The 144179-nt window shown below is 38.6% G+C and overlaps 2 protein-coding genes across 3 annotated transcripts; one reads left to right on the forward strand and one right to left on the reverse strand.

Annotated features, from left to right (window-relative positions):
- Positions 1–3112: 3112 nt before the first annotated feature.
- Positions 3113–34162, forward strand: MFN1 (mitofusin 1). The gene is made up of 18 exons (XM_055307656.1): positions 3113–3200; positions 4669–4787; positions 5759–5894; positions 7229–7391; positions 9772–9896; positions 11260–11368; positions 12862–12969; positions 15294–15447; positions 15564–15631; positions 22021–22142; positions 23487–23613; positions 23880–23984; positions 24475–24577; positions 24711–24940; positions 27093–27245; positions 28323–28519; positions 30776–30910; positions 33133–34162. The coding sequence occupies exons 2-18, from the start codon at positions 4676–4678 to the stop codon at positions 33212–33214; spliced, it is 2229 nt and encodes a 742-aa protein (XP_055163631.1). The 5' UTR covers positions 3113–3200; positions 4669–4675; the 3' UTR covers positions 33215–34162.
- A 1240-nt stretch (positions 34163–35402) lies between these two features.
- Positions 35403–94076, reverse strand: GNB4 (G protein subunit beta 4). 2 transcript variants are annotated; one of them, XM_055307658.1, is made up of 11 exons: positions 93901–94076; positions 69849–70016; positions 67035–67132; positions 59667–59705; positions 58909–59015; positions 57695–57758; positions 55803–55965; positions 54366–54432; positions 54061–54262; positions 41518–41734; positions 35403–39644 (listed from the first exon to the last, which is right to left on the reverse strand). In XM_055307658.1, exons 3-11 carry the CDS (start codon positions 67089–67091, stop codon positions 39538–39540), a joined length of 1023 nt encoding a protein of 340 aa, XP_055163633.1. In that variant the 5' UTR covers positions 67092–67132; positions 69849–70016; positions 93901–94076; the 3' UTR covers positions 35403–39537. The 2 variants fall into 2 exon arrangements, with proteins under 2 accessions (XP_055163633.1, XP_055163632.1); XM_055307657.1 differs by lacking the exon at positions 69849–70016.
- Between the last annotated feature and the right edge of the window lie 50103 nt (positions 94077–144179).

A 144179-nucleotide genomic window follows, 5' to 3' on the forward strand; every position in this document is an offset into this window, starting at 1 on the left:
TGAGTTTCTCTGTGTGTTGGTAAGATTCAAGTTGTTGTTGTATCATTCAAATGAACCAATTTCCCTAATACTATTTATTAAGTAATTCATCTTCCCTCAGTATGCATACCAATTTTATCATATATCAAATGCCATGGGCATAACTGGCATATGAGTCTGTGTCTATACTCATTATATTTCTCTGTTCTAGCAACAGTACCCCAGGATTTAACAGTTATAGTGTGCTTAAAATATTAGGGCTTTGCAACGTATCTTAGTATCAGGTGGTATAAATTTATTCCCTCTACTCTTCTTTGGGAGAATTGTGCTAGTCATTGGCAGACTTTTCCTTCTTCTGTGTAAATTTAGGATTAGCTCCAGTTTTTTTTTTTTTAATATTATTTATTTATTTACTCATAGAGACACACACAGAGAGAGAGGCAGAGAGGGAGAAGCAGGCACCATGCAGAGAGCCTGACGTGGGACTCAATCCAGGGTCTCCAGGATCACACCCTCGGCTGCAGGCAGCGCTAAACTGCTGCGCCACCGGGGCTGCCCAGATTAGTTCCAGTTCTATCTAAAATCGGTAATTGCATTAAAATTATAAATCATTTTAGAGAGAATTAACATCTTTACAACATTAAAACCTTTCCTTTTGTAAATATTGTATATATCTCCATTTACTCGGGTCTCTTTTTAATGTTCTTTTGAATTTTTTTCATGAAGGTCATATTTAGTTTTTAGGTCAATGCCTTGATTCTTTACAGTTTGGGTTGCTTTAGCATGCTTATTTTCTAATGGGTTATTACGGGTATATAGGAAGGCTTCTGGTTTTTTAAACATTGATTTTGTATATAGACACCTTTTCAGGTTCTAGTCTTCTTAGTTCTAATAGGTATCTTTGCTCAATTTTTAATGTAAATAATCATATAATCTGCTATGAATGACATAAACTTAAGGAATTAAGTGTCCTTAATAGTTCTTTTATCACAGAATTTGGTTGTAACTTTATTTAGTAATAATAATGAGCACCTTTTTTTAAGATTTTATTTATTTATTTGAAAACAAGACAAAATCAGAGACGGAGACAAACCATAAGAGACTCTTAATCATAGGAAACAAACTGAGGGTCACTGGAGGGAAGGCAGGTAGGAGAATGGGGTACCTGAGTGATGAACATTAAGGAGGGCATGTGATGTAATGAGCACTGGTTATTATGTAAGACTAATGAATCACTGATCTCTACCTCTGAAACCAATAATACATTACCTGTTAATTAATAGTATTTAAATTTAAAAAATTTAAAGATTTTTTCTTATTTATTTGAGACAGAGAGATCAAGAAGGGTGGGGGGAGGGGCAGAGGGAGGAGAAACTGACTGCCCTCAGAGCAAGGGGAGATTCTAGGAACTTAAGATCATGACCTGAGTCAAAGGCAGATACTTAACTGAGTTACCCAGGTGCCCCAGCAAATCTTTATTGCAAAACAAATTTTGATAGAAGTACAATATAAGGATTCTTAGAATGCTTAGCATACTGTTTATGTGTATGTGTTTATGGTGTGGAGAGAGGGCGGTGAAACAAGATAAGGGATTAAAAAGCATGTAACACTGAAGTCAAATGATTCCAATTTATTTTGCAATTATGCCTAGGACTTTAGTAGATTACTAATACTAAAAGGCATTTTTCAAATGAAATGGCTCTATTTCCAGCCAATGGACTGGGCTGTTTAATAAACATTGTGTGGAATCTTGATAGGGTCCAGTATCCACAGGGCAACCAAAGTGATCTTTTAAAATGTCAATCAAACCAGTTCCCAAATTTAAAACAGCTTGCCATTGCACTTACAATAAAATTCAAACTTCTGATCTTGGCTTATATGACTCTACACCTACCTACCTCTCTAATCTTCCCACATTTTCTTTCCCTCCCTGCATCCCAAATACGCTGGCCTTTTTCTTTTTCATCCACCATACCACTCTCCTTCCTATAGGCCTTTAGACTTCCTGTTCCCTCTGTTTCGGGCATTCTTCCTCCACATAGTCCAAGGATTGGCTTCCTGGGAAAAATCAAAGAAATATCTCCCCAGAAAAGATCACCCTATGTGGCTCAGTTCTCATTTTTCTTCAGATAGTCTGTCCCCATTGTCATTTTTTCCTTTTTAGAGTACAAAGCACATGCGAAACGATCTCACTTATTTTTGTTTTCTTGATATTCATCGATTCTAATAGAAAGAACATCAGTATTTCTTTAATGTAACTCTAACTGTATACCCAGCAGTGTTATAAGCACTTCACACGCTATTGAACCCTTTAATTTTCACAACAACCTATAACGTAGGTATCATTAGAATGCCAGTTTTTTTTATTTTTTATTTTTATTTTTAGAATGCCAGTTTTATAGATGAAGGGCCTGAGGGTCAGAAAGATGAAGTGACTTCTCTCGCTAAACTGTATCGCACTTATGAGCTCTGGAATGAAATCTCCAGACTCTCTATTAATTAAGCCACGTACAGAACAGCAGCAGCAGCAGCTCTTCAAGGATGCTAGAAATGCAGGCTCTCAGGCCTCACCTCCGACCCAAAGAATCAGAATGTGCAGGTTAGCAAGATTCTCAGGTCCTAGAAGTATAAAGTTCGAAGAACACTCAACAATGTATCATTTTCCGAAGTCTCGCTCTAAAGTAATTCAAGGAGCGCACGCGCGCGCACACACAGGGCTGTACTCCAATCCCAGGAAGCCAATCGCACAACAGAAGATAGTGGGGCGGCCAAAGGGTTCTCCTTTAATGGGGATCGTGGGGCAAACAGAAATCCCTTTTGTGGGGCAGCCCTAACCCCACCTCATCCCACTCCACCCCACCTCCTTTTAAGATCTCTCTCACTAAAGTGGGAGCTAACTATGCCTAAACTAGGCCAACGTCTGGAGACTGTGATGGGCGAAGAGACCGGAGGCAGACGTAAGCAAGGGACGCAACCCCATCCCGGTAGCTTTCCCGAGAGTCAACCTGCCTCCTGCCCTTAAGAAAAATGGAGGTCGGCGTAGACGCACTTCCGGCCACGGAGCCAAACAAGCTCGGGGCGGAGAAGAAACCGGAAGTGACCGCCCCCTTGGCGCTCCTCCCACCTCCTCCCCGCTTCCCAGCGTTTCCCGGCAGGATGAGGAGGCCTGAGGGCTGAGGCTGGCCTGCGGTTGCCGGGTGACGGGTCGGAGCCGGGACAGTGTGAGTGCTCGCTGCGTCGGCCGCGGGCCGGTTCGCTTCGCTCGGGGTGACCTTCGTGCGGCCGGGGACGGGGACGGGGGCAGGGGGACAGTCGTGGGCAGGAGTTCTGTGACGAGGCGCCGCCGCGGGGCTCCGGGGAAGGAGCTAGCGAGCGGGTGTGCGAGCCCGGCCGGCGGCGGGGTCGAGCCCGCGGAGCCCGCGAGGCCGGAGCCCCGAGGCTGTGGAGCCTGTGCGGCGGGGCTGGCGCAGCCGGGGCGGCGGTGGGTCCGGTCCCTGGCTCTGCGGGCGGGGCTCCGGCGCCGGGCGGCGGAGGCCTGGCCCCAAGGTGGGTGGGTGCTCCCACTCGGTCCAGCCGGGCCCTTGCCCTCACCCTGCGCTTCCCACCCGGCTCGTTCACCGAGTCCTTTCCTGACCCTCGGAAAGGCTCGGCCTTTTTTAATGACCACTCCGCTCCGTTCCACATGCGTACGCACCGGGTGTAGACTGGCGTGTAATCGTTTTTTTTTTTTTTTGGGGGGGGTGTCTTTTTCATGAGAAGTTGCCAGAAAATAATTTTTCCCCCCTAAACTTAACATTCTTTAAAGTTCTTGGCACTTTGGCTGGAAACGTTAATTCTCGCCTCAAGCCTTGTCTGCTTATTTGTTCGGATGAGAACTACTTTCCTTTTTAAACGTCGGTATTAACATGATGATCCTGGAACTTTATTTCCTCGGTCTCTGTATGCACCTCCACCCACTAGAGCTCCAGGTTGGGAAACTTCTTGTTGGCGAACTTGCTTCTGCTCGCTGACCCAGTTCTTAAGCGTCCTGTGCTGTCGCAGTTGGCCACGATGAGTTTCATCTTCACCAAAGGAAGTTAAAGTAGAAATTGCAAACAGGATTTTGTCCAATAGAGTTGACTTATTTTAATGGAGTATCACCGGAAAAGTTGTCTTTAATTGCCCGTCTAAAACACTTCTCAAAAAACAATTATCTGAAAGTATGTTGGCCGTTTATTTCACTGGGGAGTTAATTTGGCAGGAAGCTGTCATTAATTTGCATGTCTTTATCATACAGTCTAACTTGTGCTTTTCTTTTTTTTTTTTTGACTTTTTTTTTTTTAATTTTAAGGGCAGGGAGAGGAAGAATTTTTTTTTTCTTTTTAAGATTTTATTTATTTATTCATGGGAGACACAGACACAGCAGAAGAAGCAGGCTCCATGCAGGGAGCCCGACGTGGGACTCCACCCTGGGTCTCCAGGATCACTCCCTGGGCCGAAGGCGGCGCTAAACCGCTGAGCCACCTGGGCTGACCCCAAGAGGAAGAATCTTAAGCAGATTTCCCCCTGAGCATGGAGCCTGACTCCGGGCTGGATTTCAGGACCCTGAAATCAGAATCTGAGTGGGAACCAAGAGTCAGATGCCCAACCACCTGTGCCACCCAGGCACCCCTAATTCGTGCTTTTCTAACTTTAATTTTCTTCCCCCAGTAACATAATGGCAGAATCTGCTTCTCCACTGAAGCACTTTGTGCTGGCTAAGAGGGCAATTACTGCAATCTTTGACCAGTTACTGGAGTTTGTCACTGAAGGATCCCATTTTGTTGAAGGTTAGTTTCTCCAAGTCTTAAAAATAATAAGGTTGAAAATATATGCAGGGGCTTTATCCTTTCACCCGTAGTTACTCAACTTATGCGTTCAGTGTAACGCGTTCAGTATATAAGGCATTGCACTATATTCCAGGAGAGATGCCCTAACGAATAAAACCCATTTCTGCCTTCTGAAGGAGGAAGACTAAATGGTATTAATAACCTAAGAAATAAATGGTTGTATGAACGATAGCACTAAGCACTTCGTTAATTATGCATGTAATCCTCATATCCACGCTGGGACAGATTTTAACTGCAGTTATTTTAAAGGTGAAACCAAGGCACAGAAAATTTAAGCATCATGCTCGTGATCAGTAAATGCCTGGACTAAAAAATTTAAGCCATTTAAGCCATTATACATTATCTCCTCCCCGAGTCAGCAGTCAGCTTAGATCGCAGACCTATCTTATCTTCTGAAATGAGGCTGGAATGTGGTGGGGAAAGGGCAAAAGGGAGTGTAAACTGCTCAGACTGTGTTGGTGAGGAATATCTTACTGGGGAAATACTACTTTGGAGGCAACTTGAAATCTTTTCTGGTTCTTAAGATCACATGACTATTAATGGTACAGTGAAAAGGGAGGGATTCTGTAAACTTCTAAAGTGACAGTGGGGAAACATTTGGTAGGTTAGTAGAGTCAAACATTTTTTTCTTGTCCTTCCTAACCGTACCTCACCAGATTTTTAGCTTGAGGATAGCCCCTGTAATTTTTTAATAATTTTGAAATTTTGGGGGCGGGATTCTTACGACCCCCTTATGGAACAAGGCATTCACCTTTTACCAAATATTCAGATAACTGTGGCATTTTTACTTTTCAAATGGCCATGTGAATATAGAGCAAAGGCAAAATACGTGTATATTCTTAGATATTCTATTGTATAATCAATTTAATACTCATTTTTATCACTTTTTTAACACCATTTTAATTTTGTAGCAACATACAGGAATCCAGAACTTGATCAAATAGCTACTGAAGATGATTTGATAGAAATACAGGGTTATAAAAACAAGCTTTCCATCATTGGTGAGGTGCTGTCTCGGAGACATATGAAAGTGGCATTTTTTGGCAGGTAATCCTTTTTTATTTCTCTTAAGGGTAGTTTCCAGTAATCAGCTTTCCTGTCATGTCCCCCAACTTTTGTTTCTGATATTTCAGCAAGTGATGGTCTTCCCCCTCTGCCCCACAAGAGTTTCTCCCTTTCTTAAATGCTAAAGCTATTAGCATGAAAAGCATTTGTTCATTTTAGGTCTAGGTATAAAATGAAGGTTTCTAAAGGTCATCCATATTTATACTTTTGAAAGATGCTCATCTCTAAGAATTCGCTTCTTAGCCAGTTCTAAGACTTGAAATATAGATAAATGATATGCCTAATTTGTGACTTTTTTCACTTTCTCTTAATTATCAGGTGTCCCTTCCAAAAGGATTCTCAGCCCTGTGATTTTTAGAGGGAGAATAGAAAGTGCCATTTGTTAACATAATTGTCTGGAGTGGTAGAGTGATCTCTGCTACAGCTCGTATATTCATTTAAGAATCAATTGTTAACTTCCTGTGTACTGTACACTCTGGTGGGCCCTAGGGATGCAAAGACAGATGGCTAGGTCCATGCCTGTTTGCTCAAATATCACATGCTGTGTATCAACGGAAGCATTTACTTACTAAACTAACGTTATAGGCCTTTTAAGCCCTTCTTATGGTTTTTTTTTTTTTTTTTTTTTTTTTTTTAGCACTTGCAATTTCCTATACTTAGAATTTCCTTTATCTTGTTTTATCTATGTCTGGTTCTTTTTCACTCTTCAGATCTCATTCTAAATGTTAACAATCTCATTAACCTTCCCTGACTGCTTTGTCTATAAAGTATTTTTTCCACAAAGCTGGGTGTCGTAGGGGTTTTTTTGGTCTACTTCTCCTGCTTGACCTTACAGGGCCTTACAGAGTCTGGTATGAGGTAGGTCCATAAATAGGCCCTAATAAGATTAGGGTGGAGTGGGAATGAGAAGGAAGAGGGCTCCTGGTGAGATGATGACTCAGTTGTCCTATTTGATAAGGAGAAATAGGTAATGCTTTGAATGTGAAAAAGATGGAATTCAGATTTAAGGACATGAGGACAGTATACCACATCTCATCTTGGGAAAAATCTGCGGCTGTGATTTCAAATTGCCACAAGAAGCAAGAAAGATAAGAAAGGCAAGAATAGCTTTATGGGAAGGTAGGATTTGTTTTTCTCTTTTTCAGAAATGTGTACATTCCTAATATTTGTGTAAACCAAATTGGCAACTTTTGTAAAAAGTGCAATCTGATGAAATGTAAACAAAGTTTGAATTCTAAGAAAGTTGTCCTTAGACCCAGTGAAAGAACAAGGTTTTTACTGTTTTGTCTTTATGATTTTATATATTCATTCTTTAGGACAAGCAGTGGGAAGAGCTCTGTTATCAATGCGATGTTGTGGGATAAAGTCCTTCCTAGTGGGATTGGCCATACAACCAATTGCTTCCTGAGTGTTGAAGGAACTGATGGAGATAAAGCCTATCTTATGACAGAAGGATCAGATGAAAAAAAGAGTGTGAAGGTATAATCTTTGTTAGCCTCGTAATGTTCTTGAAATAATGTCCTTGGTCCTTTTAAAAAAGAATTCTGTCAGATGTTTGTATTGCTAAAAGTAGAAGAACCATTAATGTTTCTATTTGTAGCTTTAAAGCCATCACTGATATTTTGAATACTCTAAAATTTTTTTTGCTTCAGAGCTAAATTATTAGGATATACTTTAAAGCATACCTTCTTAGAAGAATAAAACTTGTCCTTAGAGTTAAAAGTTTATTACATTTATTTTTTTTTTTTTTTAAGATTTTTTTAATTTATTCATAGAGATACACAGAGAGAGAGGCAGAGACACAGGCAGAGGGAGAAGCCAGGTCCATGCAGGGAGCACGACGTGGAACTCGATCCCAGGTCTCCAGGATCACTCCCTGGGCTGCAGGCGGCGCTAAACCGCTGTGCCACTGGGGCTGCCCAGTTTATTACATTTAAAAAATAATGTCCCCAGTGAAAATAACATTGAAGTGTTATTAAACATTGTTTAATCTCAAATCTAATTTCATTTTTTGAAAGAAAACTTCGCTTAAAAAGTTGGGCCCTGGAATGTTTTTGACTTATGTCTGTGCCTTTAGAAACTATTTTATTTTTGGAATATTTATTTAGTGAGGACGTTTCATGAATAAATAATTTTATCAGATAAAGGCCAATGACAATTCCCTACCTTTCAAAAATTTCTTTTTTCCTTTCAAAAATTTCTTAAATTTAGTGCCACGAGGTTCCTTTAGCCAAAAGAGGGAAAAAAGGTGTTTCTCAATATCTTCACTTTCTCTTGTCTTTTTCCCCCCCTTTCTCTTAAAATCTCTCCCACAAATGGAAAAATTCAGTGTTTAAATATCCATGCCATTTTAGTTTTTGCAAAACAGTTGAATCCACGAGTCTAATTCTTGTTCTCTGAGTTTGCTGTTTGATTTAGCTCAGGTAACTCAATCTGTAGTAATATCCTTCAGATTAGTTATGAGGAGATAAAGGAGATGATGTTTCAAACTACCTGTGGCTTTAGATCCTCAAAGTAAAATGTACTATGATATTTTAAAGTATTCTCTCCTTTTTCTTGGTCGGTGATCTCTACTTCCAGTCCTCTTCCTTCGTGCCTTTTCACTCCTCTCCCCTACCCCAAAATTTAAATTGTTGACCTCAAGTAGTGGTCTGCTTTAAGGTACGGACTTTGAGTCTCGTGCTACACTAGTTTACTTAGTAAAAGAACTGCAACATTAACAGCTAATATTTCATTGTACACTTTCTAAGTACCAGGCAGTATTCTAAGTGCCTGCAGTAACTCAAACCTCACCACAACTCTGTCAGATAGGTGCTTTTATTACTTTAATGTTATAGACCAGATATCAAGATTTTAGTACAAATTTATAATTCTATCAAAAAGTTTATGAAAGCAAGCAAAAATAAAATCTAGCTAACAGTGTCACTATGGAGATTTACTTCAACCTTAATCAGGACTATCATGCCCATTTGAAAATGGATGTTGCCCTTTAAAAATTGATACCTCTACAGTTCATTTGTATGTGTACTGGTGTCCTTTCCTTGAATATTATTTTTATATTAAGCACTTTGTATTTATTGTATATTTAACACATATGTGAAGGTATTAAAGTAGTATGTTAATAAATTAGCATATGTCAGAAATTGGAGAAATAGAAATATTTTAGTGAATTCAAATGGAAAGAGAAGGCATAGTCCTTGATGTCTGACAGACTTATGTGAGTAAATACCTACTGAGAAAAATCTTATTAAAAGAATACGCATTGAGCTTTTCTTGTATTGTTTTCATCTTATTAGTCTGGTATTTTTAAACCTATTTTAATAAGTGTTTCTTCTGTTTTCACCCCTTACTAAGCGGTAGATTTTAGAAGGGACAGAAAATACAAATGGGCAAAAAGAAACTCCCAAATTCACATGCTTCCTAAAACTAGTGGAAACCCTTGTGGTATAGAGTTAAATGTATGTTTCTCTGTATTTTGTAAACAAAATGGCTTCACACATACAATTTGATTACCTTCTTTCTTCTAATATAAATTTGTTCTCATACGTACAGTATCAATTTCAGGTGTTACTTTGGATTCCATTGCCAGAGTTTATTTGTTGGGCATTTAGAATGTTACCAGCTCTGATTATTTTTGCAGAATGGATGAGTAAACTGTTTTAAGGTCCCCCCACACACACACTTGGTTTCTAAAACTCAGCTTTTCAAGATTGCTGAGATGGTTTTATTTCAAATTATTTAAAGTTCTGTTTTTTTGTACATGTTTTGCAAAAATAAATGTATTAAATCATAGGGTTTTTAATTTTTTACTGAGTTTTAATACAAGCAGAGTTTGTTTTTTCTTTCCCTTCCACTTTAGACAGTCAATCAGCTGGCCCATGCCCTTCATATGGACAAAGACTTGAAAGCTGGCTGCCTTGTACATGTATTTTGGCCAAAGGCAAAATGTGCCCTTTTGAGAGATGACCTGGTTTTAGTAGACAGGTAAAATTACATATGAATTGTGTTTTCGCCTCGTAAAGGTTTATTTGATAGAATAATACTGCGTGCTTTAGCATATAATACGTAACAGTTGCTGCTTTGTTCTCGTTTGCTAGATTAAGGAACAAAAAAGTGTAGGTTTTTGTTTTTTACTCATTACATAAAAGTACCAGTTTCTTAGTCTAATTATATTAGAACTTTTTTTTCCCCCTCTAGATTGACTGTAGTTTAGATAAATAGGTGTGCCTTGGAGATTGTCTAATTCTAGATAACTAGATAGGTAACACTGATTAGGTAAATTTTTTTTAACTAGTGATAAATTTTTTTTTTTAAGATTTTATTTGATAGTGCACAAATGCACAGGGAGCGGGAGAAAATCTCAAGCCAACTTGGCATTGAATATGGAGTCTGATGGAGGGTTTAAGATCACAACCTGAGCTGAGTCCAACCGAGTCCAACGCTTAAATGACTGAGCCTCCCAGGCTCCCTACTAATAAATTTAATTTTGAGACCAAATTTCCCAAAGTTACTTTACTGGGCAATTTACATAGCCTTTCATTGTTCAAGAATTAATTGGATATTTATTATTACATGTTTTTTTACTACATCAGTGCTAAGTAAAATGATAATGCTAAGCAATGTCCTTAACTAAAAAAGGTAGTTAAATGATTTTTCAAAATTTTGGTATGCTCTTTTGTTTTCTTCAGTTAAAATTTCAGTGTTTTGTGGAAACCATTTTGGTTTTGGTGATGGGCTTTTAATTTTGCTTTATTTCGTGGTCAGACTATGTCCTTGACCCTTGCCTCTCATCTTGCCACGTTATCACAGTGTACATTAAGCCAGTGTGTAGACAGCTGCACTATAATTTTATAGTAAGATGGTATATTAAACCTAGGTCTTAGCATAGGGTGTTTTATTATTTATGCTCATGAGTACTTAAATATTTTGAGTTGTACTGGACATAGCTGCTTGCACTTTTGATTTTGGTTATATATTATTTTTCACCCTTCCAAAGCATAAAGATTTAAAAGATCAAAATATTGACCATTTCCTTATCAAACATCACAAGATTATTTGTTTTTTAGTAAATAAACTTTTTTAGCATTTGTTTTCAAATGGATAGGCTCTGGGAGTTCTTTGTCAACAGAATAAATATAGAAGTATGTAAAACAGACTCAGCTTGCCACAAGTACTCTCTTATAGGTGAGAAAATAAATCTCCTAGGCTTTGTGCTGAAAACCAGTAGAAATCCTGTCCTTTAGACTTCAGTTCATAAAAGTTACACATTTTTTCTACAATGAAATTTTTAAAAAACTATTATAAAATACATTTTTTTAAAAATATAATTTTATTTTATTTCCATTAGTCCAGGTACAGATGTCACTACAGAGCTGGATAGCTGGATTGATAAGTTTTGCTTAGATGCTGATGTCTTCGTTTTGGTTGCAAACTCTGAATCAACACTAATGAACACGGTAGGATTTAATCATATTGTTATGTTTGGTAGGAAATGAGATAGTGTCTGTTAATTCTGAAAAGTGAGGAAAGTCCAAATCATGGATTAGAAAGAACCTCTAATATCAGGGGTGAACAAAGGAGTTTGTGTTTCAGTCGGACCAGAAGAGCTGATTCTGGTGTCTTAAGTATCATTGGGAATCTAGGGTTTGATGGCTCTAGCTTCTAGTGAATTTTTAACTTCAGGGTGTGATATGTGTGTTGTTGACATTGATTGTGATTATTTGCCAGTTTCAGAAGGAATGGGCACCAGAATTGTTAGGATGATGATTTAAGTCTTTTGAATAAAGTTTAACACTCCCCCCTCCTACCCTTCCCCTAACCCTCACATCTGGCAGACAAAGCTTTTCATACTTCTAGTTTTGTCAACCTTTCCCAGCTTTACTTTTGTACATTCTAGGTTCCACCTTACTTGTGTGCATTCTAAGCTGCTGTCAAACTTAATAGATTAGATTATATGTGTCTAGAGCCAGACTCATCCTAAATAAACTCCAGAATTTATATATCTCCAATATCCAAAACTATGGTATGATTTTTTTAAATTGTTATTCCTCATAAACATATAAATGGCTAAACACCATTATAACCTAGGTGTTACCAGCAAGAGCTCTGTTTTGTCACTGTGTTACTAGTTTTTGTACAGTCAGATCTATATCACATGGACCAGGCTGCTGCAACAACACAGTTGTTTATGTCAGATTATACAAGAAACATAAATGTTTAAAATCTTAAGAAAAAAAAAAATCTTTGTTAGAATAATGCCCATTATTTTGATATTGATAAACAAGCTTTGATGTACATTCTGATTTCTGTGTCTTTGTTGATGCTATTCTTTGCCCACAATTCTTCCCTCACTCCCAACTTCTCATCTTTCAGAAGGCCATTAACAGTACTTTTAAGCATATCTTTATCACCACTTCTTTCTTTCATTTTTTTTTTTTTAAATCACCACTTCTTTCTTTATGGAGCTTTTCCTAATTCCAAATAGATACAGTGTCTCTTTCCTTTGAATAAGCACAGCATGTATCTATAGCATTTAGGGCACATAGCTTTCTCTGTTATTATGATATATATAGGTCTTACGTTGTTATTAATTTACTTAGTCTAAATCTTAAAAAAGATTTGAGGCAGCTTTTTGAAAATATGGACTACTGTCATATCCAGCAGTATCTATTGTGTTCTGCCAAAAGTAGAGACATAAATATTTGTTAAACTGAATTTCAGAAAAAACTCATGGCAGGAGCAGGAAAATCTTCAGTTTTGCCTTCTTCTAATTTAATTTTCACATCTTTGAGAAGCTAAATGTTCAGAGTGCTTTGGGATTCTTTATCAATGGGGATTAATCACTATTGTCTAAATGGTTCAAACTTTTAGGTTAGATCTTCAATTATAAATGTAAATATAAAATAGCTGTTAAAAGTGAACATACTCTTGGGTATTTGATGTTTTTTAGGAAAAGCAGTTTTTTCACAAGGTAAATGAGCGACTTTCCAAGCCTAATATTTTCATTTTGAATAATCGTTGGGATGCCTCTGCATCAGAGCCAGAATATATGGAAGACGTAAGTTACTATTTTTTTTCTTTTAAGTTGTGAAAGAGTCATGTACATTGTTATCTGAGAAAACAGTGTATCTTATGGAACATCACAAGTAGCTGTTCTTTTACTTTAGAAAAGACAAATTAAAACCTGAAGTGGGGGATCCCTGGGTGGCGCAGCAGTTTAGCGCCTGCCTTTGGCCCAGGGCGCGATCCTGGAGACCCTGGATCGAATCCCACGTTGGGCTCCCGGTGCATGGAGCCTGCTTCTCCTTCTGCCTATGTCTCTGCCTCTCTCTCTCTCTCTCTCTCTCTGTGTGACTATCATAAAAAAAAAAAAACAAAGAAAACCTGAAGTGGATATGTGATAGAGACTAGAATATTAAGCTGCTTCGGAAAATGGTTACAGATGTGCTATCTAATCATTTTACTTACTTACTTACTTACTTACTTACTTACTTATTTATTTATTTATTTATTTATTTAATCATTTTAGATCTTGAAACTGTTTTAATTTTTTATTGAAGTATAACATAACAGGAAGTGTGCAAATCATAAGTGTGAGTTTTACAAACTGAACGAACCTCTGTTAAGATCCAGTCAAGAAGCAGAACATTCCCAGCTCCCCCTTCCAGTCTCTGTCCTCCCTCATGGGGATGAGCGCTTACCAAGACTTCTAACACCCTTGATTAATTTTTTGGTTGTTCAACTTTATGTAATGGAATCCTGTAGTATATACTTTTATGTCAGATTTCTTTTGCTCAACGTTACATTTGTGATATGTATCCATACTCTTAGGCATTGTTGAAGTGCGTTGTCATTACTGTGTAGTATTTTAGCTTATATGAATAAGTATATTTCACTTATTCATTCTGCCAGTGTTGGGCATTTGGGTAAACTTCCTATATTTAGCTGTTATTCAGGTGCTGCTGTACATATTCTTACATATGTCTCTTTGGTGCACATAGGTATGTATTTCTGTTGGGTGTGGTGTATATCAGTGGTTTTCAACATGAGGGATTGGCCAGATTTGATCCCCAGGGAGTATTTGGCCATGTCTGAAGACACTTTTGGTCATCACAACTCTTAAGCGTATGCCGCTGGCATCTGTTGGGTAGAGGCTAGGGGTGCTATTAAAAGTCCCATAACACAGAACATCCCTCCCAACCAAAGATTTATCTGACTCAAAATGTCAGTACTGCAGAGATCAGTAATCTGTGAGTATATATCTAGCAGTAGAATTGCTGGATTATAGGTAAAGAATATATTGTTTTAGTAAACACAGCCAAAGAGTTTCTAAAGTGCTTGTACCAGTTTATACTCCCAAGCAGATTGAGATTATCCTGTTTCAAATTGAAGTCTTATTTAATCATCAGAATTAGGAAATATCATCCACAGATTGTTTTATTTTCCATTCCTGCTTAGCTTAAATTTTTTTTTTTTAAGATTTTTATTTATTCATGAGAGACACACACAAGCAGAGGGAGAAGCAGGCTCCCTGCAGTAAGCCTGATGCGGGACTTGATCCTAGGTCCCCGGGGTAACGCCCTGAACTGAAGGCACTCAGTCACTGAGCCACTAAGGCGTCCCCAGCTTAATTTTTTATTAAGTCTTAAGATAAAGATCTCACCGCAGCCACGATGCTAAAGTCTAGTACTAAACCCTAACTAGTTTCTAATGCTTAGTCCTAATTTTCTTTTTAATTTTTATTTTTTTTTTAAGTTTTATTTAATCTCTATACCCACGTGGGGCTTGGACTCACAACCCTGAGATTAAGAGTCACATACCCCCCTGAGCCAGCCAGGCTCCCTCTTTTTTTTTTTTTTAATTATTTTTTTTTAGGCTCCTCTCTTAGTCCTAACATTAATGCCAAAGTGCTGATCTTAAACCTAACGTTGCAACTCTAATCCCTAATCAGGATTAATCCCTAATCACGGCATGATCCTGGGGTCCCGAGATTGAGTCTCACATCAGGTTTCCTGCATGGAGCCTGCTTCTCCCTCTGCCTATGTCTTTGCCTCTCTCTCTCTCTGTGTCTCATGAATGAATGAATGAATAAATGAATAAATAAATGAATAAATAAATAAATAATTTGGAAAATAAGCATAAGGAAATAAAAATGCCACCCAGTCTGTGATTGTTGCTTGCATGCTACCTTTTTGGTCAAATAGTCATGTAAGTCAGTATCCTGTCAACAAGTATCAGACTTCATTTATTAGAATTTTTGGACTTAAGTATATGGAAACTACTACTTATGATATCACTATAAATGGAGTTTAGTATAAGTCTGTAGCTATCAGTTATAATTGTTTAATTACTAGAATTATTTCAGTACACTGTTTTCTCTAGGTACGCAGACAGCACATGGAAAGATGTCTGCATTTCTTGGTGGAGGAACTTAAAGTTGTGGATCCGTTAGAGGCACAGAATCGTATTTTCTTTGTTTCCGCAAAGGAAGTTCTTAGTGCTAGAAAGCAGAAAGCACAGGGGATGCCAGAAGGTGGTATGTATTATTATAGATTGGATTGTCTTTTGAAATACAAGTACAATTGTAGAAATAATGTGCTAGAAATCTTATCTTGTATTCTAGTTTTTAAACACTTGACCTAAATATTACAGGTGGGGCACTTGCCGAAGGATTCCAGGCAAGATTACAGGAGTTTCAGAATTTTGAACAAATCTTTGAGGTAGGAATTTTGTGAATGCATTGAGTAATATAAAACCCTAGCATTGGTTGGAGAATGATGATAATCATCTGTTTCCATTATTTCTCTTTTGTCAAATAACATTTGCTTGCTGTTATTTAGTGTAGTTACTGCCACAGCAAGTGAAACAAGTTTGAAGAAAGGAAGTCCCTGCAAAATGGATGATCTGTAAGAATTGAGAATTAAAGATTGTAATTTCTTATTTTTTCTTACATAGTTGTATTTAAATGAGAAACTATTTTCTAATATTGCATGTGTTGTGCAATGAGTGGAATTCTCTTTATTCAGTAATTCGAGGTAAGATTAAATAAATGTAATTGCTATTAGAATGGGTAATAAATTGCTTCTCTGCCTTTTGGCTAAGATCAAGTGTAGATTTGGGTAATAGAGCAAAGTGAAGATGATTGTCTTTTTCTTTTGTACCATACTATTTATAGATATGGAATGTAGTTAATGTCATTTGACAGAAGTTTATTACATTTTAAACTGTATTGTCACCTGTTTATTCTCTACATTTTATGTCAAATATCCTAAACAAATGAATACAAAAATAATTAGGATATAGGGTATCCTGTGCTTTAGGAATTCGGTAGGTACTGTTAGGGCACATAAATAGCTCATGTATTTGCAGCATTGGGAAGGAAGCATACTTTCTTATATTTTGGTGTAGGTATTTCATTCAGAGACATTAAAACTCATCCTATGTTTGACTGAAGAGTTCTTTATATGTTAATTTACAAACTCTTATTTAGCCCAGTTTAACCTAGCTCTGCTTATATTGCATATTCCCTCTTCACCCATGAATGAACACAAAGACTTCAGAAATGAAAACATTTCTTTCTGTAATTATTCTTCCTTAGAAGTCAGAATAGCTTTAGTAATAAGGACATAAATGTTGAATGTACTTGGTAGAATTTTTTAAATTAAACATTTGCTCACTATCCTCTATCTTTAATTTGGAGAGTTGGAGATAGACTAGTAAGTAGGTGATGACAAAGTATTTAAAGAAGGAAAGCCCATTAGAGGCTATCTTGGTAAGATCTCTCTAAAGTCAGAGGCCCCTGGGATATTAGCATAGGCTGTCCCAAGCTAAACCATAGATTACGTGAAGTACCAGTCAGACTATTGTTTATATTCTTTCCCTTTTGCCTATACAAAGAGATGCAGTGCCCTCCTCACTCTTTATCAATTATTTAATCCATGGAGAAAATATTGGGAGAGGATCTATTGTTCTGTCTCCCTTTGTCTTATTTATTGACCTTTTCTTTCTTTCCTTCTTCTATGTGTGTGTTTAGATATTTGTCATTGATTTCTCCTACCAAATCATACTGTTCTGTTACACATTTATAACCTGTTTCATATTGGTTCCTGCTACCCAGACAGAATATCTCCTTGAAGAAGTGGGAATGAGAAGAAATAGAAGCTGTGCTGTAGAGCACTGGCTCCTAAACCTTGGCTGATCATGAGAATCACATGAGGTGCTTTAGAGAACTGCAGACTCCTGAATTATCCCAGAGACTGATCCAATGGGGCTAGATTGAACCTAGCAATCCGTATATACGTGTATATATACAAAGCTCCCCATGTGATTGCACTAATCAGATAGATCTAGGAATTACTGTTTTTAATGTTTTTAGAAGAAACTTCGCAGTCTTTTATTGTAATAGTTCTTTGGGTGTCTAAAAATTATGTATGGAAAAAACTGTGCAAGAGCTTTTACATAAAGTTATGGAGAATGTCAGACTTTATAGAGTTTGAAATTTTGAATTAAAAGTATGATAGATTTAATAAGAGAATCAGCTAGAAATTATTTGAACTTATCTAAAGATGTAATCAGATAGGCAAAAAAAAAAAAAAAAAGCCTTGTCTTGGTTGCCAAAGCATTTTTTGATGATTACATTGACAACTCTATTCAGCTTTCTTCCAGAGCTGAAATTTGTTACTTCTTAAATCAATTTCGATAATTTATGACTTCTGTAATTTTGTTGGATAAAACTGTTCATTTTTATTTTATGTATTTTTTTTTAATGATTTTCATTTATTCATCAGACACACACAGAGAGGCAGAGACATAGGCAGAAGGAAAAGCAGGCTCCATGCAGGGAGCCCGATGTGGGACTCGATCCCGGGACTCTAGAATCATACCCTGAGCCAAAGGCACACGCTTACCTCCTGAGCCACCTAGGCATCCCCAAACTGTTCATTTTTTAAAGTTCTATATTCTTTTTCACTTCTATATAATCATACACTCATATATATATATACACATATAATTTCTGTCCTTATTTGGATTTGCCAGTGATCTAACTGCTCTGCTTTATCTTCCAAAGATGTAGCTCTAGCCCTTGGTTAATTTTTCCATTCATAAATAGCATTTTTTAGTTTTTATTCATTAAAATCTATGTTAATCTTTAAACATAGTTTCTTCTGCTTTTTGTATTCCTTTTTTTTTTTAAGTGGAATTGTGTTTTGCTTTTTGTTCTTTTGGAAAAAAAATAGGGCTGTGAATTTGTGATGTAACTTTGGACATATTCCAGGGTTCCGGTATTCAGTTTGGTTTTTATTGTTTAATAGTTTTTAATTATAGTTGTGGGCATACCCTATTCAATATAGGAGTTGTTAAGAATCAGGTGTTTTGATTCTCTTCATCTAACTTATTAGGTTATTTCTTGGTTTCTTTGTATTGTGATCACAGAATGTGTCCTTTATAAACATTTTGTCTTTGTTATTAGAATTCATCTTTGAGTCTTAGAAAATGATTTTTGTGAAAAGTTGTACCAAGGTTAGCATTTTAGTAGTCTACTCTTTGCCATAGACTTTGAGATTCATTTGGTTCCAAAGGAACAAAACACTGTGAGAACATTTGGAGTACCAAGTTAAATAAGGCTTCAAAATTAAATCTTAAAATCAATCAAGAAAATCAGCATTAATCCTGTCAGTATGTTTGTTAATGTTTTAAACCTGTATTTGAACAAGTGTATAATGTAAAGATAATTTAGAAATCTAAATTTCATTGCTCAAATATTTGGCCATTAGCTATTCTTAATCGTTTTGGTTACAAGATGAAAAAAGAGGTAAAATAATTCTGCTCTAAAATGTCAGTGAATTTGTTGTAAAGGACATTCTGGGACAACTGGTAAAATTTGAAAATGGATTGTATGTTACGTTAATAGTATTGCTCCAGTGAATGCAGTAATTGTTTTTTTTGATTGGATAGGAAAATGACCCCATTTCTAGAGACCCATGTTAATATGTTTATTAATACAGTTGTGATGGTGGCAAAGAACTGTCAAATTGTTCAGCAGGAAAAAAATATGTATAAAAATATATGTACATTTCTAAATATAGACATGCGTGTATGGAGAGGGAGAAGGAAAGGTAAACCAATGGGGAAGTTCTATTGTACGTTAATGGGTTTTTTTGCACTTGTCCTGTCAGTTTAAAATCTATCAAAATAATAAGTTAGGAATGATGAATATCATGTTATTGGATGTTTGAGGTCTGTTAAGAGGATTTGACAAAGCCATTTTATGTCTTAATTACACATAAATACTAGTATTTATAGATCTATAACTATAATTAACTACCAGCAGGCTTCTTTAGATATTATTAATAAGTTAGAAAACTATCTTAACTGAGATGTGATTATTGCTTTGGTTCTACATCCTTAGTAAGTTTTATTTTTTTTTATTTTTTATTTTTTTCCTTAGTTTTAAGATAGTTTATAGGATACTCTGGCAAGATGACATTTAAATTGATTTGGCATAGTACTTTAACCTCCTTGGAAAATTCGAGGTTTTTTTTTTTTTTTTTTTTTTTTTTCTATTTTTTCCCCAAAGATTTTATTTATTCATGAAATATTCATGAAAGAGAGAGAGGCAGACACACAAGCAGAGAGAGAAGCGAGAAGCAGGCTCCATGCAGGGAGCCTGATGTGGGACTCCATCCCAGGACCACGGAATCAGGCTCAGGCCAAAGGCAGGCACTTTAACCACTGAGCCACCAGGCGTCTCTTTTCATTTGTTTTTATTTAAGTTCAGTTTGCCAGCATATAACACCCAGTGCTCGTCCCATCAAGTGCCTTCCTCAGTGCCCATCACCCAACCCCCCACTCCTACCTCCCCTTCCACAACCGTTTGTTGTTTCCCAGAGTTAGGAGTCTCATGGTTTGTCTCCCTAAGGAAAATCAGAGTTTCTGATAAAGTAAGTCTGGAAACTGCTGCTCACTATTTTGCTCATAAACATTAATATTAGTGTAGTAAGGGTTCTGAGAAATAATTCAGTTTTAAAAGCCTATATTTAAATTAAAGTTTCCCACGCTTCAGAATTGAGTATTTCTTTTTAGGTTGACTTGATATTTTTTGACCAGTGGGAACATCAGTGTGGGATACTTCTTGACTAGAAGATTGCTTATTTTCTTTATATTTATTCATGATAGTATATTTTTAAATCAAGGAATAACTCCTACATTGCCTAATAACTTGTGAAAATATTTTCTTTCTGGTCTAGCTCTAATACTGTGCTATTATCTACAAATTTTGGGTCTTCATTGCTGATACCTAGATCTGCTTCATCGAGGAACATAGAATTTCTTTTAACCTCTTTTCTTTTAAAAATATTTTTATGCTTTTATTATTGTTTTTATGGAGATTAATTTGTCAGTTTATGAGATAAAGTTATTTAAAGGAAATCAGAGCTTGCTTTTGGTTGTTAAAAATAAGCAGTTTATTCTTTAATATTGTGTAGTTATTGGTGGTTTTTCTGTAGGCAAATACAGAACAGGGAATTACTGTATTTTTCTACAACTGATCTTTTCAGGATTAGTGATGTTGAGTGATGTATAAATAAGTTTAACCATGAAAAAAAGTTAAGCTACGCAGTGAAAGAAAATAATGGGCTAAAGTTAAGGCTTTATGAACTGTTGACTAAATGAATAACTCTCATAATGTCCTATAGCTAAAGAAGCAAATCTGCTTTATTTTTTATACCTCAAAGTACTGCAGAGGACAGCTAAAATGGCAAAAGAAATTTTAAAAGTTTTTTTCTAACTTAACTAAATTGAACAGATAATCATTTTAGAGTTGTGAAGGCTAAGCATAGGTTATATGTAAGTAGTGTATTGAATACGTAACATACTAACGATTTCAAGATAATAAATACTATAGTATTAAATGAATACCTTTTAAAGTCTGAAAGCCATTTATTGTGACAAAGGATAGTTACCACAATTTATACTGGTTACAGTGAAAAGAGGTTCAAGAAGATAAATTCATGGAAATCATGGAGAGTTGGGATACATCCCTAATTTTTAAAAATTCATCACGGGGAATAAATGTGGCTTCCTACAAAACACCTCTTATAGTTATTGCTGCTGTGGCCCAGAGAAGCATTTTTTGATTGTTCAAAGACCAGATAGCCCTTTCTCTGTTTATGAACACTTGTACTTGTTTTTAGATGTCATATCAGTGCAGAATTTAACTTACTACAAAGAGGGAAAGGACAATTTTAATGTAATAATTCTGTGAACTTTCAGCTATGAATTCACAGTCAATATTTTAAATAAGTTGCATGGACATATATTGAAATCGAAACAATTTATAAATGTATCCATTACTATATGTGATGCATTCTAATGTATTCTTTTGTATTAAAAAAACACTGGTTATGAAACTGATTTGTACAGCTGTGAATGGTTTATGAGCTACAATTAGCTTGAAGGTAAAACAAACGAGATAGGGCATCATTCAGACCTGTATGCAGACTGTAGACCAAGGACCAATAACAGGATTATCTTTTAAATAGCTGTAGATATTTTTCTAAACTAAAATATTATTTAGGTTGTTCATTGCTAAAGAGTATTTTTCAAGTTCAAGTTTTAACATGTACAAGTCTTTTTTAACCTTATGTGAATCCTATCATTCAGCTAATTTCTTAAAACTGTGGAATTCTAATGTATAACTCAGTCAAGAACTTCATTAGGTTATCTGTTTTGTAAGCATGAGAAAAATCAAGACAGACCAGAAGTAACTTAAAGGCAGTCCAGATAAAATTAGTAATTTTAGCAGAGAAACCTTTAACATGAAAACAGTACCCTCTGTATCTATTTGTTTTTAAAAATAATAGTCAAACAACCATTGCACATTACTGTGTAAAATTACACAAAAGATATGAACTTGCTGTTAAGCCCTTTTTACTTTTGATTTCTTGTAGTTTTTTTGTTGACCTTTATTTTAAGTTGTGTTTATCATGCATTTATTTTCTGTCCTTATTTATGTTTTGGTTATCATTACAAACAGCAAGTTTTTGTGTTTAAATTCCTGAAAATGTTGGATGGAATTACAGTAATGTGTTATGGCTTGGGCCCCTCGCAGGAGTGTATCTCGCAGTCAGCAGTGAAAACAAAGTTTGAACAGCACACTATCAGAGCTAAACAGATACTAGATACTGTGAAAAGCATAATGGATTCAATAAACGTGGCAGCAGCAGAGAAAAGGTATGAATTCATTTTATTGCAAAATAAAAATGTCAGTTTGTGTCAGTATAAATTCCTTAGACTAAGGTTTTAAATTGTTATTTTTAAAATACTTTCACACTAAAGTCAACAACCTTGCGTATTTTTAAGTGACTATTTGAAATTATAAATCTTTATTCTACAACCTTAAATACATCATTTACATTCCTTGGATCTCAGTATTCTGAGCTGTGATTTTAACATGTTTTGTAGCTTTAAAATATCTTTAAAGCAGTGGAAGGACCATTTCTTCAAGTGGAATTTTTTTGAAGAAGTCTGAAAAAGAGGTGACCCTCTTTTTTGTTCAATTTAACCTATGACCCATTTTTCATATATTTATACATTGATACTTTGAAATCTCTCTTTGATGCCAGTTGTGTTTGTTTTTTGTCAACTGGTAAACAAACAAGGTGGTATTACCTGCAAGCCAGAAAGTCAGTTTGGTAAGCACTATCCCATGTGTCATTGTCCTGCACTCTTATTCCATTTATTGCCTTATAAAGATGAAAATAAATACATGAATTTGCTAACGTTGAAGGGTAGTTTTCACAGATTTGGTACACTTAAAGATGAGAATGTTATTAGATATGACACATGTAATGATGTTAAGCCTTAATTGAACTGTTAGTGGGCTTAAGCCAATCAAGGGAAAGATATAAAGCATCAGAGATTAAGTTTAAGAGGACGTGAAATTGGAGATTTTAAATGCATTAAAATCTTACTGGGAACAAATACCTAAATCTGTAGGCAACAAAATTAGGCAATTTTGATACTTTTGCTGGAATGCATCATATACAAAATGAGAACATTTCCAATATATGAAACACAAGAGTAAGAACTCAGTCTGATCTCAGGCCCAGTCCACTATTTCTGTATGAGATTGTGTTGTCATTTATACCTCCTCTAGTTCAGTTGCTTTATTATAGTAGCCAAAGTGAGTTTTTGGTCCACCCATTGACCTTAATATTACTGAATTTAAAAATACAGGACATTGGAACTAAACACAGCACAAAGAAGATGTGATAAATGAAGCCAATATTTTTATTGTGACAATTCGTATCTGTGTTTGGAGAATCCTTTTAATTCTTTGGGGGATTCAGAGTCACATGGGCAGAGAGACAAAGTAGTTTATGTCTGATCATCTATGAAATATTTTATAAAAGAAATATTATTTGAATCCTTTTAGATGTTGAAATACAAGATTCATTTTTTTCTTTTCCCTGTATCATGCTAACAGATGATTCAGTACATAAGTGAGTGCCCTAGCTTAATTGCTTTGGGACTTTAATATATCCTGAGAATTAATTACTCTGCATACTACAATAGGGTTTATTCATTGGAAGAGAGGGAAGATCAAATTGATAGACTGGACTTTATCCGAAACCAGATGAACCTTTTAACACTGGATGTTAAGAAAAAAATCAGGGCGGTTACAGAAGAGGTGGCAAACAAGGTGGGTTGGTGACCGTATGATTAAAATTTCTGGGAATTGAGGGGCTGGCTCGGTCAGAGCATGCCACTCCTGATCTTGGGTTGTGAATTGAGCCCCACATTGGGTGTAGGATTACTGAAAAATAAAATCTTTAAATAAATTTCTGAGAATGAAAATATTTTCATAATCCTAAAAATGTCATCCCTGTTACCCACATTTTGTTAAGTTTTTTACAATTTGGTTGAGTAGTTAGTAATCTTAATTTTTTTTTAACTTCATATTTTCAGGTTTCATGTGCAATGACAGATGAAATTTGTCGACTGTCTGTTTTGGTTGATGAATTTTGTTCTGAGTTTCATCCCACTCCAAGCGTATTGAAAGTATATAAAAATGTAAGTTAAATTGTCATTAAAAGTGACTCAGATAGTTTCTTCACTTTTTCTACATTTTTATTTAGTGATTTAGCCATTTTAGTGTCTTCATGGCAACCAGTACATGATTGAACTATTAAATCTCCTGTGCACTCTTGTAATAAATGTAAATTATCTTGTATGTAAAGTACACAGAAAAGTTATCCTCTTAGAATAAGATTTTATTTTTTATTTTTTTTTTAAGATTTTATTTATTCATGAGAGACAGAGAGGCAGAGACAGAGACACAGGCAGAGGGAGAAGCAGGCTCCCTGCAGGGAGCTCAATGGCAGGACTCGATCCCAGGACCCCGGGATCACACCTTGAGCCACACACAGGCAGATGCTCAACCACTTGAGCCACCCAGGCATCCCAGAATAAGATCGTTTAGTGTTACTACATTTTTAAAGTTTTTATAAAATTTGTACATGTTCTAGAGAAAAAATAATGGGTACATGTACCATGTTAACAGGAATTAAATAAGCATATAGAAGATGGTATGGGAAGAAATTTGGCTGATCGGTGCACCAATGAAGTCAACGCTTCAATGCTTCAATCCCAGCAAGAAATTATTGGTAATGTTTATGTCTACCAGTTCATGTGTAGTTTCTTATTTATTTCCTTGGGAAATGATTATTTTCCTTTAGGTGTTTTATAAAATGTAAAATATTTACTGTTTCTTAACTATCATAATTTGGTTTTGTTTAGAAAATTTGAAGCCATTACTTCCAACTGGTATACAAAATAAGCTACATACACTGATTCCTTGCAAGAAATTTGATCTCAGCTATGACCTAAATTGTCACAAGTTATGTTCAGATTTTCAAGAGGATATTGTATTTCGCTTTTCCTTGGGCTGGTCTTCCCTTGTTCATCGTTTCTTAGGCCCAACGAATGCTCAGAGGGTGCTGCTAGGATTATCAGAGCCTATCTTCCAGGTATTTTTTTTGGGGGGGGGAATAAGCTTTTTATTTTGATATTAGTATTGCTCTACTGCACAGTTATGCATCTTTGATTCTACCAGTTGAGATTCTCTTTATCTTGCTTATTAGGTGATTTCTCTAATAGAACTAGTTGTGTCCAATTTGCATATATATGAGCTAATACCTATCAAGGAGAGCCATTTCTGAATTAGGTATAAATGCAAAAGGAAAGGTAGTCCCAGTGTTTTCATTTAGCACTGTCTCTGTAGGTGGTTCTACATTCAGTTTTGAACCTTTTTTTTTCTTAAAAGGTTTTTTTTTTTTTTTTTTTTTTTAAGATTTTACTTATTTATTCATGAGAGAGAGAGGCAGAGACCTAGGTAGAGGGAGAAGCAGGTTCCCTGCAGGGAGCCTGAAGTAGGACTCAATCCCAGGACCCTGGGATCATACCCTGAGCCACCCAGGTGTTCCATTTCCTTAAAAGCTTTTGTTTTCAAATAAAATTGAAGTTTTGACTCTAGAGGAAATGGAAGCATTTAGAGAAAACTTGAATTTCTCAAATCAGCAATTTTTCAGAAAATCTATGGAGTTATAAAGCCATCACCACAATCCAGTTAGAACCTGTCACCCCAAAATGGTACCCTTGTGGCCATTTGCAGTCAATCATCATTCCTACCTCCAGCCCTCTGCTGGTCAGCTTTCTGTGACTGCTGTATTTTGCCCTTTCTGGACATTTCCTATAAAAGGAATAATAAAAAAAATGTGGCCTTTTTTGACTGGCGTCTTTCACTTAGCATAGTATGTTCAAGGTTCATCATCATGGTACATGAATGTTGTAATGTATATCAATACTCCCATTTTTGATAGGTGAATAATATTCCATTATAGATATCACACATTTTATTCATCAGTTGATGGACACTGGAGTTATTTTTACTTTTTGGCTATTATGAAAAATGCTGCTATTTTCTTTTCTTTTTAAAGATTTTATTTATTCATAGAGACACGAGAGAGAGGCAGAGACACAGGCAGAGGGAGAAGCAGGCACCATGCAAATAGCCTGATGTGGGACTCGATTCAGGGTCTCCAGGAGCACGCCCAGGCAGTGCTAAACTGCTGCACCACCGGGGCTGCCCTGCTATGAACTCATGTACTATTGTTTTTTTAATTTTTATTTATTTATGATAGGCACACAGTGAGAGAGAGAGGCAGAGACATAGGCAGAGGGTGAAACAGGCTCCATGCACCGGGAGCCCGACGTGGGATTCGATCCCGGGTCCCCAGGATCGCGCCCTGGGCCAAAGGCAGGCGCCAAACCGCTGCACCACCCAGGGATCCCTCATGTACTATTTTTATGTGGACATCTGTTTTAATTTCTCTTGAGTATATGCCTAGGAATGAAATTGCTGGCCCACACTATAACTACATGTTAACTTTCTGAGGAACTGCCAAACTGTTTTCCAAAGCAGCTACCTCATTTTACATTCCCACCAGCAGTATATTAAGGTTCTGTTTCTCAACATTCTCATCAAGACTTGTTTTTGTCCTTTTTATTTAGTGGACTTGATGAACTACCTCATATAGTTTCAATTTGTGTTTCCCTAATGACTAATGGATTTGAACATCTTTACATGTGCTTGTATTGGCCATTTATGTATTTTATGAAATGTCTTCAGATCATTTGCCCATTTTTTAATTGGGTATTTGGCTTCTTATTGTAGGAGTTCTTTATGTATTCTCTAGATACAAATCCTTTGTCAGATACATGATTTCCAGATATGTTTTCTAGTTTATGGCTTGTCTCAATTTTCTTATAGTGTATTTTGAAGTGTAGATTTTAATTTTTAAAAAATTTTGTAACGATGTGTCTGAGATTTTTAAGATACAGTTTCAATTGCTCTTGAGAGTTGAGGGCCTACTGTTATAGGTGGAATTATATAGTATGAAAATTCATTATTCATCATATCACTGGTCCAGTATTGATTGTAGAAAATAATTTTCAGACCGTTTTTATTTTTTTTCATATATTTATGGTAAACTCATTGGAGTCATTCTTCTTATGGATTTACTACTGTAATTATAGAAGAAATACAATAGAACTTTATAAATGTAACTATTCCATTTGTAGTTTAATTGTAATAATAATTTTTTTCCCCAACCTTATCAGCTCCCCAGATCTTTAGCCTCTACTCCCACTGCTCCGACCAATCCAGCAACACCAGACAGTGCCTCACAGGAAGAACTCATGGTTACCTTAATAACAGGATTGGCTTCTCTCACATCTAGAACTTCTATGGGCATTATTGTTGTTGGAGGAGTGGTAAGAAGTCCTTTTTAGTATAATTAAAATTGGAATTTTTGCAAAGCTGTCTGCTAGATCATGAAAAGAAAGGTGTATTTACTTTTATATCCAGAATAGTCTGTAAAATGACATGAAAAGTTGTTGGTTAAAATTAGTGAATAAAGATGAGTTGCACAGGTCTAATCTTAAGCTTTTAAAAATATAAATTTATTTTAAAATTGAAATATAATTGACATAACATTGTATTAGTTCCAGGCATGCAAGTTAATGATTTGATATACATATACATATATTGCAAAGTGATTGCCATAGTATAAATTTTTAATGAATGCTTTAGAAAAAAAAAATACCACCAATTAGCTACACCTTAAAACAATGTTCCCTTCTTTCACTTCACAGCCTATAAAGAAATGATATTTGTACTTTGGAGTAACGAGGATGATTCAAGTCCCTTATCTAGACTTCTCTGAATACAAAGGGATCTGCATTAAAATATTAAAGATTATTTTTTAGTAGTAGTTCTTTTTAACTGCTAATTTTTTTTGTTTTCACCTCATCAACAACATAGGGTTATCTAGTTTGGTTTTTAAAATCTCTGACCTAGGGATCCCTGGGTGGCGCACCGGTTTGGCGTCTGCCTTTGGCCCAGGGCGCGATCCTGGAGACCCAGGATCGAATCCCACGTCGGGCTCCCAGTGCATGGAGCCTGCTTCTCCCTCTGCCGTGTCTCTGCCTCTCTCTCTCTCTGTGTGACTATCATAAATAAAATAAAAATTAAAAAAAAAACTTAAAAAAAAAAACTTTAAAATCTCTGACCTAAAAAAAAATTCACATCTCTTTTTGAGATATATCAAGTTAGCAAATGTCTGGCAGGTTATGAAAGTTCCTGCCTGATATTTATGTACTCTTTTTTCATCTTGGTTGATTTCTAGTAACTTCACATTTTCTCATGGAGAAAGAATATCTTTTAAAAAAAAAAAATGGATTTGACTGAAAGATCTGTAGGGAGCTGATAAGTTTGTTAAAATCCCTTAACATACAATCTCCCTAGTGGTGATATTCTTTCTTGAAGTAACCTGTGAATTTATCTTACAGATTTGGAAAACTGTAGGGTGGAAACTCATATCTGTTTCATTAAGTATGTATGGAGCTCTGTATCTTTACGAGAGGCTGACCTGGACCACACGTGCTAAGGAGAGAGCCTTTAAACAGCAGTTTGTGAACTATGCAACTGAGAAACTGCAGATGATTGTTAGCTTCACGAGTGCAAACTGTAGCCATCAAGTACAACAGTAAGTTGAAAGATGTGTCTTTGTTGATTTTTTTTAAGCATTATTGAAGTATGACATATATGTAAAAAAATGCACAAATGAGCATAGCTCAAAAGAATTATCACAATATTCTTGTGATATGAACACATTTTGTGATCACCACCAAGGTGAAAAAAGAGAGTAAAACCAAACAAGGCTCAAAAATGCATCATGGTAGTTTATTTTTACTGTCACAGCCCAGATTTACAAGCCTAAGGTTTTTTTTTGTTTTTGAGAGCGAGAGCAGTAGCAGAGAGGCATAGAGGTAGAGGGTGAAACAGACTCCTCCCTGAGCAGGGAGCCTGATGCAGGGCTCAATCCTAGGACCCTGGATCATGACCTGAGCTGAATGCAGATGCTTAACCAACTGAGCCACCCAGGTGCCCCCACCACATTTACAAGTTTAAAGGCATAATTATTTTAGAACTCAAGAGGATTTTATTATAATGACTACTGGAGTACACTAGTTTCTTTAATGTATCTTAAAATTTGTTTTGTTGATTTAATAAAAATATTAGATTTCAGTTAAGGCAATGCATAATAATCTATATTTGGTTGCTGCTGAGAGCTGAATTTAAAAAGTTTCTTGAGCTGAAGATGATTGTTGTGATTTAATGGAAGAGATAACATGTACATAATTGCAATAAAAGCTGAAGAGTGGATGCGCCTGGGTGGCTAAATGGTTGAGCATCCTGCCTTTGTCTCAGGTCATAATCCTGGGGTCCTGGGATTGAGTCCCACATCGGGCTCTCTGCCTATGTCTCTGCCTCTCTCTCTTTCTCATGAATAAATCTTAAAAAAGTGAAAAGAAGTAACATAAGTGGTAAGTAAGCCTCATAACGTGAAGCTCTAGAATCTTAAATCATGAAAGATAGTGGGTCAAAAAAAAGATTTCTTCCAAGGAAGGGTAGCCGAATGGGTTTTGAGTGTGCAGAATTTGAAGATGTAGGCAGAGAAAACACACCAAAAGAAAGGAAGTAGGGGGGAAAGAAATGTGTTGAGAAATAGAAAATTTCAGTGTGGCAGATTTGTATATTGGGTGTAGTGGGGGGTAAATTAAAATATAAACCTAACACTAAAACAGGACCTTGGATGATGGAGAGTCCTGCTCTAGAACAAATAACTGCAGTGGTGTAGTGTATAGGATGGTTTAGGCTAAGGAGACAAGAATTGCAGGGAGATTCAGCTTTCAGTCACAAGATCAACATGGTTAGAGTTGCAGGGAATGGAAACAATGAGGGCACAGATTGGAGAATATTTGCCAAATACTTATTAAGCTCCTGTCTTAAATAGTTTTCATTTATTTATGTTAAGAAAGATGTTTTCTCTAATGGAGGTACCTAGACTTCCCAAAGAAATCAGCTGAGGTCACATATGTAAAACAAGGTTAATGAAGCTTTCCATTCATTTGATCATTATTTGTTAATTGTCTACCATGTGCCAATAACTATGCTAGAGGTGATTGTAGGAAACTAAAAATAGATAATGAGATCTCTTTCTTAGAGGACTTTACATCCTAATGGCAGCAGCCTAAAATAATTGCTCAGTTAAAATAGCTAAATATTGATTTAATGAAATACAAAAATAATAAAATATGCTTAATTTGTGTAATACTGATATTTGGTGGAATGGGTTGAGCATGGAAAGAAAAAGAGACCATGGGAAAGATGTGTATGCACAGGAGAATAGTTACAAAAAAAATGTCAGTTAATCATAAATATTCCAGAGGTAAACATCTATATCAGGCATGCTCCCAGTTGCAAAAATAACATGTTGACCAAAGCTAATAATATTAACTGGCACACAAATTGGTTTGGTTGTAGAAACATGGTTCAGTATTACTATGATTTAAAGTATTTTTTGTCTGAGTCACATAAGCTCATGAAGTTTTCTCACCTGTTCTCAGTAATTGTTATTTCTATAAGCAAGGGACACGTAAGGCTTACTGTGCTTCTGAAGAAATACACCCAACTTCTGCCTTTTTATAGCTTAGTCATATTCACAACCATATTCTAGAGGTTGATACTGCCTGTTGAGCATTTGTCTTAAGGCCAGATGAAATTAAGCCCAAAGTGATAAGCCTACAAGTGCCATACCCTCCTTAATAGTAATATTCTTTGATATCTTGTTTTAGGTATGCTTTAAACTTGCAGTCTTTCTATATAAGCTTTAAATTAAAGCTTCATTTATTTTAAAAGACGTTCATGACTGCTGGAAAAAATAATTTTTTATTTTAAGGGAAATGGCAACCACTTTCGCTCGCCTGTGCCAACAAGTTGATATTACACAAAGACATCTGGAAGAAGAAATTGCTAGATTATCCAAAGAAATAGATCAACTGGAGAAGATACAAAACAATTCAAAGTTCTTAAGGTATTTGAACCTTTTTTCTCAATAATATGAATATTTATTGGTCTCATTACCTGAATATAATTATGTAACATTACTTGTGAATTTGTATTAAAACTTTCTGCATCGGCTTAAATTATTATTTTTCATATTTAATTCTGAATGTTTTTCATTTTCAATGAAAGCTAATTTCAACAAATAAAAGCAAATCTAAAAGAGTAAAAGGAATCTTTCAGATCTTTATCTAAAACTCTTAAGCCATATTAGTTCCTTTTCAGAGCAGAAGTTTTTTTTTTTTTTTAAACTTTTTATTTTTTTATTTTTTTAATTTATTTATTTATTTATGATAGTCACACACACACACACAGAGAGAGAGAGAGAGAGAGAGAGAGGCAGAGACATAGGCAGAGGGAGAAGCAGGCTCCATGCACCGGGAGCCCGACGATTCGATCCCGGGTCTCCAGGATCGCACCCTGGGCCAAAGGCAGGCGCTAAACCGCTGCGCCACCCAGGGATCCCCAGAGCAGAAGTTTTTAATTAAAAGTGTGAGGTTTTTTTTTTTGTTTGTTTTTTTTTTAGATTTATTTTAGAGGGCATGCATTTGCACACTTGTGTGAGTTGAGGGAAGGGCAGAGAGCAAGAATCTTCAAGCAGAGTCCACCGAGCGCAGAGCCTGATGTGGGGCTCAGTCCCAGGACCCATGAGGTCACCTGAGTCAAACCCAAGAGTCAGACACTCAACCAGCTGAGCCACTTTTGGGGGCAAAAGTGCAAGTTTTTAGTCCCCTGAATTCAAGACCCTTAACTTCAATTTTCACTGAGGGACGGTTGGGTATGCTTAAATTTAAAGCAATGCAAGTAAAACAAGATATCCTAATACATGCAGTTCTGGTATAGTAGGATTTATCATGGATTCTGTGGGGTCTAAGTAAAGTTTGCCTTTGGGGACCTGACCAGAAGTGTCACCATGACGTGACTACTTTGGTAGGTCCTAACTTCCAGCTTTTGCCCCATTAGCTGGCTCACCTACCAGTACCATTAACCATCATTTAATTCCAGGGTATGTGCTACATGCAGTTGCCCATGTGAGAGCAGCTTGCAGTGTCTTCAAATTGTAGAGGCTATCCTTGTGAGCTGAATTTGGGGACATCTAAAACAACTGAAGTGGGGTCTACCATGGTATCTTAATCTGATCTGCAGTGACATTGTCATCACTCCTCAATTTCATTGTGTCTGGAAAAGACGACTGCCTGTTGTTTAGACCCCGACTTCCTTATCCATACAAACACACCCAAGTAAATTTCATTTATTCAATCATGTTTTAAGTTAAATCATCTCAAATACAGCCTTTCAAATATATTGAAATTATACCTAGTAGAATTATTTACTTAGATTGTTTTTAGTAGTGTTTTGTCTTGTTGGAGTAAAATGTAAATGATATTATTGGCACTTTAGCCTTTTGATTTTGGCAGGACTGACTTGAGTGAGTATGAATAGCTTTGAGCTGCTAATCCTTTGTCTAACAGGAATAATAAATACCATGATTTTTAGAAACTCCATTGTTACTAGATTAGGCTCAGCAATTCAGGTAAAACACTTAATGCTTCAGGAGAGTTGCCTGAAGAAGCATACAGAGGAGTCTGTATGTACATTAACTTATATGACCCCCGCCATGTGTACCCAGCAACAGTACAAGACCAAGAGAAAAGAGAGAAGCTCATTCAAGTATGTGTGTGTACGCTGGCATGGTAGGAGAATGGGAGACATGATCTTTGTACCTGTTTTCCTCTTGTTAGGGTATTTGGCTTTGTCAAGTATTCTGGTGTTAAAAAACTCTTGGAATACCATGGTCCTTTGACATCTGACAGCTGCTTTATAAATACACAAAACCAGTTGTTCTATACTTTATGCTTAACTTAAAAGGGAATTCAGGGACAATTATGACTGTGTGTGACGTAGGATATAACTCCCAAGAAGGTAATAGGATTCCATTGTCTGTTACGATTTTCATTTTTAAGGTTTTGGTTTTATCCCCATGTACCTTTTTAAAGTTCTGGACATTGGGTTCTGTGTTTACAGCAGAGTATAATAGCATATATACATATTCTTAGAAGGTTGATAATAGCTTAATCTCATTTCAAATAAATGCAGCACTAGCTGACTAATGATTTTAAGATTGGATGGAATGCATTTTTTATTGGCCTTTATGATAATCAGATTGGTATTTTATTCATTTTTTTAAATTAGAAATAAAGCCGTTCAACTTGAAAATGAGCTGGAGAATTTTACTAAGCAGTTTCTACATTCAAGCAATGAAGAAAAATCTTAACAGATTGCTTTGGTGATCATAGGAGAAAATGGAACTTGGAAGAGTGGGACAGTTTTTTTTTTTTTTTTTTTTTAATGAAATGACTTTAAATGTGAATTATACTAACTGTACCTAAATAGCAGATCCTTGTATAGATTCTGGTAATGATCTATCTCAGGGTGTTTGCATTTCTGAAGAGTGTTATGATATCTTCTTAGTTTTAAATTTGGGCAAAGGCTAAATTGTGTTAAAAATGATGAATTAGTTAAAAGCAACAGAACCAACTATGTGACCCCTGAGGGGTGGGGCCTCGTTCTTAATTAGGGCTCTCTTTGTTTTTGATTCTGAAAAACTCTGCTTCCTGGCATCCAGGAGTTAGAGAATGCTCCTTTCATCTTTTCTCAAAACTAATTTTTGATGCCTACCTTAAAGGGTATCGTCATTTGTTTTTGTTTCATAAACTTCATTGCTCTATCGAGGAGTGTGGTGGAATGTTCTTGAGTGTATTGTTTATGCAAGTTGCAATCACTTTTGCCATCCTGGCTGGTAAGTAAACCACTAATAAATATACTGTTTTTACTCCCTCTTTTTTCCCATTAAAACTGATGTAAAAGTATAAGGATTTGTTATTATAAAGTCTCTTATAAAAAAGTATCTGGGTCTGAATAAATAGTTGCTTGATCTGTTTCTAAAGAAACATTTTCTGCTTCAGCTATGATTACAGCAAGGAAACCTTTCTAGCTCAGTTTTAGGAATAAAGTTTGAACTGACAAAAATAGCCAAAGATATGGGTGCTCTGAATTGTTGGTGGTTATGGTCTTGTACAAATGCTATTCTTCAGAAGATATTCGCCAAGGATACTGCTGGATTGTCCCCCCAGGTGGCTTTTACTTTTATGTAATTGTATGAATTTGCCAGGGCACTGTTAATATTGTATTTCTTAACTTAATGAAATGTTCATGAGTTCAAGTACTGTGTCTGTTTCTGTGTAAAAACTAATTGAAATATATATGGAAACACCAAAAAATGGCATTCTAGAGCTTTGCTACACAAAGTGTAGTCTTGAGGATCACCAAAGTAACAGCATCTAGGTGGTTGTTAGATGCATGACAACAGTGCATTTGGCCAAGCATAGTGTCTGCTTTTCCATAGAGGGATAATACGTTAGGCTTTTTTATCCTTAATACTGTTTCCTTTTTTTGTGCCTTAATTTAAGGCTACTGGATGCTACTCAGTCTTTTCACAGCAGGTGCAGCACTTTTTTCAGGATATTTTAAGGAGAAAACATTTAAGTCATAGAAGCCTTTCAAAAATATGTTTTTATGCAGATCAGACACTATGATGCAGTATCAAAATCCATCTACTAGTTTGTAGCTTTTGTTGCTTTATAACCAAAATATAGTGCAAGCTGCCAACAACCGGGATTAGGTAGCAACTGCCACGTGAAACTAATGTCTGAGACTGGGTACTGCTAACTTAGGAGTTCAAGACCTTCATCTTTACATGAAAGCACTTGAACTTTTGAAATGGTGTAGTGGTTTGGTATCACCTCATTAGTAATAGTACAGTGGCTGTCAAAGTCTGGTCCCTGGATTAAGTGTACATCACTTGTGAACTTCTGACAAGTGCATATTGCAGGTTCTCACCAAGACCCACTGCATCCAGGAGTGTTTGGGAACCAACCATCTGAATTGAACAAGCCCTCCAGGTGATCCTCATGCTCACTAAAGTGTGGACTGCTGGAATAGTGGTTCATAGTAAATCTCTAGGAAGTTTTCCATCACCAGTTGAATGCAGTTCCACCACCTTGATCAAGTTTGAAAATGCATGAATGTTGAACACTAAAATAAGGACACCCAGCCTTGATGCCTGGAGATTAAGTTTGCAGGACTATAACTTTGTATAACCTTTTTACAAAACTACGTTTTTATAAGTATGCAAGGTGAAAATAAAATATTTGCCTGATAGTTGATAAATGTAGCATTTATACTGACAGTGAGTTTTAATGTTTGTGGTAGGTATCTTAGGTAGACTGGCTGACGCATCTGGCCAAGAGAAGTTTCCTCGTTCTCCAAGGATGTGGTGATGAAACGAAAGCAGTAAATAATGTTGTAGCCTTTTAACAGTAGATAGCATTCACAGTTGGTAAAGAATATGCTTACTTCACATTTATAATGTGATTTTAAAAATTAAAGCCTGCTACATGAAATCTGGTTAAAAGCACTTTATTGATTACAATATCAATTCACAGCAACATTTCACAGAGCTACTGTACAAATAAAGGAATGAATCATTGTGCAAGAAAGAACCAATACTATTAAGTCACGGTACAAGTCCATAGTTTGCTTTAAAGCTTTTATAAGAGCTTTAATCTATGTTCACCTTTCCCATAGTCATACTACTGACCTTCAGAGTCAATTGGCTACATGTTTATAGAAACCACTGTAGGTGAAGAAAAACATTTTAATCAGCTTTAAAAACCCACTTCTGTGGATGCTTTTGGATAAGAATATGCAAATCTAAGTGTTCAGATGCTTCTTCGAAAACAACAGAATAGAGCACCATTGTATAAAAGACAAAAGGCTTGAAATATCTACCAAGTATCACTGAAGTTCCATTAATTAAAAAATAAATATGTAAGATTTTGTTGAGAACACTTAACACCAGTTGAAACACGAAACCAATTTTTTCATGATGCTGCATTATAACTTTTACAGGATCAGTAATTGGATTTAAGAAAAAAGACTCAGGAAATTTTATCATCATGCAAACAAATCTGCTAAATACAAGGTGTACCATCAATCTGTGACCAAAACGTTTTAAAAATACACTGCTAGCTTAGACATTTAGCTACAAACCATTTTAAGGAGTACCTATTATAACCAATATTTTTAGAATATACCACAAAATTTAAGGCAACCCTAACAGGAAGAAAAACTAGTAAATTTGAAACATGATTCACCTACTTAATCTAATTTAAAATGCCAATTTTCTTCACTGCTACTCTTTCTCACGAGAAAGATGGTCTAACCTTGAGGGTGTTTAAAAACATAACAGGAGGTGAGAGTTTAAAATTTTGCTTTTCATAAGGGCAAGAGGGAAATTTGAAGCTGAATATAGCACTTGATTTAAAAGCAACTATTTTTAAGCATGACTTCTACCCTAAAGATTCTAGAGAATATTGTGAAAATGATAGGCCCATTTAGAAGATTGCTTAATCAGTTTCCTTAAGTTTAAACATCAAGAGAAACCACAAGTATTCAACTGCCTTGTAATTTAAAATGTGAAACATTCAACAGTAATCAAAGCATAAAATTTCCCTGAATGCTTTCACTTTAAAAAAGGTTAAAGTTATTAAATCTAAGATCGCAATAGTGTTGGAGAAAGTCAGTTATAATATTGGCACAGTATGTTTTAGCAATAAAAATTCCATTGTCACCTGGAGAAGTCAAGATCCATTTCTCTTAACAGATTGTTTAACACATTCCAGAAGCACCTACATCTATATGTCTAGTTTACTATCCCTCGTGCAGTATCCGTTTAGCTGAGTCTACATTAAAATAAGGAAAATGGCCTATTAGACTCTTGAAATAGTAAACCCAAATTTTTGCCTCTGTGAAGGTGGAACTCAATGTGGTGCTAGGAACCATGGCATCACAACTAGAAAAATCTGAGTAGGTAGGGAGGGACCTTCGATATTCAGGCTAAACCTTAATACAGCTGCCAAAAATGAGGCCTGCCTCAAGGTGGAGAGGTCCTTGCTATCAGCTTTTGGGATGAAAAGCTGAACCACATGGCAGTCACTACCACTTTTTAGAGAAGAATATGTTCTCTTATTCTTGCCTGATCTGGGAAAAGGAAAAACCACCCCACTCTTTATGAAGTGACTGATGAATCTATAAACAAACATGCTGAGGCATATAGTATGTTTAAATGTTTCTTATAAGGTAAAAGCAAATAGGCACCAGATAAATGCAACAATCTTGATACACATTCTTTAAAACTAGTACTACTACATTACTCTTACTGGTTACAAGTCTTATGCACAATACTTAAGACTATCAGCTGAACTCAAACTGCAATAAATATATTTAGCAATTGGAGCCTGTTATTACTAGAGAGCAAAGGTTTAGCTAGTAAGTTAATGTGGTAATGAGGTCACCATTTGGTCATAATGTGTCAACAGCCACCATAGTGGTTGGTTCATAGTTGTCCAGTCCATACTGAATTACAGGAACTGCTCTTAAACTTCTCTATAAAGACTTTTAACATTAACTCATTCTATCAACATGCTGAAGACCAGAGAATTCCTGTAGTCCCAGGCTCTCAAAAGTATCTTGTGATTAGGTAACTTTCAAAGCAGAGGAGATATTCTCATACATACAGTGTGTGTGTGTGTGTGTGTGTGTGTACACACACACATATATATGGCTGTTTTGCACATGGCAGAGGTGCTGCTTCAACAGGACTGTGGAACTGGAAGGAACTACTGAACTATACGGCAAACCCTCACCTTTTTGGGAAATGAATACTTTGAATTTAATGAATATTAAAGTTTCTTTAAAATAGTCTTGCCTTACCTCAAAGAGCTCTTCTTTATGACAGTCCACAAACATTAATTGCAAAAAAAAGTTCATAGAAATCTTATGTGTTTATAAATATACATTCATGCCTGCCATCTATAAGTCTTTTTTTTTTTTTTTGGTCCTTTATCTTAGTATTCGTTTATTATCAGCTGATCTTAAAAACGGGTACAGAGTTCATTATAGTTGATGCACTTACTAGCACATTCACAATATAAAAATGAAAATTCACAAGTAAAATTTGGGGAGTATTTAGAGTTATATGTGATCAAAAGTTGAGACCTATCTCAACAGTAACAGACACAGTTCACTAAATTACAAAAACAATGCACTTCTATATATGAGAGTAACCAATGACTTCATCATCAAGCAAGACTAACAATCTTCTATTGTCAATCATTTAACTTTAGTTACAGGAAAAAATCCAACAGGAAAAGTATCTTTATTTGGGGGGAGGGGCATTCTAGTAATAGATACATTATTAGCACTGACAAACAGGAATTGCTTAGTATTTTCCTCTGACTCCTTCGAGGACTGCTCTTGGAATTTTTCTTTTGGCTTTAAAGAGGAATCACTTGGATCTAAGCATTCTTTGAAGCAAAATCACTTAGAAATCATATTATGCCAAGGGAAGAAACATTACAGAAAAACACAAAGTCTGAATGCTTCCTTTTTAAAATTTAAGTTGCAGATAATACAAAATCTGAACTGATGTAAACTATGAACAAATTCATAAAGCTACCTTACTACACAATTATAACTAGTCAAGTCTAGTGACTGGTTAGATTTTACCCTTCTTTCAACAACATAATGGCATCACCATTATATTTCCTATCTACATGTATATCGAGAACACTGGAGAAAATTCTTCAGATACAAGGATAATCCAAATGTTAATGTGAAATAATGAGTGGACCCTGTGAACTCATGTCTAGAACATGAAATCACTAGGAAAGCTTATCATTTACAGAGAGCTACTCAAAGCGTCACTTGATCATAACCACATTTTCTGAATGTCAACCATTTTTATGCAATTACTGCTAACAATACAAGAGTTTCTTATCTAGGTCTAAAATTTCAGAATGAAATCTCGATTCCCTAGCCTTCAGATTAGCTCTTCCTCCAAGGACTGAAAATGAGCACTTATTTAAATTCATAGGATGGCAAAGGATGCACCAGAAACTAAGGATACTCAACAGGGGACTCCCCTCAGAGGTACGGAGGCCTGCTAGCATTCTTCAACACTGACCAACCAGAAGCTCTTTTAGATTTTTAAAAGGGTCAGAAATCAAGGAGACTTTCTTCAAACGGAAGTACACACACATAAAGGATCACTTCCATCTATTACTGTGCTTACTTCCTCCATTACAAAACTGAAAAGTGTTATTTCTTATGTATAGAAAGTTAAAAATGTAGTTCTTAAAAAATGCAAACACAATCAAACATGATAACCGGCTATAATGTGTACATTCTGTCCTATACAAAGAAAATAAAGAATTTGAGTACAAGCAAGAATTTATCAAGGTTAAATTAGCTCAATTCCTCAAATTAATGCACTGGTCCTTTTGATGTCAGCAAGCACCCCTTGCTGCCACGCCCCCCTCCCCCATTTTGTAGTTTACTGAAATCTTTTTGTATATAATAATCTCAATAGAAAAATCTTCACCTGCAAATATAAGGTAGAATTTTCTTCTCACAGCAATAGGCTGTAGCACTGATTTCTCCAGATAGCAATGGAGAACAGAAAACCTGCATGTACTATTAATTCCAGATTCTAAGAAAACTGTCCCAAGAGCCTGTTGCCACAGCCATGCCATCATCTGTTACACCTAAACAGCTGACACGGTTGTCATGACCAGCAAGAACACCTGAAAAACAAAAGTTTAGGAAAAAGTTAACAGCAGGCAACTTTCAGAATTGAATAGTTACAGGCATAAAAGATCTAGAAGAGTATTTAAAACCTAAAAAGGGAGACTGGGTTCCAGGGGTAAGCTGGATGTGTGCACAAATACAATTATTTGCATTACATGAATCACTGACATGGACGTCAGCTCATGCTTATCACTTGAAATATTTTATAGTCATCTTATATCTAGGAAAACAGATGCATGTATACTTTATATAAGTTCATGATCCACCACATGTTGCCATTGTGCTCTATGCTGTTTTCAAAACAAAATTTCGAGTGATAAGTAGCCTTTCATCACAACAATAAGAATGTAGGAATGAAGTTGCCTGATATCACTACTTGCCTTGCAGAAATACCAACATAACTTATGTGCTTTGTTAAACTGCAAATACTAAATGTTTTGGATTTAACTTATGAAAGCATCCAACTCATCTAGTTTTAGTTTTGTATATTAAATTCGTTTGATATTCAGATCACCACAAGGGATAAAAACAAGCATTCCCAAATAATTGCAAGGAAAATGAGAAATGTAAAGATGTACAAGAAAAATTGGAATATATCAAATTCAAGAATTTTTTCTTTAATAAACTGTGTCTGAGTTTGCAGTAGCTGTACATAATGAAACAAAATCATTTTCACCCAACCTCAGAAATAAAAGTTCATCGTGTCTAAAACTATTAATATTCTCTGTAGTATCTCCAGCACAGCAATGTTTGGCAATAGGCAAATGTACAATTACGGGTTGAAATAAAAAATGAGCACTGTGACTAAATACTCCAAGTCACACTGGAAAGGAAAGTGAATTAGCAATTCACAAAGTCGTCAATTTTACTGTGAAACTATCAAGTTGAGCCAACTTGAAACCAAGCAGCTGTAGGGAGAGCAAAACTAACTCAAGCACATGCTAAAATATGGAAAACAAACACATTTTGTTATGGATGCTAAGTGATTCAATCCAGGCAAAACACCTAATACTGATTTTAAAAAGTCTTAATTATGTAAACACTGACTGAGCTCTAAATAAAATCCACTCCACGTGGGAGACATTAAAAGATAGGAGGGATGTGGCTGTGGTGGGAAGACAGATGTTAAAGCTGAGCCCTCAAAAGAGAACGCCAAGAAGTAAAAAATAATAATAAATCTTAAAAAAATGACTCATTCGAATTGTTTTAAAACTAGGCATTCTCTGTTGAGGGTTCAGCTTTAACACCACTCCTCCCAGAGCACCCCAGTGTGGATACTAAAAACCGTGTTGGAGTGTGCATACAGGCATGTAAATCAAGCAACAGCAACACAGGGTATTATTTAAAGATACGGAATAAATACTTAGGAGCTACCTTTGGGCACAGAAAACATGAGCTGGGGCCAGAGGACTGCTGTTTTGGTACAGCCATGTACCTGTGTGATTCTCACATGTATAATATTGATTCTAAACAATACTTAAAATGTATGTAAGTTGTTACTGATGGCAGTAACCAGCGTGACTTGATGCATTCACTAACATTCTGGAAGCTACACGGGAGAACTGAGCTTGGCTGGCTCTGAGGCCACCGTGGGTCTACGGACCGTCCAGGCAAGATCTCCAGAAGGAAGAGGATTCACAGCAATTTCAGTGTTTCCGGTCAGGTTAGAAGAAATTGTAACTTGGAAAAGACCGCGCTGAATTTGATTCACTGTTCGTCTTTAGAGCAAAACTGACCAAACAGGAGGACACCACAGAACTAGAGGTTACTGTTTGCAAAGTGGGGAAGTCCACAGGGAGCACGAATGAGCCCGGCCAGGGTGCTGGGCCCCCCAGCGCACCCCCACGGCCGACTTCCTCACCGACCTACCTGCACGATCTCCCTTCAGCGTGTCCCACACGTTACAGTTGAAGTCGTCGTAGCCAGCTAGGAGCAGGCGGCCGCTTTTGGAGAAAGCTACGGACGTGATCCCGCAGATGATGTTGTCGTGGGAGTAGAGCAGCAGCTCCTGGTCGGCGCGAAGGTCGAAGAGGCGGCACGTGGCGTCGTCGGAGCCGGTGGCGAAGGCATATCCGTTGGGGAAAAACTGGAAAGCAAAGGCGCGGGCCGTGACTCCACCGGAGCGCACGCAGACCGTGGGCGGGCGCGAGGGCGGGCCCGGGCAGGGCAGGGCAGGGCAGGGCAGGGCAGGGCAGGGCTGGACGCCGGGCGGGCGGGCGGACGGGTGGGGCCCGGCCCGGCTCGGCGCTGCTTAGGGGGGACGGACGAGCTGGCTGCAGGCTCCACGGCTCGGCCCCGCTCCCCCACACGGTTCGTCAGCGGGTTTAAATCCAACATTACCCTTTACAGAATTTCTAGATGTGCGGTCTTAGACCCCCCAGAACCCCATCATGAGAAATAAAGATTCTACAAAAGACATAAGCCACCCCAGTCAGGCTAGTGGTGAACCACGCCTCAGTGGTGGGCGAGTCGCCTTCTCTCAGAATCTGCCACTACTACTCAAGGTGGATTTTTTTTTTTTTTTTTTTTTTTACGATAGAGAGAGAGAGAGAGAGAGAGAGACAGAGACACAGGAGGAGGGAGAAGCAGGCTCCATGCACCGGGAGCCCGACGTGGGACTCGATCCCGGGTCTCCAGGATCGAGCCCTGGGCCAAAGGCAGGCGCCAAACCGCTGCGCCACCCAGGGATCCCAACGTGGATTTTTTTAGACACTTTTTGTCCCCCATGTATCTACTGGCCATCTGTATTTTGTGAACTTATTCTTCGTGACCTTTATTGATTTTTTACTATGCTGTTAGTATTTGATTTGTAGAAATAAGAGGACTATAAAAATTTTTTTTGCAAATTTTACTGTTTTTGTTTCCTTTTTAAAAGATATAAAGCAGTATTTCATTTTATGCAATCAAATTTATCTTTCATTTGAGATTTCTTCCATTGTTTTTATGAATAAAGTCCTTTCTCAAGCTTATTAACTGATGTTCAATATCTTTTTCTAATTTCATTTTTTATGTCTTAATTTTTATCTATCTGGGATATATTTGATATACAGCATTCAGTATAAAGATCTAACTTAAAAAAAATAAAAAAATAAAAAAAATTAAAAAATAAAGATCTAACTTAATTTTCTTAGTAGTTGATCAAATAATCATTTTACTGATTTTGTCGTTAAATCTTTAATTCACTAAACTCCTGTATGCACAAAAATGTTTTGTCTGTCCTTTCTTGTACCTGTACCACACTTTTTAAAAATCACAACCTGATAGTAAATTTTTTTCTATCTCACATGGCAAAACACTCATGGTATGCTGATTCAGATCAATCTGTTTTCTCCTCCCCCACTCAGACCCCCGCTTGAATTTCACAGACATCTGATCAAGTTTCTTCATATTCCCGTCTCAAAAAAAAAAAAAAAAAAAAAAAAAGTTTAAATAATCCACTTTTTTTTTTTTTTTTTAGGGAGAGAATCCCAGCAGATTCTCTGCAGATGCAGTTTCATCTCACGGCTCTGAGATCACAACCTGAGCAAAAACCAAGAGTTGGGGACACTGAATGGACTGTGCCACCCAGCTACCCATCCATTTGGGTTTTGATTAAAATTTGTATTAATCCTAAAAATTAGGGACGCCTGGGTGGCTCAGTGGTTGAACATCGGCCTTCGGCTCAGGTCGTGATCCCAAGATCCTGGGATCAAGTTCCACATCGGGCTTCCCACAGGAAGCCTGCTTCTCCCTCTGCCTGTGTCTCTGCCTCTCTCTGTGTCTCTCATGAATAAATTAATAAAACCTTTTTTTTCTATTTGTTTTCATTTAAGTTTGATTTGACAAATAAAACCATTAAAAAGCCTAAAAATTCACCTGAGGATAAATGTATTGGCTTATAATATGCAGTCTTCTCATTCAGCACTATAGAATTGTTTTTTAAGATTTTATTTATTTTTTAATTTAGAGAAAGAGAGTGCAAGAGTTGGGGGGTAGAAGGAAGAGAATCTATGCTCAACAAGGAGCTGAGGTGGGGGCTCCATTTCATGACCCATGCTGAAATCAAGAGTTGACACTTATCTGACTAAACCACCAGGGTATCCCAAGATTATCTTTAAGTCATCTACACCCAACATAGGGCTTAAACTCACAATCCCGAAATCAAGAAGTGTCCTGCTCCACTGACTGAGCCAGCCAGGTGCCTCAGGTATACAGAATTTAAAAAATGTTTCAACAAAAATTTTTTTAAATTTATTTATTCATGAGACACAGAGGAGTGGGGGGCACAGAGACACAGGCAGAGGGAGAAGCAGGCTCCACGCAGGGAGCCCGATGCGGGACTCGATCCCGGGTCTCCAGGATCAGGCTCTGGGCCAAAGGCGGTGCTAAAGCGCTGAGCCACCTGGGCTGCCCTCGAAAAAATTTTTTATAAAGAGTCTGTGTGTTTCTTGCTAAATGTATTCCTTGTCTCTTTCCTAATTTCTGTTGCTATTTCCAAGAGGATTTTCTTCCTGTTTTCTACCTGGTTATTATTGGTGTATATAAGAAAGTTATTGATTTTAAAGTAATTTCTGTAACCCAGAAAATACACCAAACTCTTTATGGTATCTAGATAGCCAGAATATATCACCTGCAAGTAATATTTTTTTTCTACTTTCTAATTCAGCTTTTATTTCAGTTTTGGGTCCAACTATACCAGCTGGAAGTTTCACAACAATTTAAACAATGGTAATGGTATTATCATCTTGTTACCTAATATAATGAGAATGCCTCCAGTGTTTTCACTGTTAAGAAGTGCCCCCACACTCAGGATGATAGTGGAGGGAGGCAGTGATAACAGGCTAACAGGTTCTCAGAGATACAGGTATTTTAATGCTTTTAGGGATGGTTCAAGCCCAGTGGAGATGCTTTTTCCGCATCAAAAACAAGGAACTGCTTTTCCTTTTCAAATTCCCAAAGGAAATAGGGAACTTCTATCCATAATTTCCTCTATCTACCAAGCATCCAATCATTGGTCATCCCAGGCTAAAGTAAAGTTTATAAAGTGGCCCTTCTCTTAAGCAAGTGAGAGGCTTCACCAAACCCCTACTGACTACTTAGAGACTGCTTCTGACCAAGATCCTCCATTCTAACAGCCTGCAAGACACTCCGTTGTTTATTTGCAGGAAGTCCAGCAATACCATTTACATGCTCGATCAGCATGTGTGGGTTAAACCTGTTGTCTAACATGGACCGAAACAGAACTGTGCAGTAAAGGACTCCCAGCTCAGAACACCCAATCATCAAGAGCACCCCTTCTGCTCACTCCACGGGGCATGGCATGCCAACAGTCTATGTTCAAGAGACAGGAAGACCAGACCTCCCATTTTGCATAGGATCCTCCCCGTTTATGCCCTTCTCCTTGGCAAAATTAGTAACAGCATTCTTTCACTCTCAAAGTTTCACATTTCCTAGTTTGTATGATATATGCTCAGTTTATCAATATGATGAACCAGTTTTAATTGCCTGGGAGCTTAAGATGGCCCCCAGAACTAGAGGAAATATTTAAATGCATCTGGCAGATTTAACGTACAAAGGAAAGTGTGTGTAATGTTGGCAGTTTATTTAAGTTGCATTTCTTTTTAATAACAGAGAAGAGCTTTCTAGTACCAAAAATTTTTCATTTTTTAAAAATGGTTGTTTGCTTTTTATCAGATATCTTTTAGTATCCAAAATACTGACAAAATGATTTGGTAAAATTTATTAATAGATTTCCTAATATTAAATCATTCTTCCATTCCTAGAATTTTTACTTGATTTTTTTTTACTTTGATACGTTGTTGATTTGATTTGTAATTAGTCCAAAGATGCTTTTTTTAGAAGATTTTATTCTTTTAATTTTTATTTATTTTAAAAGATTTTATGTATTCATGAGACACACAGAAAGAAAGGCAGAGACACAGGCAGAGGGAGAAGCAGGCTCCCTGCAAGGAGCCCGATGCAGGACTTGATCCCAGGACCACAACCTGAGCCAAAGGTAGACACTCAACCACTGAACCAACCAGGGGCCCTATAAGATGCTTTTATCTAGTTTGGAGAGAGACCCTTTCTTGTGTTTTGGTACGGTTAATGCTAGTTTGAGACACTAAACTGGGCAACTCTTAATCTTTTTCTTTGTTCAGGAACAGTTTTAATAGTGCTGAAATTTCTGTTTCTTCAAAGTAGGAGTTATTTGCCAATAAACTATATAATTCTGAAATTTTAATTAAAAAATAGTTTTAAAAAAACTATCAAGCTATTCAAGTTTTCACTTACTGAATCAGTTTTGGAAAACTGACTGAGAATTACCATAAGTTACATATTTCTTATGATTTTTTAAATCTTTAATAAAAATCTTTTGTAAGTAATATAACCCCTACTCTTAATTTTGTGTATCTACAACATTTATCCTTAAGTTTACCAGAGATTTAATCAAGTCTCAAAATTTAAAAATTCAAGTACTCTAATAGTTCTCTATTATAAAATCTATATTTGTTCACTAAACAAATATTCATTAAGCACCTACTGTATCTATCATGCACAGTTCTAAATGCTGGTCTGGTTATACAACAGAAGTCAACAAAACTGACAAAAATTATTGTCTCCATGGAGCTTATATTCTTGTGAAGCAGACCATAAACATGAAAAGCAAAGAAAAAATAAGCATGTTAGATCATGGTAAGTACTAAGGAGAGGAAAAAAAAATAAGGCTGGTAAAAGGGCAAAGGGAGCATGGGTAAAAGCTCAGGGTGTCCAGGGAAGGCTTCACAGACAAGTAGTTACTAAAGAACACCCCTCCCCATCCCTTCCCTGCCACCCTGGAGGTGAAGCAATGGGCTTCTGGGGGGTGGGGAGGGGCAGTAAGGGTGACAGCTTCCTTGGTAGAAAACGTGCCAGTGGGGGGTGACCAAGGAGGCCAGTGTGACTGAGGTGGAGTGAGGACTGGGGAGATCACAGAGAGAGGCAGCGTGGATCACGGGTGACCACAGGTCCACAGTCCCCAAGAGGCCAATATGAACCCTTCAGAATGGTGGTTTTTCAGAACTTACAGTCATTCAGAATTTAGAAAAGGAATATGCTGTGTGTTAACTACAACTCCACTGGGCCTGGAGTGGCATGCTGTGATAAACACAGCAGTGCAAGGTCAGTGACAGTCATACCAAGTGGGCTAAGTAAGGACTACAAACAGCTCCCTGCCACGGAGTACGTCTATGCTACGCTTAGGGGAGAAGACATTTTTCACAACTTTCTGGATGTCAGAACTGCAGCTCAAGAGCTGGACAGACTACAGGTAAGGGGCAGAAGGTAGATGGTGGAGGACCTGCTGGTTCAGGTAGAGGCTCTCACTTCAATCCATATTTCTGCTTTGCTCCTTACCAGCTCCCTTCTCTCTCTCCCAGTGTGAAATGAACTGTTCTTTCCTCCCAAGTCCTGAGCTATTCACTTCAGATTAATGAAGTGGCCTGCTGTGCAATTGGTTTTTATGTTTCAGAACATCTGTACAGTGCAGAATGCAATGTTTATTCCATCAACATCATTAAACTACATTTTTCAAATCCTTAATCTTTTTTCTTGCCTACTTAGGATATCAATACCTCAAAGGTGTATATGAAAGTCTCCTCCTTGATGGCTTTTAGTACTTTGTCTCATAGAAATATAGTAATATTACTATAGATTTCTTTTAGTTTATCATTTGCCCATTCTTTCATTTTTACTGTTAGCTTTCCTGGGCCATTTAGTTTGAGATGAAGCTCTTGTAAACAACATACAGTTTGACTAATGATGTAACTTTTAATAGTGGCGACCATTTACATTTATTGTCTTGAGTTGTTATATGTGGTCTTATTCTCTTATCCTATGTTATATTTACTGGAATTTTCCCTCCCCATCAAAAAATATGACCTCTGATAATTAAAATTCTTGGGTCACAGTATTTCTCCCTCAACACTAAGTGGGTATTGTTCAGAAGCTTTCCAGTCCTATTATGCAAAAGTGTGAGGCTAGCCTTTTTTTTTTTTTTTTGATCTTTTGTATCTAGGTAACCTACTTTTCATTTTGAATATTTCTAGAATTGTTTTTCCTTATGTTTTGATATCTTAAATTCAAAAGGATGTCTGTTGATCTTTTTAAATTACTTTCAAATACTGGGGAAGCAAAAAAAAAAAAATACTGGGGAAGCCCTTTTGTTTTCACTCTTCAGTTCTTTCTAAAAAAATTATTTCTTTGATATCCTTCTGCTTTCAGCCAAAAGGGAGTAAACAGTGATTACATTTACCCCATGCTAATAAATTAATTAATTAGACAAAATATCTGAAACATGGTTCTAAAGACACCGGATATCAATCAAAGGAGACTGGTCCCTGAGAGACAAGGCACAAATGAGGTAAGCCGTGTAACTGCCACCACCTTCCTGCCTGGACCTTTACAGGTCACGGTGCTGGGAAGGGCAACCCAGATGGAATCCATTGGTATCTCAGAGTTGAGGAGACAGCTAAGAATCCAGGGAGTCCAAGGCAGCTAGAGTTTACCAGACAGCACCAGAGAGAACAACACTTAGTAGACAGAAGTCAGGAGATAAGGCGCCAGTCAAGTATTCAGATGAGTACTGATCACAGGTGTTTAAGGAAACTATTCAAGCAGAATAATTTCCCATTAAAGATAATAGGAAACAAACCTGATGTTCACCCAGGGCCAGGAATAATGCCTGTGCCTTGTGGAAAGGAGGAGAACCTCACAATTCACTGGGAAGAGAGATCATAAGGTTTTCCCTCACTGGTGGGACAAATTTAAGCATACACAAAGTGCTGCTCTGGTCCCACCTAACAAAATTGAAATGTGGGCAGCCCGAGTGGCTCAGTGGTTTAGCGCCACCTTCAGTCCAGGGCATGATCCTGGAGACCGGGGATCGAGTCCCACATCAGGCTCCCTGCCTGGAGCCTGCTTCTCCCTCTGCCTGTGTCTCTATCTCTCTCTCACACTCTCACTCTCACTCTGTGTCTCTCATGAATAAATAAATAAAATCTTAAAAAAAAAAAACTGAAATGTAAGACCTGATAGGATCAAATTATTTCCAAATAACTATGCCCTAGAACAAAGCTAAATAGTATTTATCTAAATACAAAATTATCAAGCACCCAACAAGGTAAAATTTACAATGTCTGGCATCACATCTAATGAAAATCAGACATGCAAAAGCAAGAAAATATGACCCATAATTAGGTGGGGGGAAAAAATTACTCACCTGACACAAACCCCAGCAATGTCACAGATAACAGAATTAACAGAAGAACAACAGCAATGTCTGAGATTAAAAAGTACACTCTATGGGTTTAATGGCAGATCAGACATTGCAGAAGAAGTGTAGTGAGCTGGAAGACATATCAACAGAAATTATCTAGAGTGAAATACAGTGAGAAAACAAAACTGGAAAATAAAATGAACACAGCATGAGTGAACTGTGGGAACACTTCAAGCATCTTAATATACATGCATTTGGAATACCCACAAGAGAACAGACACAAATATACTTTACTGATAATGGCTGAAAATTTTCCAAATGGGATGAAAGCTATAATCCACAGATCCAGACACAAGAAATATGAAGAAAATTATACAAAGACATCATAATCAAGTTGCTTAAAAACAAAGAGAGCACCTGGGTGGCTCAGTCAGTTCAGCTGCCCCTCTCAATTTCAGCTCAGATCATGGTCTTGGGGTTGTGGGATCGAGCCCCACATCAGGCTCTGCACCCAGCCCAGAGTCTGCTTGAGATTCTCTCCCTCCCCCTCTGCTCCTCTCCCATCCCCCTGGGTCAACCTGTATTCTCTCTGAAATAAATGAATAAGATCTTTAAGGGAAAAAAAAAAAAAGGAGGAGGAGGAGGAAATCTGAGCATTCCTTTTAAAAACAAACAACAAAAAAAACCCAGAAAATATTTAAAGTAGCCAGAGGAAAACAAAGGACCCACTGTGTAGAGAACAAATATAAGCATGACAGCATATTTCCCATCAGTACCAACATAAAGCAGAAGACATTGGAATAACATCTTTAAAGTATCAACAGAAGAAAAAGAAGTGAACATTTTTTTTCAAAAATGAAGGCAAAATAGGATATTTTGCATACAGAAAAGCTGAAGGACCTTAACAGATTTGCACTATAAGAAACACTAAAGGAAGCCCTTCAAGAAGAAAAATGGATGAAAATCTGAATCTATAAACAAAAGAATGAGAAGCACACAAAATGGTAAATAACTATGTTAGTAAACAAAAAGACTTTATTTTTAAAATCTCCCTAAAAGGCATCAGCTCCTTTTTAAAAAAATTTTGAGAGAAAGAATGAACCAGCAGGAGGGGTGGAGAAAGAATACTTCCCACTGAGCAGGGAGCAACCCATGGAGCTTGATCCCAGGACCTTGGGATCATGACCTGAGCCAGAGGCAGATGCTTAACTGACTAAGCCAGCCAGGCATCCCAGAGCATCCGCTCTTGAAAGCAAAAATAATACCAATGTGTTGTAGGGTTTAAGACATATAAAAGTAAAAAAAAAAAAAAAAAAGACATATAAAAGTAAAATGTATGACAACAATTGCCTAAAGGCTGGGACAGGAGAAATGGGAGAATCCAGGTAAAAGGTCTTATGTATACGTAAAACTGGTATAAGATCACATAAACTATAGATGTATACTACAAATTCTCTGCAACCACAAAACAAACCCCCAAAACCAACAAAAATCTTGCTAAAAACTAAGAAGGAAATTAAAAAATTCTTTTTTTTATTTTTTTATTTTTTTTAAAGGTTTTTATTTATTTATTCATGAGAGACACAGAGAGAGAGAGAGAGGCAGAGACACAGACAGAGGGAGAAGCAGGCTCCACGCAGGGAGCCTGATGTGGGACTCGATCCCAGGATGCTGGGATCACACCCTGAGCCAAAGGCAGATGCTCAACCACTGAGCCATTCAGGCGTCCCCCTTTTTATTTTATTTTTTTAAACTCAAAAGAAGGCAGAAAAAGAAAAACAAAGAACAGGACAAAAGGCAAAGAGCGAGATGGTAGATTTAAACCTAATCATGTCAATACAATAATCACATAAAATGTAAATGATCTAAACAATAAAAAGCAGAAATAGGATTCTATCTATTTATTTAAGATTTATTTGTTTGAGAGAGTGAGTGAGGGGCAGCCTGGGTGGCTCAGCGGTTTAGTGCTGCCTTCAGCCCAGGGCGTGATCCTGGAGACCCAGGATCGAGTCCCACATAGGGCTCTCTGCATGGAGCCTGCTTCTCCCTCAGCCTGTATCTCTGCCTCTATCTCTTATGAATAAATAAATAAAATCTTAAAAAAAAAAAAGAGAGTGAGCAAGCAAGCACATGCCAGAGGGGTGGGGGCAGAGGGAGAAACAGACTCTGCAGAGCAGGGAGCCTGACCTGAGCCCAACACAGATGCTTAACTGACCAAGCCACAGAGGTGCCCTGAAATAGGATTCTTTAGACCCAACTACTGCTCTATAAGAAAATCACTTTGAATATAAAAATATAAATAGCAAGTAAAAGCAAGGAAAAAGAGAACACCCATGCTTAGACTAATGAAAGAAAACTGGGGTAGTTCTATCAATATCAGACAAAAATTTCAGAGCAAATACCAGGGATAAAGAGGGACATTTTGTAATGATAACGAAATCAACTGACCAAGAGAACAGAACAATCCTAAAGGTTTATGCTTTCAAATACTCACTGAGGCAAAAACTAATAAATTGCAAGGAAAACTGCACTACACAATTAGAGATTTCAAAAGCCCTTTCTCAAGAACAGAACTGACAAGTATCAGTAAGGATCCAGAAGACCTGAATAATACTATTAACCAACCTGAGATAACTTTTATCTGTGGAACTCTCCATCCAGTAACAGCAGAATAGATTCTTTTCAAGTGCAGAAAATGACCAGGTCAGACTGTATTATGGACCATAAAACAAGTCTCAAGAACTTTAGAATCCTATAAATCATACAAAGTATATCCTTGGACCATAATAAAATGAAATTAAAAACTAACAAAAATAAAAATATCTAGAAAATCTCCAAATCTTTGAGAACTATATAACACCCTTCTAAAAAAAACTCAAGGGCAGCCTGGGTGGCTCAGCGGTTTGGCACCTGCCTTCGGCCCAGGGTGTGATCCTGGAGACCCAGGATCGAGTCCCACGTCGGGCTCCCCGCGTGGAGCCTGCTTCTCCCTCTGCCTGTGTCTCTGCCTCTCTCTCTGTGTGTCTCTCATGAATAAATTAAGAAAATCTTAAAAAATAAATAAATAAAAATAATAAAATAAAATAAAAAAACTCAAGGGTCAAAGAGATAAAAAATATTATTTTTTTAAAAGATTTTATTTATTCATGAGAAATAGAGAGAGAGAGAGAGAGAGAGCGCGCGAGAGAGAGGTAGAGACACAGGCAGAGGGAGAAGCAGGCTCCATGCAGGGAGCCCAACGTGGGACTCGATTCTGGGTCTCCAGGATCACACCTTGGGCTGAAGGCGGTGCCAAACCGCTGAGCCACCCAGGCTGCCCAAGATCAAAAATATTTTTAAAGAATTTTTAACTAAATGAAAATGAAAACACAGTGCATTCAAATCTGTGGAATGCACCAAAAGCAATGTTTAGAAATGAATCACTTTAAGCTTCAATATTAAAAAAGAAAAAAATTGTTTTCAAATCAGTGGGATCAACTTCTGCCTTACATACCTAGAAAAAGAAAATGAGGGGATCCCTGGGTGGCTCAGTGGTTTGGCACCTGCCTTTAGCCCAGGGCGCGATCCTGGAGTCCCAGGATCGAGTCCCACGTCGGGCTCCCGGCATGGAGCCTGCTTCTCCCTCTGCCTGTGTCTCTGCCTCTCTCTCTCTATCATGAATGAATAAATAAATAAATCTTTAAAAAAATAAAAAAAACCAACTGAAGTTATTTGTTCATCATGAGAAGATGAACAACTATTAAAAAAAAAAGAAAATGAAACCAACCTCACAGCAAAGAAATAATTGCAGTAAAAAATCAATTAAATAAAACAAAAATAGAGCAAATTGTCCCAACCAAAAGATGGTTGAGAAGATAAACAGATAAACCTCTGCCAAATGTAAATGCCATCTATCTAACAAAGCACCACAAACTGGATGGTGTACACAGCAGAGATTTAAGGTCACACAATTCTGGAGGCTGGAAGCTTGAAGTCAAGGTGTCTAAGAGCTGTATGTTTCAGTCTTCTCCCTGTGACTCTTCACACTGCTTACCTCCTCTGCCTGTTGGTTTGTAGATTTCCCCCTTTTCTAAGGATACTAGTCATATGACGGATCTCCAATCTGGGTATGACACAGCTGATGACATCTCCAAAGATCCTATTTTCAAATAAGGTCACATGCTGACGTAGTGGGGGGTTAGGACTCAATGGATAATCTAAACAGGCCTATATCTAAATAAGACATTAAATCTGTAGATAAATCTCTTCTCACAAAGAAAACTCCTTGGCTAAAGAGCTTTCACAGAGAAGTCCAACCAAACATTTAAGGAAGAAATAATACCAATCCTACACAAACTGTCCCAGAAAACAGAAGAGGAGGGATGCTCCCCAACTTTGCCTACAAGGCCAGCATTGGTCTAAATAACAAACCAGAAAAATCATTTCAAGAAAGGAAAAATATAACAACTTTTATGAACACGGTTGCAAAACTTTTATAAATCAAATGAACTAATATTTAAAAACAATTATGCAAGATGACCAAGTGTGGTTTGTCCCAGAAATACAGGGTTGGGGTAATATTTGGGGGAAAAAAATCAATGTGAATTCACCATTTAACAGACTAAAAAAACAAATCACATGATCATCTCAATAGATGAAGAGAAAAAAGCATTTAACTCCACTCATCCCTGACAAAATGTAAGCAAATTAGGAAAAGAGAATACCACCAACCTGATAAAGGTGATAAAATGAGAGATGGAAAAGACAAGGTTAACCTGCTTTAAATCTCTATTCTTCTAACCAGGCTGGTCTGATAATAGGCAGGGGGGGGGCAGTAACAGTAATTACTTTCTCAGATGTTCAACAAAATTATAAAAAATGGCTTTCAATATGTGAATAAAGAATAACCAATTTTTTCCTCAAACACACTTCTCACAAAATTAGGAGTGTCTGATACACATAAGCACTTGCATTCACAGTACTTTTGGAAATCCTAGTTGTTCCTGTACAGTTTAGCACTTGATCTACATGGGACAATTATACTTCATACGACCAGTTCATTCTCATATACGCTGAGTACTTACTTGGCTTAATCTATTTGCAGTTACCTGTTTGGAGTTTTTGGGGTTAAAATCAGGTTATAGATCTCAACAGTTTGTATGCATAATAAATTTTCCTTAGAAATGCGATTTACTTACACTGACAGCATTAATATCTGACACGTGTCCAGTGAAAGACTGTCTGCACATTCCATCTCGAATATCCCATAATTTTGAAGAGGCATCACAAGCACCAGAAACAAATGTCCTCATGTCAGGACTCAGAGAGAGACTCATCACATCTCCAGAATGCCCAGTGAATGTGGTGGTCTGCTGGGCAGTTTCGATGTCCCATAAAGCACTATAATTAAACATATATTAAAATGATGACTATAACATCTTTTATGTTAGTTCCTACTACCACCCTCAATCCCCAAATCAGTGTTCCGGTGGGCCACACTTACCAAGTTGTGTCTCCTGAACTGGTAACAATTTGGCTGTCATCTAAAAAACGACAGCAGGACAAGTAGCCTGCAGCACAGAGAAACACATTTTAGGTTATCACTGACTGAGTAACTCCATTACCATGTGAAATAGTAATATGCATTTTTAACAGCACAATACGTGGCAACAAAGTTTTGTTACTATAACGTCTAGCTCCACTTTTAATTACTTCAAGTTCTATGCTGTCTGCAACTAAATTTTATCAACTTTCAGGTATTTACTGTCAACGGTGTCGTGTTGGACACCCTGAAAATGACAAACTTAAGACACAGTCCCTTCTACCTGCTACAGGTAGCAGGACCTGAAACAGATTCCATTACACAAATCTCTATCATCTATGGCAGACTGGGCTCAGTACACTGGGAATCCTTTAATCATACTATGAGAAATTACAACCACCTTGGTGAAGGCTTCATAGAAAAGGTGTTCCCTGAAAGTTCAGAATTCACCAGTGTCTCAAAATACGGAAATGGCAGGACAAGGACATTAGAGATTTTTGTAAAAAAGCATGATCAAATAGTACTACCAAGAATTCAGAGAGTTAGAAACTTGATGAGTGGCAAAAATTCCTTACTAACACTGCTAACCAAATACTATACTATTGTGTACACACTATGGTGCGCATCCTGGCAAATCAAGCAATGCACTACCACATTTATGAAGTGTTTCCTACTATGAACCTAATACATACTTTCAATTACTCAGTACAGATGCCAAAATCCCATAGTTGTTATATGGTTGCAGAGAAAACAGAAAATTCTTTTTTTTTTAAACTTTTTATTTTTTTAAATTTTTATTTATTTATGATAGGCACACAGTAAGAGAGAGAGAGAGGCAGAGACACAGGCAGAGGGAGAAGCAGGCTCCATGCACCGGGAGCCTGACGTGGGATTCGATCCCGGGTCTCCAGGATCGCGCCCTGGGCCAAAGGCAGGCGCTAAACCGCTGCGCCACCCAGGGATCCCGAAAACAGAAAATTCTATTTGCTTTCTTTTTAAAGTAGGCTTCATGCTGGGCATGGAGCCCAACATGGGGCCTGAACTCATGATCCCAAGATAGAGACCTGAACTGAAATCAAGAGTCAGACACTTAACTGACTGAGCCACCCAGGTGCTTCTGTATTTGCTTTTTAAAATTATTATTATTGTTTGAATATTTTGTAATCAATCTGTCATTTTTTTTTACAAAACAGTGCTATTTTTTAAATAAAAATAAAGTTACAGTCATCATTTGTAGAACTACAAAGTTGGTGCATCCCAGATTCATAGCCATTTCTACTCACTTGATTAATATTCAAGCTTTAACAGTTGAGCACAGTTCATCCCTTGCTCTCATTGGTTGGCTCACTCAGGAGTCCTCATATTTAGTTAGAAAGGACAGTATTTTGTGGAGCTCACCTGTGTGACCTGGTAACTCCCGACTCACTCTCACGTTTCCCTCTCTGGTTTTTAAGTTATATATAGAGCAGATGTTGTCCAGCCCTCCACATGCCACGTAATTACCGGAGGGAGCATAGGCACAGGTCATTACCCAGGAAGACCTCAAAGGAATAGCATGCATCTGTACAACAAATAACATGCAAAAACTATTACTAATATTGTAAAAAACAGTCCATTTTTCAAATCTTTTTTTTTCATTTTTCAAATCTATTTACAATGAAGCAAGCATTACTAAAAATTACATGCATCTAACTAAAAATAAGCTAAATTAAAAATGCAACGGTTTAAGTGAACAATGAAAAATAAAATACTTATAATTACACAGAAAAAAATAATAGGCATGTTAGCATGTGTCACCAATTCATTTGGATTTAAGTTTTCCTTTTCAGAAATTATTTTAGGAGAAGGATGTAGGATGTTTCAATGCTAATATATCCATTCAAAATATTAAGTGCAAAATGTTTAAGAATTTAATAAAATCCTTTGTTTTGGTAATTGCACTCAAAGAAGGAATCTCCTCTAATACCAAACAAGGCAAGTGTCAGAGCCAATTAAAATGGTTCTTCCATAAAAATAAAAAAATAAAATGGTTCTTCCATGAAGAGATGGCACTGTGTCCCTCTAATAGGATATATACTCTGCACTCAAATTTTAAAAATGGTCATAGTTTGTACTGACCTGCCCACACCACTCTGTGCCTTACTCAATACCAATCATTTGCTAGTAGGTGGAAAAGTCAAGGCTGAATGGTCCAGAGAATCAACATATACGTTGTTACTATTATGCTCTCACTTAAACCTAAAATATATTTTTTGAAGATTTTATTTATTTATTCATGAGAGACACAGAGAGAGAGGCAGAGACATAGGCAGAGAGAGAAGCAGGCTCCATGCAGGGAGCCGGATGTGGTACTCGATCCCCAGACTGGGATCACACCCTGAGCCAAAGGTGGAGGATCAACTGCTGAGCCACTCAAGTGTCCCTAAACCTAAAATATTTTTAAAACTATTTTTGTTCTAGGAAAATATGTTTGAAAACCAATTAATATAAAAACTGTTATAAATAAATCTCAACCAGGTTGAAGTTATTGTTTAATTCACAAAACAGTACTTTTAAATCTTTAATAAAAATAGTGATATAAGTACACACAGAACCTAAAAGGTATTTGATGTGTGTAAGTTTTCTTGAAGCTTTTCTGCTACCACTCAACACCTTTACATCAAGGATTCTTTGCAGTAGACACATTAGGAGAACCCACTGGGTTTCTCCAAGAGATGGGGAAAAAGCTGGAATTTGCCTCCAATCTACTGCATCTCCTAAGCAATCCAGAAACCCAAATCAATACTTAGAGTGGACCAGAGAAAAGCCTCAGAGAAGCATTCAGGCTTATTTACAACAGAAATAAAAATCTCAGGGTTGCTGCCACATGAGCACATGGGAAATTTAAGAAAAGTCATTTATAGGGGCGCCTTGCTGACTCAGTCAGAAGAGCATGTGACTCATGATCTCAAGATCATGAGTTGGAGCCCCTCACTGAGTGCAGAAATTAAATAAAACTTTAAAAAATAATAAATCATGAGTATGTAAAACTGGTGCACTTTTCTAATATTAGAATACAATATATAAGACAACTAAAACACACTGAATAATAGTCCTACATCTGTCCTTGAGAACATGAAAGGGGTTAATATTAAAAGCAAACACTAAGCCCTAAGAGACAATCTAGATTAAAATAAATGAAATCAGTTTATCTGTGAAGGAAATTAAAGTTTGAAATAATAGAATAAAGGAAAGAACTGTTGGACCCTAGACCAAATAAAAGGTTAAGGAGAATAATTAAGAAATCCTACCTTATTTGTTGTATAGCTATCCCAAATAATTAATTTTCCATCTTGGGAAGCACTGACTAGTAGCCTAGAAGAACAAACACAAAAATAATTTGACAGAGGAAAAAAGTAGCTTCAATTAGTCATGCACGGCATTAATGTAGAACAGTTCCAAAAATATAATTTTTCTAATTAAAAACTTAACACCAGAAAATATCCTCCCAATTTAATAAAATTTATTCTGCATGCCAAAGTTTCCAATAGGACACAGAGTTTAGCAAAATTTCAACATTTTACTAAAAATGCTTCTGGTTATGATTCAACTTTTTAAAGGACTCAACTTTTTTATGGTGACAACATTCTTATTCAAGATTCTGATAGATTATTATTTATTGACTTGCCCAACAATCATATTTCACTCCATCTAAATCAATTGAGAGCCTGTGAATGCAAGGCCGTGTGATGGTTATAACGCAGGATACGCCTCCTGCCTCTGAGGCCTCTACCATCAGGCAGAGAGAAGGTCTTCACACGTTTACAAGATGTTAGATAAGTGAAAACTGTCAGGAGGGGGGGTATAAAATCAATGTCACAGGAAAGCAATAGGGGAAAGATACCTGTTTGTTGAGTGAATCAGTCTTCCCAAAAAGAATGCATATTGAAAAATGGAATTCTGTAAGCTAAAGGTAGAGAGAAGTCTATTCTGTGAGGAAGGTATGTTCATTGACAAGGGGAGGAAAAACACAGTGAGTGTATCAGGAACTGTGAATTTTCCAGTTGCATCAAGTGTGTGAGAAATGGGCATAATGGCTGAGTAAACCAGACTGGGCTTGAAGAGCAGAAAGCTTGGTTTGCTGGCTAAATAGGAACTCCTAACTAAACAACTATTAGTTACTGAACTTTGTTTCGCTTTGAACATTTTCACTATCGTATGAAATTCGAAAGATACAAAAAAAGCTACCTGGGGGGAAAAGTCACCTTCCTGTCCCTGTCACCAAGCTGCACAGATCCCTTCCCTGCAGGTAAATGACATTAGCAGGGATTCAGGTAGTTGTCCCCAACTTTTTATGAAAGGAAAAGTTAACAGTAAGGTATGTGGCAGAACCTGAATTTTTTTTTTTTTTAAGTAGACTCCACACCTGCTTGAACTCACAACCCTGAGATCAAAGTCAGACGCTTAACTGACTGAGCCACCCAGGGGCCTCTGAAATAAATTCTTTAAATAGGCAGGTACAAACCTTGAATCATATCCCCAATGCATAGCGTAGATCTTAGCTAGATGACCCCTCAGCGTCCGTCTCGTTCGCATTTGTATTCGGCCCACGGAATCCATATTTGATGTGATCTTCAGAAAGCACCAAGAATGTTATTCTTTACCTTAGACGTAGCTCAGACAATAAAGTAGAAACAACAGGCATAAAACAGAAGACAAATTTACAGCAACTGAAGGTAGTTTAAATAATTCCAGAGCTATTATAGGATCAGTAAGTTGAAGAGAAGGTATGATTTAAAATGATCCTATTTGCACTTTCCATTGAGAATATCTATTACAGATTAACTTTTAAGAGACATACCTCCCAACTTTAGTTTTCAAAAAGCTACAAGTAAAAATCAAAAAGTAGATGATCAAAGAGTAAAAGCTTTCATTCAGCGCATAAAATTTTCCTTAATAAAAATTATCAATATTAAACTAATGCAATCTAAGAGTTTATGTAAGAAAAAAAGCATAATTGGCACATATCAAAAAGAATCAGAAGTTACTTAAAAAATACATATGAATCTACATATTTTTACAGTATTTGCTTTTCCACAGGCTTCTATTTTAACAAGTATGCTTTAAAAAGCACATGTACAGCATCTGGCAAAGTGTTTTTAAATACAGATCTCACTTTCAATTAAATACTAATAAAAACCATCTGAATGTCATTTGCATCCATGTCAAGCTCTTTCATGTGACTTACTAAAATGGATTAAAAAAAAAACAAAAACACTTTACCTGAATAAGGGTTGCATCGTTACACACTTTCCTAGCATCCTGAAGTAAAGAAAGATGATTATAATACATTTAAACATGGAAATCTCTGGATAGGACCTAAAATACTATTTTTGTTGAAAATGTGGACTTACAAATATATCTTTCACTGGGCCACACAATCTATTTAAAATTTTAGTGGTTAGTACATTTACAACACTGTACAACTACCACCACCAATTTCAGAACATTTATCATTAAGAAAAAAAAGAAGAAACAAAGAAACAAAAAATAATCTCTATGCCTCCCAACTTCCTCATTCCTTGGTAATCACTAGGTTATTTTCTATCTCTATGGGTTTACCCATTCTGGACATTTCATATAAATAGAATCTTATAATACAACCTTTTGTCTCTGGCTTCTTTCACTTAATGTAGGTTTTCAGGGACCATCCATGTTATAGCATGTGTCAGTACTCTTATTTCTTTTTATGGCTGAGTAATATTCCACTTTATGGATAGATCACACTGTTTACCTATTAACTGATGGACATTAGGTTGTTTCCAATTTTTGTTTTTTTGTGAATAATGAGGCTGTGAACCTCATGTGTAAGTTGTGTATACATTTCTTCAATTCTCCTGGGTATATACGTAGGAGTGGTGGGTGATGTGGTAACTCTGATTAATTTTTTTAAATTAAGTGTCAAATTGTTTTCTTCATAGCAGCTGTACCATTTTACATTCCCATCAGCAATGTATTATGAACTTTCCAACTTCTTTGCATCCTCACTCATACTGTTGTCCTTTTTAAAATTACTATAGCCACTTTAATGGTTATGAAGTAGTATCTCATTATAGTTTTCATTTGCATTTCCCTAACGATTAGTGATGGTGAGCATCTTTTTCATGTGGAGTATCTGTACATGTGCTTATTGGCCATCTGTACCTCTTCTTTGGAGATAGGTCTATTCAAATCCTTTGTCCATTTTAAATTGCATTATTGTTGAATTGTGGGGGCTCTTTATATATTCTGGCCAGTAGATCCTTACCAGTTGTATGACTTGCAAATATTTTCTCCCATTTTGTAGACTGTCTCTTCATTTTCTTGACCAGTGTCCATACACAAGTTTTTAATTTTAATGTAGTCTGATTTATCTATTCTGTTGCTTGGGCTTTCAGTGTCATATTGAACTGCCACCTAATCCAAGGTCACAAAGATTAACAGCTTATGTTTAGTTCTAAAATTTTTACACTTTTAGCATTTATATTTAGGTACCACTTTCAGTTAATTTTTATAAATGGTATGAGCTGGGAGTACAAATTCATTCTTTTGCGTGTGGATATCCAGTTGTCCTAGCAGCATCTGTTGAAAAAAATCTTTCTTTCCCTCTCAAATGGTCTTGTTATCCTTGATGAAAAATCAATCGGCCCTAGATATATGGGTTCATTTAGGGACTCTCAATTCTATTCCATTGTGTAAATATACTTCTGGTTTATGATTAAAAAATTTTTAATTGCATCCCCATGAGTAAAAATGAACTAGGTTGATTTAATAAGACCATGGTATTCAGAGTTATATTTGTTCCTAAGCTTCAGGAAAAATGTTCAGAGTTCCCTTTTGGTTTGTTCTGGTATCTAGAAGTTGAGATGATAGGAAGGATATTTATAGCATACTCAGGTCATTTTAGAAAACTTTTAAAAATACATAGCACTGGGATTCCTGGGTGGCTCAGTGGTTCAGCATCTGCCTTCAGCTCAGGTTGTGATCCCAGTGTCCTGGGATCGAGTCCCACATCAGGCTCCCTATAGGGACCCTGCTTCTCCCTCTGCCTGTGTCTCTCATGAGTAAATAAATGAAATCTTTAAAAAACAAAAAACAAAAACAAAAAAAAACAAAGGTCAGGGTAGTATCCTCTTCAACTTATTCCCTACTGTTTTTGACATACTCTTGTGCAAAGAGGAAGCACACAGTATTTGTTGAATAAATGCCCCAAATGGACAACTCATCCCAGTCAGCCAAGGGAAAAATGCCTGCCTCTGCTCGCAGCAGAGACTAGATGGAACACACGACCTTTTTAGCTGCCCTTTCCACCTATTTATAACACTTAGAATATTTCTATGTAAGGATGTTCATAAGTAGTTACACAAACATATGATTTGATTCTTTAATTCTCAGTCAAATTGTGGGTTGAAAAACCTCATTTGGCAAGGAATAATTTAGTCCACCTTTCCTACAATGAAAAGAATTTCCAGAAAGGATAGTGATAGCCTGAGCCAGGTTCCAAAAATGGTAGAGTTAAAGACTAAATTCTAAAAACAGGGTTTTCTGGTTTTAAACTTTATGAATATGAACTATCATTGTTTAGGTCATCTTATTTAATTCAATCACTCAATTAAAAAAAAAATCTGTTGAACACTGTGTCAGGTACTAATCTGGGCACCACAGTTTAACAGCAGACAAACCAGAAATCCCAGCCCTCATGGAGGCTGTAACATTAACAGTATAATTAAACTGTAAGTGAAAATTACTATTGCAAATAGGTAAAAATTTAAAACATTGGAATATAAGCATTCTACTAATAGCAGTTACTTGCAAGTCATGCAAAGATTCTACTCACATTCAGAAGAATTTACTCTTATGAACACTCATCCATTATAAAACTGAATAAAAAATTATTTCCAATTAAAGGTTGAACTCCACATTGTCCACCATAATACAAGACATCTTTGTGCAAGAGAAAAGTGACATATTTTTCACTCCAAGAAACAATTACAAAAGATAAATACGGTTTTCTCTATTGCTGTTTTTTTAATTTAAAATAAATCATATTGGGATGCTCATCAATTGAGCATCTGACTTTCACTGAGGGCGTGGTCCCGGGGTCCCAGGTCCTGGGATCAAGTCCCAGATCCGGCTCTCTGCAGGGAGCCTGCTTCTCCCTCTGCTTGTGCCTCTGCCTCTCTGTCTCTACCTTTAAAAAAATAAATCATATTGCATACATTTCTATTATGTCATGTGTTTATACCAGTGACATATATAGTTAGGTTAAATTCTAGGGCACAGCCCTGGTGGCTCAGTGGTTTAGCACAGCCTTCAGCCCAGGGTGGGATCCTGGAGACCTGGGATCCTGGAGACCTGGGATCGAGTCCCATGTCAGGCTCCCTGCATGGAGCCTACTTCTCCCTCTGCCTGTGCCTGTTCCTCCCTCACTCTCTCTCTCTCTCTCTCTCTCTCTGTCTCTCATGAATAAATAAGATCTTAAAAAAAAAAGCAAATTCAAGGAATGAGGGGGAAAGAGAGGGTCTTTAAATATAGCATGACATGATTAAACTGAGAAGTACATGGCACCTTACATACAGATGCAAGCTCTATCAAAATTCAAATGGCATGGGCAACCTGGGTGACTCAGCGGTTTAGCACTGCCTTTAGCCCAGGGTGGGATCCTGGAGACCTGGGATTGAGTCCCACGTCAGGCTCCCTCTAGGGAGCCTGCTTCTCCCTCTGCCTGTCTCTGCCTCTCTATCTCTCTCTCTCTGTCTCTCTCTCATGAATACATTAAAAAAAAAATCAAATGGCATTTTTCACAAAAATACAAGTAATCCTAAAATCTGTATGAAACCACCAAAGATCCCGCATAGCCAAAGAAGTTGAGACTAAAGAACAAAACGGGAGGCATCATGTTCTCTGATTTCAAACTACATTACAAAGTCATAGTAATCAACGAGTATGGTATTAGCATAAAAATGGGACATATGGATCAATGGAACAGAGAAGCCAGAATGTTCCTCTGCATATATGGTCAATTAATTTATGACAATAAGGGAAAGACAGTCTCTTCAACAAATGGTGTTGGGAAAACCGGAGAGCCACAAGCAAAAGAATGAAACTGGGCCACTATCTTACACCATACACAAAAATAAACGCAAGATGGATTAAAACCTTGAATCTAACACCTGAAACCATAATACTCCTAGAAGAAAACATAGGTGGTAAATCCCGACATCTGTCTTGGTGATTATTTTCTGGATTTGACACCAAAAGACAATGAAAGAATAAGCAAGAATAACCAACTAAAAAGCTTCTGCACAGCAAAGGAAATAAACCATCAAGAAGATGAAAAAGCAACTATTTAATGGGAGAGAATATTTGTAAACTGTATCTGATAGGGAGAATATCCAAAATAAAGAACTCAGACAATTCAAAAGCAAAACAATTTTAAAAAATAGAAAATATGTCATGCCCATGGATTGAAAGAATACTATTAAAATGTACCCCTTTACCCAAAGCAATCTACAGATTCAATGCAATCTCTATCAAAACACCAAGTATTTGACACAGAATCAGAATAATCCTAAAACTTGCATGGAACCAAAAAAGACGCTGAATAGCCAAATCAATCTGAGAAAGAAGAACACAGCTGGAGGTATCAAAATTCCAGATTCCAATATATACTGCAAAGCCATAATAATCAAAACAGTATGGAACTGACACAAAGACAGACACATAGATCAATGGAACAGTATAGAGCCCAGAAATAAATTCATGTATAAACCTGACCAATTAATCAAAAGATGCAATGGTGGGGGGAAAAAAAGACAGTTCTTCAATAAATGGTATTGGGAAAACTGGGCATCTAACATTCTAAAGAATGACACTGGACCATTTTCTTATACCACACAAAAACTCAAAACAGAGTAAAGACCTAAATGTGAAGACCTTAAACCATAAACCTCCGACAAAAAACATAGGCAATAACCTCTTGGATGTCAGCCTTAGCAACATATTTATGGATAGGTCTCCTCAGGCGAGGGAAACAAAAGCAAAATAAACTACTGAGACTACACCAAAATAAAAAACTTTTGCGAAGAAACCAACGAAACAGGAACACAACCTACTAACAAAGAGAAGATATTTGCAAAAGATTTGTCCCTTAAGGGGATCCCTGGGTGGCGCAGTGGTTTGGCGCCTGCCTTTGGCTCAGGGCGCGATCCTGGAGACCGGGGATCGAATCCCATATCGGGCTCCCGGTGCATGGAGCCTGCTTCTCCCTCTGCCTGTGTCTCTGCCTCTCTCTCTCTGTGTGTGTGACTATCATAAATAAATAAATTTAAAAAAATTAAAAAAAAAAAAAAAGATTTGTCCCTTAAGGGGCTAATGTCCAAAATATATAAAAAATTTAAATAACTCAACACCTGAAAAACAATCTGATCAAAAAATTTCAGTCAAAGGATGTGAACAGACATTTTTCCAGAGAAGACATCCAGAGGGCCAACAGACACATGAAAAGACGCTCAACATCACTATCAGGGAAGCAAATCAAAACCACCCAGGCTGAGTTGGTTCAGCATCTACCTTCAGCTCAGGTCATGATCCCGGAGTCCTGGGATTGAGCCCCAAACCAGGCTCCCTGCTCAGTGGAGAACCTACTTCTCCCTCTCTTTCTTCTGCTTGTATTCTCTTGTGTGCATGTGTGCGCGCTCTCGCTCTCTCTCTCAGATAAAGTCTTTAAAAAAATAATAAAATAAGACAACCCCAATGAGATATCACCTCACACCTGGTAGAATGGCTATAACCAAGAAGACAAGAAATTACAAGTATTAGCGAGGATGTGGAGAAAAAGGAGCCCTCCTACACTGCTGGTAGGAATGCAAACTGGTGCAGCCACTGCAGAAAACAATACGGAGGTTCCTCAAAAAATTAAGAAATTACTATGTCATCCAGCAATTCCATTTCTCAATATTTATTAGAAGAAAACAAAAATACTCACTCAAAAAGATATATGCACACCTACTGTCATTGCAGCACTATTTAAATGGCTAAGCTATGGAAGCAACCTAAGTGTCCACCAACAGATGAATGAAGACAATGTGGTATGTACACATGCACAGGATTATTATTCAGCCATTAAAAAAAAACCAAGATCTTGCTATTAAAGACAACATGGGTGGGCCTTGTGGGCATTAAAAGAAGTCAAAGACAAATACTGTATGATCTCATTTCTGTATAATTAAAAAAAAAAAGCCAAGCTCATATTTACAAAGACCAATTCTTTTTCAATGACATCACCATGTGGCCATGTGCTTGGCCAATCAGCCTGGCCTGTTTAGCTTCTGGAGCAAGTGACACAACATGAGATCACAGAGAATCCAACCTGGGGTTGGTGAAGAATTACTTCGGAGATTGTTTTAGGAAGCCTTCTTCATCCCAGGCAAAACATATCCCTCCTTCATTCTGACAGCTTGGTTCAGACACCTAAACTATCCAACCCAGAGCTCCTATGCACATCTACATCATTCACTTCCTTGAATTCCTGGTAGTGAGATTTGGTTAGGGTTTCAATCCAATCAGAATCAACAGTTCCTTGGTGTTCTTCAGCCGTCCCTGTTCTCACTCCTCTCCTCTCTTTGCCTGTAGTAACGCCCTCGTATAGATCCTGTGCCTCATCCTTTCTTCTTCTTCTTCACTTACGCATCAGAGGGGTTCCCAAATAGCTACTGCAGGAGGGGGAGGGGGAGGGGAGGTGCAGGCAGTGTTGCAAGTTACTAGGGCTCCTCCTGGCTTTCTGCTGAAGTTCTCCAATTGTATCTCTTACCAGTTCAGCCCTTGCTGTCCCTGCAGTAAGCAGCCAGAGCCAGGCTACAGCTCAGTCTCTTTCCTCTTCCCTGTGCACCAAAGAGGCTCCCTAAGCATAAAGGTTTACAGACGTGCCATCTTTCATCTCTACCTTCCTTGATATTCCTCCGTCCAGGGAAACTTCTGTTTCCACCGTTTCAGAGGATTACCGGTATTTTTGCCCGAGGGAATGCTACCCACTTTGCAGAAACCCTCCCTCTGAGCCTTTCCATACCCTGATGCATCACTCTGATTCTTGGTGTGAAGCTCTAAATGTCTTTTAATTTTGTTGCCAGATGGAACTTGTATTTACTTCTTAAGATCTTTGCTGTTTTGAGTTGATTTCCAAGAGTAAAAGATGACAGACAAGTCTTTATTATGCCACTAATAATTTTTAATGTTTTTCTGCAATCTAATATTTTAGAGATTCATATTTTTTCTAGTGTTTTACAATGTGATAATATCTGCCTCATTACATTGCACCAAACATCAAACTACAATTCCAGGTGTGTGACTAAGAGAATTATGTTTGTCTTTCAGCAGGAATTACATCTAGAATATTAACTTCTTAGGGACACAGAGCCTATAAGCACACATATAGATTTCTTAGGAATGATTTTTAGAGAGGACCCCAGAGGTACGATAAAAACAAACTGACCATTTCAAGACTTATAAATTTAATATATGTAAACTGGTCCAAAAATGAACACATTTTATTCATTTGGTGGTACTAAAAAAAAAAAAAGTGTTAAATTTCAAAACGAGAAACTTTGCTCTTACCTGGATCTGATTCCGCAGCTGTTCGGCTTCCTGCCTCAACTGCTCCAGTTCACTCATCTTTTAACTTGTTTGCCTTTGAAATTAGCAAGTGAAAGCAACTGTCAAAACAAAAATAAAAACAAAACAAGCTGGTTTCAGTTCTCCATTTATGTATTAATCTACTTTTTAAACTACTGACAGAACTTTTTGATCCTTCTGAAACTCAAGTGAGCTAGCAATTCCAAGTTGTAGATCTAGATTACTCACCAAAGAGTCTGATAGAGAACATAACTGGAGGATGGAAGAGAAATCCTGAGCTGTAGTATTCAAGACTAAATTACAGACTGTTACTACTAGAACACAGTCCACAGTGAGAAATACTTTACCATACTTTAGAGAGGACCCATAATACCTATTTATCTCCACTTAGATGTCTAATAGGCACCTGAGAGTTCATTCTTCAAAGGTGAACCCCCCCCCCCCCGCATTTCTTGTCTGGGTATATGGAAATTCAGTCCTGTCAACCCTTTAAGCCAGGATACCTGAGAGTCATCCTTGTTTCTTCTACACCCTACATGTACTCCCATCAGCAAAACATGCCAGTTCTTCCTTCAGAAAAAATACCTAGGATCTGATCAATTCTGATCACTTTGCCACTTTGCCTACCTTGGTCTAAGCCACCACCTTCTCTCACCTGTCTCCTTTCTAATGCCCTGAACCACAGCCCCATCTATCCTAAATTTAGCAACGGAGTCATCCTTTTAAAACCCCAGTCTTTCTTCTGCTTTAAATCCTACAAGGTTTTCCACTCAGAGGAAAATATAACCCTTTATCTTGACCTATAGAGCCCTACCCAATCTCTTACACACACCCTTCTCTGACCTTATCAATCACGCTGTCCCTCACTCTGCTCCAGCCATTTCTTGAAGTCCTTTGAACACACTAAGTAGGATCTAGCCTCAGTGTCTTTATACTTGCTCTTTCCTCAGCCTGAAATGCTTTTACTCCTGATATTTTCATTGCTTGCTGACTTTTGCTCAAATGTTACATCCTCAGCAGGACCTTTGCTGATAGCACACAGGCATCGGCCTTAGCCTGTAAGGTCACTAGACATTTCAAAACCATCTGGCATATTTTTGTTTATTTGTTGTCAGTTTCCTCCTGGAAGAATGTAAGCTCCTTGAGGGAGGGGCTCTGTTCAATTTACTTTTGTTACATCCCTAGCACTGAAGACACTTAAGTAAATAATCTGAAATAGCTTAATAAATAAAGGAAATTTTTTCCCTGAGGATTTAGGATGAATCACAGAACCAAAAAGCAGGAATATTACTACTTCAGGAAGAAACTAGAGGCTGAAAACTGGTAGTATCCTTTCTCTACCTGTCCCATTTTTCTCTTCCTATTTATTTTTCTTCTACAAAATAACTTTCTCTTTCTCTAAGCAGAAGACTCGGTTTGTATTTCCTCAGGTCAAAATTAGAGACCCGAATGCTTACCACAACTAAGAATCCCCATGAAAGACTGATTCCCTGAAGAATTTGTTTCTGGTGTCTACCCTTCATTCACTTCAACTGTAGTACAAGTATCTTTTTATTCTTTCAGTTAACTTGGAATTTATTTTGTCAAATTAACACATCAATCTATTGGGGTTGCTTGCAATGGCATTAAGCTATAAAATAAGAAATGACATCATTCTAATATTCCATGTCCCAAAAAAAACAACATTCCATGTCCAACTTACTATTATAATACAGCTCTCCATCTATCTGAATTTTCAGCAAATTTTGATAATTTTCTTTAAAAGGCTTAACCATTTCTTGATGAAGTTCTATTTAACAAAGTATGTTCCTCAGAGAGTACCAGGCTGGTTAGATTACAGCCAATCTGGAATAACACTCCACCTAACTGAAGATAGTAGCATTTAGGTTCTGTATTTTTATTTATTCATTTTTTTTAAGATTTATTTATTCATAAGAGACACACACAGAGAGAGGCAGAGACATAGGCAAAGGGAGAAGCAGGCTCCTCACAGAGAGCCTGATGCGGGACTCAATCCCCAGACCCAGGATCACACCCTGAGCCACAGACACTCAACCACTGAGCCACCCAGGTGTCCCTATTTTAATTTTTTGTAAAGATTTTATTTATTCATGAGACACACAGAGAGAGGCAGAGACATAGACAGAGGGAGAAGCAGGTTCACCGCAGAGAGCCTGATGCAGGACTCAATCCCAAGACCCCGGGATCATGACCTGAGCCAAAAGCAGACACTCAACCACTGACCTACCCGAGTGCCCCAGATTCAATTCAGGTCCTTTATATTCACAACCTTAATTACCCTTGCTGGACTGTACTGAAGACATCACTGTTCCCCACATCCTAAGAACTCTGGTTCTGATGCTTCCTTTTCTGAGTTCCAAAAAAAATCCTAAGTAAAACTGGTATAAACCTCTGAGTTCCTAATGTACTAAAAAGGAGTATCAAGGGGCCCTAACAGACCTTATTAGTTTCAGGGTGTTCAAAACCACCATTTACCTACCCGCTACTGCCTATCCACCCTAATAACCACCCACGTAACAACTGACTCTCTAAAGTGGAGCTGATCTGCAGCTGTAAGAAGAATAAGGGGTCCCCCCAAAAGACCAACAGACATAGCTTTCTTAAAAAGTTGTTTTAGGTCCCCAGACATCTTGTGAAAGAATGTGAGAACAAACAGCCACTATCAGGCCAGCTGACTGACCTGACCCACACTCTTGAGTTATCTTTGCAGGATCTAAATCCCTTTGAGCACTCAGATACCAGTCCAACTAGAGCCAGAGAACTGATGATGCTGACCTCTGCTTTTGCCGATCCTCGCTCCTTGTGACTTTGACCTGGACTCCATCACCTCAAGAGGACTTTTGCCTCAACTCCAAGCTGCATTCCACACTGCCCAAGCCCTTTCGTCAACATGTACCCTTAGCTTAGAAAGTTCCCAATTTTATCCTTCTGGGAGCCAGTGCTCTGGGGAAGAAAAAAACAAAAAAACAGTATTCTCCTTTACTTGCTGGAAGTAAAACCTTTCCTTTTCCTTTTCTTTGGCTTGGTTGTTGTCTTTTGGCTCAACACTCACCAAGAGGCAAATCAGTTTCAGGCAACAGGGCTACTCAGGATATATACTATGATCTGTACCAAATGGAGGAGATTTTCCAGCCTGGCTGCCCAAAAGGATTGAGTACCATGAACAGAAAAGGCAAACAAAAAGCAGTTCCTTCATCACCACCACTCTATGAATCCGTTACTTTTGGGAGAGGCCATGGGCCCTGAATATCACTATATTTTTCCTGGGTGTGTCAAAATATAAGGCCCTAATCACTTTCACTTTTCACTCAGGGTGCATGTGCAGCAAGCAACCTTGAGGGATGAGACAATGTCTCCCCTCTAAGACGGAGTAGGCTTGCTTCTTCCACTTACTATAAAAGTGGTAAATTCCCCAAGCTCAGTGTTTCTGGGTTGTGACACAAATTTAATGTGCGTGTGGTATCTATCTAGGCCCACCTCTGTTCACCCCATAGGAATTGAGGAACATGAGGGAATTAACACAAACCAACATCAGGAGAGGTTACTCGCTGTGCTGTAAGGAATAAACTCCTTGTTCTCTGACCAGGGAGTCTCAGGTCAATTGTGAGCATCCGTGAGCCAGTAACAGGCTGACTTACCTGGCTTGTAAGTAGTTAAAATCCCAGACATTTTGAAGTCCTTGAGGGAGAAGGTTCATAAGAGACATGAGGAGTTCAACGTGAAATATAGTGAGTTTGTGGTACCTTTCTTCTTTCTTTTTATGGAGATATAACTGACATAGAACTTTGGGTAAATTATTGTATAAGTTTTAGTTATAGAATGTGATTTGACATTTATGTTGCAATATGATTACCAAAGAGTTAACTATCCTATCACATAATTACTGTTCTTTGTAGAGAGAACATTTAAGCTCTAGTCTTTTTTGCAACTTTGAAGTATATAATACAGTGTGGTTGACTACAGTCACTGTGCTGTACATTAGATCTCCAGAACTCCATCCTTCCTCTACTTGCAAGCTGCACTTCCCTTCTTAAACAGATTACATTCATGGCCTAGTACTTGATCCACAATTTTGCCAGCATCCTACTTGCCTTACCTTTTAATGTTGTCATACTCAACAGATAAAAATCAAAATCTTGTATGAACCCAACTACCTACTTTTTCTTTGGCCAGAACTCAAGCGACCAAACATTGATCAAAAATCAAACTAAAGGGTGTATTATTTATACTACAAATTCATTTCATCCATCTCAAGTGGGCCCTCAAAACCATCTCTCAACCCTATGCAGCATTTTGTTTATCACTTCTACTCTATCAACTATTTCAGTTCCTTTGAACTCTTTAAGCTTCTGACCTTTCACACTCCCTCCTACAAATGACCTTGCCTTCTGCATCACAGAAAAAGCAGAAGCCATCAGACATGAATGCTTTCAATTTTCTATTACTTGATATATAAAACTACACAAACTTAACTGACTCACCACATTCTCTTATCAGAAGAGAGGAAGAGACTTTTCTTTCATTTGGTCCAATTCCTCCACCTATGATTTAAATCCTATCTCTTATCTTTTCAGTAATCTTATACTTCTGATTGTCTCTTCTAGGACATTCAAGCTCTCATTTTTCCTCCATTGCTTTAGTCTTTTAGGAAAAATTCCAAACACAGAGAAAGGTGGAGAAATCAGTATAACGAACCCCCATAATACCCACCATGTGATTTACAAATTGTTAATGCTATATTTACTTCTTGTTTTTGCTAAAGAATTTTGAACGTTTTATTTGAGAAAGAGAAAACATGGGTTAGCACAAACAGGGGGGAGGGGGGAGGGGTGGAAGGGAGAGGAAGAAACATACACCATGCTGAGCAGGGAGCCTGACAAGGGGCTCCATCCCAGGACTCTGAGATCATGACCTGAGCCCAAGGCAGACACTGAGCCACCCAAGCACCCCATTTGCTCAAGTATTTTAAAGTCAGTCACGGACATCAAGACATTCCACTCTGAAATATGTCAGCATACATCTCCAAAAATATCAGGACATTTTTCTATTAAATCGTAATACCATTAATAGATCTACCAAAATTAACAGTAATTGTTCAGGAGCTAATATACCTAGTCTATTTTCTTTTTCTTTTTTTTTTAAAGATTTAATTTATTTATTCATAGAGACACAGAGAGAATGAGAGGCAGAGACACAGGCAGAAGGAGAAGCAGGCTCCACGCAGGGAGCCCGACGTGGGACTCGATCCAGGGTCTCCAGGATCACGCCCCGGGCTGCAGGCGGCACCAAACCGCTGCGCCACCAGGGCTGCCCTATATCTAGGCTATTTTCAAATCTCCCCAATTATTCCACCAGTGTCTTTTTACATCTGATTTATTCAAATGAAGATCCAATTAAAGACTACATAATATATTTGGTTAGATCTCCTAAGTCTGTCCATCTAGAAGTTATCCACTGCCTGCTTTGTTACCCCTAGAATACTGACTGGATAGAATGAGCTACTTGTCCTAGAGTATGCCCTACATTCTGTTCACTTCCTTAGGGTATTAACTTGTTTATCCTCTAGATTGCCAATAAATAAGTTAGATCTACAGGCTAGATGATATGCAATGTGTCTGGCAGGAATACTTTCAGGTAACAGGGCAGACTTCGTATTATAATAAATCAGAACAAACTTAAGGTTTGTTTAGGCACTATTTGTAAAGCTGAAAGTGGTCAGTGTATTCAGGTGTTAACAGTTTAGTCCATTCTAAGGTTGTAATTCCTCACTTCTCATCTAGCACCTAGCACCTCATTCCTCACTTCTCATCTAGCACATAACCACCACCTGTGGGTAACCATCTAGCACCTAGCACCTCATTCCTCACTTCTCATCTAGCACATAACCACCACCTGTGGGTAACCTTTCACTTTGAATTGGATCCTTTCTATCAGGGTTAAACATGCCCAAGTTTGAAAGAAAAGAAAGAAGGGAGGAAGGGAAGAAAAAGAAAGAAGAGAAGAGAAGAGAAGAGAAGAGAAGAGAAGAGAAGAGAAGAGAAGAGAAGAGAAGAGAAGAGAAGAGAAGAGAAAAAAAGAAAAAGAAGGGAAGGGAAGGGAAGGGAAGGGAAAAGAAGAAAAGAAAAGAAGAAAAGAAAAGAAAAGAAAAGAAAAGAAAAGAAAAGAAAAGAAAAGAAAAGAAAAGAAAAGAAAAAAGAAAAGAGAGCGAACAAACAGAAGTCCTTGATTTTACTATCACGTACCCTCCTTTTTCAATCCTTCATTATGAACTCTCAGAGCTGCCTGTACATGACCCCATTTCTTCACATGGATTTCTGAATTCTCAAGCCCTACTCATGTCCAGCCGACTTCAGCTAAGTTGAGTCAGGCACCAAGGAAAAGGAGGGGGCAGTCAGAAGGCAGGGCTGTCTGAGAAAAGTCTCTAAGCCGCAAAATTAGAACCCTTGAGATGCTTGGAGCAAATGAAAGGTGAACATGCCGCCCCAAATATGGCCTTAGGAGGCGGCAAAGGATCGTTCAGAGACAAAGCAGACACAGGAGACACAGAAAACAAGAGAAGTCACTCCTCCAACATGGAAGTTTACATTTATAAAGAAAACCTCCATTTGTAAGGGTGTCTGTCTCCCTCTCCATACTAGAAGTGAAGGACACTACATCACCAGAGAATCTTAACCGATGGAGAAGGCACCGACTGAAATCACCACAACAGACCTTAGAAGACCGCATTTTGGCTGGTGCCTTGGGCCATCTTAGGGAGCAATGCATTCTTCCCGCTGGGAATGACCCAAGTATACCCGAGGAATACACACACGTTCATAAACTTGTTTCTCCCATTTATCTTTTATTGCAGGGGGTCTCAGCCAAGAACTCAGAAGGGTAAAAGGGAAAATCATTTTCTTCCCCTACAGAGCCTATTGCAAACTTTCTCCAGATGCCTGAAAAGAAATGTTGAAACAGCCTTCCCCCACCTTTATTACCTGCTGCTAGAGGGAGGAACTAGTTTTTCACTTTTTAAGGAACTTATTGGTTCTGTCACTAAGGAAAAGAAAGACATATATTTTAAAAGATTTTATTTCTTCATGAGAGACACAGAGGCAGAGACACAGTAAACTACTTCTGTATGAGCCTAGAGGCTGAGTAGGCTAAAATGAGGCTATAAGATACTCCCAGGTAAAACCTAGTAAGATAAATTCTAATTATGTTTTGAAGGTCCAAAAAGTGGCCAATCTGTGTACTGACATGGTCTGTGTATGCAATATAGCTATAAAAGTTCTGAATTCTTGAAAATGAGACTGTTGCATGAGCTACAGTTTAGTAAGTTTCTCCCTCAAACCATGTATCTAACACATACTCAAATTCAGCAAAGTGAGATCCTCCAGGGGCATGTATTTGACTAGAGCAAAGTCATTCAACTACTAAGCCTTCCTGCAGTTCCTTTACATCCAGTTAAGAATGAAAACCAGGGAAATGGCAAAATAGTTTATAAAAGCAGCCCGGGTGGCTCAGCAGTTTGGCGCCACCTTCAGCCCAGGCCCTGATTCTGGAGACCCCAGATCAAGTCCCACGTTGGGCTCCCTGCATGGAGCCTGCTTCTCCCTCTGCCTGTGTCTCTGCCTGCCCCCCCCCCCTTTTTCTTCTTTCATGAATAAACAAAATATTAAAAAAAAAAATGGGCAGCCCGGGTGGCTCAGCGGTTTAGCGCTGCCTTCAGCCCGGGGCGTGATCCTGGAGACCCGGGATCGAGTCCCACGTCGGGCTCCCTGCCTGGAGCCTGCTTCTCCCTCTGCCTGTGTCTCTGCCTCTCTCTCTGTGTATTCTCATGAATAAATAAATAAAATCTTAAAAAAAAAAACACAACACAACAACTTTGCGAATTCAGTGTGGAGGGGAAACATGAAAAGTAACGTCAGGAGAAAGAAAGCCAGCAAGATAAATGGTCACCCACCACTAAAAGTCTCTACTGGGTATAGCCAGGTGAACTGCCACATAAAGTAACTCCAAATCTTCTTTAAAGTTTAAAATAATCAAGAACCCGACCTGAGAAGGGAGTAAACCAAAACATATTCTCTTACTGATCAGACTTTACCTGAATTAATGTCCAAAAAGGGAAACAATTATATACAGAAATTAAGGTTTCCGTGTACACTGGTCATACATCTAACAGAAAATGGAGAAGGATTCCTGAAAATTCAGACAGAGTGAGCAGCCCCAAAGCTGAAGGCAGAGAGGCATCAATCAATTATACTACCTTTTTTTTTTTTAAGAGCTTCCAATATATGGGAGCAGAATTAACCTCAATGCCAACTAAATAGCCTAATGGGGGAAACCCTGGTGGCTCAGCGATTTAGCACCTGCCTTCAGTCCAGGGCCTGATCCTGGAGTCCCACGTCGGGCTCCCTGCATGGAGCCTGCTTCTCCCTCTGCCTGTGTCTCTGCCTCTATGTGTGTGTGTCTCTCATGAATAAATAAAATCTTTAAAAAAAAATAGCCCAATGGACTGCTGTACTATCCCCCCCCCAACAACTGTTGACAATGATTCTTACAATTATCCCTCTATACCAAAAGGTCCGCTAGAAGAGCTAGCTAGCATCTTCGGTTGTGTAAAGACAGTGTATTAACAAAGAGAGTTTCTTTTCTATGGGGGAGGAGGGACAGGGGAATCAAGACACAGATAGGGAAAAGACAGTTGCAAGCTAAAGTTAAGATAAAGGATCAGCATCCAGAGTTGTGTGACTTTTTTTTTGAAGAAGTTTTCATTTTTTAAAAGATTTTATTTATTCATGAGAGACACATACAGATAGAGGCAGAGACACATGCAGAGGGAGAAGGAGGCTCTCTCAGGACTCAACTCAGGACCCTGGGATTGGGGCCTGAGCTGAAGGCAGACGTTCAACCACTGAGTCACCCAGGCGTCCCAGCATCCAGTGTTTAAAAGCGATTACTCCAAACTAATAAAAAAGACCAATGATCGAATTGAAAAATGTGCAAAGATATGAATCAGCAAATCACAGCAGGAAAAATTGTGGAAGCCAATATACAAATGAAAAGATACTCAACCTCAGTAATCAAGGCAATGAAAATTAAAAAAACAATTTCATATCTATCAGATTGATAAAATTATATCTCAACCAAGAATTAGCAAGGTTGGGGCACCTGGATGGCTTAGTCAGTAGAGTGTGGGACTCTTGATCTCCAGTCACGAGTTCAAGTCCCACATTGGGCATAGAGATTGCTTAAATGAATTAAAAAGGAAAAAAAAAAAAGAATTGGCAAGGTCAGGGGTGAAATGGTATAACTCATTCCGGTAGAAAAACTCTTGGAAAGCAACGTGGCTAATATCTAACAATGGGATGGTATCTCTTTCAATATGACAATTCCATTTCTGGGGGTGCCTGGCTGGCTCAGGTGGTAAAATATATCACTCTTGATCCTGCAATCATGAGTTCCAGTCCCATGTGGGATGGACTTTACTTAAATAAAACTTTAAAAAGTTTATTTAAAAAAAAAAAAGATTTAACTCTATTTCTGGGTATATAAGCCCTAAAAGAAACTCAAGTACATGTGCTAAAGAGTTGGATTCATATAGTACTACTTGTAAGAGCAATAAACTAAAAATGCTAATGCCCATCAACAGAATAGATAATTGTAATGTTTCCATGTTGAATTATTATATTGCAAGGAAAACAAATGAACTACAAGTACATACATTGTAGATTAATTTGAACAATAATATGGGGGAGGTGGAGCAAGTTCCAGACTTCTCTGGAACATACTAGCATAATACTCTTTTTATAAAACTCAAAAAACAAAACTGTTTAGGAATGCACACATATGTAATATAATGCTTTTGAAGGGAACAATAAAACAGTACAAGGAAGAAGAACACAAGTACAATAATTGCAAGTAATTGTTAATTTTCAAATTCCTGTTAATTTTCAAATTTTCAAACTCCTTGAAAGAGTTCAAATTGAACTCTTTTATTGGAGTTTAATTTGCCAACATACAGCATAACACCCAGTGCTCATCCCATCAAGTGCCCCCCTCAGTGCCCATTACCCAGTCACCCCCACCCCCCGCTCACCTCCCTTTCCACCACCCCTTGTTTGTTTCTCAGAGTTAGAGGAGTCCCTCATGTTCTCCCTTTCTGGTATTTCTGATTTAGGTATTCACTTCAGTGTTTATGTTACCAATTGGCAAGCAAATATAAGCATATAAAAGTGAGTCCTACATGGATCCACAATAAATAGTTAATCTACGTCTTGCACTAAATTAAACAAGAAGACCATTAGACTAAGGTGGTTCTAATACCTTAGCAAACTGTGTAAGCAAAACCAAACCTAAGTCTGTAAAACCCAAGAACAACCAACCACAGCCAAGTAGGCTTTCCAAATAAGGCAACCACACAGCTATAGCTAATCACATAATTTCCCTGCTTTGCTTCCTTCTTTATAAAAATATTTGTTATATATTTTTTATTAAAGTTCAATTTGGCAATATATAGTATAACACCCAGTCCTCATCCCATCACGTGCCCTCCTCAGTGCCCGTCACCCAGTCACCCCATAAAAATCTTGCCCCTACCTATGCCAAATCCAAATTGACTTTTGCTTAAAAAAAAAAAGACAAAAAAACAAACAAAAAACTTAAACTGTTTAATATACTTCATTTTATCTCTTAACACACCTGAAGTCCACTGGGAACCATGAAATAAGTAGAATGAGATAAAAATAAAGACAAAAAAAGAAACAGAGGCTCAGACAGGTTAAATAACTTGCCTAAGATTAGAAGCACAGTTGGGAAGTGAATCCAAGTGTGTGTGGGACTCTGGAACCCAGAATCTCAACTACCCTGCCACACTGCCTCTTTTCAAAGAGCAGCTCATCGGGGTGCCTGGGTGGCTCAGTTGGTGGGGCATCTGCCTTCCCCTGGGGTCAAGATCTGAGAGTCCTGGGATGGAGCCCTGCATTGGGCTCCTGGCTCAGGGGGCAGTCTGCTACTCCTTCTGCTCCTCCCCCTGCCCAAATGAATAAAAAAAATCTTTCAAAAAGGGGGGAGGGGCAGCTCAGACTTCTCTGCTGAATCTGACAATACTGCCTTCCTTATTCACTTTATTACTGTGGCTTTCATGACCTCAACTTCTTAGATTCTCCTTGTACTTCATGGACTATTGTTTCACTGTATTTCTGCAGTCTCCTCCCACCCCCATTCACTTCTTAAACACCTATATTTCTCAGGGTCTATCTTCAGCCAGCTACTTAAGCAACTTTCCTACTGGGAGGAGGGAAAGGTAGAGGAATAGGAGATATATATGAGCCATCTCCATTCCTTACAAAAAAGAAAGAAAAAAAAAGAAAAGAAAAGAAAAGAAAAGAAAAGAAAAGAAAAGAAAAGAAAAGAAAAGAAAAGAAAAGAAAAGAAAAGAAAAGAAAAGAAATCCAACCACAGAGGTGCCTGGCTGGCTTAGGTAGTGGCACAGGTGACTCTTGGATCTCAGGGTCACGAGTTCAAGCCCCATGTTGCATGTAGAGATTACTTAAAAATAAAATCTTAAAATTTCTTTTTAAAAATCATATACATGAAAAACCACAACCAAGAACAAAACACACAAAAAACTTCATAAGGGTACAGAATAGTTAAGAAGTTTCACCAAAAAAAAAAAAAAAAAGAAGTTTCACCAATGGTGATTTTTACTCTAGGTCAAATTGGAGCTGTTCATCATAATCTCTGAAGTGGTATTGAAACTGCAGACTAAAGAAATTTAAACTAATAATTTAACAGAAATTAGCTTAATATAAACACAGTAGCTTTCAGTCACCATAACTTCTTGACTAAGTTTTCTTTCCAACATGAATTGATTCATTTAACACAATTGAAATTATTATATAGTGAAAGCATTGTAAGTTGAGAAGAAAGCAGCATATTAGTTATCTTTTAAAAAATTCAGCTGTGCCAGTTACACATATCAAAAAATATCAATGAACCACTGTATTCATACCAATTAAAAAAATACAGTTGCATAATTCAAACAGCCTTCTCTCTCCACTTCTTAAAATGTCTACAGAATTTTTACTAAGCAACGCATTATGTAGCCTGTACAATTATACTGCTGTGTTAGTGAACAGCCATTTTCATCTATATGCAACAAGGAAATATGAATATTTCTTAGCTAATAATTTTCATACACCGATCATGAAAGTTTGCAAGCCATGAAAGAATATTTTAAGGGGCGCCTGGGTGGCTTGGTAGTTGAGCATGTCTTTGGCTCAGGTCGTGATCCTGGGGTCCTGGGATCAAGTCCCATATAGGGCTCCCTGCAGGGAGCCTGCTTCTCCTTCTGCCTGTGTCTCTGCCTCTCTGTGTGTCATGAATAAATAAAATATTTTTTAAAGAATACTTTAAGTTGTAAATTTAAAAACAAAAATAGACTTTTCCTTTAAGTCTATTCATCAGAAAAATTCAAGTTATTATAATCTCTAATGTCTTGCTTTTCTGTAATCTTTAATTCCTGTACTTTGTAAAAAAATTGTAAAAACCCAACTGCAAACTCATAATGAGTTATTTAAAGCTTTCGCGATCATTCTTAGCATGGAATTTAAAAGCACACTTGCCTATCCACCCCAAGTATTCCATATACAGACATCCCCATGTGGCTTTCATAAGAAGTTAGTGAAAAGCCTAGGGCTACATGGGGCGTATGGACAGGACAGAAAAATGGACGTTAAAGCTGCTGAAACTGTAGCATAGATTTAAGTTATTTTTCATCACACTGAGCACTTAAATGCCCCCAAAGTAAAAAAAAATCCACCTCTTGTGAACTGCAGGCAGTCTGTTTTGTCTGTGTTCCAGAAAAATAAATAAGGCGCTGCTCTTTAGTCTGGTTCCCTTCACCTAACTGGTATGTCGTGGCATGGTTTGTTCTTTCACCAAACATTTACTGAATGCCTATCATGTCAAAGACCTGAGGCTACACTCGACTAGGACAGGCCCAGCTCCCCTGGAGTTCACATTTTAAGCAAGAAAACAGACGTTTAAGTGTATACTCACATAGGTATTTGAAGCCCTCAGACCACGTGTATTTCAGATTTGGGAAGTTTCCAGACTTTAAAAAGGAGTGGACCCTGAAGCAGCATCCCATATAATCAAGGAGTATTTCTGCCACAGAACATAAGCCATATATACACAACTAGGTGGGGGGAAAATAGGCTAGCAAGTTTCATGTCAGGCCAGGTTGTGGCTTGAAAGGAGTCCAAATCATATACAGTTCTGCCACTAAGTGATGTGTGAAAAAAACTGCAGTTTTCATAGCATTCTAGATCTTCAAATTCTGGGAGACCACTGACCTGTAATAGCTAAGAGGAAGATTATGTGGCACAAAGTCAGGACGACCCCAGAAGTGAGAAGTTAGTAGGAGTTAGCCACCCAAGAGATGGCATTTATTGAGCACTTATTATATGTCAAAACTCTTCACAGTAACTCACTTAACAACCTCAAATCGACCTCAGAAGATAAGGGCTAATATCATCCTCATCCCATAGGTGAGGAAACTAAATGTTATGGAGGTGACCACGCTTACCTGAGCTCATACAACCTAATAGCTTGCTGACTCACTCGCAGTATACTTACTGCGTGATCCTAGAAATGGTTTACTTGCTCTGAGTCTCAATTTCCTCATCAATAGAGTGGAAATATCCTATGGGATTGTTTGGGGAACTGAACATACACATTCACAAAATGTCCTTGGCACTTAAGTGAGGGCTAATTTGGCCCAGCAAGGGAAATATACAAAAGCACTCTAACCAGAAACACTACTCAGACTGGTATCTGGGTCTGGGTCAAAGATATAATATAAAATACTTTAAACAAAAAAAGAAAAATACAGTTATTACCAGAATTTTTTTCATGGCCTCAGCATCCCAGTTATGCTGCAATGTAGCCCCTTTGCTCTCCCTGTAGAGAGCGCTGAAGCTCCCTCCCTGGGAACTCTGGAGACCATCTTCTTCTGTCTGCCAGGAGAGGACCTTATGCCAATTCCCTATTATATAGACCAGGACTCTCTAATTAATGACTGGGGAGGAGAGAAGAGAGATTCAAAGGGGCAAAGAGCGTAGGAGAGAAAACATCCAATCATGTGAAGGCCTTTCTCAAGCTATACCCACCACATGAAGATATCAGTACCTGGCCCACCCAGCATACTGCCCACCTCCACTCCAATGCCTTGACTCCTAGATTGAAGCAGTTACTGTTATATCTCCAGATGTGTAAGGGAAGAAGTATGTTTGATAATCACTGATCCAACTAAGTAGCCTCATTAGTGGTTCTCAAAGTGTGGGGACGAGCAGCAGCACTGAGGAACTTGCTAGAAATGCACATTTTTAGGCCCTTTTCCAGGCTTAAAGAACAAATGGGGGGAAACCCAGTGATCAGTGCTTAACGAGCACTCCAGGTGATTCTGGTGCCTCCCAGAGTTTAAGAACTACAGGTCTAAACTCTCGTTTACATAGGAAACAAAACTAAAACCATCTGATTGAAGGAAGGCTCAAGAATCTGTGTTCATTTAGGAATACCTGGGTGGCTCAGTCAAACCTCTGCCTTCGGCTCAGGTCATGGTCCCAGGGTCCTGGGATCGTGCCCCACAACAGGCTCCCTGCTCAGTGAGGAGCCTGCTTCTCCCTCTGCCCCTCCCCACCCTCCTCTCTCAAATAAATAAAACCTTAAAAAAAAAAAAAAAGAATGTCTGTTCATGGGGTATCTGGATGGCTCAGGCAGTAGAGCATGCAACTGATGATCTTGAGGTTCTGAGCTCAAGGGCCACATAGAGTGCAGAGATTACTTTAAAAAAAAAAAAAAAGGTGTGTATTCACATATTAAGAAGTTCCTAAAAAAACTGGGGCACCTGGGTGACTTGGTTAAGTGTCCAACTCATGATTTCGGCTCAGGTCATGATCTTGGGGTTGTGGGACTGAGCACTGAATGGGGCTCTGCACTCAACATGGTGTCTGCTTGAGATTCTCTCCCTCTTCCTCTGCTCCCCCCCTTCCCCCATGTTCTTTCTCTCTAAATAAATCCTAGAAAAAAAAGTTCCTAAAAAAAAAAAAATACTAAATGGCATTTATATTATCTTCCTGGTGAAACAAAACATCTAAATACTTTTTAAAAAATAAAGATACTAGTTGGAATACATAGTTAGAAAAAAATTATTCCCATTCTTATCAGTTTTTAAATAGGGCAGAATTATTTCCCATATCTGAATTGTGAAAATTCTTTGAATTTTTTTCCTGAGGAATGCCTGTAGAATGGGAAGAGAGAAAAGAGAAAGATTCTCCCCATATAAATTTCCTACTTCTCAAACATTCACAACTTAAAAAATGTTTTTACAAAGAAATCATTAACAATTCCTGGACATATATCAGGTGTTATTTTCCCTTTCCTCAAGGGAAACAACACATCTGGCAAAAACTTGAATTTTTTTGGCAGCCATTACCTTCTTTAAATAATCTACTTGTATTTGGTCTTGCTTTTACTCTTAAATGTAAGAATGAAATAAACTCAAGAATTGAAAGGAGAGCTTAGGAAACACAGCTATCTTCTATCATGGGAAATACCCATGACACCCGAAAAGAGAGATACTCGAAAAAAGTTTTTAAGGCTTAAATGCATTAATCTTTTTTAAAGTAGCAAAGTGTGTGAGAAAATTCCCAATAGTGTTTCAGGTATCTCTGGAATTAACTAAAAAAAGGAACTTAGATTCTCAACTGCCAAAATTAGCTATTACATTGTTTTTTTTAAAAAGAACTTGTGATTAAGTTTTCTTAACAAGTCACAACATGATCCATCCACACACTCATAAATCAACCAAGAAAACAAACTCTTTATCCAGGTATCATAAACTGATCCACTGGGAGTAAACACTTTGGATAAGAATTAGGAGATCTCTTATTGAACAGGATTTGTCATCTTGGCAGAAATCTAAACCAAGGTGGTAAATTCCACAACCTAATAAAACATCATGCATAGGGCAGCCTGGGTGGCTCAGCGGTTTAGTGCCGCCTTCAGCCCAGGGCCTGATCCTGGAGACCCAGAATCGAGTCCCACGTTGGGCTCCCTGCATGGAGCCTGCTTCTCCCTCTGCCTGTGTCTCTGCTTCTCTCTCTGTGTCTGTCATGAATAAACAAATAAAATCTTTAAAAAAATAAAATAAAATGTCATGCATAAAAATAAATAAAAAAAGAAATTAAAAGCAAATGGTTTTTGTTGCTTCATTCCTACACATTTTTACATTTGTGTGTTATAAATAAAACATTTGTGACAACTGCAGTGTTTTAAGCTATTTGCCAGTTATAAAAGCTGAGTGTCAATCATAAATTCCTTAGGTTTGATTTTTATTTTATTTTATTTTTTTAGGTTTGATTTTTAAATTGCAAATTAGAAAAGTATCCTTTAAATCAAGGATAAGAAGGGAGGAACTCTTGGAGGCAAAAGTAGTAACAAAACCTAAAATTATAGTAATATCAGATACTACATGAAAACCTGATGCAGAGTGATTCTTTTAAATACAGAGTGCATGTGTTTCCATTCTTTTAGTGTATACTACATACAGAATTGGAGAGAAAATGGAAGCTTTAAGTGGAGAGAGTTAGCTTTTTTTCTAGTCAACATTTAGGAAAGCTTTCAAAAGGATTTTTCTTCCTGTATTATTCCTAGCTGTAGTCCTAAACTATATAAGAAATGAACACTATTCCAACCTACTGGCAGTCCAAATCATCACGTGATTCATCCTTCCACTCAACAAACACGTGTTTAGCGCTTACCCTGCACTAGGCACCCACACAGATCCACCCCAATTTGAAAAGTTCATCTTCTCAGGAGAAACTGATAATAAAATTATATCAGGATGTAAGGGCCGCAATAGAGCCCATATTTAAAATGCTGTCAGCAAAACCAAATATTTCCTGAGAATATGGCTGAACTTTCCATATTTAGGATTTCCCTTAAACTGAAAACCGTTTCTAGTATGCTTATATTTTTAGCTGCACCTCTTAAAGCAACAAGTTCTATGAATTCACTGACAGCTCTGTAAAATGGCAGAGAATTTCTTTTTCCTTAGGCCTAAAACTACCTTCTCTAAGTTGAAAAGCCTCTAGCTTCAGTATTTCTAAGACGCTGAGACCCAGACATTAGGAAGATTATGATTATGTAAATTACAAATCATAACTTTCTCAGACTCTTTTTTTCTCAGGTGATTTCACTCAAGTATTATTACCTCTTGGATTTTTTGATAGAACCATGTATGGTTCATCTTTGTATTACTAAGTCACACATTCTTAGATCACTTTAAAGTCACGTAATTTAGGGGTTTTTTTTTAGCCAAAAATAACCTTTTAAATTTGCCAGCATTGGTTACATATTACTCTTGATTATATCTAAAAAATGCTTAAATGAACACCACCACTAAAGGATGAGAATATGACAACTGTAGCTATCAGAATTTCATTCAACGAAGGTCTATAAATGCCCAACAGGGGCAGCCCAGGTGGCTCAGCGGTTTAGCGCCGCCTGCAGCCCAGGGTGTGATCCTGGAGGATCCAGTCCTGCGTTGGGCTCCCTGCATGGAGCCTGCTTCTCCCTCTGCCTGTGTCTCTGCCACTGTCTCTGAGTCTCTCATGAATAAATGAATAAAATCTTTAAAATAAATAAATAAATGCCCAACAGGCATCATGATCTAGCTTATTTGCTAATTTGGCTTTGCAGGACAAAATGTGACATGCAATTAACATATTCATGGAGAGGTAGCTACAATTTTGTATTCACAGCTTTAATGAAAGCAAATTGTCTTAAAAAAAAAAAGGAAAATTATCTTAAAGTTACCAATAATAAGTAGAAATAGAGTGCAGCACCCAGTGTCTTTCCCCCAGTACAGATCTCCTTCTCCCTAACATAAAGTCATAATACCGAAGCAGAAGGTAAAACTTCGGAGATTTTACTAATTAGAAGGCAAACTCACCTCTGCAGTTTTGGTCTGAGAGGAACAGATCTCCACCAATGCTACTTTAGGATCACACTTGATTTACCAAAATATCATATAATTGCTTTCTTGGGTTCAGACTAACAGCTAATAACCCACACTAGCTATTTGTGATTCCACTCCATCCTCAACTCCTTCCTCCACCACAAATGTTCTCAAAATCCATCAATCCAAAGGGTCTTCTCTCTCCCAGGTGGCTTAAACAGGGTTTCAGCAACACTCACTATCCCATACACCAATATCACTCTTCAGCAGTGCTGAGGAAACACACATTACTCCTGATGCTTCGCTCCCTCTTCCACGTGTCCCACCATCATCTCTAAAAACTGTACAAAGATGTTTCCTCACTGAAAATTAGCACATAACCACAGGTGAAATTTAGATAGCAACATTTCTCCCCTTCTTTATATCCTAAATCATGCAGGAGTATTTCTGGGTGTGTTTTTAAATATTTTTCTGCCAAAATCTTCCCTAGTAGCATATTAATAATTAAATAATGAAATCCCATGGTAAATTTTAGTTCCCATAAAGGTAAACATATAACCATGAAAACTAAAATCTATGTTTAAAAATTTTTAGATATCAACTGCTTTTGCTTTTTATATCATATGACAAGAAGATCACATTTTTCTTTTTTTTTTCAATGTTAATTTATTTAAGTAATCTCTATACCCAACGTGGAGCTGAAACTCATGACCTCAAAATCAGGAGTCACATGTTCTTCTGACTAAGCCAGACAGGTGCCCTAAGGACACATTTTTCAAAAAGTTTATTCCTTCTTCCACTACAGCTTCTCCAGAGACCTATTTCACGAGTAATGCACATAATGAAGATCCCTTGTTGACCAATTTCAGTTTCCTTAATTAGCTGTCCATTTTTCTACTAAGTACATAATTTAATTTACAGAAGTCTAAAAAAAAATTTTTTTAAGTTTAAATTACTTCTTTATAAGAACCTGGTCACTATAAGCCTTGTTAACTATCTTTTTTTAATATTTTAGTTATTTATTTATATATTTTTATTTATGATAGTCACACAGAGAGAGAGAGAGGCAGAGACACAGGCTCCATGCACCGGGAGCCCGACGTGGGATTTGATCCCGGGTCTCCAGGATCCTGCCCTGGGCCAAAGGCAGGCGCCAAACTGCTGCGCCACCTAGGGATCCCCCTTCTTAACTATCTTAAATACAATGTATAATCTATGCTGCACGCCAGTTAAACAAAATCTCATTTCAGCTTAAGGTGTATTACTGAGTTTTTAATTTCACATTATCAAATAGTTAAAGCCCAATTTTCACTCTTTAAACAATTTCAGGGTAATGGTGTGTAGGTGGGGAACTCATAAAAATTGAAGGAAAAAAAATGAGTCAAGTGATTGCTAAATGTTACCATAACAAATATATCAAACATCTTTACATACAAGCCCAGAGACTAATAGCTCTTTGAACACAGGGACCACTGTCCTCATCTTTGTCTATTCCAAAGTAGTATTCTCTCTCTACTGTATTGATTCTATCCATTTCTTGATAGCTAAAAATGTATTACAAGTTACATGATGAAGAAGAAACAGTAAGACTTCTGAAAACATAGTATTTTTTAATAAGAATGAATGTTTAAGGATAGTCACTATTCGATTGCTTATGTAACAAAAAATTAGAAACATAAATCAACAGGAGAGAAGATAGGGTACATCCATACAACAAAATATTATGTAGCTGTAAAGATGACAACCGCAGAGCTCTAAATACCTGCAAAGATGCCAGCACTAATGACACCCCTAAAAATGCTCCCTTTGGGGTTCCAACTATAAAATACGCATTTTGGTGGAAGTACGCCCTTACCCAGCAAGGTATATACTAAGTTTCCTTGGTAAAAACCAAACAGCACAGGAAACAACCCTGGTAAGGCCAAAACTAGATGGGAGAAGGGGCTAATTTAAGCTGTATACTGCTAATTTAAGCTTTAAATATTAAAGGTGGACATTAAGAGAAACTTTAAGTTTTTCTTTTAATTTTTTTTTTATTTATTTATGTATGATAGTCAGAGAGAGAGAGAGAGAGGCAGAGACACAGGCAGAGGGAGAAGCAGGCTCCATGCACCGGGAACCCCATGTGGGATTCGATCCCGGGTCTCCAGGATCGCGCCCTGGGCCAAAGGCAGGCGCTAAACCGCTGCGCCACCCAGGGATCCCGAAACTTTAAGTTTATATCATTTTACCAAGTCAGTAGCACATGAGTTTAAAACCATTTAATGTGATGGCTATTTCAAAACAATTTAAATGAGACATAATGTTCAGTAATTCTAGAAGGCTCTCTATATTGCATACTGGAAAAATGGTATTGAGGAACATGTATTTGAAATTTATCAAGCATTTTTTGTTCATCATTATGGCACCAAAGGAAATTCTTTGGTACCTCTACCATTCCTAGGACAGGAGCAAGGCTGTAGTGTAGCGTAATAATTAAGAGTGCTGCCTCTACTGCCCAATTGCTGGGGTTTGGATACTGGCTTCTACACTGGCATATGTTAACTGACATATTGAAAAGTCAAAAGATTAAATGAAATTAATATTACAGTTGAGAAAAAAGTGTCTGTGAACTAAAAATGGAAAAATATTAAAATATTTTAAGAGAAAGAAGTATACTTAAGCAGGAATTATTTTAAATAATCAAAACATTTTGGAGCGAAGTAGGGTTTTTTCCATCCTAAACCAGATCTCTTTAAATCTTAATATTGTCCTTTTTCTTGTCATTCTTTCCAATATTAATATGGTTAATTTAGAAGCTTACCAAAAATTAAAATTTTTAATCTTTGTAATTTTAAAGTTAATTTTCCAGTTTGTGATCAAGGTTCTTTTTGTTTCTTCCTAGTGACCTACTGTACTCATCTGCTGCTCAGTAGTATTACCTCCACCAGAGGGCAGACAAAAGGAAGACAAAGCTGGGAAACAAAATTAACAACTTTGTTAGCTTCCAGAGAAGCATTAGCAATATCACCAAGAAACTTTAAACAGGACTATCATTAAAGGATTCTCGGAGACAGTCTTCTCCATTGGAAATAGTATCAGATAAAATTCAGCAAAAAAGCTGGCAAACATTAATTCATGCACTTATTTATTCCTTCAAATACCTAAGTTACAACCACATGCCATGCACATTCCAGGCTCTAGGGATTTAGCAGTAAACAAAACAAACAAAAGGCCCTGTTGTCATGGAGCTTTACTCTATATCTGTCTAGGAGACAGATAATAAAGCACATAAATAAACAACAATTTCAAGTACAGATAAGTACTATGCAGGAGAAAAAACCTGCAAGAAGTCAGCAGCAAGGAAGACTTTTTTTTTTTTTTTTACTCTTTATTTATTCATGAGAGACACACATAGAGAGAGAGAGGCACAGACACAGGCAGAGGGAGAAGCAGGCTCCATGCAGGGAGCCTGACATGGGACTCGATCCCAGGCCTCCAGGATTACACCCTGGGCTGAAGGTGGCGCTAAACCGCTGAGCCACTGGCGCTGCCCCAGGAAGACTATTTTTAAATAAATTAATCTGTAAAGCCTGAATGAAATGATCGAATGATCCATGCCTTAAATGGGAAAAGAGCATTCCAGGAAGAATAAAGAGTAATGCAAAAGTCCTGGGGCAGAAACTCTAACCTGGCATGATGAATCAACAGCAGAGAGGATAGTGAGGCTGGAGGGGAATAAGCAAAACAGAAGAGATTAGAGGGGGTAGGAAGGAGCCCAACCACATAATCAAAAGGGCCTCCTGACCACAGTAAAAACTTCAGATTTTATCTAACAGTAATGAGTTCTGTTGCCTGAGACTGGAAGCTGAAAGACCAGTTAGGAGCTACTGCTGTAGTCCAGGCCCAGGAAGATGGTGGTTTGATTCAGGGGTAGTGTCAATAGAAATAAAAAATAGCCAAATTTGGAAAAATAATGTTAGAACCCATTACAGTTGCCAATGGGGGAATGGATGTAGGGTGAGTGAAACAGAATTAAAGATAACTCTCAGGATTTTTAGCTTGAGCAACCGGATGGATGATAACACCATCTACTGAGGAGAAGCAGCAGCTATAGCCAGTGAAGTAGGATGAAAATCAGAGTCCGTGTCCCAGAAACCAAGCAAAAATGTTTCAATACAAAGGAGTTATCTATCACCTGTGTGAAATGTGGCTAAGAGAAATCTAATGTGACAAGACCGATGTCACTGGCGATCTCGAGAACAGTTTTTTTTCATACCACAGGAAGAATAGTCTCTCTGGAGTGGGTTCAGAAGAGGGGAGACTGGGAGTTGAGAAGTAGATGTAGCCTACATAGACTCTTGCAAGGATTTTTGCTGTTGTTTATGGACACAAAGTAGCTTTATTATTTTTTGAAGTTTTAACATTTCATTTTTTAAAAATTCAAACTTAAAGTTGAAAAAAGTAGAACAGTGAATAAATACTCTTAGATTCACTAATTGTTAATATTTGCCAGGTTTGCTCTATCAGTCTCTCTTCATATGTCGTAATTATTATTGTTTGCCCATTTGAGGGTAAGTTGAAGATATTTTGACCATTTACTCCTAAATAATTCACTGTGTATATTCTAACAAGGGTATTGTCTTAAATAACCATAGTACAGTGATCAATTTCAGGAAACCTACCACTGATGCAATATTATTATTCAATATTTTCAGTGCATATTCATATTTTGCTAGTGTCCGGATAAATGTCTTAGGTCAGTAAGATTTTCCAATCCAGGATCTGTGTTGCATTTTGTCAGGTATTTTAAACTCCCTTTAATGTAAAACACTTCCTTTGCCTTTGTCTTTCACGATGTTAACATACTGGAAAAGAACAAACCAATTACTTTGTAGAACAATCCTCAGTTAAGGTCCCTCAATTGTTTCCTCTATGTAGATTTTGTTTATGCATTTTAGAAAAACCACAGAAAAGCAATGATGTGCCCAGTTCAAGCACATGGAGAGGAACCTGTTTATCCTGCTATTGCTGATGTTAACTTTGATCACTTGGTTGAGATGGTGTCTGCTAGATTTCTGCACTATGAAGTTATTCCTTTTCCCTGTGGTCAGTAATCTCTGGAAAGACCATTGGAACCTATATTAGTACTCTGTTCCCCACCAAAGTTTCTCCATTAGCAACACCTGCATCGATCAACATGACCATAATGGTGGCAAGCTAGTCACTTTTCTAATTCTACTGCTCCTTCTACATTTTTATTGGCAATCTACTAGAGAATTCATTCTCCTTTTTCATTATGAACTTGTGGATTCTTATTTTATTCAATGGGTTATAATCCATTACTATCATTATTCATTTGAGGCTCAATTTTTCCCAGATTTGGCTGTTCAGGTTAGTTCCTACATCTTTTGGATGTGCTATCACTATTTTGGATAACACTTACCTTGCGTTCTAGGCTAATCTACTTTCCTTGCCCTCCAGACATTTAGATCTGGGCATTACCTGTGCTCACTGCCCCGAGGGGTGTCATCGCTTCTAGACCTTTCCATCAGACAAAGCTAGGAAATATATAACTCTCATTCTAATCCAACACCAGAGAGTGCCTTCTTCCATTTCATATCTTTATTTCCTTTCTCCACAGTGAAAACCTTACCTCAAAAAATATCAATGAATTTACTCATGCTCATTCCTATGATACATACAAAATGGTTCAAGAATTGCTTTATCTCTAGGACTATAAAAAACCAGTTTACTACAAGGGTTCAAGTTTTTTTTTTTTGGGGGGGGTGGATTTGCAGTCCTTTCTATCTTTAGATTAAAGGTAGATAGCCAAAGTACTGTATTAAAAACTTACTTGGATATTCCTTTTCTTCAGAGAGTTCATGTTATTCACTGAAATACAGTTGGCTCATTTGCTGCTGTTTGCATTCAGTTTTGCAGGGTTTTTCTTTCAACCTTGTTAGTTTTATTTTTGAACATATAAAACAAACAAGTTTTCAAAACTCAAAACTATAAAAAAGATATAATCACAGCAGTGCCGTTTCCTCCACTATGCCTTCCCTGTAGGTAACTAATGAGTTTCTGGTTATCCTCTCTTGTATTTATTTTTTATTCTATCAAAAAAGTATGTTTTCTCAAAAAAAAGTCTTAATGTGGAGAGAAGTGGGACAGGATAGTAGATCAAGAAAATAATTTTAAGATGGGAGACAGAATGTATAATAATGTAGATGATTCTGTAGAAACTGAATTGAAATTGTAGTAGAGACAGGATAATCTATCCTTAGAGTAGGGAAAATATCTATCAAAATATCTTCTGATTTAATTTGAGGAATATCAGAGGGTTCCCATATTCCAAAATAAGACTGCCATTCCAAAATAGTTGTATCTATATGGCTCTAGAAAACCCACATTAAAATGGGGTTATTATTTTGGAAGGATAATCATACTTTCACTACCTATTAATGTCAACAGAAGAAAATCTGCCCTCCTAAGAGGGAGATCTTGAACTTGGAGCCAGACATTGAACCAGGAACAGAGAGGTAAGACGAGAGTGGCTGGCATAAGGATTTGTACAATGACATAGATGGACAGTAACGATCATGCTGGAAAAATAAATCCACATCTCTGGCACGTCTTGGAAAATTTACAAGAAATAGAGGGTCATTCCTCAGGTCCTGGCCCAAAGTCAATGCCGCACAGAGGAGAGAAAGTGGACTTCAGATTCAGAGAGGTCTGGCCTTGAATCCCAGCTGGATGACTGAACAGCTACATGATCACAGGCAAGTTATTTAAGATCTCAGGGGCATAGTTGCCTTACCTATAGAACTGGATAATGTCTCCTTTGCCAAGGATATAAATAGAATAACATATAGCATCACCCTCGGCCCAGAACAAATGTCTAATAATTAGTTCCTACAATAGATGCAGGGTAAACCAGTCAGCAAGGTAAAGAACTAGTAACAAAGTGTACTTTAGTAACACGCCTGAAAAAAAAATCAGAGAAATCACACCATCTCAGGCAGTACTTGGTAAGGGCAGAAAAATGTCCGATACTTTGTTCCAATTCTCAATTTTCAAAATGTCCCAGAATCTATTTTTAAAGTGTAAAAATATGTGCTGACATACTAAAACACCAATGACTTAAAAGAAACAATTCTGGGGAGATGCTGATCAAATGGTGCAAACTTCTGGTTATAAGAGAGTAAGTAAGCTCCAGGGATGTCAAGTACAGCACGGTTACTACGATTAGTATCCTACACTTGAAAGTTGCTAAATACACGCACACACATGCCCGCACATGCGCAGGTAATTATGTGAGGTGATGACTGTGTTAACCAACCTTACTACGGTCATCATTCTGCAATATATGTGAATATCAAGTCATCACGTTGTATACTTTCAATTTCTATCATGTTATTTGTCAATTACATCTCAATAAAGCAGTGATGCTACAGGTTAACACAAAAGACCAATGACTCAGAATAACCTCCTAACCGGTGCCGATGGCTCAGAGATGAACTTGAATGTATTAAAAGCCTGCAAGCCACATTAACTGATTTTATAAACATGTACACACAAGAACAGTCAACCTCGTTCCATAAAACGATATTTTAAAAGTTTCTATTTCAGTTTCAAATTCATCTACAAACCAAAACGCAACATGGAAAATCCTAAAATGATCTCTGGCCAAATACTTGAAATGCACAATAAACTTTCAGAGCCTCAGATCAGTAATAACCGAAAAGCCCCACACCGTAGAGCCTTAAAATGTACAACGGCAAAGAGACTCCAAGCATACAATTTTAGGTCTCCAAACCGTTCTTTTCCTGCAGGACTAGAAAAGACCTCCCTTTCATCTTAAATAAGCAGTGTGTGCCCTGTGTTCTAGAAGATGTACTCAAAGGTCGCAATCTCAGTTTGCAACACTAAGAAGGAATGATCATAAGGCGTTCTGATCAACAACTCAATCTCCAACGTCTCAAGAAAACTTCCCCGCAGGGAGCTAATCCGCTCGCCGAGCCTATTCCGCCGGCGGCCGAAAGAGAGAAAGATGCATCCACGTCCCCTACCAGGAAAGAAAGGGGAGGAGGGCGAGAAAGGGGAAGAGACACACACCAGAGGGAGGGATGCAAAGTAACAAAGCGCCGCTTCTATAAACAAATCGTGAAGTTTTGGAAATTCAGTCCTCCCTTACCGTACAGCGACAAGTATCAGAATAGAAGGAAATCATTTGCTTTGAAGCAGAAAAAGGAGGCGGAGAGACATGGAAAACATTTTATCATGTACAGAATTTACAAGAATTCGTAACCCATCACCGCCACCCCCCACCCCCAACAGCGGGCATATCGTTTCCAAAGCAAATTTCACACGAAACCACTAGTCTCCTTTTTAGCGCTCAGCGGAAAACTTTTACGAGCCTTCCCAGAGCTCCCCTCCCAGGAACCCCGCTGGGCGGCCCCGCAGACCCGCGCTTTCCGGGGCAACCGCGAGCGCGAGCCCCGAGTGCCCCCGCGAGGCCTCGGGGCGCAGGCACCGGCCGGGGGGCCGCAGGCCGCCCCCGCGCTCCCCGGAGCCCGCGCTCCGAGCCGCCCAGGGAGCGCCCCAGCCGCGCCCGCCCCGCGCCCGCCCCGTCCCGTCCCGTCCCGTCCCGTCCCCCGAGCCTCCGGGCAGGCTCCGCCGCCCAGGGCGCCCGGCCCGGCCGTCCCCGCGCCGCCGCCGGGCGGGGTTCCGGCGGGGCGGCCCCGAGGCGCCCCCCACGCCCCCCAGCGGGGAGCCCCGGCACCCCCCACCCCCGGCGGGGCGCCCCGACGAGCCGCCGCGCGTGCGACCGCCGCCCACCTGGAGGAGCCGGGCCCGCGTCGGCCGGCCGCGGCGCGAGTCGGCGGAGAACTCAGCAGCCCCCGGAGCGCAGCGCCCCGCCGAGACCAGCGCCGCCGACAGCCGCCGGCCACACCCAGGCCCGCGCCGCCCAGCAGCCGACTCCGCGGCGCGCCGGGCCCGGGGCGGGGACGTGGCTCGAGGCGCGAGGCGCGAGGCACGAGGCGCGCGGGCCCGGCCGGGGACGCGCCGCGGACACGCGCGCAGCCTGGAGCGCGCGCCGCCGGGGCGCGGGGCGCGGGGCGGGGGCCGCGCGCCGCTTCTGCTTCCTATTTTCTCTCTCGTTTCCTGCTAGAAGGAGAAGAAAAACACGAATTCCCAGGCAGTTTCGTTTTCTTGTCGTTGCGGCGCCGGGACGCCGGAGCACACACTTCTGAGTTGCGCCCGAGTGGTGTGGCCGGTTTCCTTCCTGACCCCGCGGAAGCCTCGGTTTGCTCGCGGGCAAGGAGGAGGGGGTGGGGGTGGGGGTGGGGAGGCTGATGGAGGAGACCCCGGGGTCCCGTGTAGGTTGAACAGTCCGGAATTCTACGTGTCAGAAAGTAAACCGGAGCCAGCCCAGAGTCCCACGGAATCGCTCTGCAGTCCCAGCTCTGCTAGCGTCGCTTGCTTGGGTGACCGTGTACGTCTCAGGGACTGCGCTTGGTCACGGGCAAAACAGGGACAACGACACCGGCCTCCCAGAGGTGCTAAAATGTGAACCGAGACGCCGTTTGCACAGAGCCTGCCTGGGAAGAAATGACCCCCCCCCCCCCCCGGGAAGTTCTTGTTGCTGTCGTCGCTCGTGAAGCCAGGCCTCTCCGATAACCCTGGCAAGTCGCTCATCTCTGCAGGAGTTAAAACATCATATACATCTCAACAGACTTTTTTTTTTCCCCCCTTTCTCCACATTTCTCAGGGTGTTTTATGTTTCTAAATGTCATAAAACGAATGCAACTACCCAATTTGCTTCCTCTGAAGTCGGTGCCGCCCGGGAGCAGTTTTCCTTCCTCTCCCCACCCCCATCTTTCTTCTGAGTTAATTCCAGTTTGACAGACTGTTGCTATAGCATTCCTTCTCTGACGTCAAACAATTTAAAGAAACCGCCCTGGGTAATGAACACTGCAGAGGAGTTCTTTGTGGAGTTCTGTGCTGGAGAAAGGTCTGAACAATGTAAGAGAACTTTAACACCTCCGCAGCTCTGCATTCCTTCCTCTGCGGCAGCTTCCCACTATCACCTGGAATAAATTTCCTAGTCCCTTAAAAGAGATGATGCCATGCGAAGCACGGTCTGATGGCGACTGTGCAGGAAATGTGGCCGTTTTGTATAAAAGCCAGACTGTGACAAAAATGGAAACTATCCTAGCGCTAGGAGGGTAAAATTATAGGCGTTCTACCCCCCCCCCAAATTTTTTTTTTCATTTTCCCTTATGTGGGGTGCCTTTTCCATTAGGAAGAAAGAGAAGAAATGTCAAATGTTCGACATCCCAAAAGTGTCAGAAAAGTTGACTGAGACTTGACTGGTTTGCGTCTGTCCCTGTGTGTTTTAATGATTAAATCCTGAACGTTTGCACTGTCATTTTTTAAAGGGGATCAAAGGGAAATGATTATTTAAGGAACTCCTGTTAGACACCAGGCTTTCTGCTTTCTGGTATTGTCCTCAGTTCTCATAATGACCTTGCGATGTGCGCTTTACCCCCATTTTGCAGATAAGAAAACTGAAGTTCGGTAAGATTAAGGAATTTGCCTCAAGTCACACAGCAAATAGCAGAGGAACCCAGATTAGATTGACTTCAAAACCCACTTTCTTTAGATATTTTCTTTGTTCTTGTGCACTGGATCTTAATAGATATTATAGGCCTTTAAGAAGTCATCGGGTTAAGTTTATTAGTTGAAAAACAAGTTGCTGGTATTTATGAAAACCTGGTGGAGAGTACTGAGATATTCTATTCCAGAAAAGAATGGAGGAATATAAATCAACAGTTCCTTACTACAAAAATCTGAAAAGATATAACAAGACTTTTACTGACCTTTGCTTGGAGATTTGAGAATAAGTTACACAAAAGGATGACTTCGACCTTTCTGAAAATGTGATGTAGACAGAGAAATTACCGGAAGAATAAAGTCCAAATATGAAAGTTTAATTAATTGTTATCCAATCTAGCCCACTTCCAAGAATATTATATTTCTGTTTTGCCACATCTGCTGCATGTTTTTCTGAAAAGAACACTTACTTGTTAAGGACAAGCCTGTGTTGCAAATCTGAAAGTGGAACTGATGAAAAGAATTTCATTACCAGGAATAATTTCCTAAGAACACAGTAATGCATCTAAGTGATCCAGCAATTAGTAACATTGCAAATGATAATGTAATCCATGTTGAAAGAGACAGGATCCCTGGGTGGCGCAGCGGTTTGGCGCCTGCCTTTGGCCCAGGGCGTGATCCTGGAGACCCGGGATCGAATCCCACATCGGGCTCCCAGTGCATGGAGCCTGCTTCTCCCTCTGCCTGTGTCTCTGCCTCTCTCTCTCTCTCTGTGACTATCATAAATAAAAATTAAAAAAAAAAAAAGAAAGAGGGAAAGAGAGGAAGGAAAGAAAAAGAAGAAAAGAAAGAAAGAAAGGAGAAAGGGTTGTGTTAGTATTTTTGAAGCCTGCTAATTTGTATAGACAATTGTAGTGAAGTATCCCGCTTCTAAGCTTAAACGCAGTTTTCTTATTTTTGGGTGCTACTGGCTGATGCTTAGATTTCTAATTCATTAGGCTCATGTTCCCAAATCTTACTCTATTAAAAGAGGAGGATGGGGTCCCGGCTAGAAAACCTTTGAAGATAAAACCCGTTTCATCCTTGTATTCCAAGTAGTGTTTAACAGAATACCTTGCACGTAGTAGGTACTTGGTGAACAAATGAATTAATGAAGGAACTTGGCCATTTTGGTTTATTCAAATAATCTCCATACCTAACCTCACCCCCATGCCCTACTCAGAATCACAGAAAGGGAGAGAGTGATCATTATTTTTCTGGGAGTTTGGTTGCAGTTGCTTCTGCAGGGTGTTTTGTTCTCTTATGATCCAGTTCAGCGAAGCTCTGCTCTTGGTCCTATGTTGAATGAATCTGAGAATCTGGTCCTCAGTGAGCTATCCTAAAATTCTCAGTACCCTGGCTTTATAACCTCTGCTTTTAGATTGTACCCTAGAAATCATATATTTTTTTCTGAGCCTGCTTTGTTCTCAATGACAAGTGCATTATGAAGAACAGAATCATCAATGTGTACAATACACTCATACTGCTCTGTTGAATGTGTTGTATGCATTCCAGTTCTATTGTATTCAGATGAGGCCAGATTTTATATATACATTATACTTGATAGAATAAAGTAACAGGTTTTCTTCCAACAACAAATTAAGTATTTTTTTTAAGATTTATTTATTTTAGAGTGGGGGTGCAGGAGGAGAGGGAGAGAATCCCAAGCAGACTCCCCACTGAGCATGGAGCCTGACTCAGGGCTGGGTCCCATTACCTTGAGATCATGACCTGAGCTGAAATCAAGAGTCAGACGCTCAACCAACTGAGCCACCCAGACACCCTACGAAATAAGTTTTAAAATATTAAATGAAAATTGTCTAATAGAATCTACAACAGTTTCCTCAAGGATAGATGTAAGAAGTGATTCCTTAGTCAATTCTGTAAGAAGCTTGTGTCATTTCAAACATCCTTGATCCCAAGTGGTTACGTCTAAATACTTTCCTTTTTCTCATTCATGATGCATTTCCATATCAGATCATTTTACAGCTTAAATTTTGTGATTGCATTTGCTGTATTCTTCTGACACTCTTGATACAAATCAGTTATAACTCCTGCATCTTTGTACTCAGGTTCTCTAATGGCAATTTGAGTCTATAATCTCCACGCTCATCAGTGACCTTAGGAGAGCGCTGTACTTAACTAACAGGCATGAAAAGGGTAAGGAGAAGCACCTGGCATATATTATTGCCCTAGATCCTGTGGTTAAGGCCTCTGGAATCTGTTATTGGGAAGGGACAGGGAGAATGAAAAGAATACTAAACTGCACGTCAGAAGACTTGATTCAGAGTTTTGGCTCTGGTACAAAATGTCAGTGTGATTTTGAGCAGATCACAACTGACCTGCACTCTGTCTTTAATTTCAAATATAAAATGAGAGTGCTGGATCTGACAGGACAGGCACATAGCACTGGTGCCAGCATCAGTACTGTGCCCAATGTACAACCTCACTGATCAGTCATGTATTTTCTCCTCTAAGCTCACCTATCCCAGGAATGCCAGGAAGGTCTCATCTGTTGGTGTTGATGGTAAAAATATTCTATTAGCTATCTACTGCTGTGTAAAAAGCTGTCCCAAAATATGGTGGATTAGAACAACAACAATCATTTACTTTGCTCATGAGTAGCCAACTTAGGCAGGACTTGGCTCTGCTTTAGGCAGTTCACCTAGTTTGATTTAACTTTCAAGATGGCTTTCATATATGGCTGGCAGTTGGTGCTGGCTTTTGGTTGGAAGATGAGCCAGGGCTGTGGACAAATATCTCCGTTTCTCTTCACGTAAGTCTTTCCGTGGGCTCCTTGGAACTCCTCACGATACACTGGCTGGGTTCTAAGAGCAGGTGTTCTAAGGGAACAAGGAGGAAGTGCATGGCATTTTTTTGACTTAGCCTTAGGAAGCACACACGGCAGCTTTCACCATACTCTCTTGGTGTATGCAATCTCAAATCAAATGATAGGAACACAGACTTCTTGATGAAGGAATAGCAAGGTAGCCTGACACATAATGTTACAGGCTTTTTTTGAAATACAGACTTTCACAAACAAGCGTATTTGCTAACCCTGGATCAATCTATGAGTCTCACAATCTAAGAATCTATTTCTTCATTCCTTCCTCCCATTTAGCATTGACTTTGCTCACTTATGCTAATGTGCTCTACCCAATAGATATTTCAAACAAAGGAAAATAGCTTGCTTTCCTTGCTAATTTGTTTGGCTTTGCTTTCTTTTCTTAATTTTTGAAATTAACATAATGCAAAATTGACCTCATTCTCTTGGTATATGGTTCTATGATTTTTTTTATGGTTCTACGATTTTAAACACCACTGCAGATTCATGTAACCACCTCTACAATCAGTATACAAAATAGTTTCATCGCCCCCAAAAAAACCTCCTCATGTTATCCCGTTATTATTATTGTCGTTATTGTTATTACTAGCTCACCTCCCTCCTCTAACCCCAGCAATCGTTGATCTGTCCTCCATCCCTATAGTTTTGTTTTCTCAAGAATATGTGAATGGAGTCATGCTGTATGAAAACTTTCAAGACTGACTTTTTTTTTAAGATTTTATTTATTCATTCATGACAGACACAGAGAGAGAAAGAGAGAGAGAGAGAGAAAGAGGCAGAGACACAGGCAGAGGGAGAAGCAGGCTCCATGCAGGGAGCCCAATGCGGGACTGGATCCCAGGTCTCCAGGATCACACCCTGGGCTGAAGGCGGCGCTAAACTGCTGGTCCACCGGGGCTGCCTGACTGACTTCTTTCATTCACTATAATGCCTTGTTCCTTCTAGTTGCCGAGTTCATTCCATGGTATGAAGCTATGACAGTTTATTTATTCATTCACCTACTCAAGAATATTCAGGACATTTTCCATCTTGAGGGATTCATAATGCATATTTCATAATTATGAATAGTTTCTATAAACACTCATGTACAGGTTTTTATGTTAACACGTGTTTTCATTTCTCTAGGGTAGATAACCATAAGTGGGATTATTGGGTATATGGTTAGTATATGTTTAACCTTATGAGAAATTGCAAAATCATTTTCCCAAGTGAATGGTTCGTTCTTCATTCTTACCAGCCATGTATGGGAGTTCCAGATGCTCTTGAGTCCTTGCTAGCACTTGATATTATCAGTTTATATTTTTTAAAAATTTTGCCACTCAAATAACTATGTAGCAATATCTCATAGCAGTGCTTTATTTTTGTATCTTCTTCAGCATCACCTATGCATGTTATTTCCTGCCTTTTCCTGCCCAGCTCCATTCCATGCATTTCTGTCAAATTAATTTTCCTGAATCAGAGCACTGATTAGATCCCTTTGGCTCAAAGAACGTACAATGGTTTCCAATTATTTACTGAACTGAATATACCTTCCTTGCCCTGGCATGCAAGGCCTTACTTATTTGGCTCCAAACTACCTCTCCAAGCCCATATTTTTACTCTGCTCGATTGTTCAGTCCACTCTGCAGTTTTACTCTTCAGAGAATAGGTTCTTTGCTTTTTTATCTTGCTCAGTGCTATTCCCCAAACTGGCTTTTCCATTCTTCCTTCTGTTATCTTTCAAGAACCAAGAATGTAAGAAAACTGTCCTGCCCTTTCTGTGCCTGGAATACCACTATGCAATGCCATGCGGTCTCTCTCCACAGTCTGCCCAGGCTCTTAGAGGACCCTCTTGGGCAAATGAGCAAATCTAGGACTGGGCAGGCATCCAGCTAGGGAATGGGGCTCCTTTGCTTATAGAGACCAATAACTTTCCAAGTGATTCTATTGGGCACCTCTCCCGTGGAGAGGGGAGAAAAACCAAGGTAGGTGTTAATCTCTCTTCCTGATGCTGTATTCACCTTAAGACATTTCCTTCCCCAAACCCATTCTCCCCTTTTACCTATGTCTGAACATTAGAAGGCAAAGAGTGAATATATAGTAACGATATGATGTCTGTCTTAGAAGTTCTCGGAGAGATTTTTGAAATATTTTTGAGATTTGAGTTTAATGATATGGTAATTTTTCAAGTGACTTTCCAATAAAGTATGAAGAGTTCTGATAGCTGTCAACAATTATGTCACTTCCCTTCGCACTGGAAGCTGAGAAAGAATAACTTAATAACATTAATAATTTTCTACTGGAAACAGTCGCTTTGGTCTGATACCAAGTCACTTTGCCTGGACTTCAGACTTTGCTTAGGAGGTTAAAAAAAAAAAAAAAGGAGATATGTGGGGGTACCTGAGTAGCTCAGTTGGTTAACCATCTGCCTTTGGTATAGGTCATGATCCTAGGGTCCCAGGATCATGCCCTGCATTAGGCTGCTTGCTCAGCAGGGAGTCTGCTTCTCCCTCTGCTGAGCTCTCTCTCTCTGACAAGTAAATAAATAAAATATTTTAAAAAGGAGATATATAAATCAAGTTTTGCTCTGAACATTTTTATTTCATGGTACAAACATCATTTTCAGTATCTGTAACAACAATCATTAATGAACCTGTTCTTTAGAACAAATCTCTAAGATTGAGGGAATGACTATGAACTTGCTCTGCTTAGAATGGAGTTATTAATTCCAGCTTCCTTAACTATCCTAAGTGGACCAGAATATCCAAATCATGTTTCGACCAGCCTATATAAATTCTAAGGAAATCAAGTGAAATTGTTAATGATAGGAAATTCAGTTCAGGTCAAGTGTATGATGTGTTCAAGTTACATTTACATAGCTTCCTCCTTGTATAATTATTATGCCCATAATTACACCAACTGGAGCATAATATATTCTTTTGTATGATCTAGAGGTTTGCAATTGCATGACTATTTTATGCCAAAATCTTGTTCCTGGAGGATTCCTATCTCTTCTTTTTTTTTAAGATCTTATTTATTCATGAGAGACACACCCAGAGAGAGAGGCAGAGACATAGGCAGAGGGAGAAGCAGGCTCCATGCAGGGAGTCTGATGTGGGACTTGATCCCAGAACCCCGAGGTCACACCCTGAACTGAAGGCAGATGCTCAACCTCTGAGCCACCCAGGCATCCCTGGAGGATTCCTATCTTACCATGATATCCCTAGTCTTAGCATAGCATCTGCACATCTCCTTGATCAATGAATGAAGGAATGAATCAAAGTGCTAAGGAGAGGTCACTGGAAAGTTATTCACTCATTTGTAAGTGTTCAATGATGAATACTTTCATTCAGATGAAAAGATATCTTCATAGCTCTTAAGGGATGAATAGAATCAGGCTAACAAAAAGCTTGATTTGACATTAATGCTTCTAGGAGCTGGAGTCTTCTCCTGACAGGTGAGGTGGTCAAGCTGGGGTGGAAGTAAGAAACAAGTTCTAGGGCTTGAAACCTGTTACACTTTTCCTTCAGTCTGAGGTCACATATGAGCATGAAGCTACCTTCACAGCTTACATGTCTTTTTGGTGTCATTATAGTTCATAACGTGATGTGGGGAGGGGCAGGAGGGCTGCTCTAACACTTTGCCATCCTAATGACAGTAGCTAATACAGGCTTCTGGAGCAATTCACTCTCCTCAGGGACCAAGCATGGGAGAAAACTACCGGACAGAAGCCAGCTTCTGTTCTCATGGCCTGTGCTGAGTGCACTAATGGGTGTGATATCATCACCTGATTTTAAGTGCTGTGTGGGAAAGCCAAGCCCTTTGATTTAAGCCAAAATATTAGCAGGGTATTGATGGTTCAAACAAAATTGCTTTTCTCCTCTTTAAAGTAACTTGCAGTGGCGAATCAACAACTGGAGCAAAATATTGAAAATAAATGTCTAAAATGCTCTAGGAACAAGGCAGGGTGAAGACTTTTCCTAATAGAAACAATGATCTTTGGAACAGATATCATAATCCATCATTTATTTCTCCTTTGATATCTTTTAGGTTTATACACATTTAGTGAGTATTCAGGAGGCAACACGTCACATTATTTACATCATTGACTAATGACGACTGATTTGTGAGGAAATACTGTTATTCTCATTCTGCAAAGGAGGCTCAGGGAGGGTGGACTCTTGCGGAAGGTCCTGAAGGCTTGGGCATGCTTCTTCTCCCTCCCTCAACCCCATCTCCAATAGCCCTTAAAGCTACCCCAGTAACTGTGCAATCTAAAACAAAAGGTTTATGCAGATATTATACAAGTATAGCTTCTAAACATGCCCCTCCTTCTGCAAAACCCCAGCCTCTGACACCCTCCTATATCAATCAAACATCCAATGAATGGCAGCACTGACATATGGAGTCAGAATTTTCTGACTTAATTCTTAGGCATGTTCCTGTCCATGCTTTTAGGAGCCTACCCTCAAGCAGTAATGCAAGTGCTTTCATTTAGGTTTCATTTTGAATATTCTTATTTCCTTCTAAATAAATCAGGGCAAAACTTCTGCTAATGAATGCTTCAGAAGTTTTTCTTCTTTTCAATTGTAGCACATAAACAAAAACCTAGCAGGTGGAGAATTTAACCACTCAACCCTCATCCAACTTGTTCCAACACTTACCCAAATCTCAGAGACTTCACAAATTCTTTTGATTTGGGAACATCAACTTCTTTGCTACTCCTTTTTGGCCCTCCCTTATCAGGATTAGCTACTTATTGCTCTTCCTGTTTTGCTTTAACTGAAATAAACTTGAGCTCTTATCCCTTCTGTCAGATAGATTTCCTAGCTTAAAAGCTTTGAATAAGAATGACATTAATCCTACCTTTGCTGCAAAGTGACATTATTGCTCATTACGGATATTTATACTGCTCCGTCTTACTTTCTGAGAATTTCATGGACTTTCTCATTGCAAATGAGTCACTGTTTTGGAATTTGCATCTTCTCAAGTAACAAGATTGATTGCCTCATTTTTTAAATCTCATTTTTTCAAAGAAAATTCTAGTCTAACTTATCAATTTTTTAGAAAATCTAATTTAGTTACAATCAAAGCCAGAATTCAATTAACTAGTATTTACATTATTAGCATTACTTGAAAATAAGTATATTTTCTGTAGAGAATGACCATGGGGCAGCTGCACAAGTCTCTGCAAGAAGGTTCCTCTTCTTTGGTGACAATGAGTCAGATTTGTATTAGCTCAGAAATGAATTTAAGGAGAAAAAAAGAACTTTGTTATCTAATGAGTAACTGTTTCATCTTGGTTTAGTTGATAAAGCAGTAGCTCTAAAATAAAACTTTCTGTAAATTTGTTCTTTTTTCTTTTATGTTAAAAACCAAACTCTTAACTTTGTCTTTTTGCATACCTAATTAATAAATAATTTTTAAAAGGGACTTTGAGTATTAATATTTGGAAGAAACTGCTTGGTTTGGGGATGGTGTGCTAATTGGTTGGGTCCACATGTGAGCTGAAATATAAATTTCAAGGAAGTTAAATGTCCTCAATTGAAATGTTTTCCATGAAATCTGAGTAGTTTTTTTTTAATCCTTACTGACAATGATTGTTTAAAAATCCAAGACCGACTAAAAATATAATAGCTTCCCAGATCTTCTTTTCCTCAACCTACAATTACCATGGCATTTTGTATATTTCAATACCATTATTAAATTCTGCCTCTTATTGAAATTTGTGTAATTCTGTAAAAAGTGATTGTGTAAGAAGAGTTGTAAGGATAATAAACCAAGTCTGAACCATCTTTGTATCCTTCATGGCACCAAAAAGAGTTTTCTGACTTTTTTTTTTTAATTTTTATTTATTTATGATAGTCACACACAGAGAGAGAGAGAGGCAGAGACATAGGCAGAGGGAGAAGCAGGCTCCATGCACCGGGAGCCCAACGTGGGATTCGATCCCGGGTCTCCAGGATCGCGCCCTGGGCCAAAGGTAGGCGCCAAACCACTACACCACCCAGGGATCCCGAGTTTTCTGACTTTTACTGCCCCAATCTATCCAATATACTACTATCAAATTTATTTTCCTAAAGTCTAGCTCTGCTTAAGTAACTTCTTGGATAAGAATCTATAACAATTTCAAGTTATTTACTGAACTATACACTCCTACCTCACTGGTATGTGTAACCTTCCATTATCTGGTCCTAACCTGTCTTTTCCAGCTTTATCTCCTTGGTATTTTCCATTGAAACTTGGCTCTTCCTACTTCTAAGAAAAGGTCCTGGGGTTTCCCATTTTTCTTGTGCTTTCTCACCAACTGAAGTACCTCACCTCACACAGAGGCCCATCCACAAAGCCACACCTTATCTTACCAATTGAAAAAAAAAAAAAACTTCCCTTATTTCTGATCTTTGCAGGACCTGATTTATACCATTTTTAAAAAAGATTTTATTTAATTATTTGACAGAGAGAAAGCACACAAGCAGGGGGAGAGGCAGGCAGAAAGAGGGAGAAGCAGGCTCCCTGCTGAGCAGGAAGCCTGACATAGGGCTAGATCTCAGGATTCTGGGATCATGACCTGAGCTGAGGGCAGATGCCCAACTAAAACTGACTGAGCCACCCAGGTGTTCCAGTTTATACCATTCTTTTTTTTCCTTTTAAATATTTTATTTATTTATTCATGAGAGACAGAGAAAGAGAGAGGCAGAGACACAGCCAGAGGGAGAAGCAGGCTCCACGCAGGGAGTTCGACGTGGGACTCGATCCCGGGACTCCAGGATCACACCCTGAGCTGAAAGCAGGTTCTAAACTGCTGAGCCAGCCAGGCGTCCCAGTTTATACCACTCTTGTGTACTTACATCACTACTACTCACTTTGGCTTAAATTATAATAATCTGTGTGTGTTTCTTTTATCTTTCTGATATGAGATTTAGCATGGCATGCTTGAAAGAACATGAGTTTAAGTATGAGGTTGGAAAACTAAGTTCAGATAGTGCCTCTCACTTATGAGCTGTGTGACTTTGGACAAGTTTCGTACCTTTCTGAGCTTTTTTTTTTTTTTTCTCTCCCAAATCTATGTAAAAGAAATTGATTCACTTCCTCTCTCTTGTACATTGAACTATTGTAAGTAAAAAGAAGACTCCTACCAAACCCAATCCCACTTGTAAATACTGAAAAAAAAAAAAGATCAAGATGGAATTAAACAGAGGCCAATGAATGAAAAGAGACAGAAAGCTTGTACTGAAATTCTAAGGTTTGCAGAAAAATGACAAGTTAATGGTATTTAACTGAATGGAAGAACAGATCTTTTTTTTTTTTTAATTTCTTGAAGGAGTTTTATTAGTGGATAGTACATTCGCAGAGTCAGGGAGCAATGCCTGTAGTCATTCAAAACAATGACATCCCTGGAAATCAAATAGAAGCCAAGCTCACTTCTTTCTGAATCTGTCCATCCTGTGCTGTCTTTTGGAAATAAGTGAAAAGAAACAATGCCGTCCAGCATATGGTGGGATATTACTCTTCTAAACAGAGGAAATTTTTCATATTTTTCAAGGACAATTTCCTAAAATAAATTTGCCATTGCTTCTGCAGGAGAGGGAAGGAATTAATGTGCCCATTAGTAATAACAATGAAAATAACCTTAGCCATTTGTCACGTGTTTACTATAAACTTAAATAATTGATACCCAAACGTATCATCTTTTTTTGTTTTAAGATTTTATTTATTTAAGAGAGAGAGGGTGAGGGGGCAGGGCAGGAGTAGGGCAGAAAGTGAAGAAGGGGGAAAGAATCTCAAGCAGACTCCATGCTGAATGCCAAGCCTAATGTGGGACTGGATCCCAGGCCCCTAAGATCATAACTGGAGCCAAAACCAAGAGTCAGTCACTTAACTGACTGAGCCACCCAGGTGTCCCAAATATTTAATAGCAAAATAACTTTGCTACTCAGAGTGGTCCATGGAGTTTGTTACACATTCAGGGTTGTAGTCCTTGTCCCTTAAACCTACAATATAGGATCTACATTTTAGAAAGATACCTAGAAGGGGTATCTGACTGGCTCAGTCAGAACCAAAAGGCAGAAATACTACTACCTCAGGAAGAAACCAGAAGCTGAAAATTGGTAGTATTCTTTCTCTGTCTGGTTTTTCTCTTTCTATTTGCTTTTCTTCCTTCTACAAAATAGTTTTTTATGCTTCTCCAAGTACAAGACCAAGTTTGTATTTCCTCAGGTCAAAATTAGAGACCCAAATGACTATCCCAACTCTTGATCTCAGGGTCATGAGTTTGAACCCCACATTGGGTGTAGAGATTACCTAAAAATAAAATCTTTTTTAAAAAAGAAAATATTACAAAAAAATTGTTTAAAGATACCTAGGAAATCATCCACCAAATGAAAAGGTAACTTACTGAATAGGATAAAATATTTGCAAATCATATATCTGATAAGGATTAGTATACAAAATACATAAAGAAATCATATAACACAATAGGAAAAATACTCCAAACTATCTGATTGAAACATGGGCAGCAGATCAAAATATACACTTTTCCACAGAAGATGTCCAAATGGCCAATAGGTATATGAAAATGTGCTCCACATCACTAATCATCGGGGAAATGCAAATCAAAACCACAAGAAATCACCTTGCATCTGTTAGAATGACTACTATCAAAAAGACAAGAAATAATAAATGTTGGCAAAGATATGAAAGAAAAGGAAACACTTGTGTGCTGTCAGTAAGAATGTAAATTGGTGCAGCCACAATGGAAAACACTATGGAAGTTTCTCAAAAAATTAAAAATAGAAATACCAGCAATTCCGTTTTTCAGTATTTATTGGAAGAAAATGAAAACACTAACTCAAAAAGATACATGCACTGCCATGTTTACTGCAGCATTATTTACAGTAGCCAAGATATGGAAACAACCTAAGTGTCCATCAGTAGATGAACAGATAAAGAAGATATGGTGCATATATATACAATGCAATATTATTTAGCCATAAAAAAAAGTGAGATCTCACATCTCACCATTTGCAACAACATGAATGGAACTTGAGGACCTTACGCTAAACGAAAGAAGTCAGATAGAGAAAGACAAATACTTTATAATCTCACTTATATGTAGAACCTTCAAAGACAAGCAAACAAACCAAGCCCGTAAATAGAGCAAATTGGCAGGGAAGAGGGGGCTGGCGAAATGGGTGAGATAATACAAACTTCCAGTTATAAAATAAATAAATCATGCAGATGCAATGTACAGTATGGCAACTATAGCCAATAATACTATGTTGCATATTTGAAGGTTGCTAAGAGACTAGATCTTAAAAGTTCTCATCACAAGAAAAAATTTCTGTGTATGGTGATGGATGGTAACTAGACTTATCGTGGTGATCATTTCACAATATATACAAATATTGAATCACTATGTTATACATCTAATTTAATGTATGTCACCTATACCTCAGTTAAGAAAATGATCCCAGGTATTTCACAAGTACGTTAAAATTTGAGAAGCGTTGATCAATAAAGTCCTTTCCCTGAGGATTCTAAGATCCTTAACATTAGGAAATATCATTTTTCCTTCTCTCTTTCCACCTCAGTCTTCATCATTTGAGATTCTTTAGTGTCCAGTAATAATTTGGACTAACATGGGGTTTGAAAAATGCAAAAACATACTAATGTGATATGGTTATAAGAAGGTTCTGGAAATGATGGCATATTTTCCACTTGCACTGTACTGAGGATGAGGAATGTCAGCCTATAATTAAAAGTTCTTTCCCGGTCACTATAGCTGACTTTTATTTAGGGTGAATTGGTATTAGTCTCATATGAAAAAGCTGTGGATTGGACAGGTAAAATAGACTTTGAGGAGGTCAAAGGGAGAGGCCATTGCTAGCAGAATTTCAAGTTCAGGTAGGTATTTGTTAGTATAGCCTTTCTGTAGGAAAATTTGGCAATATGTTTAAGAACACTAAACCCTTTGACCTGTTGATACCAATTCTAAGAATTTATGTAAAATGCACAAAGATGCACAGAAAGATTGATGAGTGAAAAATTTTATGTTCTGCTATTTATATTAGTGAGAAATTATAGATAAATATTCAATATAATAAATGATAAACTAGATTATGATTTAGCCACTTAGTAGCATAATATGCAGCCAATAAAAATACTTATTTTTGATTCGGGAAAAGTTCATAATATGCCAAATGTAAAGGTAAACTCACCAAATAAAAATGGAGAATGACCCAAATTTTATACAGAATTATTTACATGAAAAAAAATCAAAATATCAGTAGTAATTACTGTCCATTTTTAAGTTGTGGGAAATTTTAATCAATTTATTTATGACTTTCAATATTTGCCATATTTTTGTAATGAACATGTATTATTTCTATCATTAGGGAAAATTTTTAAATAAAAACAAAATATATAGTTGGTACTCCTCGTAATCTGCTTCTGATTTCAAGCTTTAAGTTGGAAAAGGAAGGAGTATATTTTTTGATGGAATATTCTATTGCTTTTTTCTATGTGCTGCCTCTCATTTGAAGAAGAGACCCTCCATGGACAGACACAAATATACTCAATGAAAATGACAAAGGTCTGAATGCAGACATCCCTCTCCTTATTCTTCTGCTAAATTCAACAATGTAACAGCAATTCTTTCCAAGGTTAAAAGCCCATTTCTCATACTGAAGGAACTTTTAAAAAATTATTTTGGAATAATTATAGATTTATAGGAAGTTGCAAAGATAACACAGAGAGATCCGTTGTGCCCTTCACCCAATTTCTTCTTGATGCAACTTTTAAACATGAATTATCTGAGGGATTTAATTTCTTCATTCTAACAGTATGAGTGAGATTCATGCTGAGCAGCAGTGTTGTAAGTTGTAAAGGCAAATCCAGTCCCTTTGGTTTCTGTATTTTGAAAACAGGGCAATAATTTTTTTTCCTAATTACCCACCATTGCCAGTGAGTCAGATGCTTGAAAGGAAATCTCAGCTTTGTTTGTATACTTTGTTTTACCATATGGAAGCATAATATAACCACTTAGTTGCAGTTTCAGTTCAAGAGTGCATCTTGCACGGAGTGTCTGCCTTTGTACAGAATGACCAGGTACTGGTACTTCCTCTGCTCAGCATAGCTGATGAAAGGGTGAGGAGAAAGAGGGCGGAAAAGAGCCTCTTGATTGATATAAATTTCTCTGTTGTTTTTAATGTGCTGAGGTTTCAACATAAACTTAAAACATTGAGGATTGAAAAAATAATACTCTTCAATGATATCTGCTTGATTATGAGATTAAAACAAAACAAAAAGACAAAACCTGACTGTTTCTCTTGCCAAATTGCTGATGGTAAAAGCACCACAGTACAGAGGTGTCACTCTGGAGTCACATTGTCTAGATTTAAATCGTGGTTGTACCACTTATGAGCTGTGTGACTCTGGGCAACATTTTTTTTAAAGATTTTATTTATTTATTCATGAGAGACACACAGAGAGAGAGACACAGGCAGAGGAAGAAGCAGGCTTCCAGTGGGGAGCCTGATGCAGGACTTGATCCCAGAACCCTGGGATCATGAGCTGAGCCAAAGGCAGATGCTCAAGCGCTGAGTCATCCAGGGGAGCCACCCAGGAATCCTTCTGGGCAACTTCCCATTCCTCAATTTATCTGCCTGGTCCATAGCAGGCACTCAAGAAGTATTGTTTCTGTTGAAGAAATCATAAGCAGCTAACTTACCATTCTTTGAGATTCTTAACCATCTTACTCACATAATTCAGGATACAATTTTTTTTTAAAGAGTTTGAGAAGGATTGTATTAATTCTTTAAATGTTTGGTAAAATTCACCAGTGAAGTCCCATGGTCCTGGACTTTTTTGGGGGGAGGTGTTTGATTATTGATTCAATCTACTTATTAGTAATCTGTTCAAAATTTCTATTTCTTCATGATTTGGTCTTGATAGTTTGTATGTTTCTAGGAATAAAGAAATCTTTAAAACTATTATAAAGTTGGATATGTACCATGATACTGTCAACTTACGAGACATCAAGATACACTTCAATTTTATTTTATTTTATTTTTTAAGATTTTATTTATTTATTCATAAGAGACACACACACACAGAGAGAGAAAGGTAGTGACACAGGCAGAGGGAGAAGCAGGCTCCATGCAGGGAGCCCGACATGGGACTTGATCCCGGACTCCAGAATCATGCTCTGGGCCAAAGGCAGGAGCTAAACTGCTGAGCCACCCGGGGATCCCCAACACTTCAGTTTTACATTCTAGCAAATGATTCTATACAATCTCTGGTGTCCACTTGTTTTTAGATGGCTGGAGTTCTCTCAACACACATGTTCAAGTGCCTAGCTGGCCCGATTTCTGGTCTAAGACTTGTGTTTGTGTCACATAGCTACTCAGACTTTTTAATCTTTTTATGTTCACTTCATGTAGATGTTGAGAAGTTACTTGGGAGAAAATCAAATGAGATTATTGACCATAGGGCCACAACTTTCCAGGTCAAGAGCCCGAAACAGAGATAATTTACTTTGGCTATCTGATGGAAGGAGTGCCTATGTTGCAAAAAAATTCCTGTCATTTTTGCCAAGCTAATGGAGGAGCATTTTCCTAATCCACATAAAGGCATCTTGTGAGTTAATCAGTTCAATTAAAAGTAGAAGAAACAGTGAAATGCCAAATGTATGAGTACACACTAGAAAAAAAAAACCCAGCTACAATCTCTTCTTAAATAGAAAGTATCAAGATTATTATAGTTTTCAAATGTTCTGACGTGCTCTAGCATCCCTTAGAAATACTGCATATTCTCAGGTCATAGAATTACAGAATTTGGAACAATAAGAAATCCTAAGGATTATGTAGCCCAACTCTTCATTTCACGAAAGAATAATAGGGAGTCCCCTATGGAAATGACTCACTTAAAGGTACTGGATACATCTGGTAGCTGAACCCAGATATCCTGTTATCCTGCAATAACAGCAATAACGATTTTCGGGTCCATAGCTTTGAGCACCTTTTCACATGCTGTTTCTCTTTCACTCTCACTGTCTTTATTTATCTTTCTTTCCATTATAGACCAGTCATTCTCAAGGTCTCCACTTCCTCTAGGAGGAGCCTGGGAAACAATTTGCCTCCTGCATAGCTCTTATCTCATAGCATGCACATCCCCACTCACTACTTGAACTGTCATCAACTACAGAAGGGTTTGTGTTTATTATCCATGGCCAAACAGATAAGATACTGTATAAAGAAGCAAAATTTATTATTACATGAAAATATTCACTAATGAAATGACTGCTCGAACTCTCACCATAGTTAACGCTATGGCCTTGCCTTGCCCATGGCCTCTACAACTTGGTCTGTCATTTCTACCTGATTTTTATTTTTTATTTATTTTTTATTTTTTTTTTTAATTTTTTTTTAAAATTTATTTATGATAGGCACACAGTGAGAGAGAGAGAGAGGCAGAGACACAGGCAGAGGGAGAAGCAGGCTCCATGCACCGGGAGCCCGACGTGGGATTCGATCCTGGGTCTCCAGGATCGCGCCCTGGGCCAAAGGCAGGCGCCAAACCGCTGCGCCACCCAGGGATCCCTCTACCTGATTTTTAGATATAGGAACCATCGGCTAAAATAATGGGAATACAATGCAAACTGTTTAAAAACTGAAGTTGTAAATCATGGTAGAAATGCCTGAATTCCATGAGGACTGTTTTTGTGAAACTAGTCCTGAGAAATAAAGATTATTACTTTCCTCTCTCTAATTTTTCAAACATAACCAATGTTAATGATAATGAGGATCTGACAAAGTTTAAGAAGAGTAAGTTTGTTAAAGAAAAGAAATGAGAATCATAACACAATGGACATTTTAAAAAGAATGCTTTAAACTGAACACCCAATAAAAATAAATAAATAATAAAAAAATAAAATAAAAAGAATGCTTTAATTAATAAATTAATGAGTCATCTTGTTAATCATGCTACAAGTATTGAGAATATTTTGTTTCATTGATTACTCCAAAACCAAGTTAAGACTCAGTTCATTCTAAGACTTCATGCACAGTTTCAATCACAACATAAGTTTTGTTCAAAATAAGATAAAGTGAACTTACTTTCATAAGTTGTTTCTTTAAAAGATCAAGTTTCAGCCAAACATCTATTTATCATTTACTGTAAAATTATGGTTCCCTCTTTAAGTGATCTTTTTGTAATGCCATAGATCCTCAGAGAGGGATTATGCATATACATAATCACAGATCAGAAGACTAGAAGGACAGAGAGTAAAATGTTAGTATAGGTTCTCTTGACTGGTACTGTGGCCAGTAATCATTTTTTCTCTTCTGTGTACTTTTCTACTTTTCAAAATCTTCTTCTTTTTTTTAATATTTTATTTATTTATTGGGGAGAGAGTGCACAAGTGGAAGGGAAAGGCAGAGAGTCAGAAGGAGAAGATTTCCTGCTGAGCAGGGAGCCCAATGTGGGATTTGATCCCAGGACCCCTGATTACGACCTGAGCCAAAGGCAGATGCTCAACTGACTGAGCTACCAGGTGCCCCTCAAAAATGTCTAAAAATAAGTATATATCACTTTTTGAAATATGAAAATGTTTTTAAAAGACATAATTCTCTTTCTATTTCATCTCTTCATAATCCCTACTCCCACCAAGGAACCCAGCCTGAGACATTCAGGCTGCGGTTCCTCTCTCTACTAAGACATTAATTATTCCTACTGTTTGATACTTATTAATAATTTTGGCCTTGTTCTAACTCTTTTCAGGACCCTTATTTTTGAAGGAAGGGGGTTGGTGTGGATAACGTCCAACAGGTAGAAAGCATAGTCTGGGATTTGACTTTCCTGGCCTCAGTGTATGAAGTCAGTCCTGAGAAATAGAGAATCTTACCTTCCTCCCCCTTAAAAATGGTGAGCCTTTTTATGATTCCTATTCTTTATCATGTCAAGTATAAGAAATTATTGGTGTGAAGCTCTTTTTCTAGAGATAATCAGCTAGTGAACCTGTGATTTCTTTTTTTCTTTTTTTAGAGAGAGAGTGAGAGTGTGAGTGGGGGTACAAGGAAGGAGCAGGGGGAAGGCAAGGGAGAATCTTAAGCAGGCTCCACGTTCAGCATGGAGCCCAATGCCGGACTGGATCTCACCACCCCCTAGATCATGACCTGAGCTGAAATCAAGAGTTGACGTTTAACCAACTCAGCCACCAGGCCTCCCGTGAGCCAGTTATCTATTAAGGCCGCCTCTGGTTCGTGATAACAAAACCATGATGCCGACATCTAGAAGAAGTTATAGATATCGCCTGCAGGAAAACAATGGCTCCTTTTCTTTCTCTCCAAAAGACAATTTAACATCTTCCTTTATTTACTTATCTATTTTTCTGTGTACATTCTGCCTCCTTCCACAAAAAAGATGTTTTCCCTTCTAATTTCAGAATTACATGGCTAACAACAAAACACATGCAAAATGAAAGAGCAAAATAGAAATAGGAGTTAAAAAGTCAGGATTGAGAAAATTATAAATAAATAGTAGTAATTTTATAATTAATAAATGTTATGTTACATTGCAAATACATTTATGCTAGTCGATTTATAAGAGAGTTAAATAAATTTTCAGTAAGATTAGGAAGAGGAAAAGGCTTAAAAAGGTAGAGGACTTGAAGACTATATAGTTGTTAGAATTGAGCTTCAAATTTCACTCTAAGCTGCTAGTAATTAAAGCTAAAAGAAAGAAACAATCAACGTCATTTCACTTTCCTTCATTCGGTGAAGGACTATATAGATTTATATGATGAAGTAATCATTAAAATCACAAATGGCAGAAAACTTATGAGAAGCAGACAATTGTTTCTCATGCTACCAAATATAACTTCTATTATTAAGATTGAAAAAGTGTTACCTTTTACCAGACAATGGTTTAACTTACCTTTTCCTACTCTCTGTAGATTAGATGGCTTATTTCCATTTTGATTTGAAGAGAATTATTTTCTTTTCTGAGGGTGTCCTCCTCAAGATTGGGGTTAGAGGGCAGCCCGGGTGGCTCAGCGGTTTAGCACCGCCTTCAGCCCAAGGTGTGATCCTGGAGACCCAGGATTGAGTCCCACGTCAGGCTCCCTGCATGGAGCCTGCTTTTCCCTCTGCCTCTCTCTCTCTCTCTGTATCTCTCATGAATAAATAAATAAATAAATAATCTTTAAAAAAAAAAGATTGGGGTTAGAAAATGTTGACTAAAGTGAAAATATTTAACAAATCTTATTGCAATCAATATGGTTTAAATAGTTTTTTATTTTTAAAAATATTTTATTTATTTATTCACAAGAGACACACACAGAGGGGGAGAGAGAGAGAGAGAGAGAGAGAGGCAGACACATAGGCAGAGGGAGAAGCAGGCTCCATGCAGGAAGCCGGATGTGGGACTTGATCCCAGGACTCCAGGATCAGGCCTCAAGCCAAAGACAGATCTGAGCCTCTCAGGTGTCCCTGGTTTAAGTAGTTCTGAATTATCCCTCACCTGTTCCTTCTCAAAGCTGTTTAGTCCCTTAAAATCGCAGCATTTAGACCTGAAAGTAAGGACCTTAGAACTCTTATAGTTCAATCTCCTCATTTAGTAGTTATGAGCATATTTTCTCAATATCTTAGTTTCTGAAAATTGGTATAGTACAATTTCCAAATTGTAAAAAAAAAAAAAAAAAAAGACTCAGATAAAGAAGAAAATGAACCCATGTCAAAAATTTTTATTTAGCTTCATTTTTTAAAGATTTATTTATTTGAGAGAGAGAGAGAGAGAATGTACAGGTAGTGGGAGGGGCAGAGGAAGAGAATCATCAAGCAGATTCCCCACTAAGCTCAGAGCCCTGTGCGGGGCTGTATCTCAGGACCCATGGGATCATGACTTGAGCCCAAACCAAGAGTGGGTTGCTAAACAGACTAAGCCGCCTAGGTGCCCCTATTTAACTTGTTAACTAGTTAGGGAACCGGTAGGTTACTAAATCCAGTTCGAAAAGCAATTGAGAAACTAGATTTATATGGGCAGTCTACCTGATTTTTGCCTTAAGTATAAAATTGACTCCCACGGGTCCGGGAGTCAATTACCTATTATGAATTACCAATTTACCATAATCTATAGGGTTCTGTTCCATTGGATAGAAATTATTCTCCTCTCTACAAGACAAAAAGTCAGTAATCTTCATTATTTGCAGATTCCATATCTGCAAATTTGCCTACTCATTAAAATTTATTTGGATTTCCAAAATCAATACTCACAATGCTTTCATGGTCATTCAAGGACATGCACAGAGCAGCAAAAAAATGTGAGTTGTCTGACATGCACATTCTCAGCTGAGGTCAAGCAAAGTGACAGACACTCTGCTTTCTTGTTTCAGCTCTCACATTGTGAATAAGTGTCCTTTTGTGGCCTATTTAGTGCCATTTTTTTTTTCATTTTTGTGGTTTTTTTTGTTGGTGATTTTTCTGTTTACAATGGTCCTCAAGCATAGTGCTGAAGTGCTGTTGAGTGCTTCTCATGCAAGAAAGCTATGATATGCCTTATGTATGTGTTAGGTAAGTTTGATTCAGAAGTGAGTTATGGTGATGTTAGCCAGGAGTTTAATGCTAATAAATTAACTATATTATATATACCGTTCAGTGTTCATGGCAACTTTACAGAATATCACTACTGGGAATAAGATTTGATCGTATCCATAATCGATCTACAAGTTAATCTCTGCCCCTGCAGAGTTATAAGATAAACCTGTAAAGAGAAAGTCAAGCCTAGCTCCACACTGCAAGAACACCTGGCATTTCTTCTGTGTATTTCCAAATTTCAGGTATTTCTAGTAATATTTAGTTAGCTTTGTAAAATACCTTGACCCCATTAAAGTTCTCTGCTTTTTCCTAATGTTGTGAAACATAAAGCAAGATATATTTCTCTGCTCACATTTTGACCAGTATTATGTAGAGTGCATTCTTCCCTCATCCTAACTCCAGAATTACATTCCAACATATATAACTCAGTTTCCTGTGCTTTTAAACATCATCACTTTAAATACATATGAAGCTGTTACTTTGAAATCTCTTTCTCTTATCTCTACTCTGAAAAACTTATATTTCAGTTACATAGTTATGATACCATTATTTTGCTCCTAACCCAGATATAAACTGGTGATTCAAACTATAATAATCCCCTTAGATTAGTTTGTTTTTAGAAGTTTCGAGGACTTTATTATGAAGCACTATTAATGAGAAGGGCCATTTGGCTAATTTCAAAGACTTGCTGTAGTAGCATCAGATGTTTCATGGAGTCCTGTCACTGTAGTAGTTGTGTGATCCTGGGTAAATCATTGGATTGCTCTGGGCCTCAGTGTCCTCTTCTCTCTCAATCAAATGAGGTTAATAAATAGCCTGCCTACCTCCCACCATTGTTTTACTGGCCAACTAGAAATGCCTAAAGCAAACAACATCCAATCTAGTCACAGGGGTCAGGACGTAATGTTTAAGCTGAGACTTGAAGAAAAGAAGAGGAGAGAAAGAGTAGCTGGTGAGAAGGTTCTTCTAGAAGGCAGTCTGTCAGGTCTGGGGAACTGCACGCAAACCCAGTGTGACTGGATGGCCCACGAGACCAATGGTGATGCTGGATTGAGGTGTGGGTTCTGTAACCCCCTTCTTTCTACTAACTGTGATTATTCTTCAGTCTATTCTTCTGTTGAACAATTTAAAACAATCACATGTTTATTTACTTAGTAAATCCCCCTATTGTGTGAACTGTCCCTGCTTCTTTTGCATTGTTTTCCATCTTAAAATTGTGATATTAATTTGAGGAGCGTTTAATTTAGCTTTTCTAATCCCCAGCTACAGTCACCCATCTTTGCCTAAAGTTGAAGAGTATTTGTATTTTTCAGCCAAACAAGAGTAAGAAAACAAGTAAATCCCTGACATCTGCAATAAATCAATGAGCTGTCATAGGATCCTAACTGAATTTCAATAATTCTCTGTGGCATAGGAAAGGTTTTGATCCTATTTTACTTGATGTGGCAAATTACAAGCACATTTATGTCCAAAAGAGATCTGAGCAGGTTGAAGCTGGCCAACCCTTCCATACATTCATCCATTCACTTACTCATTTATTTCTTTTGTACATCTTAACTTCCTTCACCTCTTTCACTCACCCACCACAACTCTCCCCTCTCACAATCACCAGTTTGTTTTCTGTATTTATGAATCTATTTGTTTTGTTTTGTTTGTCTGTTTTGTTTAAATGGCCAACTCATTTTATTTTATTTTTTAAATATTTTATTTATTTATTCATGAGAAACACAGAGAGAGAGACAGAGACATAGGCAGAGGGAGCAGGTTCCCTGTGGGGAGCCTAATGTGGGACCGGATCCCAGGACCCTGGGATCACCACCTGAGCCAAAGGCAGACGCTCAACACTGAGCCAGCCAGGTGCACCCCATGACCAACTCATTTTAAAAGGCAAAGTTTTGTCTCAAATTCAGTAAGGTAGGTGTATAAGCATACTGCTGCACTGCCATGAACTGAATTACTAGGGCAATTCTAAGCATGCAGAAAGAGCCCTTGATCAGTAATTAGGAAGTTGTTTTGCCTTGTGAAAGGTGAGCGTACAAATTAAAAACAAGACTGTTTAAACATCTGGCCTCACAACATAATCATACACCTCTTTTAAGAACATATTGGCATAGATCAAGCTGGAGACACTGGGCCTGAAATGAGAAAACACTTTAAAAATGGTTCCTTCTAAGGAAAATCTGAAAGAAAAAAGAAAAAGCTTTCATTAGAAGCATGAGATACTCCACTGTTTCAGAATCTAACCAAACCCATTTTAAATGAGAGTCATTTATTACAACATGTGCTTACTGTGAATGTCTTTAGATGATAAACCAATTCCTACAGTGTTTAACAAAGAAAGGCATACTGTTAACTGTGATGAATATGCTAATGACATTTGAAAGAAGATTATTCAACTGCATCTTATCACATTATCTTATTTGGTTAGAAAAGTACTCTTCACATGTTATCAGTATCTTATATGAAATGTTTTAAAAATGGGTCATATATAGGAACAATGCCAGTTTTGAGATCTAAAACGATAGGTCTAATGGTAAGACATGAATTTCGGTTACAAGATGTGATTATTCTGTGACGAAGTGTTCATGACTCTAAAATATATTTTAATTCAAAGTGATTTATTTTATAAGGAAACAACTGCAAACTTTCAATTAAGGGATATAAAACATTTTATCATACATGTAAATTAAAAGGCAAGAACAGGGCAGTCCCAGTGGCCCAGGGGTTTAGCGCCTGCCTTTGGCGCAGGGTGTGATCCTGGAGACCCGGGATCCAGTCCCACGTCGGGTTCCCAGCGTAGAACCTGCTTCTCCCTCTGCTTCTCCCTCTGCCTGTGTCTCTGCCTCTTTCTCTCTCTGTGTCTGTCATGAATAAATAAATAAGATCTTTAAAAAAAAAAAAGGCAAGGAACAGTATACACTAGTTTTTTTTTTTTAAGATTTTATTTATTTATTCATGACAGACACAGAGAGAGAAAGAGGCAGAGACATAGGCAGAAGGAGAAGCAGGCTCCACGCTGGGAGCCCGATGTGGGACTTGATACCAGGACTCTAGGATCACGCCCTGAGCCAAAGGCAGGCGCTAAACCCTGAGCCACCCAGGCATCCCACACTAGCTTTTTTATGGCTCTGTTTTATCTACTTCCAAAAAGCTTAAAATATTTTACCATAAAAGTCACATATACAACTCGGCTATTGCAATAAAAAATGGAAAATAAAATGCCATGTTATTATACATTGAATATACTAACCCACAAATGAACATACTGATTGCTTATTACACTTAGCTCTGAGTCTCCTATCAGCTAAAGAATAAAGGAAAAGGCCAGTTATATAATTCTTACCACATGACCAAAATTTCTTTAGGCAATCTTTTCTTGATACTAAATTCCAAAAGGAAGTAGAATTAGTGTTTATTATTTTATTTTATCTATGCAGGGGGATTTACATACATGATATGACTTAACCACCTCAGTGATCATTATATTAATCTATTTTTCATTTTATGAGATATAGATTCAGATATAAGACTGCTTAATTTCATGGTTTATGCTTTTTCCACATTTTCCAGCCACTTTGTACAGAACACTTAATTAATTAATTAATTTAGTATGTACATATGTATATATGTATGTATTGTACAGAGCATCTAAAACCCTATAAACCCTATTAAGGGTCAGGATACATCTTAGGGACTTTACTGGAAACTCAGAACTGTTCTCAGAAACATTCTTATTATAACTTCTTCTATTTAACCTCTGTAGAAATTGAGGACACATATTTTTTTAAATGACTTAGTAAGGTTCTGTCCTGGGTAAGATAGTAAACACAATTCCCTTCGTTTCACCCACTGAATATAACTATAAAATCTAGATAGAATGCAACAGGTATTTTAGCACTTTGACAAAGGAAGGAGTAGAAGATGTATTAGAAATAAATTCAGATTTTTTTAAAGGAATTTTTCTTTTTTTTTAAAGCATTTTATTTTTTTAATTTTTATTTATTTATGATCATCACAGAGAGAGAGAGAGAGAGAGAGAGAGAGAGAGAGAGAGAGAAAGAGGCAGAGACACAGGCAGAGAGAGAAGCAGGCTCCATGCACCGGGAGCCCGATGTGGGATTCGATCCCGGGTCTCCAGGATCGTGCCCTGGGCCAAAGGCAGGTGCTAAATCGCTGCGCCACCCAGGGATCCCAACAAATTCAGATTTTGAAGTACCACTGAACTGGCAGGGACTTTCCAATTTTACCCTCCAATATTCCCTTGTCTGAACTGAAGGTAGCCTCAAACCCAGAAATGTGGTCAAAACTTGTAGCCTGAACCTGACCAGGTCAATTACCTGCTAAAGCAAAAATATCAACATCTTCCCTAAGATTTCAATAAGACACCAGGCTTTATAATATTCAAAGTGCCCAGGAAACAATCTAAAGTTACTCAGCATTGAAAGAACCAGTAAAGTCCCAACTAAGGTGGGAAAATATTATCATTAGATGCCAATACCAAAATGACATATAATTAGAATCTGATGATAGAGTATTTAAAACAGCTATTATAAAAATGCTGTAATAAGTAAGGGTAAACACTCTTGAAACAAATCTGCAGATGGAAATTCTCAGCAAAGAAATAGAAAATATAAAGAAGAATCAAATGGAAATTTTACAAAGATGGATAAGAGGTTCCTGCATTTAAAGTCTATGAAATCTAATTGGAAGAATAAGATAATTTAAAATTACAATAATACATAAGAGAATAAAGATCCAAATCAACAGATTGAAATCCATTTATAGATTTCAATAAACATAGATCATCTACTAAAACACCTAAATCATAATAAGAGTATTATGGAAAGTGCTGTGACAGCGGCATGAACAAAGCAGCAGGGCCAGAAAGAGGGAGTGGTCAACCTAGTGGGTGAAGGGATAGAGAAGGATTAGGGTAGGAATATTACTTAGGATTAGGTTAGCCCAGGGATCCCTGGGTGGCGCAGCGGTTTGGCGCCTGCCTTTGGCCCAGGGCGCGATCCTGGAGACCTGGGATCGAATCCCACGTCGGGCTCCTGGTGCATGGAGCCTGCTTCTCCCTCTGCCTGTGTCTCTGCCTCTCTCTCTCTCTCTCTCTGTGTGTGACTATCATAAATAAATAAAAATTAAAAAAAAAAAAAAGGATTAGGTTAGCCCAAAAGTGACAGAGACTCAAAAAAAAAAATCATTAATTTTTGCTCTTATAAAAGGTCTGGATGGAAGCGTTGCAGAGTTGGTATAGAGGTTCTACTATTACTGGATCCTCGACTGACTGCCACCTTCTGTTCTGCCATTCCTAAGTATGGAATTGTAGCCATCCCGCACAGAGGCCAAGCAACAGGAAGGAAGGGACAGGGAAGGGCAAAGATTTTGCTCAGCTGGTCTGTTTTTTGTCTGTTTAATAAGGAAGTTTCCCTGAAGCAGCCACGTGTCTGTGACATATCATTGGCCAGAACTTAATCACATCAGCACACCTAGCTTTAAGGGCAATGCTGAAATTTTGTTTTGGACAGCCCTGTGCCCGTCTGAAAGCTGGGAGTTGCAAAATGGAGAAAGAAGAACAGATTGAGGGACACCCAGAGATCTCTGATACAGTCAGCTTCATAGAATAATCAATTGAACTTTCCTGGCTTCTAAGCTACTACTTTTTCTTGGTTATTCTCCTGCTTCAAAAGCCTCTCTTTTCTGGCCTCTCTTTGTTTTTCTGTTCTAGGTTTAGTTTTCTGGAGGCAGATACTGAGTTTAGTGTGTTAAGATGTATCATTGAGATCAATATCTATGAAAGGAAGGAAGAGAAAGCAGAAATGGGCACAGAGAGTTGAACTTCAATGCAGGCCCAACAAAGCTGTGGTCTACCCAGTGGGGTGCCTAGAATAAATATTACTAGTTGGAGTTGTCCTACAATTGGACAAAAATGGTTGAGCTTTCATGGATTTAGGCTGCCTGAGAAAGCATGAGACTTGGGCTGAAGTGACTCTCTCTGCCGAGGAACCTCACCTCCTGAAGGAGCTAACAGCTGAGGCTTCCTGCTGACTACCCTCCCTACAGTGGGGTCAGGTCACAAGTCTTTCACTGAAGGGAAATCTGGGCAATAGCTGTCTTTGTCTCCCAAGCTCTTGGTACTCAGACCCCTCCTCTTCTTCCTTGACAGTCACTCCCTAGGTGATCTTATCTCATATTTACAACTCTAGGCTGGACATGGGCTTCACTCCTGAACTCCAGACCTAAATATCCATTGCCTACTTCATGTTTCCTCTTGGATGTATAATGGACATCTAAAACTTAGCATCAAAAACTGAAAATTAAACTTCTGATTCCCTCCTTCTCTAATATTTGCTAAGATGGCTTCCTCATTTCCAAAAATAACTCAAACAAAAAACTAGGCATCCCCCTTTCCTTCCTTCCTCCCTCCCTCCCTTCCTTCCTTCCTTCCTTCCTTCCTTCCTTCCTTCCTTCCTTCCTTCCTTCCTTCCTCTTTCCCTCTCTCTCTCTCCCTTTATCTTTCCCTCTCTTTCTTTATAACTGGAAGTTTGTACCTTTTTAAAAAATATTTTATTTATTTATTCATGAGAGACACAAGAGGCAGAGACATAGGCAGAGGGAGAAGCAGGCTTCCTGTTGGGAGCCTGAGCGGGACTCGATCTCAGGACCCTGGGGGCATAACCTGAGCTGAAAGCAGATGCTCAACCACTGAGCCACCCAGGCATCCTAGTTTGTACCTTTTTTTTAAAAAAAAATTTTTTCCTTATTTATTTTAGAGAGAAAGAGTTCACAGTGGGGAGGAACAGAGGGAGAGAGAGAGAATCCCAAGCAGACTCCGTGCTCAGCATGGAATCTCCCCACAGGGCTCTGTCTCACAACCATGAGATCAGGATCTGAGCCAAAATCAAGAGTTGGACACTGAAACGGCTGAGCCACCCAGGTGCCTTCGAAGTTTGTATCTTTTAATCCCCCTCACTGAGTTTTTTCTTTTTCTCATGCTGTATATTCATCATCAAATTCTGTTTTCTCTACCTTTAAAATGTCCAGAATCTGACCACTTCTTACCACTTCTATTTTTTTAAAAGATATTATTTATTTATTCATGAGAGACACAGAGAGAGGCAGAGACACAAGCAGAGGGAGAAGCAGGCTCCATGTAGGGTGCCCAGTGTGACACTCGATTCTGGAACTCTGTGATCACTCACGCTCTGGGCCAAAGACAGGTGCTCAACCACTGAGCCACCCAGGGGTCCCTTACCACTCTATTATTACCTTTTCATTTCAAGCATCATCATCTTCTGCTGTCAGTATAGCACATGCGGCTAATAGGATTAGGTACCCTCTTAATCCTTTATTTTAAACTATTCAGTCATGAATTTCTTCTTTTTTTTTTTTAGCATTTGTTAAGTGTTTATGATGGGCTAGGCAGTATTCTGAGTACTTTACATTGATTATTTTATCCAGTCTTGTGTGTGTGTGTGTTTTCAATGGTTTTGTTTTGTTTTTCTTTTACATTTGTTTTTATTGAAATTCAATTGTCCAGCATATAGTATAACACCCAGCGCTCATCCCATCAAGTGCCCTCCTCAGTGGCCATCACCCAGTTACCCCTTCTCCCCAGCCACCTCCCCTTCCACTACCCCTTGTTTGTCTCTCAGAGTTAGGAGCCTCTCATTGTTTGTCTCCCTCTCTAATTTTTCACACTCACTTCCTCTTCTTTCCCTAATAATCCCTTTCACTATTTCTTATATTCCATGTATGACTGAAACCATATGATGATTATCCTTCTCTGATTGACTTATTTCTCTCAGCATAATACCTTCTAGTTCCATCCACGACGAAGCAAATGGTGGCTATTCATCCTTTCTGATGGCTGAGTAATATTCCATTGTATGCATAAACCGAATCTTCTTTATCCATTCATCTTTCGATGGGCACCGAGGCTCCTTCCACAGTTTGGCTATTGTGGACATGGCTGCTAGAAACATCGGGGTGTAGGTATCCCAGCGTTTCACTGCAACTGTATCTTTGGGGTAAATCCCCAGCAGTGCAATTGCTGGGTCATAGGGTAGCTCTATTTTTAACTCTTTGAGGAACCTCCACACAGTTTTCCAGAGTGGCTGCACCAGTTCACATTCCCACCAACAGTGCAAGAGGGTTCCCCTTTCTCCACATCCACTCCTGTCTTGTTTGTTTCCTGTCTTGTTAATTTTCCCCATTCTCACTGGTGTGAGGTGGTATCTCATTGTGGTTTTGATTTGTATTTCCCTGATGGCAAGTGGTGCAGAGCATTTTCTCATGTGCTTGTTGGCCATGTGTATGTCTTCTTTGGAGGAATTTCTGTTCATGTCTTCTGCCCATTTCATAACTGGATTGTTTGTTTCTTGGGTGTTGAGTTCGATAAGTTTTTTATAGATCTTGGAAACTAGCCCTTTATCTGATATGTCATTTGCAAATATCCTTTCCCATTCTGTAGGTTGTCTTTTAGTTTTGTTGACTGTTTAATTTGCTGTGCAGAAGCTTTTTATTCTTTTTTTATCCTGATTAAGCCCCAATAGTTCATTTTTGCTGTTGTTTCCTTTGCCTTCAGAGATGTATCTTGCAAGAAGTTGCTGTGGCCAAGTTCAAAAAGGGTGTTGCCTGTGTTCTCCTCTAGGATTTTGATGGATTCTTGTCTCACATTTAGATCTTTCATCCATTTTGAGTGTATCTTTGTGTGTCTGGTGTAAGAGAATGGTCTAGTTTCATTCTTCTGCCCGTGGCTGTCCAATTTTCTCAACACCATTTATAGAAGAGACTGTCCTTTGTCCAGTGGATATTCTTTCCTGCTTTGTCAAATATAGAGTTGAGGACCCATTTCTGGGTTCTCTATTCTGTTCCATTGATCTATGTGTCTGTTTTTGTGCCAGTACCACACTGTCTTGATGATCACAACTTTCTAATACAGCTTGAAATCCAGCATTGTGATACCCCTGGCTTTGGTTTTCTTTTTCAATATTCCCCTGGCTATTCAGGAATGGATGCTGTATTTTGTCAAATGCTTTCTCTGCATCTATTGAGAGGTTCATATGGTTCTTGTTTTTTCTCTTGATGTGATCTGTAATGATGATCACCCTTGATGAGTATTGAACCACTCTTGCATCCCGGAGATAAATCCCACTTGGTCATGGTTAATAATCTTCTTAATGTATTGTTGGATCCTATTGACTAGCATCTGTTGTTGTTGTTTTTTTTTGTTTTTTTTTTTTGTTTTTTTTTTTGTGATAGGCACACAGTGAGAGAGAGAGAGAGGCAGAGACAGGCAGAGGGAGAAGCAGGCTCCATGCACCGGGAGCCCGATGTGGGATTTGATCCCGGGTCTCCAGGATCGGGCCCTGGGCCAAAGGCAGGCACTAAACCGCTGCGCCACCCAGGGATCTCCTATTGACTAGTATCTTGTTGAGACTTTTTGCATCCATGTTCATCAGGGATATTGGTCTATAATTCTCCTTTTTGGTGGGGTCTTTGGTTTTGGAATCAAGGTAATGCTGGCCTCATAAAATGAGTTTGGAAGTATTCCATCCCTTTCTATCCTTCAAAACAGCTTTAGTAGAATAGGTACTATTTCTTCTTTAAACATTTGATAGAATTCCCCTGGGAAGCCATCTGGCCCTGGACTTTTGTGTCTTGGGAGGTGTTTGATGACTGCTTTAATTTCCTTCCTGGTTATTGGCCTGTTCAGGTTTTCTATTTCTTCCTGTTCCACTTTTGGTAATTTGTGGTTTTCCAGAAATGCATCCATTTCTTCTAGATTGCCTAATTTGCTGGCATATAGCTGCTCATAATATGTTTTAATTTTTTTTTATTTTTTTTAATTTATTTATGATAGTCACAGAGAGAGAGAGAGAGAGAGAGGCAGAGACACAGGCAGAGGGAGAAGCAGGCTCCATGCACCGGGAGCCCGATATGGGATTCGATCCCGGGTCTCCAGGATCGCGCCCTGGGCCAAAGGCAGGCGCCAAACCGCTGCACCACCCAGGGATCCCTCATAATATGTTTTTAAAATGGTTTGTATTTCCTTGTTATTGGTTGTGATCTCTCCTCTTTCATTCGTGATTTTATTAATTTGAGTCTTTTTAAAATAAGGCTGTCTAGGGGTTTATCTATCTTATCAATTCTTTCAAAGAACCAGCTCCTGGTTTTGTTGATCTATTTTACAGTTCTTCTGGTCTCTATTTCATTGAGTTCTGCTAGAATTTTTATACAATGTTTTTTTTTTTTTTAAGATTTATTTATTCATTCATTCAGAGAGAGCGAGGAGAGAGGCAGAGACACAGGCAGAGGGAGAAGCAGGCTCCCTGCAGGGAGCCCGATATGGGACTCGATCTGGGGTCTCCAGGATCGCGCCCTGGGCTGCAGGCGGCGCCAAACCGCTGCGCCACCGGGGCTGCCCTGCTAGAATTTTTATTATCTCTCTTCTTCTGCTTGGTGTAGGCTTTACTTGCTGTTCTTTCTCCAATTCCTTTTAAGTGTGAGTTTAGCTTGTGTATTTGAGTTTTTTCCAGTTTTTTGAAGGAGGCTTGTATTGTGATGTATTTCCCTCTCAGGACCGCTTTTGATGTATCACAAGGATTTTTTAAAAAATTTATTTATTTATTTATTCATAGAGATGCAGAGAGAGAGAGAGAAGTAGCAGAGACACAGGAAGAGGGAGAAGCAGGCTCCACGCAGAGAGCCCGACGTGGGACCCGATCCAGGGTCTCCAGGATCACGCCCTGGGCTGCAGGCAGCGCTAAATCACTGCGCCACTGGGGCTGCCCATCATAAGCATTTTGAATAGTTTATCTTCATTTTCATTAGTTTCCATGAATCTTTTTAATTCTTCTCTGATTTCCTGGTTGACCCACTCATCTTTTAGTAGGATGCTCTTTAACCTCCACATGTTTGAGTTTCTTCCAAATGTCTTCGTGCATTTGAGTTCTAGTTTCAAAGCATTGTGGTCTGAAAATACACAGGGGACAATCCCAATCTTTTGGGATTGGTTGAGACCCGATTTGTGACCCTGTATGTGGTCTATTCTGGCGAAAGTTTCACATGCACTTGAGAAGAATGTGTATTCAGTTGCCTTCAGATGGGAAGTTGTGTATATATCTGTGAAATCTATTTGGCCCAGTGTATCATTTAAGGCCCTTGTGTCTTTGGTGATGTTCTGCTTAGAATATCTGTCATTTGCTGAAGGTGCCATGTTGAAGTCTCCTACTACTGGGGTATTATTATTTAAATATATCTTTACTTTGGTTATTAATTGATTGATATTCTTGGTGACTCCACATTAGGGGCATCAATATTCATTACTGTTAGGTCTTCTTGTTGGATAGACCTTTTAAGTATGATATAGTGACCTTCTTCATCTCTTACCAGAGTCTTTGGTATAAAATTTAATTTATCTTATAGCTACCCAGCTTTCTATGGAGGACCATTTGAATGGTAAATGGATCTCCACCCCTTAATTTTCAGGCTGGAGGTGTCCTTAGGTATGAAATGAGTCTCTTGTAGACAGCATATAGATGGGTCTTGCTTTTTTATCCAGTCCGAAACCCTGCATCTTTTGATGGGATCATTTAGCCCATTCACGTTCAGAGAAACTATTGAAAGATATAAATTTAGTGTCATTGTATTACCTGTTCAGTCCCTGTTTTTTTGTGAATTGTTTCTCTGGGCTCTCCCTTTCTTTTACAGGGTCCTCCTTAATATTTCTTGCAGAGTTGGTTTGATGGTCACATATTCTGCCTATCTGGAAGTTCTTTATCCTTCCTTCTATTCTGAATGACAGCCTTGCTGGATAAAGTATTCTTGGCTGCATGTTCTTCTCACTTAGTACCCTGAATATATCATGCCAGCTCTTTCTGGCCTGCCAGGTCTCTGTGGAGAGGTCTGCTGTTAATCTGAGATTTCTTCCCATATAAGTTAACAATCTCTTGCTTCATGCTTCTTTAAGAATTTTCTATCTTTGAAATTTACAAGTCTCACTATTAAATGTTGAGGTGTGGAATTAATTTTTGGGGGTCCTCTCTATCTCTTGGATCTGAATGCCTGTTTCCTTCCCAAGATTAGAGAAATTTTCACCTGTGATTTGTTCAAATATACTTTGTGGTCCTCTTTCCCTCTCACCTTCTTCTGGAATCCGAATTAGATGTATATTCTTCCTTCTCCAGCTATCATTTATTTCCCTAAGCCTTTCCTCGTGGTCTCTTAATTGTTCCTCTCTTTTTTCCTCAGCTTCCTTTCTTATCATCAACTTGTCTTCTATGTCACCCACTCTTTCTTCCACCTCATTAAACTTCATTAACCCTCATTAACCCTGCAGTTAGAGCATCCAGTTTGGATTTCATTTCATTTAACCTGTTTTTAATTTCAGCCTGATTAGATCTCAATTCTGCAGTAAAATCGTCTCTAGAGTCATTTATGCTTTTTTCCAGAGCCACCAGTAGCTTTATAATTGTCCTTCTGAATTGAATTTCTGACATTGTATTTAAATCCAAACTCTGTGGCAGAGAGTATTGTTTCTGGTTCTTTCTTTTGTTGTGAATTCTTCCTTCTAGTCATTTTGTCCAGTGCAGAGTGGTTGTATGAGCCAGCTGAGTCAAAAATATCAACCATGACCTATGTAAAATACACCTAGATGACTCTGAAGAGGTCAAAGACCAAAAAATTAAAAAAAAAAGAACAGAACAAAATAACACAAAAGGATCAGTAAAGTGAAAAAGAAATTTTAAAACAAAGCAGTAAAAAAAAAAAAAAAGCCAAAAACCAAAAACAAAGAAGAAAAAATAAAAAAAAAACAGTAAAGAAAAGAGAAAAAAGGGTGGTGGTGATGGTGGTGAGGAAGTGGTAGTGGAGAGAGAATGTAGTCTACCTGAGGGGTCCTAGAGGGTTAGCCTCTTGGTTCTGAGTGTATTCTGTTCTGTATGTTAGAAGATGGTCAATCCCAAATTTATATAAGTCAGCAATACTTATATAAAGTCCCAACATTGACTACAAAAAAGAGGGGGCAGAATGGGAAGGAAGAGAGAATATAATATCACAGAATGAACTAATACGGTGTTCCGCTTTGTTCTGAGTGTATTTTGGTCTATGTTAGAAGGTTTTAACTTCTGCCATTGTAAAACAAATTGAGGCAGAAAAAACAAAAAAACACAAAACAAAAATTCATATCTTGTATATCTACCAAAATTAAATTGAATACATTGAAGGGAATCCAAAAGTGTAAAACAAATCTAAGATATGTAATTGTAGAAATATGAAAGTCAAAAAGGAAAAAACTTAAAGGAATGCCTGGGTGGCTCAGCAGCTGAGTTTCTGCCTTTTGCTCATGGGATGATCCCGAGATCAGGGAATCCAGTCTCACATCAGGCTCCCTCCAGGGATCCTGCTTCTCCCTCTGTCTGTGTCTCTGCCTCTCTCTTTGTGTCTGTCATGAATAAATAAATAAATCTTAAAAAAAAAAAAACTTAAAAATGAAGAATTGTAGTTAAGGTGGGAAAAGAAGAAATATTGAACATTTTGTAAAATTTTGTAGTTAAGGTAGGAAAAGAGAAGAAATATTGGAAATTTTTAGTATGATATAAAAATGAGTCATAATGGAAAAAAAAAGGACCCTCTAGTTCTATATACTATTTTCCCTCAGTCCTGGAACTTTCCAGTGCCACTTGTTCAGTAAACTCGCTCTTCCCCTGCTCTTCCAGCTGGTCTTCTGGGGGAGGGGTCTGCTGTGCTGATTCTCAGGTGTGTGTACCTGGGGGAGATGCCCTGCTCCCCACTGGGTGCTGGGCTCAGTGAGAGCTGTTTACCCCGTGAGGCCCCTGTTCCCTGGTGCCCCCCCCCCCCCAGTCACAGGGTGAAACAAGGAAGAACAACAGCAATGGCGGCGACCAGGTCTCCAGGTCTGAAGTCAGCTCCCCCAGTAACTACCACAGTCTCCCAGTCTGAACTGGCCTAGGTGCTCCCGGGGTAACAGGGGGCACTGCTCTGCACAGCTTAGGGGCACCCAGTGACGGGAGAGTCCTTGCTGTCCTGAGCCCTCCCCGCCTCCGACTGTCCTGGGGAGAGCACAGGATCACCGGCTGTGTGCAATCAGCACCCTGAGATCCGGGCCTGTGCTGCAGGAATCGGGCTCCCAGGGGCCACCTCTCCCAAGGAATGGGGCACAGCCACCTCCGTCAGGAGCCACCGCCTGACAGACTGGCTTCTCCCAAATGCCCCGGGGGCTGCGGTGCTCCAGACCATAACCGAGATCCGCCTGAGGTTTGTGGTGCGCTTTCCCCTGGGGCGCCCTTCCTGTTAGTGTGACTCCAGGAATCTGGAGGCTTCACTGCCCCTCCTGCGGTTCTGTCCAATTTCCCTGCTAAGCATTTTCCATCCAGGAAAACTCTGTCGGGGATTTTTAAAGTTCCCGCTTCTCCAGGGCAGGGTTTTCCTGTCCCAGAGGCTCTCACCACCTCACTTAGCCGGCTCCCGTGGGCCCCTCCCCCACTGGATTCTTTTTTTTTTTTTTTTTCTTCTGCCTTCCTACCTTGTTAGAGGTGAAAACTCTCCTCTCTGTAGTGTTCCAGCTGTTCTGTCTTTATTTTTATTATTATTATTTTTTAATTTTTAAGAAGTTTTTATTTATTCATTCACGAGGGACACACAGAGAGAGACAGAGGCAGAGACACAGGCAGAAGGAGAAGCAGGCTCCATGCAGGGAGCCAGACGTGGGACTCGATCCAGGGTCTCCAGGATCACACCCTGGGCTGAAGGTGGCGCTAAACCACTGAGCCACCCGGGCTGCCCTCTGTCTTTAAATCTAAGGTTGAATTTGTAGGTGTTCAGGATGTTTTGAAAGCTATCTAGATAAGTTTGTGGGGCCAGAGGAGTTGAGGACCCTACTCCTCCGCCATCTTGCCCTTAATCCTCAGTCATAAATTTCATAATCATTTGGTTATATTATACAGAGAAATTCCCATTGATCTCTCAATTTCAGTGGTCTAAAGCCTATGAACTAAGTTGGGGAGAACTGACATTGTTACAATGCTCAAAATCTCCACTCAGGAATATAGCAATTTTTTTGTATTATTAAAACCTTCTATCTTTCAGTAGATTTACAATGTCCTTTATTTATGTCACACATTTCTCTTGTAAACTTATTCTGAAGTACTTGTGCATTTTGATGCCACTATGAATGGCATTGTTCTTGTGTTTTCTAGTCTGCTATTGCTGGTATATTTGTTGAATGAATGGAGAAAAATAATTGAGTGGGTGGTGATAGCCTGTAGTTTATCCTTCCTGTGGTCTTTGGAATTCAAGGTTTTGAAAAAAAAAAAAACCTTGAACTTCCATAATCTTTCCTAAGATGAAATATGCAGCCCTGAGAGTAAGATACAATCATTTTAATTGGAGATTAAAACTCATATTCCAGGTGTTTGTATTCGTTAAAACTTGTCAAACGGTACACTTCAGATTTATGTATTTTGCCATATGTGAATTTTACTACAGAAAACCACTATAAACAAATATTGAAGTCTAGTGAATAAGGCATGCTGGGAATGCCTGCATGGCTCAGTCGTTGAGCCTCTGGCTTCGGCTCAGGGTGTGATCTTGGAGTCCTGGGATCGAGTCCCACATCGGGTTCCCTGAAGGGAGCCTGTTTCTCTCTCTGTCTATGTCTCTGCCTCTCTCTGTGTCTCTCATAAAAAAAAAAAAAAAGGCATGCTGAAGTGTTTAGACATGAGGTGTACTGATGTCTGCTACTTATTTTAAAGTGTATTAAAAAAGAGAGAGACTGGTGGATAGATGAATAGATCAGTAGATATCTACCTAATAAAGCAAATGAAACAAAATGTTAATTACAGTATCTAGGTGGTATGTGAGAGGTTACAATTTTATCAACTTTGTGGTATGCTTGAAAATTATTATAATAAAATGTCAGGAAAAAGTCCTGTTATCAACACACAGTTCATTAAAGTATTCTGGGCTTAATAGCTGGTCAATAGCTCAGTGGTGTTACCTCCAACAAAGAGAGCCTCTGCCATATGTGGCCTGCCATTTGTTTACTAGTGGTGAAGTAAGAACATCTTTGATTTTCTGTTCTGCGTTTCTATTCTAAGACCCTTATAATTAACACTGTTGGAAGCATAATGTCATAGCACTCAGCATTATCTAGTGCCGGCAAGCAGCCTCAGACACAGCCTTCAGCATTCATGGTGGGTTAGCTTATTATCCAAATACAAGGATGCAAACCTACTATAGTTGCATTCAAAAGATTAAGTTAAAGGGCAATGGCTTTCAATTGTGGAATGAATCACAAGCCAAACGTGTTCAATCTGTTTTCCATTCGCCAGCAGCCAAGATTTGAAATACTGCTTTCAGGTCTCTACATTGCTTTCTTTTGCTTATAAAACTAATAACAGATAAAGCTAAGTTGAATTAAACTGGGGAATGGTTCTGAGTTCTGAATTCCCAAGTCTTTCTAAGTGTACTTAGAAAGTACATTTCATCATAGTTTCCAGGGATAGATGGGATAGGTAAGCTTTCCTCTGATATTATAATCCCTTTTATTGGTATTATTCATAATTCTGAACTTTCTAGTCTTGCCTGAGGCTTCATAAATCTCTGCTTTAAAAAAATAATGCTGAAATTCCTTTATGCAGCGACATTAGATATAAAAGAGGTAAAATAAAAAAAATTAAAAAATAAAAAAATAAAAATAAAAAAAATAAAAAAATAAAAAAAAGAGGTAAAATTTTATAAAAGTAACTAGATATCATCTTCTCCCATTTCTCACTCAGGCCTGATGCTAACTGGTTTACGTATAAAGTATGTGACAGGTGGAAAATATATATTCTGAATATATATGATATCCTTTTGTCTTAGTTTTGGCTATTGCCGCAAAGTGGTAAACAAAAGGAGGTGCTGACTTAACTTTTAGGACCTGCTAAGAGGTTGTAAAATCCATTTTGTGTATCTAAGCCCATCTTCCACCTCCAGCCTATTGATGAGATGAGGACCAATGGAGGTGAGAATCACTTTTGAAAACAGTGATTGGAGTACTGTGCATCGCAGGCTTCCTATCCCATCCTCACCTTAGCTGAGATAAGGAACAGTAGGAGCATATCTCTGAGAGCTTGCCGTGTGTCTTCAGATGTTTGGAAGACCCAGTGGCTGACTTACACCTGAAAACTCCAAAGACACGGGCTAACTAGAGCTGCCCCTGATGACAGAGTGAAGAGTACAGGCTCTCACTCTCTTATTTTCAGAATAAGAGTGAATAGCTGGTACTTTCAGAAATTGGTGGAGCAATAATGTGAATATTACCATGAAACAGAGTGGGCACTGCAGTAGAAGGCCAGCATGAGTTGTCTTAAAGCGTCTTCATTCTAGAGGTCTGTCTGCCTGACAAGATGGCCCTAAGAGAAAGAATGGTCCTGGGATATAAAGCCAGAAGCAGGCACTATGGAAACAGTTGCAGGGTCGGCAGGAAGATGTTTGCCTACATCAGGGAACAGGGCAGCGGGTAGCTCCAGTGAGAAGTCTTCAAACAACCCACACAAACATCCCATAAGAGAAACAGCCAGCAATTCTGCATGTGTTGGACAGAGGACCTATATCAGTGTGACACCAGTCAAACTAAACGATTAGGGGAGAGAGGAAGAATGAACAGAGAAAGTCAGACCCTCTCCTGACACGTGTCCTGAGTCTGATTAAGAGTTGTGGAAGAGAGAAGGAGCTTTGCACTGAATGCAGAATTAGTTTTTATTTTGATCAAATTGAGCTTTTTAAGTTACAAAGACAAGACTGTGTGCTAATACCTCAAGGTGTTAAGAAAAGCTTTTGGATCTCCTTTAGATAATCTCCATAGTTGGGGAAGGAGATGCCATTCAGGCATATTTGAAAGGCAGTAGGGAAAAAAAGCTATTTAATAATTTGTCCCACAAAACCTAGCTACTTCATAAAGATGACACATAAAGAGCAAGCAAAATACATGCATCCATAGGAATTTAGAGCTGAGGTGGATTTTATTATTGTTTCCAAGGATTTATTGTCTCTCCATATAAGAGAATGATACTTGCCTACTTCCTGACATCAGGCTTAACCACGTTGCTTGCTTTGGCCAATCAAATATGAGGTGGAGTGATGTGAAACACTTTCAAGCAGAAGAAAAAATATAAATAAAAAAAGAGGAGAAATGTACAAAGTAAAAGGATGGGAGGAAAGTATCTGAGCTCTGATGACAATGAGAAGGAAAAGGAAGATGCAAGGGGCTTCATAAAGACAGAATAGATAGGAACTTAGTTGACCAGGTTCTGAAGCTCTCCTGGGCTTCAGCATTCATTTATACGGAAGCAATTTTAGGTCAGCACACTGTTTGGGTCCTTGAGATCGGTTACTTCCTTTATGCTTCTCAAATGCAAGCTCCTACTCTCGTCCCCAATACCACTCATCCCTCTGCTCTTTAGAGTCTCCTTGTTCCTAGTCCCCTTCTCTAATCTTCTCTCTTTTAAATAAAAACCTACATATCCTTACACTTATCTTAAAATCTGTTGCTCACTCCCTAAAAAGCATAGCGTCTTTCATGTTGTAGATGCTTAATAGATATTGGTTAATTGAATATGTTTTCCCTTTTTTTAAAAAAATATTTTATTTATTCATGAGACACACACACACACAGAGGTGGAGACACAGGCAGAAGGAGAAGCAGGCTTCCTGCAGGACTCGATCCCAGGACCCCAGGATCAAGACCTCAGACAAAGGCAGACACTCAACCATTGGGGCATCCAGGTGCTCTGAATATGTTTTTCATAGTGTTATTCCAATGATGTGGATACTCTCATGATTGTTCCCCATCCTCCAACCTGTGGCTTCTACTCTTGTGCTTCTATTTGAAGTCAGGTGTACACTGTAGGTGTAGGTGGCCAAACCAGAAGTCTGAGAGGATCCTAGAGTCACCAGCCACTTGCCAAGTCCTACCAGCTCTGTTTCCTTCACATCTCCAAGTTAGTTTTCTTTTCTACCACTGCCCTTTGTTCAGGCCCTCATCATTTCTCTCCTGAATTATTGTGTTAGTCTTGTGTACTATTCTTTCTTACATTCTGTTCTCATTCTCTGACCAATGACCATGGTGACTTTTCAAAATGCAATTCTCATTACATTGCCACACAATTTTAAACTCAGTGTTCAGATAAAAACAGCAAAATCTGTAACATGATGAGTGAACAAAATTCTTCACTGTCATATTGAAAAATATGTGCATATTGAAAAATACATGGTTCTTGGAACACATTTACTCTTGATTACCTCTGAACTCTCTCTGCCAGAATGTTCTTTCTCCCACCTTCATCCCCTTCTCATGATGAAATCCCACTTCTGCTTTCTCCCAAAACTCAGCTCAGGCGTCACCTCCTCTGTGAAGTCCTCCCTAGTTATAATTTTCTGTAGTCCCTCTGTTCTCCCAAGCCGTCTCCTGCCTACTCTGATTACAGTACCTCCTACCATACTGGGACTCATTGGGTACTCTGTGTCTTCCCATTGCAACGAAGACTCCTCAGAATCACCAGTCATGTCCAATTTCATCACGTACTGGGCATAGAGTTGATGCTCAAAAATATAGATATCAAATGTCTTGGTGATTGATAGAATATGACAACCAAACAGAATAGAGAAGTCTAGCTTAACCAAAGTTTTGAAAACTGGGTGCTTAGGAGCTGAGAACAGATAAAGGGAAGTAAGGAGGCAGAGTTAGTTTGAGGAGAAGGCTGATGCTTTGGCTTTATACATCTTGAATTTTCACTGCCAGTATCCTCATGGAAAAGAAAAATATGGGCATTTTCTTTTTTCTTCAGGTGTACATCAGAGTGATTTGATATTTTTATACATTATGAAAGGATTCCCACAATGAGTCTAGTCACCATCTGTCACCATGCAAAGTTTTAACAATATTATTGACTGTATTCTTGATGCTGCACATTATAGCTCTATGACTTATTTATTTTATAACTAGAAGTTTTTACCTGTTAATCCCCTTCACCTATTTTGCTTCCCGCCCCCATCCGCTCCCTGCTCTGGTAACCAACAATTTCTTTCCTGTATCTATGAGTCTCTTTCCATTTTGTTTTGTTTATTCATTTGTTTTGTTTTTTTTAAGATTCCAGATATAAGTGAAAACATATGGTATTAGTCTTTCTCTGCCTGATTTATTTTACCTAATACCCTCTAGGCCCATTCATGTTGCTGCAAAGGCAAGATTTCATTCATTTTAATGGCTGAATAGTATGCCATTGTGTATATACACCACATCTTTTTTTTTAAGATTTTATTTATTTATTCATGAGACACACACACACACACACACAGAGAGAGAGAGAGAGAGAGAGAGAGAGAGAGAGAGGCAGAGACACAGGCAGAGGGAGAAGCAGGCTCCATGCAGGGAGCCCAATGTGGGACTCAATCCCAGGACTCCAAGATCACGCCCTGGGCCGAAGGCAGGCACTAAACTGCTGAGCCACCCAGGCATCCCTCTTTTTTTTTTTTTTTAATCCAGTTACCCATCAATGGACACTTAGACTGCTCCTGTATCTTGGCTATTGTGAACATAGAGGCTGCTATGAACATAGAGGTGCATATATCTCTTCAAATTGGTGTTTTCACTTTCTTTGAATAGATACCCAGAAGTGAATTGCTGAATCATACGATAGCTCTATTTTTAACTTTTTGAGGAACTTCCATGCTGTTTTCCATAGTGGCTGCACCAATCCTATTCCCATGGATAGTACACAAGGGTTGCCTTTCCTCCACATCCTTGTCAATACTTGTTATTTCTTGTCTTTTTTATAATAGCTAGTCTGGCTGGTGTGAGGTGATAGCTCTTTGGGGTTTTGATTTGTATTTCCCTGATGATTAGTGATGTTGAGCAACTTTTCATGTGTTTGTTGGCCGCCTGGATGTCTTCTTTGGAAAAAAAATGTCTATTCAAGTCCTTTGCCCATTTTAAAATCAGATTATTTAAAGACATTTTCTTACATAACCACAATGCTCTTACCCATACAGACCCATGGCAAACACATCACCATGGGGCGGGGGGACATGTGGGCATAGCTGACTTCTCACTGGAGCGGCAGCGTTTGGAGTCCTCCTTTAGTATCATCTAAGGAGATTGGGTTCAAAAAGATACCTACGTGCTTATATTTGGAAAAGGAAACACTGCCAAGATAAACACTGGGAAGATATGTAGTTTTAGATTGTGTATCTTGTTAATATCTTACATATCCAAAAGATAACTAAAAAAGCAATCCCTAAAAAGTTTTTAAAAAATGAAGTGAATATTTTATTATTTTTAGCTCTATATCAAGTTGGTGGTAGAACTACAGAGAAAAAATAATTACTTCAAGTTATCAACCCTGTATTTCAACTATATATATTCAGTGGGATGTATTCTAAGGACAAATAGAGCTGCAAAGAAATCATGAACTTCATGCATTAAATAGTTTTATTGTTAACAATCACATTAGTATTATTTTGAAACTATTTTTTACATTGCAGGATAAAGCAAATGTTAACTATGTTAATGTTGTTAGGAATCAAGTTTTCCCACAGTAGTATATATATCTCCCTTGTAATGTTAAATTTGAATTGGAAATATCAGTAGGAGCCTGTGATTTTTTTTAATTTCCAGAAATACGTATTTTATAGCTCTGACCACTGAAAAGGCCTAGATGTAATGACAGCACAGATTGTGGCCTTTAAATACCATTTCCCACTCAAGAAGCCAAGGCTCCTTGCAGAAATGAGTGATTCCAGATCTAGGACCTGAGATACATGTGTGTGTGTGCATGACTGTGTGTGTGTGTGTGTATGTATAAAATTCATCATATAGAAATTTAATTATCTAGCATATCTCAGATATGTTTTGGGGGGACATAGTTGGTTTAACCAACAGAGGTCAATTTGTAAAATCAGAATGACCATTATTTTAGAAGGTGGAGTCAAACTGTCAAATAAACTGGGTATTTATTTGCATTCTCTGTGGACAGATCTTAGGGAGAGCAAGTGATAAGCGAAGTAGCATGGGGAGCAGCAACTAGAGTGAACAGAGGGAGCTGGATAATCCCAGTGGCTATTATCAAGCCATGATCACCTGAGGCATGTATCTCCACACAAGTGACTCGACATGCACCTGCTACTTGAAGAGGATTCTGTTGCTCTAAGCAGCGTATACCCAGTTTGCAACCACGGTATTAGGGCGCCTCTGTAGGATCACTCACTGTCCTGAGCCACTGCCCTTGTTGGGTCGTTCTCTCTCTTCCTAGTATTCAGGTCCAAGGCCTGAACAGGGTATCGCCTGTTGACCTCCTGTGTGCATTGGCCTCAGCTACCCAAGAAAGAGGTGGTTACCGCCATGCAATAGGATGAATTTGCTGCAAAGGAGGCAACTCGGCCCAAGCCTTGGGGAAAACCCACGGTAGAAAAATGAGAGGACGGGAAGAAGCCTCTTCAGAATGGGCTTCCTATTTGCTCCTTTCTTTCTTTAAAAAAATTTTTTTTTCTTTTTTTCTTTAAGAAAAAGGTTTCCCACTTACAGGGCTGACAATCCGCGTTCCGAAGCAGAGCCCCTGAAGGCAGAGTCCCGAGCAGACGTGCCCGCGCCCTGCTGAGTCTGGGAGAAGCTCGCACACACTCCCACCGCTGACACGGGCACGAACTCGACCGTCCCCCCGGCGCGGAAGCTCGGCACAGACTCAGACCCAAATTATTCTCGGTCCCCGTTTACAGATGTTAGCCCGTGTTCCATTTTTAACTGTGACGTAGGCACGTGCACTGGTTGCCCTGGAGACACGAATCTGGGCAAACGCGGCAGAAAAGTGCCTGAGGAAGGGCAGATGTGGTTCCCGGAGGTCCTGCTCACCCGCAGCCTCCGAGCTCCCCTGTCAGTGCCCTCCCCCAGCCGCAGAGCCCCAGGTAAGTGCCCCCCCCCCCCCGCGGAGCCCCTCCCCGGGCGGCTCTCAGGAAGCCCGCTCGCTCCGCGGTGCAGCGGCTGCGCCCCGGGACGGCCTCTCGGGCCTGGGGGGTTCCCCCGCCCCCGGCCCGCTGCCGCCCCGGGGGGGCCCTGGCGGACCTTCGCGGCTCTCCAGATTGGATGCGGGGCGCGGGGCCGCGTCCCTAACCCACGTGGACGTCCCTGCCTTCCCGCCCAGGCTCCGCGGCTCGCTGGCTCAGTCGCCTCCACATCAGTGTCTCTGTGCCTCAGTCTCCCCGTGTGGGAAGCGGGGATAATGGTAGCAGCTCACGGAGCTATTGTAGGGATTAAATAATACATTTTTTAAAGATTTTATTTATTGGGATCCCTGGGTGGCGCAGCGGTTTGGCGCCTGCCTTTGGCCCAGGGCGCGATCCTGGAGACCCGGGATCGAGTCCCACGTCGGGCTCCCGGTGCATGGAGCCTGCTTCTCCCTCTGCCTGTGTCTCTGCCTCTCTCTCTCTCGCTCTCTGTGTGACTATCATAAAAAAATAAAAATTTAAAAAAAGATTTTATTTATTTATTCATGAGACACAGGGAGAGAGAGAGAGAGAGAGAGAGAGGCAGAGACACAAGCAGAGGGAAAAGCAGGCTCCATGCAGGGAGCCCGATGTGGGACTCGATCCTGGGGCTCCAGGATCATGCCCTGGGCTGAAGGCAGGTGCTAAACCCCTGAGCCACCCAGGGATCCCAAGGGATTAAATAATATTTATGAAGTGCTTAAAATACTTGGTACATGGTAAGCATTATGTGCTTAGAAGCTGGAACAGGACCAAATTCTGGGTCTCTTGACTCCCTACCCAGTGCTTTTCACGAAACCGATTAATGTTATTTTGTCACTGGACCAGTTCTGTCCAATACAGTTTTCTGTCATGATGGAAAGGCTCCCCGTACTGTTACAGTAACCTGCTGGCCACATGTGGCCGCTGCGCACTTGAAAGGCGGCTATGTGACTGAGGAAATTAATTTTTAATTTTGCCTAATTTTAATTGATTACACTTTGAATCTAGACTACTCTGACGGACAGCCAGGAGCAGGAATTCTTTTTTTTTTTTTAAGACTTTATTTATTTATTCATGAGAGACACAGAGAGAGAGGCAGAGACACAGGGAAAGGGAGAAGCAGGCTCAATGCAAGGAGCCTGATGTGGGATTCAATCCCAGGACTCCAGGATCACACCCTGGGCCGAATGCAGGTGCTAAACCACTGAGCCACCCGGGGTTCCCAGGAGCAGGAATTCTTAGAGCAGCCAAGTCGTCTTGGCAGACAGACTCTCTGGCTACCGGTTAAGCCCAGGAACATCCTTTTGAGCATGAGAAGCACAGTCTCCTGGAAGCCAATAAACTCCCCCACATCTTTATTTCGGTCAGGCCTCCCAGGCCAGGCACCTGGCATCAAGGCAGTGTTGCTGTTCTATCAGGTAGCTGCAGGTTGGCACCCCCTCCAGAACTGTGTTGAATAAGCCAATTAAGAGCCTTTTTCTTGTTTTTTTTTTTTTCCTAAGGCCATACACCGTGAATTCAAAAACAACAACAGTGTACAGATAAACACAAACTTTCAAATATTTAATGTGAACATTTTTAAAACCAGTTTTAGAATACATATTCTTCAAGAACATTTAAAATGCTACTTTTGGAGAACTCCTCTTCCATATGTATAGATATCTCCTGCCATTAAAAAAAAAAAAATCAATCCAAGGAAAAAGGCAAGACCTCAACTGGTTGGATTCCAAATTAAGCTACAGCTTGAGCTAAAAATAGCTTGCCAGTGTTGAGGATCTGTCCTCTGAATTTAAATGGCTTGCTTCTCTCCCAGAGGACAACATTCACTGTGTCTGATGGCAGGATTGGACTCTGGGAAAGCACACTTTATGTTTTCTCTGGACTGATTTCTGTGTTGTGTTCAAAGCAGATTAAAAGTAACCAAGTGTAGTTTTAGGTTCTACACATATGCGTTATTAAGTATAATGAGCATAAATATCTCGGGCTTCTCTTGTAGGAGGGGTTTGTGCATGTGTGTAATTCAGCTTTGTGTAGGTAATCCTAAAGGTATGTGTAAGAGCCTGAAGGTAGGTTCTGAAATCGATTTTACTTACTTCTGTCCCTCATATTATTATTTACCCTACTAAAATGTATGTTCTCCAGTTATCACTGAAAGATTTTATTTTCTTTAATTTCAAAAATAATCTCTGTTTTTTCTCTGGAACTCTGGGATAGCTTTCCATTTGGTGGTAAAGACCAAAAGAGAAAAATATGATGAGTTGAGAGCTCAATTTATGGTAAAAATTATATTTCAAAATGGATTGCATTACAAATACTTAAAAATTTCTCAATACCACCGAGAAGTAAGTATAAGGCATTTGTTATCAGTTATACATGCACATGTTTTAAGTAATCAAATCATTCTGCAAACTTGTGAATTATTTTTATTTTTAAAAAAGATTTATTTATTTATTTGTGAGAGACACAGAGAGAGGGGCAGAGACATAGAAAGATGGAGAAGCAGGCTCCTTGCAGGGAGCCCAATGTGGGACTTGATCCCCTGACCCAGGATTTCTCCCTGAGCCCAAGGCAGACGCTCAACCACTGAGCCACCCAGGTGTCCCCTGTGAATTATCCATTGTCCATTTTTTAGGATGGACACTTCTGCAAATGTACATACCTCTGTCAGGTGCTGCCAAAGCCCTCCTTCTTCACTACCTTGGTTACACAGACAACTCATTTTCGGTGTAATGCTTATTGACATCAATCTTTTCTTTCCCACCTACTTCTTTTATTTTATTTTTAAAATTTTTGTCTACTTATACGTAAGAGACCCACAGAGAGAGGCAAAGACACAGGCAAAGGCAGAAGCAGGCTCCCTGCAGGGAAGCTGAGGTGGGACTCAATCCCAGGACCCCAGGATCATACCCTGATGCTCAACTGCTGAGCCACCCAGGCCTCCCCAACCTACCTCTTAAAAAATGTTTGAAGACATCTGAAATTCCACTCCATTATGAATAACCACAGCTCAAGTTTGGCATTTATTCTTCCTGCTACCCCTACCTGGTTGTCATTGGCATGCAACCAACATTTAACTCAACACTTTTTTTTTTTTAAATTTTGGTAGCATCTATGTAGAATAAGGCTCTGTAGTGGGAAAGGATTATGGCAGGTGAACCAGAACTACCTGGTCTGCAAGCAACTCATAGAGGAGCTGAGGCATGGGCTGGTGTAAAATGGAGAAAACGTGAAGTTATGAAAAAAAACAGACATCATGCTTTGAGAGCTCCGCTGAGAAATACAAATGTTCAAAAGTCACAATCTGAGCACACTGAGTGATTGCAGGTAAAATGACTTAATAAGAAGAATAATAACAATAAAACTAACACGGTTAACACTGAGTGCTTGCATGGTAGCAGACACTAAGTGCTCCTCACGTATTGATTCATTTAACCCTCACAACAATCCCATCAGGTAGTTAATATTAACTACCTGATGAGGAAACCAGGCACAGGGAGGTTAAGTAACTTGCCCCAAGTTTTATAGCTGGGAAATGCAGGATTGAGGTTGATACAACTGAAATTGACCTAATACCTAGATATTTGTCTATTATTAATATTCTAATAAGAAGTATTGCCGTTTGACGATGCATTGAGGACAGCTTGTTTATTTTCAGATACAACTCAAAATGTAAGTAGATATAAGTTTTGTGATGAAAATAAGTGTTAACACGAAGTGCTGTGAGTCAAAGGTAGGATGTGATTATTTAGCTTCAAACTGAATTCAAGCTTTCCTTACCTCTTTCCACTCCAGTATCACTGAAATTAAAACATATTATCCTTCAATTTGCAGATATCTGAGCAAACTTCCTTATAAGATTCTAATGTTTAAACCAAAAATTGAGTTTTGGAGCCCATAAAGCTGAGAGCTACCCTGTGGACCTTGGAGAGCCACTCTATAAAGCTCTGTTTGAATGGTCTGTTGATCTCTCCTGGACATCTCTATTTTATTCTCTCTCTAAACTCAACACTGTCTTTATTATCTTTATTGCAAATCTGAACTGTGCTGCTGTGCCAAGATCCTGTCAAGTTATACTCTGGATTGAGTTTTCTTAGTCTGCTTGTATAAACTTTGAAAAATGGAGAACAAAATCTTCCTCTCACCTTTCCTTGTTGTTTCATTCCTTATAGGATAGATAAATTACAGTGTTACACACATTGAAGATCCTTGATAAGCTGAGGTATAGGAAAATAATTTTTGGCATCATTCCCAGAATTGGCAACAACAACAACAAAAATTTACTTTTACATGTGACTGGTACAAATGGTTGTAGTAGAATGCATAAAGAGGCTTCAGGGAATGGGAAGAGAGATCCTGTGAACAATTCTCCAACCTAGAGGATACGAATGTTGTATGTGCATTGCTCTGGAAAAAGGGTCGTTAGCAATTAAATAGTTAAACCTTGAGTGAACACAGGCAGCAGCTGGAAGAAGTGTTTATAGTACAAGGCAGGAAGCCGAAGAGTCAGTGACTTCTGCTGGCAGGAAGGAGTAGAAGGCGGAGGGAGAGCAGAGCAGGGCATCAGATTTTTAGTTGTTCTCGGCCTGGAAGACTTTCTTTCAAAATTTGAAGCCAGATATGGGCCAGAAAACTTCTCCTATTGCTGCACAAAGGATGAAAAGGTGCTGAGTGCACATGGAGTGAAGCCAAAGTCGGGAGATACAGGCATTGTGACTAGAATACATTTGGAATTTCCACCCTTTGAATGAAACTACATGAGAGTAAGAACTGAGATGCTTAGACATCTAGGAATACTGTTGAGAAAGCCTCCTTAAATAATGAACACCTAACATTTATCTACTCATTTTAACACACCAAGAACACCTAACATTTATCTACCCATTTTAACATACCAAGAATTATGTTGTTTAATATTTGTTGTCCCATTTAAATCTCGAGAACCCAATGAGGAAAGTCCCTGTTTTAGAAATTATTCCTTATTTTATAAATGAGTAAACTGAGGCTTTGTAGGTTAAATC

Source organism: Nyctereutes procyonoides, unplaced genomic scaffold (genome assembly GCF_905146905.1).
Source record: "Nyctereutes procyonoides isolate TBG_1078 unplaced genomic scaffold, NYPRO_anot_genome, whole genome shotgun sequence".
NCBI classification, from domain to species: domain Eukaryota; kingdom Metazoa; phylum Chordata; class Mammalia; order Carnivora; family Canidae; genus Nyctereutes; species Nyctereutes procyonoides.

What these genes read in the sequence shown, in the direction of transcription:
- GNB4 (XM_055307657.1), bottom strand. Translation starts at nt 67,091, where the DNA reads ATGAGTGAACTGGAGCAGTTGAGGCAGGAAGCCGAACAGCTGCGGAAT. An exon ending in ACGATGCAACCCTTATTCAG is followed by an intron (nt 59,016 to 59,666) that starts GTAAAGTGTTTT and finishes TGCTTTCTGAAG; the next exon opens with ATCACATCAAATATGGATTC. An exon ending in CATTGGGGATATGATTCAAG is followed by an intron (nt 57,759 to 58,908) that starts GTTTGTACCTGC and finishes TTGTTCTTCTAG; the next exon opens with GCTACTAGTCAGTGCTTCCC.
- MFN1 (XM_055307656.1), top strand. Translation starts at nt 4,676, where the DNA reads ATGGCAGAATCTGCTTCTCCACTGAAGCACTTTGTGCTGGCTAAGAGG. An exon ending in ACAGGGGATGCCAGAAGGTG is followed by an intron (nt 15,448 to 15,563) that starts GTATGTATTATT and finishes TAAATATTACAG; the next exon opens with GTGGGGCACTTGCCGAAGGA. An exon ending in CAGAAGAGGTGGCAAACAAG is followed by an intron (nt 23,614 to 23,879) that starts GTGGGTTGGTGA and finishes TCATATTTTCAG; the next exon opens with GTTTCATGTGCAATGACAGA.